The 133,183-nt window shown below is 45.0% G+C and overlaps 5 protein-coding genes across 6 annotated transcripts in view; 3 read left to right on the plus strand and 2 right to left on the minus strand.

The window, feature by feature from the left end:
- The window catches only part of LOC139171469 (chymotrypsin-like elastase family member 3B), a 10,802-nt gene extending 376 nt beyond the window's left edge, over nt 1–10,426 (plus strand). The window contains exons 3-8 of the mRNA XM_070759718.1: nt 116–213; nt 794–928; nt 1,032–1,168; nt 1,270–1,412; nt 9,449–9,601; nt 10,409–10,426. Of these exons, the coding sequence (XP_070615819.1) occupies nt 116–213; nt 794–928; nt 1,032–1,168; nt 1,270–1,412; nt 9,449–9,601; nt 10,409–10,426 (684 nt within the window). The remainder of the gene's footprint in view (nt 1–115; nt 214–793; nt 929–1,031; nt 1,169–1,269; nt 1,413–9,448; nt 9,602–10,408) is intronic.
- Nucleotides 10,427–41,072: 30,646 nt separating this feature from the next.
- On the plus strand, nt 41,073–56,457 carry TMEM269 (transmembrane protein 269). The gene is made up of 8 exons (XM_070759387.1): nt 41,073–41,178; nt 44,067–44,142; nt 44,560–44,627; nt 48,697–48,844; nt 49,801–49,898; nt 52,137–52,280; nt 53,078–53,278; nt 54,739–56,457. The coding sequence occupies exons 3-8, from the start codon at nt 44,603–44,605 to the stop codon at nt 54,846–54,848; spliced, it is 726 nt and encodes a 241-aa protein (XP_070615488.1). The 5' UTR covers nt 41,073–41,178; nt 44,067–44,142; nt 44,560–44,602; the 3' UTR covers nt 54,849–56,457.
- Nucleotides 56,458–57,252: 795 nt separating this feature from the next.
- On the minus strand, nt 57,253–67,677 carry SVBP (small vasohibin binding protein). The gene is made up of 3 exons (XM_070759388.1): nt 67,435–67,677; nt 63,044–64,614; nt 57,253–57,511 (listed from the first exon to the last, which is right to left on the minus strand). The coding sequence occupies exons 1-2, from the start codon at nt 67,603–67,605 to the stop codon at nt 64,528–64,530; spliced, it is 258 nt and encodes an 85-aa protein (XP_070615489.1). The 5' UTR covers nt 67,606–67,677; the 3' UTR covers nt 57,253–57,511; nt 63,044–64,527.
- An 874-nt stretch (nt 67,678–68,551) lies between these two features.
- Nucleotides 68,552–76,780, plus strand: ERMAP (erythroblast membrane associated protein (Scianna blood group)). 2 transcript variants are annotated; one of them, XR_011559731.1, is made up of 6 exons: nt 68,558–69,120; nt 70,255–70,350; nt 71,164–71,420; nt 71,504–71,619; nt 74,702–75,751; nt 75,815–76,780. XR_011559731.1 is itself a non-coding variant. In XM_070759389.1 (5 exons), exons 1-5 carry the CDS (start codon nt 68,677–68,679, stop codon nt 75,250–75,252), a joined length of 1,464 nt encoding a protein of 487 aa, XP_070615490.1. In that variant the 5' UTR covers nt 68,552–68,676; the 3' UTR covers nt 75,253–76,780. The 2 variants fall into 2 exon arrangements, 1 of the variants encoding a protein (XP_070615490.1); XM_070759389.1 differs by having other exon boundaries at nt 68,552–69,120; nt 74,702–76,780.
- A 1,268-nt stretch (nt 76,781–78,048) lies between these two features.
- Nucleotides 78,049–120,695, minus strand: PADI2 (peptidyl arginine deiminase 2). Its single transcript, XM_070759449.1, has 16 exons — nt 120,206–120,695; nt 114,367–114,550; nt 112,386–112,458; nt 111,033–111,094; nt 109,470–109,587; nt 107,531–107,656; nt 100,271–100,449; nt 94,375–94,478; nt 92,907–93,018; nt 91,653–91,760; nt 84,732–84,883; nt 84,008–84,152; nt 82,817–82,910; nt 80,114–80,199; nt 79,703–79,831; nt 78,049–79,250 (listed from the first exon to the last, which is right to left on the minus strand). Exons 1-16 carry the CDS (start codon nt 120,295–120,297, stop codon nt 79,017–79,019), a joined length of 1,998 nt encoding a protein of 665 aa, XP_070615550.1. The 5' UTR covers nt 120,298–120,695; the 3' UTR covers nt 78,049–79,016.
- Between the last annotated feature and the right edge of the window lie 12,488 nt (nt 120,696–133,183).

A 133,183-nucleotide genomic window follows, 5' to 3' on the forward strand; every position in this document is an offset into this window, starting at 1 on the left:
TCCAGGAGAGGCTGAGAAAGCCTGGGCTGAGTGCAGAGCTGACTGGACCAGGTCTTTGCTAGTGTGACGTCTACCCCCTCCCCTTCTCAATGTCTCCCTCTCTGGCCTCCCACAGGTCTCCCTCCAGTATGAGAGAGATGGCGTCTTCCGTCACACCTGCGGAGGGTCTCTCATTACCCCCGACTGGGTCATGACAGCTGCCCACTGCATCTCGTAAGTGTCCCAGCCACGGCTGGAGTATCGGCCTCCCTCTGGAGTCCAGTGAGGCTTTGCATAGGGAGCCTCCTCCTCCTCCTCTTCCTTTCCTCCTTGCAGATCTTCCTTCCTTCCTTCCTTCCTTCCTTCCTTCCTTCCTTCCTTCCTTCCTTCCTTCTCATTTCTATCTTCTTCCTTCCTTATTTCCATCTTCTTCCTTCCCTTCCTTCCTTTTTCGGTCTATTTCTTCTTCCTTTCCTTCTTTCTTCTTCCTTGTAGCTCCTTCTTCTCATTTCTTTCCCAACTCATTTCTCTCCCCCCTCCCCCCTTCTTTCTTTCCTTCCTTCTTTCCCCCTTTGTTTAGGGTCAGTCCTTCCTGATTTCATCCTTTGTAGCCTGGCCACAGGCTGAGGTTAAAGCCCCTGATCCTAAACAAAAACTATAGAAATTCTCAGTCCTCCAGGGTCCTGTTTAGGTTATTTCTTTTTTCCAAAGAAGGGAGCGAGGTCACCCACCCCTCCGGTCTGCAGGGGATACAGACTCTTCCCGAGCACCTTCACCTGCCCCCTGAAAGCTGCTTGGGCCATTTCTCCCCCAGACGATCCCGGACCTATAAAGTGGTGCTGGGGGATTACGACCTCACAGCGGAGGAAGGGCACGAGCAGCACATCCCCATCAACCCCGAAGACATTTTTGTGCATTCCGGCTGGAAATCCAGTTGCGTCTCCTGCGGGTAGGCGAAGGCGTCCATCTTTGGGGGGGGAGAAGGGAGAGAAAGGAAGCCTCCAGCATCCCCACCCACCCACTCACCCACCTGTCTCCCTCTTCCGCTCCAGCAACGACATCGCCCTGCTGAGACTGTCCCGCCCAGCTCAGCTCAACGACGAAGTCAGCCTGGGTTGCATTCCTGAACCGGAGACCGTCCTGCCTAACGGATACTCTTGCTACATCACCGGCTGGGGGCGTATTTCCAGTATGTGTGGGGGGGGGCCTCTACGCAAGGGAGACTGGGGTGTGTCTGGGGGTTGCAATGGGGCCTGGCGGGAAGACCTGACGCCTGTTTCCCCTCCACAGCTGGAGGGCCTCTGGCCGCCAAACTGCAGCAGGCACTCATGCCCGTGGTGGACTACGACCACTGTAGGAAGCCTGACTGGTGGGGAGGTTCCGTCAAGCCAAGCATGGTGTGCGCCGGGGGAGACATCCAATCAGGTTGCAACGTAAGTTGGAAGGAGGAAGGCCGCTAAGCCATGGTCTCTTTGCCTTAAATCAGTGTTTCTCAATTATTTGCTGTCACGCCCAGCGAAGGGCCGCTCATCTCACCTCCTACCGGGGTGCCCTCCAGGATTTGGCTTCTGCACATGTGTAGCAAGCGAAATCTCACGTGATGATGAGTGCACGAGCGAGTTTTCGGCAATTTTCACCGATATTTTTGCTTCTGCGCATGCATAGGAAGGAAGGAAGGAAGGAAGGAAAGAAAGATAGAAGATGGGAATAAGCGAGATGGAAATAAAGGATATGGAAATAAGGAAGGAATGGGAAGAAATTAGAAGAAGGAAGGAAGGAGGTAGAAATGAGGAGCGTGAGCAAGCAAAGTTTCTGCACTTTTCGCAGCTAGTTTTGCTTCCGCGCATGCACAGGAAGGAAGGAAGGAAATTAGGAAGGAAAATAATGAGAAAAAGAAAGGAAGGAAGGAAAGAGAGAAGGAAAGAAGAAAAGAAAGAAGATGGGAATAAGGAAGGAATGGAATAAGCAAGGAAGAAATTAGAACAAGGAAGGAAGAAGATAGAAATGAGGAGCGTGAGCGAGCGAGATTTTGATACTTTTCACCGATAGGAAGGTAAGAAACAAGGAAGGAAGATAATGAGAAGAATAAAGAAGGAAGGAAGGAAGGAAGAAGAAAAGGAAAGAAGGAATGACAGAAGATGGGGATAAGGGAGATGGAAATAAAGAATATGCAAATAAGGAAGGAATGGGATGAAGAAATTAGAAGAAGGAAGGAAGGAGATAGAAATGAGGATGCACAAGCGAGGGAGATTTCTGCAATTTTCACTGCTAGTTTTGCAGTGCATGCACAGGAGCAAAAACCCAGTGAAAATAGCTGAAATCTCCTTCGCACGAGCGTGTTCATGTGATATTTTGTTTTCTGCCCATGAGCAAAAGCCAAATCTCGCGTGAAGGTGCGTCGTGGGCGCGAAGCTGTGCACGCATTCCCAGAAATTCCTACCGGACAGAGCACCTGAGTTATGCCCCTCTCTAGGAAGAAGTAAACATTTAGCGCCTCCCCCAACTCTCCACTGGGGCGATTGTTTGCAATATTTGGCACGTTTTCGCTGAAAAATCTCAAGCGGCTTGTCAGCGTGATTGGCGTGTCATGTGCTTCCTGCTCTCAGCTGCCAACATTTTTAGACATGGTAAACATACCAGTCTTTTCTCGTCTCCCACCGTAGTCACAGTGAAGCCATATTTTGTCATATTTCCTCATCTTAGCTTTTCGGAGACTTAGGTTTGTCTCTTGATCTCCGTCTTTCTCCTCCTTTCTTTTCATCCCTGTTAAATATTTTTCCGTGGTGTCTCTTAAGGGTTTGTTATCTGCACTTCATATCTCCTGCTTTAAGATGTGTGCTATTGTTCAGTGCAAAACAACCCTACTTCCTGCAACAACAACAAAAAAAGGCATGTTCTCCGGGGTCATGTGCCCCTCCCTGGCATCACTCCGCCCCCGCCCCCCCCAGGGAAGCCCACCCCGCTATTTGAGAAACACTGCCTTAAATTGACATGACATGCCTGGCAGCTCTGGTAAGCCCAGCAGGAGAGCTAACAGCATGTCATAACAAGAAAAAAAAAAGAATATTAAAAACTACAGAGCAGAATTTAGGAATGAACCTTCAAAGCAGAAAGGGATGGTGAATGCTGCCCTCTAGTGACTGATGAGAGGCACTACACTAACAAAGGGAATGGAAATGGTCAAATAAAGAAAAAACGGGCAAATTTTGTAGAGCCAATTCTTAATAAATTTGTTCGCTTGATTGATATTTATTTATTTATTTATTTATTTATTTATTTATTTATTTATTTATTTATTCATTTGTCCAATACACAAATACATAGGAAGAAAAATAGACATGTGATAATATAAAAGAGGGTGAAAGTGAACTTAGAGGAGAGGATATATGAAAGGAAGAGAATATATATGATAGGTGAAAGAAAGGAAAGACAATTGGACAGGGGACGAAAGGCACATCAGTACACTTATTTACGCCCCTTACTGGCCTCTTAGGAACCTGGGGAGGTCAATCGTGGAGAGTCTAAGGAAGAAGTGTTGGGGGTTAGGGGTTGACACAATTGATAACTCGCTTCGATAACTCGATTGTTGAAATCATATTTTTTACAGTCAAGTTTTGCACGGTTCGTATTAAGTTTGAATCTGTTGCGTGCTCTTGTGTTATTGCGGTTGAAGCTGAAGTAGTCATTGACCGGTAGGACGTTGCAGCATATGATCTTGTGGGCAATACTCAAATCGTGTTTTAGGAGCCGTAGTTCTAGGATTTCTAGGCCCAGGATTGTTAGTCTATTTTCGTAGGGTATTCTGTTTCGAGTGGAGGAGTGAAGGGCTCTTCTGGTGAAATATTTTTGGACATTTTCAAGGGTGTTGATGTCTGAGATGTGATATGGGTTCCAGACAGATGAGCAGTAGTCTAGGATGGGTCTGGCAAAAGTTTTGTAGGCTCTTGTGAGTAGAGTGAGTTTGCCTGAGCAAAAGCTGCGTAGGATCAGGTTAACAACTCTAGAGGCTTTTTGGGCAATATTGTTGCAGTGGGCTTTAGCACTTAGGTCATTCGATATTAGTATTCCAAGGTCTTTTACAGAATGCGGGTTAGCAGTGAGAGATTGTTTATTCAGTTCGTATGTGCGGTTAGGATTCTTTTTACCAATGTGGAGGGTAGAGCATTTGTTGGTTGATATTTGAAGTTGCCAGGTGTTAGACCAGTCTGAGACAAAGTCCAGGTCTTTTTGGAGAGTGAGTGTGTTATCAGTGGTGTTGAAAAGTTTCACATCATCGGCAAAAAAACCACAGTTGCTTTTGATATGGTCACAGAGATCATTGATGTAGAGAATGAAGAGAGTAGGACCTAATACGCTTCCCTGGGGAAGGCCGCTTATGACAGAGGCGGGGGTGGAGATGGCGCTACCAATTTTGACAATTTGTTGCCTATTTGACAGGAATGCAGTAATCCAGTTGTGGAGGAGTCCTGGGATGCCATAGGATTTGAGTTTGTCATGGACCACTGAGTCGAAGGCTTTGCAAAAGTCTATATAAATTGCATCAATGGATTTTCCTTGGTCGAGGAGGGTAGTCCAGATGTTTTTGCAGTGAAGTAGTTGTAGGTTGCAGGATAGTTTCCTTCTAAATCCAAATTGTTTGTTTGAGAGTAGGTTATTAGATTCTAAGTAGAGGGTGATTGATCGATTTATAATTGATTACATGATTTTACAAGGGACGCAACAGAGAGATATTGGTCTGTAGTTGTCCACTAGTGAAGGGTCTCCTTTTTTGAAAATGGGGATGACTATTGCTTTTGACCACAGCTTGGGGAGCGTGCTGGTCCTGAAGGATTTTTGAAAGATAATGCTTAGGGGTTCAGCAAGAGCAGAAGAAAGTTTCCTTAGGAAGTATGCACAGAGACCGTCTGGTCCAGCAGATAGGGAGGGTTTGAGGTCACGGATTGCTTTTTCTACATTGTCAACAGTGAAGGCGATTTGGGTTAGGTTTTTTAGTGGGTTAGAGGTACGATTTGCGAAGACGGGGGAAGAACCATTGCTGTTGACAAAAACAGAGCCGAAAAAAGAATTGAAGAGGTTGGCCTTGGATGTGTCATCATGGTATTCTTTGTTATTGGGTCCTACGAGTGGTGGAATAGGTCTGGAGTCATTGAGTTTGTTGTTGACGAAGTTATAGAAAGCACAGTTAGACTTGGTATGAAGGAGGCTTTCCTCTTGTTTGCTGTGATAGTTGAGGCATTCTGCTCTTATTCTTTGGCATATGCTTTTGTAGCAGACTTTAAAGTTGGTTACTGGGCTTTTTTTGTTTCTACGCCAGAGGGATTTTGTTTTGGTTTGTAGTTTCTTTAACGAGACAGGTATGTTATTTTTTCGTTTACCTCTGGAAGAAGTGAGTGGCACATGTAGTTCAATAAGCCTTTTGATTTGGAGTAAAAACATATTGTAGAGATCATCAGTGGTGATGCAGTTAGAGAATAAGGCTTTCCAGTTAAGGATTGAAAGATTGGCGTCTATGAGATCATAGTTGGCTTTTCTGAAATTGTACTTAGGCGCCGCATACTTCTGGTGAGTGTTTAGATGATGAATTTGAATTTGATCGTACTGTGGTCGCTGTTGGAGAAGGGTTCTTTTGTGTGCAGTCCATAGATAGCACTTTTGCTGTTGCAGAATATGAGATCAAGACAGTTGTTGAGTCTGGTGTTGTTTGATACTAATTGTTCTAGTCCTAGGCTGGTGACGGCGTTATAGATGGCGGTGTGTATAGGTTCAGTGGAGCATTCGTTTAGTGACCAGTTGATGTGTGGTAGGTTGAGGTCACCAAGGAAGATAATGGGGTGGGGGCAGGAGGTTGCTCTTGCACTCGGAAACTCCTGAAGCAAAGCAGGAGGAGTTATTTTCCCCCAGTTAGGAAAAAATACGACTCTAAATGTGGAGGTATCCAGCCAAACAGAAGTATTTAAATCGGTTTCCCCCCCCAAACTTGGCAGCTTTTAAGACATGTTTAGATTTCAACTCCCAGAATTTCCCAGACAGCCCTTGGGAAGTCTGGATCTCCACAGGCCAAGTAGGAGAATCCAGAGGTGGGTTTCAGCACGTTCTGACCAGTTCTGGAGAACCATTAGTGGAAATTTTGAGCAGTTCAGAGAACTGGTAGTAGAAATTTTGAGTAGTTTTTGGAGAAGGGCGGCATACAAATCTAAATGATAATAATAATAATAATAATAATAATAAAGTTTGGAGAACCAGCAGTGAAAATTTTGAGTAACTCGGAGAACCAGTAGTAGAAATTTTGAGTAGTTTAAAGAACCGGTAGAAGAAATTTTGAATAGTTTGGATAACTGGGGGACAAAATTTTGAGTAGTTCGGAGAGCTGGTAGCCGAAATTTTGAGTAGTTTAGAGAACTGGTAGAGGAAATTTTGAATAGTTCGGATAACCGGTGGAGAAAATTTTTAATAGTTTGGAGAACTGGCAGAGGAAATTTTTAATAGTTTGGAGAACTGGCAGAGGAAATTTTTAATAGTTTGGAGAACTGGCAGAGGAAATTTTTAATAGTTTGGAGAACTGGCAGGGGAAATTCTGAGTAGTTTGGAAAAGCGGTAGAAGCAATTTTGAATAATTTGGAGAACTGGTATGAGTCCAAAGGGCAGAGAAATATAGCAGAAATTTTGAGTAGTTCAGATAACTGGTAGTGGAAATTTTGAGTAGTTCGGAGAACCACTGGAGGAAATTTTGAGTACTTCAGAGAACTGGTAGTGGAAATTTCGAGTAGTTTGGAGAAATGGTAAATACCACCCCTGACTGGCCCCGCCCCCCATCAATCCTCTGCCCCAAATCCCAGCTGACTGGGAGGAAATAGGTATTTTGCAGTAACCTTCCCCTGCCATGCCCACCAAGTCACCCCACACCACGCCCACCGAATCCCATCCCCGTGAGAGTGGTACAGGACAGGAGTAAATCTGGCGTAACTCCGTTTCAAAGTCTCCCTCGGACATAAATATGGAAATTGTGAAAGGGAATAGGAATATTTGGGAAACAGGATATGCCAGAGAAAAATCAAGGAGGGAGGAGGGAGAGGACCCGGCAGAGAAGAGAACTTAGCTTTTCTGCCTAACGACTAAAAGTGACCACAAGGAGGCAGCACCTGAAGACGTTTACTGTACCCCAGTCGGTCACTCTGGGGAGGAAGTTAGCACTGTACCCCTGCTTTTCTCCTTTTTTTTTATGTTGTGGAGCTTTCCCCTCCCCCCAACGCTCCTGAGAGCAGAAAGCAGGTGGAGAAGGCCTTTCGCAAAGTTTACCCATTGGACTGAGTCCAAGGGGCAGAGAGAGTAGAGTTCTCTACCGCCCTTTCAAAGTGCTGGGCCTTTTAACAGATTTAACAGATTAACAAGAGTTGGAAGAGACCTTGCGGGTCATCTAGTCCACCCAAAGCAGAAGACCCTACACCATTTCTGACAGATGTCAGTCCAGTCTTTTCTTGCAAGCCCTCCCACAACTTGTTTGTTTGTTTGTTTATTCATTAATTCATTAATTCATTAATTCATTAATTCATTAATTCATTAATTCATTAATTCATTAATTCATTAATTCATTAATTCATTAATTCATTAATTCATTAATTCATTAATTCATCCATTCATTCATTATTTATTATTTATTTATTTATTTATTTATTATTTGGATTTGTATGCCGCCCCTCATTCATTCATTCATTCATTCATTCGACTTCTATGCTGCCCAATCCCGAAGGACTTAGGGCAGCTTCCGAAGGCAACTTCTATTCCATGGTTTGATTGCTTTCACTGTCAGAAAATTTCTGCTTATTTCCAGGTTGAATCTCTGCTTGTTGAGTTTCCATCCATTATTCCTTGTCTAGTCTTCAGGGGCTTTGGAAAACAGCCCAAGCCCCCCTCCTCCCTCCCCTCAAATATTGGAAGACTGCTATCCTGTCTCCCCTGGTCCTTCTCTTCACTAGATTAGCCATGCCCACTTCCAGCAACCATTCATTGTATGTTCTAGTCTCCTAATCTTCTTCTCTGCCATCTTTCTAGCATCTCAACATCTTTTTTTTAAACATCTGATTAAAATCAAGGCATCAGGCCCTTCCGCGAATTATTTATTTTTTTATTAGTGATTAATTAAATTTGTATGCTGCCCAATGCCGAAGGACTCTGGGCTGCTTGCAACAATAAAGTAGCATAAAACAATTTAAAATCACAATAATGCAGTCATACCATATCACACATATCTTATTGGAGTCGGAAAGATGTCAACTGCTCACGGTCCCCAGGCCTGCTGGCAAAGCCAGGTTTTCAAGGCTTTCCGGAAAACCAGTAGAGTGGGGGAAGTATGGATCTCAGGGGGTAGTTGGTTCCAGAGGGCCAGAGCCACCACAGAGAAGGCCCTGCCCCATGGCCCCACCAGCCAACACTGCATAGTCGACGGAACCCAGAGAAGGCCAACTCTGTGAGCTCTAATAGAATTCTTTATTAGCCAAGTGTGATTGGACACGCAAAGAATTTGTCTTTGGCACAGATGCTCTCAGTATACATAAAAGGAAAATATAGATTTGTTAAGAATCATAATGTACAACATTCATGATTGTCATAGAGGTCAAGTTAAGGATACAAGCAACAAATTACAGTCATAAAGTCGTAAGTGGGAGGAAATGGTTGATAGGAACGATGAGAAAAAACTATTAGTAATAGTAGTGCAGACTTAGTAAATAGTTTGATAATGTCGAGGGAATTATTTGTTTAGCAGAGTGATGGCGTTTGGGAAAAAACTGTTCTTGTGTCTAGTTGTCTTGGTGTGCAGTGCTATGTAGCAAGGTTTTGAGGAGTTGAAACAGTTTATGTCCAGGATGCTAGGGGTCCATAAATATTTCCATAGCCCTCTTTTTGACTCGTGGTATATAGGTCCTCCATGGAAGGCAGGTTGGAAGCCATTGTTTTTTCTGCAGTTCTGATCATCCTTTGAAGTCTGTCTAAGATGTCTAGGAAGAACAGGGGAGGGGTGTCTTCCTTTACGCAGCCTTGATGTACCCCAGGCTGTTTTTCAGTTTAGTTGTGGCTTCTGCTGTCCCCTCCTGTCCAATTTCCTGATCAGCCCTAACCAAATCTTATCACCTTCCAGCTTCCACAGAGGGCTTGGCTGGGCTGGACTCAGAGCAAAAAATAGCAATAGCAATAGCATTTAGACTTTATATACTGCTTCACAGTGCTTTACAGCCCTCTCTAAGCGGTTTTACAGAGAGTCAGCCTATTGCCCCCAACAATCTGGGTCCTCATTTTACCCACCTTAGAAGGACGGAAGGCTGAGTCAACCTTGAGCCTGCTGAGATTCGATCTGCCAAATGGCTGGTAGCTGGTGATCAGCAGAAGTAGCTTGCAGTACTGCACTCTAACCAGCGTCCCACCGAGGCTCTTGCAAAGTGCAGAACGCTAACATGCTCTCTGTGCCACACAATAGGGTGACTCTGGTGGCCCCCTCAACTGTCGGGGCAGCGACGGCCGGTGGTACGTCCATGGGATCACCAGCTTCGTGTCCGGTTTGGGCTGCAACACCCTGAGGAAGCCCACCGTTTTCACACGGGTTTCTGCCTTCAACAGTTGGATCCTGAAGGTGAGATGCGGCCCTCACTCCTTTCCCTTAGCGACGTGGAACCTCTTGATGGCCTTGAGGCAGTGACCCTACTGGAATGCTCTGGGCGGGGTGCGTGAACTTGTGTGCAGAGGCTGAAGCGTGTGCGTGTACCATTTTGCCAATTTCAGATATTTCCTTGATTCTGTGTATGCGCAGAATGACTGAAGAGCAGTGGTCGGTCCAAGCTCCGGCCACGCAGCTGTGCTCTCCCGCGTCGCAGCAGGCGTCTCTCGGCATGGCAATGGTATGACTTGCTCGGCTGCCCCATCGCCATGCTGAGAGATGCCTGCTGTCGCTCGGGAGAGCACAGCTGCATGGCAGAGTTTGGGCCCCGCGGCTGTAGTCTCCTGTACCACAGCACCCATCCCTTGGTGTGGCGATGGGACGACTCGTGCGAACGTCCCTTTGCTTCCATGCGTGCATGGTGCGTGGATGGACGGCTGCAATGGAGTTGCGTGCACAGCTCCATTTCTGCTGGTGGAACAGCGTTCCACTCCATCCCACCTGCTGCCCACCACTGCCTTTGCCTTGAGAGGATCCCTACAACATCGTCGTTCCCATGCAGCTATATCGAGCTGCAGAAAGAGTGGGTGGATAACCCTGAATGGGCCACCGCTCGATTTCTCCTTTGTAAAACAACCTTGCACTCACCGGCTGTCTAAAGGGTGGGTTGTTTACCGGTTCATCCCAGTTCGGGTGAACTGGTGGCGGCAGAGGGGTTGGAATCATCACAGACGATCTGAACCGGTAGTGACACCCATTCTTGCCTCCTTTCTTGCCTTTCAGACGCTCAAAGGGCTGTGAGGAGGAGAGCAGGCCAGCCTTCCAGTTCCAGAATAAAGTCGCTTTTGAGATGCCATCTGGCCTTGCGTTCGAGTCTTACATCCCGCGTGTTGTGGGGCGGGTAGGCAGAGAAGAGAGGGCAACCGGGCCTGACAGGAGCCTTTCTACAAAACTTAACGGGAAAAACAGTCCACCCTAAAGAAGTGTTTTGGCTAGGTCTCTGGGGTGGTCCCATCTCCCAAAGCCTCCTTGGCAGTATCGGGTTGCTTCTGGATACGTGCCACACCGCGCAATGGTACCAAAAATGGAGCTGTGCGTGCGGCTCCACAGGTCCGGCATGTGTGCCCATATTTCCCAGTGAGATTTGGCTTCTGCACATGTGCAGGAAGAAAGATATCATGAGGGGACATGCATGTGTGAGATTTCTGTGATTTTTTGCTTCTGCGCATGCGTGGAAGGAAAAAAAAATCACCGAAATCTCTCTTGTGCACAACCTCTCGCGAGATTTTGCTTCCTGCGCAGGTATAGAAACAAAATCTCACTGGGATGCACATGTGCACACCGGCAATCCGAAGCTACATGCATGTCACACTGGTAGCGAGCGTCAGTAGCAATCCCCACCTGCTCCTCAGCATGCAAAAGGGGTGTGCGAGGCCCTGAAGGAATCCATTTTCCGTCTTTCCGCCATGCACAACCTCACGCCCATTGCCAAGCCCATAAAGAAAGGAAGGAACCTGCCACAAATGCAACCGATGTCCTATGTGCCTTGGCTCAGCCCAAGCACTGGACCCAAAGGCAAAGCTACGGTGGGCAAGGTGTGTGTGTGTGTGTGTGCCAGGCCTCTGCCAAGCTCTGCCAGGCCATTTGGGGACCAAGCCCCCCAATTCTACCCCCACCCTGTTCTCTTTCGTTCTGCCCTTGGAAGGAGAACTATCCTTTAATAGAGGATAGCAATAGCATTTAGACTTATACACTGCTTCACAGCCGCCTCTAAGAGGGTTTACAGAATCAGCATATCCTCCTTTTACCGACCTCGGAAGGGTGGAAGGCTGATTCGACTGAGCCTGGTGGGATTTGAACTGGTGAACTCACAGCCAGCAGAAGAAGCAGCTTGCAGTAATGCACTCTCACCACTGCGCCACCAAGGCTCATTCATTCATTCATTCATTGATTCATTCATTGATTCATTGATTCATTCATTCATTTATTGTTAAGTTGAAAGGGACAATGAAGGCCATCGAGTTCAACCCCCTGCCCAAGCAGGAACCCTATAGTACACCAGTCAAGTGGCAGTTCAATCTTCTCTTAAAAATGTCCAGAGTGTTGGAGTTCACAACATCCACTGGTAAGTTGTTCCATTGGTTGATCGCTCTGACCGTCAGGAAGTTCCTCCTTATCTCCATGTTGAATCTCTCCTTGGTCAGCTTCCAGCTGTTGTTCCTCATCCGGCCCTCTGGTGCCCTGAAGAATAAAGTGATCCCCTCCTCTCGGTGACATCCCCTCGTATACTTGTAGACGGCTATCATGTCCGCTCTGGCCCTCCTTTTCTCTAGGCTATCCATTCCCAGTTCCCTCAGTCTCTCTTCGTAAGTCTTGGTTTCCAATCCCTTAATCATCTTGGTTGCTCTTTTTTGCTCCTTCTCCAGAGATTCCATGTCTCTTTTGAAGTGTGGTGACCATTATGCAACCACTATCCATTGATGACCTGTGGACTTCAACTCCCAGAATTCCTGAGCCGCCCACACTGGGAATTCAAATCCACAGTTTGTAAAGAGTGTGGAGTTGACCAGCCCTGCTTTAAGATGACCCATAGCAGTGATGGCGACCCTTTTTTCCCCTCGGGTGCTGAAAGAGCGTGTGTGCATGCTATCACGCATGTGCGATTGCCCACACCCCTGATTCAATACACGGGGAGACAAAAAACAGCTTTCCCCCTCCCCCGGAGGCTCTCTGGAAGCTGGAAATGGCCTGTTTCTCAACTTCTGGTGGGCCCAGTAGGCTCCTGTTTTGCCTTCTATGGGCTCAAAAGGCTTCCTTGGAGCTGGAGGGGAGGGTAAAAATGCCCTCCCCCATTCCTCCAGAAGCTCTTTGGAAGCAAAAAACGCCCTCCCAGAGCATCTGTGCGAGCCAAAAATCAGCTGGTTGGCACACACGTTGGAGCTGGGCTAGGGCAACAGCTTGCGTGCCAGCAGATATGGCTCTGCAGCCACCTGTGGCACCCGTGCAATAAGTTTGCCATTACTGACCCATAGCAACAGACCTAAAACGGCTTCCGCCAGCAGATGGCAATTAATTCACGCCCGTCGAATACCTCTCTTGGGCCTCTTCCTCAGTGAAGCAGCCTCCCTGTATTGAAGCCCCCTTTTAACAGATTAATGGAGTGTTAATCTGATGGCAGGGGCCTTGTAGGTCATCCAATCCAACCCCCACACCAAAGCAGGAGATTCTGCACCAGTGATGGCGAACCTTTTTTGGCTCGGTTACCAAAAGGGCATGCACCATAATGCAATGCCCACCGCACAACCCACTCCCACTGTGCTGCCCCACTGCGCATGCGCACAGACCTCACTGATGCCTCCAGACTTCCGTTTGGGCTGTTTTTCGCCTTCTGGAGCCTGGGGAAGAGGCAAAAAATGGTCCAACGGGCAGTGATAGGCTGCTGCTTACACGGTCCGGTGCTCCATCCCGGTAGAAAATTCTGGGATGCACATGCAGCTGTGTATCCCTAATGCGCACACAAATGGATTTGTATCCCTAATGCGCACACAAAAGATTTGGCTTCTGTGCATGCACAGTAAGCGAAATCTTGTGTGAGGAAGCTTGCGTGAGTGAGATTTTGGTGATTTTTGTATGTGCCGAAGCAAAAATATCAGGGAAAATCACCAAAATCTCGCTCGCACACGGATCCTCACACAATATTTCACTTGTGCATGCACAGAAGCCAAATCTCATGCCGATGGATATGCGCGCACCAGTGCCAACCTCGGAGGGCACACCTGGTAGTGCCGAAGATGACCAACCTTTCATTGCCAACGGGCCTACCAGAATGAACTTCTGGTAGGCCCGTTTTTCACCATCTACAGACCCTGGAGGCTTTCCTGAAACTGAGGAGGGCGACAACAGAGAGCCTCCTCCTGCCCTCCAGAAGGCTGAAAATCAGCCGGGCAGCTCACACATGCTGGAGCTGACACAGGGCAACGCCTCACAGGCCCTCAGATATGGCTCCATGTGCCACCTGTGGCACCCCTGCCATAGGTTCACCATCACGGCCCTACACCGTTTGTGACGAATGGCAGTCCAGTCTCTTCTTGAAAGTGCCCTTGGGGAGTCGGGGGGCATATAAGTACGACAAACAAATAAATATAAGTATAAGTATAAGTATAAGTATAAATAATAATAATAATAAAAAAATAAAAATAAAATAGAATAAAATAAATAAAATAAAATAAAATAAAATAAAAATAAAATAAAATAAAATAAAAATAAAATAAAATAAAATAAAATAAAATAAAAAATAAATAAATAAAATAAAATATAAAATAAAATAAAATAAAATAAAATAAAATAAAAATCTTCCAGGAATGAACTCCAAGACTAAGGAGATACTATTTATTTATTTTATTTTATTTATTTATTTTGTCTAATACACAATGAGAGTTTTAGTGGGTATATATATTGTTCTGCTGGGCTCTCTGATAGGAGCCTCCTGAAAATTCAAGGATACAAATTTCAGACACACACACACGTTTGAAAATTCAAAACAATGTTCTTTGTCACAAAAGTCAAAATAAAGTAAGCACTCTTTTTGTATTGCAAAGAGCACTCTTCCTAAAACAACCAGGTAGTCTGTACAATGTTCCTTAAGCAGTCATTAAGTACTTAGCCAGCAGCTGTGGAGAAACTTCACACCCCTTCTTCTTCCAACAAAGGGAAACACGTTGCTCTGCTTTGGTTTCAAAGAGATGAAAAAGCAACAAAGTCCAGCACACAAGATTCCTGATGAAACTGCAACAGATATTCTTCCACAATGGCCAAACCCACATGGTGCTATTTATAGCAGCAGCCCTAATTATTGGAGCCCCACCCAAACACAGGTGGCCTCCCTTATTTCCTGTAATATGTTCTTACTTAATCTCTTCTACGCATAATTCTGCGCTTGCGTGGGTCCAAAATGTCATCATCTGAAGCAATAGAAGATAAGAAAGATTGATTGCCTGGGCTGTGTGCCAAGCCCTCCTCTGCCGAGTCACTCTCACCTTCTTCTTCGTCTGAGGAAACTAAACTCTGACCTGATTCTCTCAGCAATAACACAGGCCTGTGACATGCATCCACCTCCCCATTCCCTGGGGCAGGAGCTGGGCCAGTGCCAGCCACAACATATATATATATATATCAAGAATAGTCCTAAAAATGCGAGTTCCAGGTACGTGTGTGAATGATCAGGCAGCAGCCATCTCGATCACCGGAACATAGAAACTTTAATAAAATCACTTAGCTTTCGTTAGCGTGCTGCTAACTTCGTCAGAGTATTAAAAATGCCATGGGAGACAATCACCTTTATAAAGCATTATTCAGTCTGCTCATTGCCCGCGTCATAGGGCCACACCCTTCCCTCCCCTCTGCGGCAAGCCTAATTGTGGGCTTGCTCATGCTGGCTAAAGGGGGGGGATCTACCGCTTTTACTCGTGTCTGTTGCCTCTTTCCCTCCCCAAGGGAGGAGGTGGAGTTACGAGGCCTAATTGTGGGCTTGCTCATGCTGGCTAAAGGGGGGTCTACCGCTTTTACTCGTGTCTGTTGCCTCTTTCCCTCCCCAAGGGAGGAGGTGGAGTTACGAGGCCTAATTGTGGGCTTGCTCATGCTGGCTAAAGGGGGATCTACCACTTTTACTCGTGTCTGTTGCCTCTTTCCCTCCCCAAGGGAGGAGGTGGAGTTACGAGGCAATACTTCGGAGGTGTTTGGTATTACTTTTCCCCCCCCCCCATTATCGTTGTTACTTTCCATAGTGGTACATGTCTGCTCTTGCAATTTTTTTGCCCATGCCCTCGTCTTAGGTCTGCACTGTTCTAATACTCCCTTGTCCCCTGTGTTGGAACTGCATTGTGCCCCTCCCCCTCTACCTCCATGTTGCTCCAGTATGTTCCCTTGCTCCCCGTTGGGGGTTGCTCTACCCTCATTTAGCTGGTTTCTATGCCCGGCCTGGGGAATTCTGTTAGGGGCTTTATCCAATCCTAATGACCTATCCCCTTTAAGTCGTTGCTGGTGCCTTAAAGCCTGGTATGCCGATGGCATATCAATATGTCTATTTAAAGAATTTTCATTGGAGAACCAGGCTTCCTTTAGGAGGCGACCTCCCTTGGTTTCATCTCGCGCCAGAATCTCAGTTCCCTGGAAATCGAAGCCATGATCCTGCTCCTCCATGTGTGTCCAAATCTGGGAACGCTGTTCATGACGTTGGACCGCCAATTTGTGTTCGTGTATACGAGTTCTCAATCTTTTTGCCGTTTCCCCCACATAGTGGTGTGCACAATTATTGCAGTTTATACGGTAAATTACCGAGGAGGACTCCTCCTTCACTAAGGTAGATCCCCCTTTAGCCAGCATGAGCAAGCCCACAATTAGGCCTCGTAACTCCACCTCCTCCCTTGGGGAGGGAAAGAGGCAACAGACACGAGTAAAAGCGGTAGACCCCCCTTTAGCCAGCATGAGCAAGCCCACAATTAGGCCTCGTAACTCCACCTCCTCCCTTGGGGAGGGAAAGAGGCAACAGACACGAGTAAAAGCGGTAGACCCCCCTTTAGCCAGCATGAGCAAGCCCACAATTAGGCCTCGTAACTCCACCTCCTCCCTTGGCGAGGGAAAGAGGCAACAGACACGAGTAAAAGCGGTAGATCCCCCCCCTTTAGCCAGCATGAGCAAGCCCACAATTAGGCTTGCCGCAGAGGGGAGGGAAGGGTGTGGCCCTATGACGCGGGCAATGAGCAGACTGAATAATGCTTTATAAAGGTGATTGTCTCCCATGGCATTTTTAATACTCTGACGAAGTTAGCAGCACGCTAACGAAAGCTAAGTGATTTTATTAAAGTTTCTATGTTCCGGTGATCGAGATGGCTGCTGCCTCATCATTCACACACACACACACACACACACACACACACACACACACACACACATATATATATATATATACACACACACATACACACATAGTAAAATACATGATGAAGGTTATAGAGGAGATACTCATAGTAAAATATATCTATGAAAGAATAGAAAAGAAGATATAGTAATAGAACATATCAATGAAAGAATAGAAGAAGAGATATAGGAACTAATACTATTCTACAATGCCCTAGCAAGCAGACCGCACCTAGAGTACGGCATTCAAATTTGGTCACCCCATTACTAAGAGAACATTGAAACTCTAGAGAAAGTACAGAAAAGAGCAACTAAAATGATACAGGGATTGGAAACCAAGGTATAGGAAGAGAGGTTGCTGGAACTTGGCGTGGATAGTCTACCAAAAAGGAGGGCCAGGGGGGACACGATAGCAGTATACAGATATTTGAGGGGTTGCCAAAGAGAGGAGGGGGTCACACTATTTTCCAGGGCATCAGAGGGCCAGAGCAATGGATGGAAACTGACAAAGGAGAGATTCAACCTGGAGATAAGGAAGAACTTTCTGATGGTGAGAGTGATCAATCAGTGGAACGGCCTGCCAGCAGAGGTTGTGAATGCCCCATCACTTGACACATTCAGAAGGAAATTGGACTGCCATCTGGCTGGGGTGGTGTAGGTCTCCTGCTTGAGCAGGGGGTTGGACTTGATGACCTGCAAGGTCCCTTTCAACTCAGATAGATTCAACTCAGGTAGGTAGGTAGGTAGATGAGAGAGAGAGAGAGAAAAAGAGAGAGAGAGAGAGAGAAAGAGAGAGAGAGAGAGGGAGAGAGATAAGCCACCCCTTGTCCCTCTGCATGTCTCAAGGCTCCGAGATCCCTAAAGAAGCAGTCGGTGGGGGTCAGAGTGCCCACCCTCGCCCTGCCAGTCCACCTTGGAAAGGGAAGCCTCTCAGCTGAATACGGAGTCCTTCTGCCCAGAACAAACTGTTCATACTTCCAGGCAGCGATGCCCCCACTGAACCTCAGCACCCTCGCCTCTCTCAGCTAGACTAAAGGTTATGGGGTGTAACTGAGCATGTGGGCCCCGGAGAGGAGAGGCGCTGGTGGAGAGAGGCCGGGACGGAACCGTGTCTTTCTGCTCCACCCTCTTTCTCATGATTCCACCAGCTGCCAAGACTCTTTGGCACAGCACTGTGTTTATCGCTGCAGGCGTCAAATAACAAGGCTGAGAACATCCCGAACCGAACGGCCTCCCACGGCAGATTGACAGCCCTGGGATCCTTCGGCCACCGGCGCGCGGCATCGTCTGCGCCCTGCTTGGACTTGAGAACACGCGTCGCACACTCTTTGACACCACCAAACTCTGTGAACTCAGAACCCAGCCCCTCTTGGCACCCAGCCCAGAGTTTGATTGACAGTGCAACATGTCCAGGCCTCTGGCTTGGGAGGGGAAAGAGGGAGATGGGGTGGGAGGGGGGAGCCTGTGGCAGGTCAGGCTGGAAATGGGACCGCAGGCCTGCCCAGTCCAGCAAGGGCTGGTTAGACCAATGGCTAAAACCAAGGCACACTAGAGCCACAATACTAACTGATTAACAGAATTGGAAGGGACCTTGCAGGTCATCTAGCCCAGTGACTTTCAACCTTTTTTTAACCGCGGCACATTTTTTACATTTACGAAACCCTGGGGCACATTGAGCGGGGGGGGGGGGGGGGGCGCTAAAAAAAGTTTGGACAAAAAAATTATCTCTCTTCCTCCCTTTCGCATTATTTCTCTCTCCCTCCCTCTTTCCCTCTTTCTTTCTCTTCCTTCCTTCCTCTCTTTTTTGCTCTCTCTCTCCCTCCCTACCTCCCTCTATGTCTTTCTCTCTCTCTCCTTCCCTCCCTCTGTTTCTCTCTCTCTCTCTTGCTTTCTTGCTCTCTCTTTCTCTCTCTCTTGCTTTCTTTCTCTCTCTGTTCTCTTTCTCTCTTGCTTTCTTTCTCTCTCTCTCTCTCTTGCTTTCTTTCTCTCTCCCTTTCTTTCTCTCTCTGAGCTTCGCGGCACACCTGACCATGTCTCGCGGCACACTAGTGTGCCACGGCACACTGGTTGAAAAACACTGATCTAGCCCAACCCCCAGCCCCAAGCAGGAGATCCTACATCTGCCTCTACCTAGGATCGAACTCACAACCTCCTGATTGCGAGGCAAGAGTTCCACAGGGTGTCCAGGGGGAAAGCATTTTGAAATTGACTGAAATTTCCCTGACATTTCCTTGTAACATGCGGTCTAGTTAGATGATGCGGTCGTAGGTGACGTCATACCAAACGGCTAAGCCATGGAGAAATATCGGAAGCTGAGAAAGCAAGTTATGCTCATTTTTGCTTGACTCTGCCAGGCAGCGCAATCTGTTTTGGGTTTTTTTACATGATTTCCCCCTGACTTTTAAACATTTTAATACAGTTTGTTTTCCCCACTCTGATTTATTCCATTTTTTCATGAATTCCCTGATAATTCCCTGATAAAGTATTTCCTGAACCACCGATTTCCCTGTTTTCCAGGTTTGCTGGACACCCTGGTTCCTCCTCTAGGCCACAGGCAAAGCTACACCATCCAGGGTTCAAATCTACTCACCTTCTTGGATGGTTTGGGAGCGTGCACTTTTTCACCCTCTGCGCATGCGCAAAAAGACTTGTGCATGTGCAGAGGGTTAAAAAGGAAGGAAAATGGTGACGTACCTGCGGGTGGGTGGAGCCTCGTATTGCCGGCGCTACCAGTTCACCAAACCACCAAGGACTGCCGTCTTTGGTGTGCCCTCCAAGGCTGTTGCAGACACGTGCATGTCTGTTGGAGCAAAATTTGGCTTCTGCACATGTGCAGCAAGCGAAATCTTGTGTGAGGACATGCATGCGAGTGAGATTTCAGCGATTCTTCCCCCCATACTTTTGCTTCCGTGCATGCACAGAAGCAAAAAATCGGTGAAAATCACCAAAATCTCACCCGCGCGAGTATCCTCACGTGAGAGTTCACTTGCAGCACATGAGCAGAAGGAAAAAGTCGGCAAAAATCACTGAAATCTCACTTGTGGGAGTATCCTCACATGAGATTTCGCTTGCGGCACATATACAGAAGCAAATCTCACAAGTGTGCACGGGGGCATGCGGGGGCGCATCAGGGATACGCAGCTGCATGTACATCCCTGAATTTCCTACTCAGATGGTGCACCTGCTACTGCCCACCACTGGGCGGAGCCTTGTGCTGTGGCTGCTACCAGTTCTCCAAACCACTGATGCCTGCTGTTACCAGTACGCCTGAACCAGGCCGAACGTTTCACCCCTGGTTCATCTCCCAGGATCAAAAGCAAGGAGGACCGCCACCCCAAACAGTCCGTGTTAGTTAGGCTGGGCGGAGAGACAGGGATGGAGGTCATGACATTATTATTATTATTATTATTATTATTATTATTATTATTATTATTAGTCTGAGGAGGAGGCCCACTCAGGCAGAGCTGGATGAGTTTCCTTCTTCCCCTCATAAAGAGGCTCAGGGCCTGGAGAGGTTTTTATAGCTGTGTGCAGTTTCAAAGGCCCTTCTTGTTATCGCTTCCTGGCAGGGAGGCAGGAAAAAAGTGTGACACACACATTTGCAGCCTCCCTTTTGCCCAGAGAACTGCCTGTTCTCGGCTCCTCGGTGGCAGGGAGGCGGCTGGGGCAGTGAGCTACAGCAGGCAGGTGCCCCAAATGGAGCTGGGCTTGGCCCATCCCTTTAAGACCCGGATGCCTTACAGCTAAAGCCCCCAGCTTCCTCTTTACTAGGCTTTGGGATAGGGGTGAAATGCAGCAGGTTCTGACAAGTTCTGGAGAACCAGTAGCAGAAATTTTGAGTAGTTTGGTGAACCTGTAGCAGAAATTTTGAGTAGTTTGGTGAACCTGTGTTGTGGTTCAGCCTGGGACCCCTCCGGGAATGGCTGATTTGCTGTCGGTGTCCGGCTCAGAGGCTGAGGACCAGGAGGGGCAGACTGATGAAGAAGCTGAATCCCAGGCTGAAGATGAAGGACAGCCAGAGTTCCACCAGGGGGAGCTCTCCCCAGCAAGCAGCCTGGATTCCCTGGGGGAAGATGCTAGTGACTTCATAGATATGCGACAGAGGAGAGCTAACGAGAGAAGAACGCAATTGGCCAGATATTTCCAGCATTAGGGGTCGCAGCTGGGTTTGGGTGTGGTGCTTGGGAAAGGATAAAAGGCGGCCCCACCCTTCCTGGCTTGTGGAGTTTTATCTTGGAGATTCGTGAGACCTGTTTGTGAACTTTGGTGGCTACAATCCTGGTTTGTGCCTTGGACTCTTGAAACCTTGGGGGGGTGTGCCAGCAAGAAGCTTTTGGAATTGACTGGACATCAGGACCCTGTTGTAAAGTATTGTAACCTGTCTGCTGTGAAGACAGGTTTTCCTTTGTGCTTATTTTTTCCTGCTATAAATTACTTTTGGATTTTACCAGAGTGTCTGGCTATTTTTCAGTGGGTGTGGAGGTCTGGGAAAACCCAGACAGAACAACCTGTAGCAGAAATTTTGAGTAGTTTGGTGAACCTGTAGCAGAAATTTTGAGTAGTTTGGTGAACCTGTAGCAGAAATTTTGAGTAGTTTGGTGAACCTGTAGCAGAAATTTTGAGTAGTTTGGTGAACCTGTAGCAGAAATTTTGAGTAGTTTGGTGAACCTGTAGCAGAAATTTTGAGTAGTTTGGAGAACCTGTAGCGGAAATTTTGAGTAGTTTGGAGAACCTGTAGCGGAAATTTTGAGTAGTTTGGAGAACCCGTAGCGGAAATTTTGAGTAGTTTGGTGAACCTGTAGCAGAAATTTTGAGTAGTTTGGTGAACCTGTAGCAGAAATTTTGAGTAGTTTGGTGAACCTGTAGCGGAAATTTTGAGTAGTTTGGAGAACCCGTAGCAGAAATTTTGAGTAGTTTGGAGAACCTAAAGTGGAAATTTTGAGTAGTTTGGAGAACCTGTAGTGGAAATTTTGGTAGTTTGGAGAACCTGTAGTGGAAATTTTGAATAGTTTGGAGAACCTGTAGCGAAAATTTTGGTAGTTTGGAGAACCTGTAGCGAAAATTTTGGTAGTTTGGAGAACCTGTAGCAGAAATTTTGAGTAGTTTGGAGAACCTGTAGCAAAAATTTTGACTAGTTTGGAGAAGCGGTAGTGGAAATTTTGAGTAGTTCGGAGAACCAGTAGCAAAAATTTTGAGTAGTTTGGAGAACCGACAAATACCACCTCTGGCTGACCCCAAAGTGGGCCGGGAATGGGGATTTTGCAGTATCCTTCCCCCTGTCACTCCCCCCAAGCCACACCAGCCCCCCCAAACCACATCCTACAGAACCGATAGATTTCACCACTGCTTTGGGGTGGGGTGTTTGTAAACAGACCCTCTGGTTTGTAAATAGACTTTTGGGCTGCCTGAATTTGCTTCTTTCAATGAACCAGACTGGGTTGGGTGGGGAGAGGGCAAGGAAGACTGTATGGGCTGGGATACCCCTCACCTGCACCTCTTTTTCCCCAGGGAGTTTCACCTGGGAACACCGCCTTCTTCTGCGCTTTCCAGGACTGATTGGTTTGTTATGGCTATTTGGGGAGATGTCTCCTGGCAGACATGATTCACACCCATTTCCTTGACTCCGGCAGTGCTGTTGGATGGGCTTCAAGAAAGTAGCCAAAATACAGCTCAGAAAAGAAGCCAGTCTGGGGGTCGGAGGGGAGGAGGAGGAAGAGGAGGAGGAGGAGGAAGGGCATTGTTAATATATGAGCAGAGTAATCCCCGTTTACCAAGGTTGTGCGCACACCGAAATGTTTAGATTGAGATTAGTTGTGAATAACTACTGAGCCATACGCAGATATACTAACTTGAATTAAAGTTTACTTTGAGAAATAACATATTCAGACAAACAGTCTAAAGTCATAAACATAAATCAGAATAACAACCCAAATATTAGCAAGTACATAGTCTTTCTTACCAGTTGTCTTTGTCAAAATCAGCAAACAAAGATATCAAGCCTAAACACATTTTAGCTCATATACATAACTACAATACAGAGAGGTTGCAGAGCTAGTATTTAACAGTGAGTAGCCAGACAAAGAGAAACAGAGAGGGTGACTCAGAGCAATAACCTCTAGCTCCCTCTTGTGGCAGTCTACAACACCTGCAGCCAATATATTGCCAACCCAACAATTATGTCCTAAAAGCCATGTTCTGCCCAAGCTACGAATGTAGCAAAACACACAATTTGTTCAAACTTATTTTTAATCAATAACTGACTACTAATAACTGTCTTAGTAGAAGTCACACACACACACGAAATTAAAGGCAGTGTTTTCTTACAAAAGTTCAACTATTAATTAGGCGTCATTAACAGTTGAAATACATTCACAAAGTCTTAAATCATAGAATAGCAATTAGTCTTTGATAGCTCAGGAAGTTTGGCAAAATGCCCAAGAGTTGTCTTCAATAAACAAACTGAAACAGATAAGCAGAGATACTTCAGTGGCTATCCACTATGGAAGTCCTGATCTATCCTAATACAGTGGTACCTCTACTTAGGAACTTAATTCGTTCGGTGACCAGGTTCTTAAGTAGAAAAATTTGTAAGAAGCAATTTTCCCCATAGGAATCAATGTAAAAGCAAATAATGTGTGTGATTGGGGAAACCACAGGGAGGGTGGAGGCCCTGTTTCCTCCCAGGAGATTCCTAGAGAGGCCCCATGGAGACTTCTCCCCACCTTTTCCGGCCCTGTTTCCTCCCAGGAGATTCCTAGAGCGGCCCCACAGAGGCTTCTCCCCACCTTTTCCGGCCCTGTTTCCTCCCAGGAGATTCCTAGAGAGGTCCCACAGATGCGTCTCCCTGCCTTTTCCGGCTACAGTTTCAGAGACTTGGGTTTGTAGGTGGAAAATGGTTCTTGAGAAGAGGCAAAAAAATCTTGAACACCCGGTTACTATCTAGAAAAGTTCATAAGTAGAGGCATTCTTAGGTAGAGGTACCACTGTACATTAGATAAAATTTAAGTGAGGACTTACGATGAGCTGTTAGATAGGTAACCTGAAGACTAGACAAACACCAGAGGCGGAAAGGAAAACTATAGACTGGTTGCCATATCTCAATATAAAACAGATTTGGAAGAATACGACATAAGTAAAAAAATAAACCTAATAAAGAAAATCTTAGTACGATCACATAGCAAATTTATAATGAAAATGTTATAACTAACAGTATTTATAACTACTTAGGTTAGGTTTAGGTTTAGGTTTATTGGATTTATATGCCGCCCCTCTCCGCAAACTCGGGGCGGCTCACAACAATAATAAAAAACAATACAGTACATAATACCAAATCCAATGCCCACCCATCTAGTTACAATTTAAAATTAATAATCTCATAAAAACAGTACATATTTTAAAAAAAAAAAAACAGGAACACAGTCAATCAATCAACAAAACAACATGGGCAAGGGGGAGGTGTTTTAGTTCCCCCATGCCTGACGGCAAAGGTGGGTCTTAAGGAGTTTACGAAAGCCAGGGAGGGTGGGGGCAATCCTAATCTCAGGGGGGAGCTGGTTCCAGAGGGTCGGGGCCCCCACAGAGAAGGCTCTTCCCCTGGGTCCCGCCAGATGACATTGTTTAGTCGACGGGACCCGGAGAAGGCCAACTCTGTGGGACCTAACCGGTCGCTGGGATTCGTGCGGCAGGAGGCGGTCCCGAAGATATTCTGGTCCGGTGCCATGAAGGGCTTTACAGGTCATAACCAACACTTTGAATTGTGACCGGAAACTGATCGGCAGCCAATGCAGACTGCGGAATGTTGGAGTGATATGGGCATAGTTGGAGAAGCCCATAATTGCTCTCGCAGCTGCATTCTGCACGATCTGAAGTTTCCGAACACTTTTCAAAGGTAGCCCCATGTAGAGCGCGTTACAGTAGTCGAGCCTCGAGGTGATGAGGGCATGAGTGACTGTGAGCAATGACTCCCGGTCCAAATAGGGCCGCAACTGGCGCACCAGGCAAACCTGGGCAAATGCCCCCCTCGCCACAGCTGAAAGGTGTTTCTCTTATTTAAATATTTTTTATTATTTTCAAAAGAAAACAAACAAAGACATACAACATTGAACATTTAAGGAGCTACCATTATTATTTTATTATTATTTATTACTTAGATTTGTATGCCGCCCCTCTCCGAAGACTTATCCGCTTATCGTAGAAGTCTAACTAATACAGAATATAAAAAACTCTAACTATTATCAGATCTAAGCAGAAAAACCACACTTGAAGATTACATTATCGTTAAGTTTAGTTATAAATTTTTAAAATTAAAATTATTAATTAAGTTTCTTTATGCGTTTTTTTTAAAGAAAAATCATGAAAAATAATATACTTATATATATATATATATATATATATATCAAAAAGCAATAAACAAATTATTAGTAATACAAGAAGGAGATAATATAAACACTTCTAAGTTAGTTATAATATAAACTATATAGTTTTATCTTATGATTTTAAAATAGTCATTTATTCTTATATATTTAATTTTTTATACTGTTTTTAACATTCCACCAATCATATACTTTATCCCAAATTTTATAAAATTCTGTTTCGGTTTGATTATTCAAACGTTTAGTCATCATATCTAGTTCTGCACACTCTATAATTTTTTTAAACACCTCAGTGTCTTTCGGTATCGTCTTTTCTTTCCATTTCTGCGCGAATGTTATTCATGCCGCTGTCAATATATGTATTATTAAATAGTAAATTTCTTTTTTATACTTTATGTTTGAAATACCCAGTAGAAAAAATTCAGGAGATTTTTTTATCTTCTCCTTTGTTATTTCATTTATCCAATTCTCTACTTTATTCCAAAATATTTTTGTCTCCGGACAGGTCCACCATGCATGGTAATATGTGCCAACTTCTTTTTTGCATTTCCAACAAATGGGCGATACTGAAGGAAACATTTTAGAGATTCTATATGGTGGAAGGTGCCATCTATAAAACATCTTAATTTGATTTTCTTTGAAAGAGATAGATTTTGTTATTTTCCAATTATACATCCATATCTTTTCCCAAGTATCTAAATCAATCTCTTTGCCAAAATTTTTGCACCAACTGATCATATTATCCTTCAATATCCAACCCATCGTTCTATGATTTAGTAAATATTTATAAACATTTCCAATTGTCTTTGTTTGATTTTGGAATAATAATTTGCTCAATACATTGTTTTCCTTTTTAAAGATATAAGTCTTTACGTCTTTTTGATATCTAGAACTAATCTGTATATAATGCCACCAATCTAAATCTATACCTAACTCGTGTAACTCTTGTTTTGTTCTTAATTTTAATTGATTATCTAACAAATCACTATATTTCCAAATCTTACCTTTTCCTTTAAGATTTGGGTGTACTATAGCTTCAAGGGGTGAAACCCATTCTGGCATTACTAAAAAGTGATTTTTCTTTATTTCATTCCACACTTCTATCAATGCCTTTCTAATAACATTATTTTTAAAATATGAGTGGGTTCTTAACTTATCATACCATACAAATGCATGCCACCCGACCATCAAGTCGTGGCCTTCTAGATTAAGCAATCTTTGATTTTCTAGTGTGAGCCATTCTTTTATCCATGTCAGGGCCGTGGCATGGTAATATAGTTTCCAATTTGGGAGACCCAGGCCTCCTCTTTCCTTACGATCTTCTAATGAGTTTTGTTTTATTCTTGATTTTTTACCTTGCCAAATAAATTTTCTTATTATCTTATTCAATTCGGCAAAGAATTTCGTTCCTGGATTTATTGGAATCACTTGGAAAAGAAACAATATTTTTGGAAGGATATTCATTTTAACTGTGGAAATTCTTCCTACAAGTGATAATTGTAGATTACTCCATATTTCTAAGTCTTTTTTAATCTGACTTAATAATTTTAAATAATTGTCGTCTTTTAAAGATACGGCTTTGGAAGTCATCCATATCCCTAAATATTTCACTTTTTTCGTGATCTTCATGTTTGATAGGTCTCCTAAGTATTTTCTCTGTATTTCAGTCATGTTTTTTTGTTAATATCTGTGTCTTTTCCTTATTTATTTTCAATCCTGCAACTTTCCCATATTCTTCAATCACATTTATTAAATTTAAAATAGATTCTATTGGGTCATCCAAAATAAACACTACGTCATCAGCGAATGCTTGTGTTTTATAAATTTCTTTTCTAATTTTCAATCCTTTTATTTTCTTGTCTGCTCTTATTTTTATCAACAATGCTTCTAAAGTTAAAATAAATAACAATGGTGATATTGGACAACCTTGTCTTACTCCTCTTTGTATAATTACTTTTTCTGTTTGTTCACTATTTATTATAATTTTAGCAGTTTGTTCAGAATATAGAGCATCTACTATATTAAAAAACTTTGTTCCTACTTCCATCTTATTTAATTGTATTTTGATAAAATTCCAATCCACGTTATCAAATGCTTTTTGAGCATCTAGAAATATAAGTGCCATTTGCTTTTCAGGATGCTGCTCATAGTATTCCAAAGTATTAACTATTATTCTTAAATTATTTTTAATTTGTCTTCCTGGTAGAAATCCATTTTGATCACTATGTATCATATTATTTATAATACTTTTAAATCTATTGGCAAATATTGATATAAAGATTTTGTAGTCGACGTTCAACAATGATATAGGTCTGTAATTTTCAATTTTTTCTTTCTTGGTATCTGCCTTATGTATTAAGGTTATTAAAGTTTCTGACCAGGTTTTTGGTAATTTACCTGTTGTCAATATTTGATTATATATCTCAAGCATGTTGGAAAAAAATATTTCTAGTTCTAGTTTATAAAATTCAGCTGGTATTGCGTCTGGACCGGTCGCTTTATTATTTTTTAAATTCTTTATAGATTGTTTTAATTCTATATCTGTAACAGGTCTATTTAATCTTTGCTGTTGAGCTTCCGTTAAAACTGGAAGTTCTATTTTTTCCAGATATTTAAAAATTAAATCCTCACTTATCTCTTCTTTCTTATATAATTGTTTATAGAATTCCGATACTATTTCCTTTTTATCTTCTATTCTATGTTTTATTGTACCTTTTGAATCTGTCAGATTTTTTATAATTTTATTTTCTCTCTCTTTTCTTAGTTTGTATGCCAGCCATCTTCCAGGTTTATTCGCATGTTCAAAATAATCTTGTTTTACTCTCTTTATCTTTTCTACAATTAATTCTTGTTCTATTAATCTCAGTTTATGTCTTATTAATTCTCTCTGATTTTTTAATTTGTCGTCCTTATCCTCTTTTTGCATTAAGATTTCTAATTTTCTTAATTCTTCTACTAATGTTCCTTGATATTCTTTCTTTTCTTTATTTTTTTTTGCTATGAATGATATTGTTAATCCGCGTATATATGCTTTGGTTGTATCCCATAAATTTTGAGGGGTGGTATCTGTGTTTTTATTTATTTTTAGAAAAATCTCTAATTCCTTCTCTATCCATTTCTTATATTCAGGGTCTTTTATTATTGTTCTATTCATTGACCAGTTCTTTATTATCCTTTTACCTTTCCAATATATGGGTAGAGGGTTATGGTCCGCCCAAGTGTTTGTCTCTATTTCTATTTCACTTATTTGTTCCATTATGTGAATAGGGGCCCAAGCCATATCAATTCTAGACCATGTCTTATGTGGGTTGGAATAAAAAGTATACTGTTTATCTTTTAAATGCTGTTCTCGCCATACGTCTTTTAATGCTAATTCTGAACTCATTTTCCAAAATGAGGCCGGTAATATTACCTTTTTTTTCTTTTCTTTTCCCGTTATAATCCATTTGGTCATCTGAAATTGCATTAAAGTCTCCTATTATTATCATATTTTCAATTGATAACTCATTAATTTTTTCATGTAAATCTTTATAAAATTGTTTTTGATTATCATTTGGTGCATAAATTGAGATAATTGTTAAAGGTTTTATTTCTAAATCTAATTGTACTATCAAAATCCTTCCATCCCCATCATTGTATATTTCTTTGGATTCAATTAGATCATCAATATACATTGCTACACCTCTTTTCTTTTGATTAGCCAAACTTGTATATAATTTCCCCAATTTTGAGTTTTTAAGGAGACTTCTTTTTGATTTTTTGATATGGACTTCTTGCAGGATGTTTATCTGGGCTTTTTGTTTCGTAAGTTTAGTTAATACTTGGTTTCTCTTCCTTGGGTTATTCAATCCATTTACATTGACTGAAAATATTTTCAGATCATGTGTCATCTTTATTTATAGTACCTTTTCGGTTCTTTTGGTTCTCGAAGTCGGGTATCCAAAATTAAGTCCTGTGAAATCTGTAGTTGTTTCTGCCTCACCACCAACGCTTCTTCCCCTCCACCACCCGTAGCCCCCATCGTTTCGTCGCTAGGCTTTGGTTGAATCTGGATTTGTTCGGTGCTATCAAGTCCACTGCGTGCCAGGAAAGATCTTGCTTGTTCTACGCTTTCTATTTTCACTCTCGTTGATTGCCATGTTAAGGTCAAGCCTTCTGGGATCAGCCATCTGAAAACAATGTTCTTTCTGATTAAAATGCTTGTAAGAAAATAATATTGTCTTCTACTCTCTCGGATTCTCCTCGGAACTTGTTTCAGAATCGTGATTTCTTTCCCATCCCGTTTAATGGACTCATTTTTTGTGTATCTCAGTATCGCGTCTTTGACGATTCTTCTTGTAAACTTGATATGGACTTCTCTAGGTAAATTATGGTGCCTTACATATCCAGTCTGGACTCGGTAGACTTCGTCAATTTCTTTTACCAGGTCTGTTGGGTCTAACTGCAAAATAGCGCCCATAACTTCTGCCATTTTTGCAGGCAGATCTTCGTCTTTTTCTTCTTCAATATTTTGGAACCTCAAACCATGTTGTGCGGAGTGAAGTTCAAGATTAGTTATTGCTATATCAAAATCTCTGCGGGCTGCATAGTTACGATCTTCATATTCTTCTACTCTCTGTCCCACATCTTGGATTTTCCCTTCTGTCACTTGTATTCTCTTTTCGCTGTCTTGTAATTTTTGTTGAATGACTTTTATGTTTCCATCCATTTCGACAACGTTCCCTTTTACTTCAGTTAATTCGGTTCTAAGTTCCGCAATTTCTTTTTTGATTTCGTCTTTCATCTCCTTCATCTCTTGCCTCAGTTCTTGTAAGTAAGTTTTCATTTCTTCCTTGTCAGTGTCACTTTGAGTTTTTGCCTGGGTTTGTAATGCCTTAATGTCTGCTAGTGCTTCTTGGATAATTTGGAAACTAGGGTCCATCGTAGGCTTATCTTTTTCTTTCTCTTTGGCCAACATTGTAGGTATGGTCCTTTGTTGTAGCGGTGATGAAGTTGGGGAGACCCTGGGTGTAGAGGTTGGGACGGGAGTAGTTGATTGTTTTCGCGTTGTTATGGTAGTCACTGATGTCACACTCTGTGCCCTGTGGAAACCTTTCATAATCCAAAATCACTGTTGTTATTTTATTTTAAAAATTATTTTAATCTAAATCTTACGTATTCTTAATAGGAAAGTAAAACAAAGGAGAGAGAAAAAAGGAAGTTAAGTATATCAATTCAATTCAATTTATGTTATAATTAATTATTTTGGTTTAATTAGAAAGAAATGAAAAAGAAAAAGGGAAAAGAAAGGAAAGGTGGAAAGGTAGAAAAATATTTCAATAAGTTCCTAGGCTCCTTAAAGGGGGGATCAGGTGGGGGAAAGGAAAAAGCCAATATTCTAGCACATAGCTATTTGATACCAAAAAAGAGAAAAAAAAAGTATAAATATGATTTTAAAAGGGAAAAAAGGGGAGAAAATTAATTGAAAGAAAAAAAAATCCAAAAAATCTAAAGGAAAGGTCCAAAAGGTGAGGAAAGGAGCAAAAAAAGAGAGAAACTATTAAGTCCAAAAATGCCAAATATAGGTTATGCTTTGATAAAAATCTCAAAAAAGAAGATACTCCAAGCAAATGTCCACTGTAATATCCAATGTAATGTCCAATTAAAATAAATGTCTTCTTATTGTATGGAAAAACAAGGAGAGAAGAGAGAAGCACGAAAAATATCCTTACACCTCCAAATTTGTGTTGAGAAAAAGAGAATAGTCCCACTTAGTCCATAGGAAAAATATTTCTGGCAATAAATCCAATTAAAGTGAACCTTTCCAAATTCAAGTACTTATAAAACAATCTGAGTCTCTTTATTTTATAAAAAAAGTAGAAAAAGTAAAAATACAAAAAATATCCTTACGCCTCTATTATAACACAGAAAAATAGTCCCATCAGGTCCAAAAACAACGGTAGAAGAGAAATAAAAATAATATGAACAGTTTTAAAAATAGAAAAATAGAGTAAGTAATCCAAATTTCATTTCAAATAATTATAGCTTCAGTAGGATTTCATTCAAATAACGTAGCTTCAATTTAATTCAGTTCATAGGTTCATGTATTCAGTTCATTGGTATATTTTACTTCATCCACTCAATGTTTAGCAAATCAAAGTTTAACATTATTTAACTTTATTTAAAAGGAAGAAAAAGAAAATTTATATATCAAAAATATAGGAAAAAAGTAAAAAGGGAAAGTGTACACACCACACTATAATCTTAAGTTTAGAAAAAAGTGAAAGTTATACTTAATTGTAACAAAGACAAGTAGTTCCGGCTGGTCTTCTCTTCAGCGAATGGATATCACTTTCAGTTTTCTTCTTTTGTGGATTCGCCTTAAAGTTTAAAAGCTTCTTCTTCCAAAGTCGTCCCGATACCAAAAGAATTCCGTGTGGTGCTAACGATCTCCTTTATCTGCCGATCTGTTTTTTGTAGACTTCAATTCTGTTTTTTAAACCTTCCGCTTTCGGCGACCGCTATGGCTGTGTCCAGGCAGCCGCCTGGGCACAGCTCTCCATTCCTGCAGCTGCGGGGTAATCCCTAACCCCCGAGACCTCAGCGATCGGTCTCGGGGTGTCCAGGAGACCCCCTGTCCTGTGCCGACCCCTCCGGTGCCGGCACAACGCGAATCTGCATCCTACAGGAGGGAAAGGAAGGTTGCGGAGCCGGAGCTTGGCTTCCGCACCTCCGACGTGGTCGAGCTCCACCCGGAAGTCGAAAGGGTGTTTTTCTAATGTGAGCTGTGGATCGAGGAGGACGCCCAAGTTGCGGACCCTCTCTGAGGGGGTCAATAATTCCCCCCCCCCAGGGTAATGGACGGACAGATAGAATTGTCCTTGGGAGGCAAAACCCACAGCCACTCCGTCTTGTCTGGGTTGAGTTTGAGCTTGTTGACACCCATCCAGGCCCCAACAGCCTCCAGGCACCGGCACATCACTTCCACTGCTTCGTTGACTGGACATGGGGTGGAGATGTACAACTGGGTATCATCGGCATATTGATGATACCTCACCACATGCCCTTGGATGATCTCACCCAGAGGTTTCATGTAGATATTAAATAGCAGGGGGGAGAGGACCGACCCTTGAGGCACCCCACAAGGGAGAAACCTCGGGGTCGACCTCTGACCCCCCACTAGCACAGACTGCGACCGACCGGAGAGGTAGGAGGAGAACCACTGAAGAACAGTGCCTCCCACTCCCAACCCCTCCAGCCGGCACAGAAGGATACCATGGTCAATGGTATCGAAAGCTGCTGAGAGGTCAAGGAGCACCAGGACAGAGGACAAGCCCCTGTCCCGGGCCCGCCAGAGATCATCCATCAACGCGACCAAAGCAGTTTCCATGCTGTAACCGGGCCTGAATCCAGACTGCTGAGGACCTAGATAATCGGCTTCATCCAAGGACCGCTGGAGTTGAAGTGCCACCACCTTCTCGACAACCTTCCCCATGAAGGGAAGGTTGGAGACTGGACGGTAGTTATTAAGCACGGCTGGGTCCAGGCAAGGCTTCTTGAGGAGGGGGCGCACAACCGCCTCCTTATAAAGGGGCAGAAAGGACCCCCTCCCCAAGGAGGCGTTGACAATCTCCTGGACCCAGCTCCGTGTCACCCCTCGACTGGCCGAAACCAGCCAAGAGGGACACGGATCCAGTAAACAGGTGGCAGAACTCACAGCTCCAATGGCCTTGTCCACTTCATCAGGTGTCACCAAGTCAAACTCCTCCCAGACAGATGGACAAAGATGTTTAGCCCCAGTCACCTCGACTGACTCATTGTCAGTCGACTCTGTTTCACAATTGGAGGCGAGGTCCGCTCGGATCCGGGCGATTTTATCAGCGAAAAACGTGTTAAAATCCTCGGCACTACTCTGCAAGGGCTCCCCAACTCCCCTCTGATTAAGAAGGGAGCGGGTTACCCTAAACAGAGTGGCCGGGCGGGATTCCGCTGATGCAATCAAGGCGGCATGATACGCGCATCTTGCCGCCTTGAGCGCCACTTTGTAAGTCTTAATATGAGCTCTTACAAGTGTTCGATCGGATTCGGACTTACTCTTCCTCCTTCGCTTCTCCAGACGTCTCTTCTGGCGCTTCAACACCCGGAGCTCCTCATTGAACCATGGAGCTCTACGGGGTCTAGTGCCGCGGAGAGGTCGCAACGGCGCAATCCGGTCAAGAGCCTCCCCTGCAGCCTTGTTCCAGGCCTCAGCAAGAGACTCTGCCGAACTGTGGACAAGTGTATCTGGAATAACCCCAAGCGCCATCTGGAAGCCTTCTGGATCCATCAGGCGTCTGGGGCGGAACCTCCTAATTGGGGAAGGTTTTGAAGGCCTTGGCTGAACCTCTGCCTCTGGCACTGAGTCCTCACCAGCCCCCTCACTATCCGACTTGGGTGCCAGCTGCAACGGTCATGGGCGCATCACCAAGTCGGTCTCCTCTCGAACGGGATCCTCTATCAGTTGTGCAGGCTGTTGCCGGGCCACAACAGGCTGAAGAGTGGCAGGACAGAACTTTGGGTAACAAAGAAGCTAAACCCAACATATGCCAGAGCCACCCCATTCAGTGATGGGCTCCTACGGGTACGGTCAGGTACGCAGAAGAGGTAGTAAAATTTTGAATGTTTTTCTTTTTGCCCTTCTGGGCTCTGGCTATGTTTTTTCTTTCACAGTAAATGACGTTGAATGTGTATAATTTTAGAAGAGCTGTGCATGTGTGTGTGTACATACATTTATATAGAAGATAATGTATATTTTTGTGTGTCTGTGTGTAATATGTATGTACACATATGGCACATATACATAGAATTAAAGAGTATATTTTTGATGTTCAGTAATAGTAAATAGAGAGGGAAATTGTATCTCTTTGAAGTGAGGAGAGGCCAGGCAGTCAAACCCTTGATGTGAGTGACGTCAAATTGGCCACCTTTAAGCCAGTCACATGACCTTTAAGGCACCCTTGGTCACATGATCACCAAGCCACTCCCACCTGGTCACATGGCCAGCAAGCCACACCCACAAATAAACCACGCCCACAGTGTGGTAGTAAAAAGTTTTGCAGCCCTTCATTGACCCCACTGCTTTCAACATGCAGGGCGACATCTCCCCCCCATTCCCAAGAGTTGAAGCCCACCGACCTGGGTAAGTAGGAACTAGCCTCAAGCCCAGGGGGTCCTCAAACTTGGGAACTTTAAGACTTGTAGACTATACTGGCTGGAGAATTCTGGGAGCTTAAGTCCACGAGTCTTAAAGTTCCCAAGTTTGAAGACCTCTGTTTAAGCCAGGTATCCACTCCTCCTTCTCCTGGGCAGGCCTGTGGCAACCGCTGAAAGGAGGTCAAAGGAGAATCCCTCTCCTTTGTCAGCATATCAACCCACAAACAATCTGGGTCCCCATTTTACCCACCTCGGAAGGATGGAAGGCTGAGTCAACTCATGATCAAACTGTTGGCAGTGGGCAGAGAGTTAGCCTGCCATACCACATTCTAAAACCTGGGAAGGAAGATGGAAACAAGGACAGAATGGAATAAAGAAGGAGATGGAAATGAGAAGAAGAAGAAGAAAGTAAGATGAAAATAGATAGATATTGGAAGGAAGGAAGGAAGGAAGGAAGGAAAGGAAAGGAAAGGAAGGCTTATATACCTCTTACCTAGCAATGGGGCAGCAAACCCATTGCTCAAAGGATCTGAAGACTTGTGGACTATGCTGGCTGGAGAATTCTGGGAGTTGAAGACCATGAGTCTTAAAGTTCCCAAGTTCTGCTTAAGCCAGATCTCTGCACCTATGTTCCCTCCTTCTCCTGTGGCAACCGCTGAAAGGAGGTCAAAGGAGAACCCCTCTCCTTTGTCAGCATATTGACCCACAAACAATCTGGGTCCCCATTTTACCCCACCTCGGAAGGATGGAAGGCTGAGTCAACTTGGGATTGAACTGTTGGCAGTGGGCAGAGAGTTAGCCTGCAATACCACATTCTAAAACCTGGGAAGGAAGGGAGGAAAGAAGGAAGGAAAGGAAGGAAGACTTTTATACCACTTCACAGTGCTTTGCAGCCCTCTTGCCGAGCAATGGGGCAGCAAACCTGTTGCTAAAGTATCTGAAGACTTGTGGATTACGCTGGCTGGAGAATTCTGGGAGTTGAAGTCCACAGGTCTTAAAGTCCCCAAGTTTGAAGACCTCTGCTCAAGCCAAATCTCCGCACCTTTGTTCCCTCCTTCTCCTGTGGCAACCACTGAAAGGAGGTCAAAGGAGAATCCCTCTACCTTTCCTGGATCAAAGCCAAGGTCACCATTTAACTAGCGCTCCAAAGATCATTTCATTTCCGAGAACCCGGGCAGTAGTAAAAAGACGGGCTTCTCTGCAATGATTACTCGGGTTTTACAACCGCTTTTTATGGCAAGCGGCTTAGAATGCGTCTGCTGGGGCGGCTTAAGAGCCCTCATTCCCAGTTTATGGCCACGATAGGATGACTTGTCAGAGGTCACTGTCACCGCGCAGCCAGACATCAGACAGAATTAAAACCCATTAACGATTAAATATATATTGGCCCCCAGGGTCAGAAGAGTCCAAAGCAGTCTTGTTTTGCTTCCTTGTTCTCACAGGTGAGTTGTTTGGGAGGCAAGGTGCTTGGCAAACAAGATCCTTCGACCTCTGCAACTTTGCACTAAACCTGCCTTGGTTCTCCTAGGATAGCCCTTAGCAATAGCATTTAGATTTATATACCACTTCCTGGTGTTTTATACAGCCCTCTCTAAGCGGTTTACAGAGTCAGCATATTGCCCTCCCCCCCAAACAATCTGGGTCATTTTACTCACCTCGGAATCAGGAAAGGCTGAGTCAACCTTGAGCCAATTGGGATTGAACTGTTGGCAGTGGGCAGAGTTAGCTTGCAATACCACATTCTAAACCCTGGGAAGGAAGGAAGGAAGATTTATATATCACTTCACAGTGCTTTACAGTCCTCTCACCCAGCAATGGGGCAGCAAACCCAATGCTAAAGGATCTGAAGCCCACCTGATCTTGGGATATAGAATGTAGAATGTGGAACACAGAACATAGAATATAGAATATTTCTTTTTTATTTATTTATTAGATTTCTATGCCACCCTTCTCAGACAACTCACGGCAGCGCGCAACATAATAAATACAGTTCAGTATACATTTATAGAAATCTAATCTTAAAAATTACTATAAAAACTAAAAGACTTTTAAAATACCATTCATGCCCACACATTCTATAGAATATAGAATTCTATAGAATATAGAATACACAATATAGAATATAGAATATAAAAAATAAGAATAGAATAGAACGGAACGGAATAGAATCAAAGCTGTAAGGGACCTTGGGGGACTTCTATTCCAGACCCCTGCTCAATAGAGGAGAACCTATATACCATTTCAGACAAGTGACTGTCCAGTCTTTTCTTTAAAATCTCCATGATGGAGTTCCCACAACTTTATGGAGGCACGCCGTTCCATTAACTGATTATTCTCACTGTCAGGAAACTCCTTCTTAGTTCTAAGTTGCTTCTCTCCTTGATTAGTTTCCATCCATTGCTTCTTGTCCTGCCCTCCGGTGCTTGGGAGAATAGGTGGACAATCTCCTCTTCTTTGGAGCAGCCCCTCCAATACTGGAATGCCTCTCTCAAATAATCTCTAGTCCTTTTTTCCACTATAGACATTCCTAATGCCTGTAACCGTTCCTACAGGCTTAGAGCAGCTTTGGTCCACCTGGCTGCAACTTTGCTTCTCTTGGGTTCCTTGGCAAGGTGGCACGACTCCCAGCCTGCCCGCCCACCCACCCCTGCCCCTCCTGCATCTCTCCCCTGTCAGCACCCCAAGCTTGGCCTCACCTTGCCTTCTTTTGGGCCTTGTGGATGGGGAGTTCCTTGCAAGGGCCTGGCTGGAGGCCTCTCAATGGAAGCCTGCGGAGCTGGCCGTGGTCCTGCTCTCCACCAACCTGCCCACCAGGAGAGCCTTTGCGAAGGGGAAGGAGGTGCCATCTTGCCTGCCCATCACTCTCCTCTCAGAAGGGGGCAAGATAGTCCCAGGTGTGAGGGGAGAAGTATAATTTAGAGCAGAGGTCTTTAAACTTGGCAACTTGAAGACTTGTGGACTTCAATTCCCAGAATTCTCCAGCCAGCCACATAGGGTAACTTTCACCATAGATGGTAGGTATGCAGTAAGCGTAATATATCTTGACTTCAGCAGAGTGAAACAAAGTGCTGGCTTGTGAATTCTGGGAGTTGAAGTCTGCAAGTCTTAAAAGTTGCCAAGTTTGGAGACCCCCGTTTCAGAGCACTCCTCCTCTCGTGGCAAAAATGGGTTTTTGAAGAGTGGCCGGCAGAGCAGTCGGCCACAACTGAACCACACAACTGTTCAGCTGGCCACCTAATCAAGGAACTGGGCAATGCTATGAAGCGGCAAAGAAAAGATCTGACTTTAGCAAAAAGTCAGCAAAATGCCCGGAGAGGGGCCGTGGGGCAGAGCGTGCCACATCAGTGGGAATTCAGGGGACGCGTCTTTGAATGTCTACCCTCCATGTCTCTTAGAGAATAGAATAGAATAAGAATAGAATTGCATAAGAATGGAATAAAAGAATAGAATAGAAATAGAACAGAAATAGAATAGAATAGAAATAGAATAAGAATAATAAAAGAACAGAAATAGAAATAGAAATATAGAAATAGGAGTAGGAATAAGAGTAGAATAGAATAGAATAGAATAGAATAGAATTCTTTACGGGCCAAGTGTGATTGGACACACAAGGAATTTGTCTTTGGTGCAGATGCTCTCAGTGTACATAAAAGAAAAGACACATTATTATTATTATTATTATTATTATTATTATTATTATTATTATTATTATTATTTCAATACAACACAGCAAACGAGACAACTATGCTGGATTTCGCATTTCATCACCAGTCGGGCGCTTCCCAGGCACCTAGGACTGCATGATGTAGCGGCGAATTATGTTTGCCAATCCCAGTAAAGCGGCCTTTTGCAATTGATAGATGGAGATTTTGTCAATTCCGATGGTTTTCAAATGTCTGCTGAGATCCTTTGACACTGCACCCAGCGTGCCAAGTACTACTGGGACCACTTTCACTGGCTTATGCCAGAGTTGTTGCAGCTCAATTTTTAGATCTTCGTATTTCACTAATTTCTCTAGCTGCTTCTCCTCAATTCTGCTGTCCCCTGGGATTGCGATGTCGATGATCCATGCTTTCTTTTTCTCCACGATCACAATGTCTGGTGTGTTATGCTTCAGAATTCGGTCAGTCTGAAGTCGGAAGTCCCACAGTAGTTTTGCTTGCTCATTTTCGACCACTTTTTCGAGCTTATGATCCCACCAGTCCTTTGCCACTGGTAAATGGTAGTTCCGGCACAAGTTCCAGTGGATCATCTGTGCCACAGCATCATGTCTATGCTTGTAGTCAGTCTGTGTGATCTTTTTGCAGCAGCTGAGTATGTGATCGATTGTTTCATCTGTTTCTTTACAGAGTCTGCACTTTGGATCGTCTGTTGATTTTTTCAATTCTGGCTTTGACAGGATTTATTCTAATGGCCTGTTCTTGTGCCGCCAGTATTAGTCCTTCTGTCTCCTTTTTGAGTGTTTGGTGCAGATGCTCTCAGTGTACATAAAACAAAACACACATTATTATTATTATTATTATTATTATTATTATTATTATTATTATTAATGATAATGATAATAATAATAATAATAATAATAATAATAATAATAATAATAATAATAATAATAATAATAATAATAATAAACATAATAAACAGAGATGGATGGGACCTTGGGGGTCTTCTAGCCCAATTCCCTGCTTAGGCAGGAAGCCCTACACTACTTCAGACAAATGGTTATCCAACATCTTCTTAAAAACTTCCAGTGTTGGAGCATTCACAACTTCTGGAGGCAACTTGTGTTTCACTGGTTAATTGTTCTAACCGTCAGGATTTTTTTAAAGTTCTAAGTTGCTTCTCTCCTTGATTTAGTTTCCACCCATTGCTTCTCATTCTACGTTTAGGTGCTTTGCAGAACAATTTGTCAAGAATCATGAGGTACAACACTTAATGATTATTATAGGGTACAAATAAGCAATCAGGAAACAATACTAATATAAATCTTAAGGATGCAAGCAACAAATTATAGCCATGTAGTCATAAGTGGGAGGAGATGGAACAATGAGAAAAACTAATAGTAATATTAATGCAGCCTTACTGAATAGTTTGACAGTATTGAGGGAATTATTGATTTAGCAAAGCAATGGCATTTGGGGGGAAAAACTGTCCTGTGTCTAGTTGTCTTGGTGTGCAGTGTTCTATAGTGTCGTTTTGAGGGTAGGAGTTGAAACAATTTATGTCCAGGATGCCAGGGGTCCATCAATATTTTCACGGCCCTCTTTTTGACTCTTGCAGGAGTGATGCTTAAGGCACCCATTGGGTGTAAGGAAAAAAGCTCAAAAAATGATGGAAGCCAGCCCCGGGCGGATAAAGGCACCAATTTGAAAAATGGTTGAGCCATGCTTCAATTTGTGGTTCTTGGGGTTGAGAGGTCTTCAAGAAGAGGAGAGATCTGATTCTGGAGTGAAGAGGGAGAAGGGGGTCGGGGGCAAATCTGCCCAGGCACTGGTGCCGTGGCTGGGTGCATAGAAGTGATTGAAGTGTCTAAAATCATGCATGGGACAGAAAAGGCAGGTAGAGAAAAAAATATTTTCTCTATCACACAATACTAGGATGAGGAGGCCCTCCCTAAAGCTCCTAGGTAAGAAAGTGAGGACAAATAAAGGGAAATATTTCTTCATCCAGAGGGTCCTTGGTTTATGGAATTCCCTTCCAGAAGAGGTCGTGACAGCTGTCAGCCTGGAGAGCTTCAAGGCAGGATTAGACAGATTCATGGATGCCAAGTGTATCGGTGGTTATTGAAATGGATGTCCATGTGCTGCCTCTATGTTGGTTGAGGCAGGCAGGATTCCCTTGAGTGCCATTTGTTGGGGGTCAAGGGAAAGGGAGGGTTTTGCCTTCTCTTTCTGCTCGATTCCCATGTACAATTGGTGGGCCACTGTGTGACACAGAATGCTGGACTCGATGGGCTTTGGCCTGATTCAGCATGGCTCTTCTTATGTTCGAATAGAGTAGAGTAGAGTAGAGTATAATAGAATAGAATAGAATAGAATAGAATAGAATAGTGTGTGATTGGACACACAAGGAATTTGTCTTTGGTGCATATGTTCTCAGTGTACATAAAAGAAAATATAGATTTGTCAAGAATCATGTGGTTCAACACTTAATGATTGTCATAGGGGTCAAATAAGCAATGAAGAGACAATCAATATTAATAAAAATCTTAAGGATACAAGCCACAAGTTACAGTCATACAGTCCTAAGTGGGAGGAAATGGGTGATAGGAAGGATGAGAAAAAACTACTAGTAATAGAAGTGCAGACTTAGTAAAAAGTTTGACAGTGTTGAGGGAATTATTTGTTTAGCAGAGTGATGGCGTTTGTAAAAAAATTGTTCTTGTGTCTAGTTATCTTGGTGTACTCTGTAGCGACATTTTGAGGGTGGGAGTTGAAACAGTTTATGTCCAGAATGCGAGGGGGATCAGTCAATATTTCCACAGCCCTCTTTTTGACAATATTTTAAATATATTAATATTAATATATTTAATAAATAAAATAAATTAAAAAATAAAAAAAAATTAAAATATATTAATATATTTAATATTGTCAATATTTTCACAGTCCTCTTTTTTTACTCCTGCAGTATACAGGTCCTCAGTGGAAGGCAGGTTGGCAGCAATTGTTTTTTCCGCAGTTCTGATTCTCCTCTGAAGTCCGTGTCCTTCCAAAGTGGGTCAAAGGAGGACCCAGATTGTTGGGGGATAAGAGCCTGATTCTGCAAAGAGCTTAGAGAGGGCTATCAAAGCACTGCGAAGCGGTATATAAAGTCTATACAGTATATGCTATTGCTGTTGCTCATGCTTTGCAAGCAGGCCGGTGCCAGGAGGCAGAAGGGAACAGCGGGTGCTGAAAATGGGGCAAGACTTTTCCGCGGGCGGGGAGGCACCCTCCGGGCGGGGCGGGGCGGCCCCGGAGGAGGGGTCTGCGGCCGGCCCCCGCCCCTTCCCCTTTCTAGTGGAATTTTCCCCAGCGGCGGTGGTGCCGAGATGCACAGCATAAAAGCGGGCGCGCAACGGCGCTGCAAGCGGGACAGCTACGGAACGCGGCGCGGAAGGTAAGCGGGCGAGCTGTGGGAGAGAGCGAGAGCGGGTGCTCTGGACAAGCGTCGAAGCAGAGAGCGGCGACCGGCGGAGGAGCTTCCACCTTCGGGGGCAGTCTAGCTGTCCCGGAGCCCTTTGCCCCGCCAAGGATGGGAGGGATGCGCAGGGTGGGATGGAGGGCATCTCCAGGCGCTCCAGGAGCCCTCCGTTGATTCCTGCGGGGCTGCTTGGATGAACCGACGTGGGTGGGCTGGACCCGGCGACCCCCTAGAAGAGGAGGCCCCCTCCTTAACCCAGCCCCGCTTCCGAGGACCAAGAAGAGCCTCCCCCCCCCATCCCCTTGGATCCCTGGAGTCGAGAGCTCCAACGCTTGAGACTTTCAAGAGGAGATTGGACCGCTGTTTTAACAGTTAAACAGAGTTGGAAGAGACCTTAGAGGTCATCCAGTCCAACCTGCTGGGCTCACTGACTCTACAGCAGAGAGTGATGTTGGGAGGGGGCCTAGAGGTCATCTAGCCCACCCCTGCTGGCCGCAGGTGGCTCCTTCTGACTCTGATCAGCCAACGGGGGTGGGCTGGGTCCGGTGACCCCCTAGGAAATTGGAAACTCCCCCCCCTCCATCCCCTTAGATCCCTGGAGTGGAAGTTGACACTTTCCAACGCTTGAGACTTTCAAGAGAGGAGATTGGACCCCCGTCTTAACAGTTAAACAGAGTTGGGAGGGACCTTGGAGGTCGTCCAGTCCAACTCGCTAGGAGACCTTCGCTAGGGATTTGAGCCGCTGAACTGCCCACCTTTCTGACTGACACCTTCAGTGTCTCAGCCACGGAGCCACCTGCTCTGTCTAAAATGGTGCTCCAATGTTTGAGACTTTCAAGAGGAGATTGGACCTACATTTTAACAGAGTTGGGAGGGACCTTGGAGGTCATCCAGTCGAACCCTCTAAGAGATCTACACTAGGAATTTGAACTGCTGAACTGCCCCACCTTTCTGACTGACACTTCGGTGTCTTAGCCACTGAGCCTCCTAATCTGTCTAAAACGGTGTAGGAACTCTTGCTTGGGATAGGGGTTGGACTAGATGACCTGTAAGGTCCCTTCCAACTCTAGTGATCTAAATCTAGAACTGAAAGGGCAGGGTACCTCCCTCTCCCCACCTGTTTGAACCCTCTCTCCCTCAACCCACTGACCCAGGAAAGACGGTAGCATTGCGAGAGGTGCCAATTGCCAGGAATTTGGCCACGGGGAAGTCTCAGTATGTGAAAAACATGTGTGCCCGATGCCCAGCTTCTAATCCCGGGATGCATGCCCCCCCCCATTTGAGGGGTGGTGTCTGGGGACTTAAATCCAACCCCATCTCATGGCATCCCAGCTTGCATTGGTGCTTTGCAAGCCGTCTGCCTACCCTACCCTCCTGCCCCCCTCCCTCTCGTGGGAACTGACAGGCCAACTAGAGCTCGGTTATGCCCAGCATTCCAGGGGGAATCCCGCCTCCAATGAACCCCACCATCCATTTCTCAGGCACGTTGAAATGAACTGCACCCCCATCGGACCCTGTGCAGTATGTTTAACTAACTCACCAAGCTAAGGTAGTTAGAAACTGCGTTTAGAAACTAAAAACAGGGCTAGTCTTCACCCTACAGCAGGGGGTCCCCAAACTTGGCAACTTTTAAGACTTGGGAGACTTCCAACACCCAGAATTCTCCACTCAGAACTGCATGGGCTTCATCTGCCTAGGATTCGCCGGTTGCCAGGTTGGTCAGGGAATTCTGGGAATGAAATCCCTCTCCAGCTGGAGAATTCTGGGAGTTGAAGTTCCCCCACAAGTCTTAAAAATTGTCGAGTTTGAAGAGCTCTGCCCTACAGGTTTCCCTTTGGAAGCTCAGACTTACCCCAGCAGAGTACAGTGGAATAAAATATCATGATATAAAAATTTAATAGGACAATCAAAAAGGTTGAAAACAATGATATAATTAGAAAAACAAGTTATAAACCTTGATTGGTTTACGTATATACAATTGCAGGCAAGATATAATGGAGATAATAAAGAAGAAAGTGTAAATCTCGAAAAAAACCTAAACTAGATGAACTTTTATTTGGCCCAGATGAACATATGATTAAAAAGTTTTATAGCTATTTTTTGTCTATCGATTTAGAATTTGAACACTTTAAGATACAAGGATAAAGTGGATGAAGAATATAGGATATACAATAGATATAGATAAATTTGGGAAAGAAATTACAGGTTTCACCTTGGGCAAAATCCAGCAGGAGCGCAGAGCATGGCGTGCCTAAGTCAAATCCGCAACCAGTTCCTCCATCTCCCCCCTCCCCCAAAAAGCCATTTCTGTGTCAATGCCCAGGAACCTTGCACGCTTAACCTGCCCTCCTAGCCATGTGCCAGTTGTCCTCCCAACAGGAGTGACGGGCAGCGGGCAACTCTGCCCAGTCTCTCACAACCCTCTAACTATGCAGCCTATAGTTTGAAGATGTATGGAAATACACTACCAGTCTGTGAAATGTAAGATGAATTAGGATTAGGATCATTCACGGGAAGGTTACAAGGAAGTAGAAAGGCAAAGGGAGGAGAGAAGGAGTGGAGGGACGTAGGAAGAGGGAGAGAAGGAGAAAGAAGGTAGTAGGAGGAGAGCGAGATAGAGGGTGGGGAGTTTAATGAAATCAGGAAAAAAACCAGACTAATAAATAGCAGTAGAAATAGGTGCAAAAATAGGATATTGATTTATGATCGATGGGATAAAAATCTATAATTAAGTACATTATTGACATGTTTTAGGGATAGTATTGATGGATGGATGGATAGAAATAGATAACAGATAGATAGATAGATAGATAGATAGATAGATAGAAGATATTTTTATGCTGCCTTTATTTTTTCTTTTTTAGAAATAACTCAAGGCAGAAAAGATACCTTGTCTTCTACCCTTTTTCAGTTTTCACCCGAAGGCATCTTTCTTGTGAGGTAAGTTGGGCTAAAAGGCTACAGACTGACCCAAAGTCACCCGGTGGGCTTTTATGGCGAAAATTAGACTAGCACTCACCATCACCTGCTTTGGGGTTGTTGTTTTTTTTAACCTCATTAGACAAAACCGCTTTCAGCCCCCTTAAAAATGATCCATCACATTTGTGGGAAGGGGGAAGGATGTCCCTTCTGGGCTTCCTTTGCCCCCCTCTCTTGACCCCTCTGCCTCCTCTAAAACCTCGCTGCCCCCCAAACGCCACTGACCAATTATTGCAAGGGGGAAAATGCTAGAACGACTGGCTTGGCCCCGGAGGTGGATCTTGCTCATTGTTTACAAGCAGGCTGTGCTTTGTTTTTATGACTGCCTCTGCCAACTGACAGGCTGGCCTCTAACTCCCACACCCCCTTCATTTCCAGGGACATCAGCCCGCAGGGATTCCCAGCTGATTCGACAGCCACAATGTGGATAGTATCGCCTCCTTCTGGTAAGTCAGAGACATAGCCTCTTCTATAGTCATGCTTATAGAAGCAACAGGTGGACATTCCTCTCTTAGAATAGAGTAGAATAAAATTCTTTATTGGCCAAGTGTGATTGGACACACAAGGAATTTGTCTTTGGTGCAGATGCTCTCAGTGTACATAAAAGAAAAAGATACATTTCTCAAGAATCATGAGGTACAACACTTAATGATTGTCTCAGGAGTCAAATAAGCAATCAGGAAAGAATCAATATTAATAAATATCGTAAGGATACAAGCAAGGAGTTACAGTCATAAAGTCGTAAGTGGGAGGAAATGGGTGATAGGAATGATGAGAAAAAAGTACCAGTAATAGTAGTGCAGACTTAGTAAATAGTTTGACAGTGTTGAGGGAATTATTTGTTTAGAAAAACCCTTCTTCCGAGGGAGTAACAATGGAAAAGCCGCAAGCAGGTAAAAGCTGGGAAGCCTCATTAGGGCTGGAAAAAAGAAGCTTCGAAAAAGCTACATGCAGAGTATAACATGCACCCAATTTTCCAGACTCTTTGCCCGGGGGGGGGGGGAGGTGTGTCTTATAGGCTGAAAAATACAGTAATGTGATGGTTTGTTGTTTTGTGGCAATTTTGCTTGGAAAGCTGGATGTTTGGCCCCTAGGGCAAAGTCCATCATAGGAACAGGAAGAGAAAAACCTCAGCATTCAGCCAGGGACATCCAGCTTAGGCTTTCCACAGTTTGCCTGAAATTTAGATTTGGATGCAAATTGTTCTTGCAAGCTTAAACCACCAGGAACAGATGTGTGATTTGAACTTTGCTCCTTCCCAAGTGATTATTATCACCTGCCACCTGGAATCGCATGAAATACTCTGGCCATCCAACGCCCGCAGCTGCCCGCAGCTGTCCAATGAGGCGGAGAATCCAGGTCGCTGGCAATGCGGGCAGGGGGTCATCCGTTGCCTCCTCGACTTCCAGGGTTGAGTCAGCACCTGCCCTCCTGGTTGAAAAGCGGCCCCCTCTTGTGCCAGGCGGGATTGCCACAGGCCTGAGGAGAAGGAGGTGGGATGCAGCCGATACATTGTTCTGGGGGCCCTGGAACTCAAAGGGGAGGCCCATGAAGGGAAATTTAATTTAATTTTTTTTACAAAACCTTTTTTTTTTCAAAAGGAAAGCAGTTTCTTTATGGATGAGTCTACTTCATTTCAGAATTGTTGTGAAATGTCAAAAATTGCAAGGAAAAACAAATGTGAGATTATTTTTTTAAAAAAAGGGGCGACAAACAGGGGCAGGTGGGGGATGCATCCCCTAAATATACATGCGTGTCTGTGCACATGCATGTTCCCCTCCTTTTTGGTCAAGGCCTCTCCAAGCGGCGTGCGTGAGGTGAGCAGGAAAGCCCCCCCCTGAGTTTCCCATGCAAGAGACCGAGGAGGGCCTGGTGGTGGCGGTGACCTACCCTTACAACAACTTTTCTGCCAACGTAGAAGGGCCCCGAGGCCGCAGAGGAGGGAGCAGCAATAGCAGCAACTCGGAGGCCGAACGGCCACTGGTGGAATTGCCAGAGGGACAGAATAGCAATATGATTTAGACTTATATACCGCTTCACAATGCTTTACAGCCCTCTCTAAGCGGTTTACAGAGAGTAAGCATATTTGCCCCAAACAATCTGGGTCCTCATTTTACCCACCTCAGAAGGATGGAAGGAGGCTGAGCTAACCTTGAGCCTACTGAGATACGATCCGCCAAACTGCTGGCAGCCAGTGATCCACAGAAGTAGCTGGCAGTACTGCACTCTAACCACTGTGCCACCAAGGCTCAGAAGTCCCAACTGGACAGAAAAGTCAACGCTGACTAGGTGGGGGAGGAGGAGGAGGAAAAAAGCAGCGGGAGGGGCCCATATGCCCAACTGCAGAAAAAACAATTAACAATAATTAATAATAATTTATTAGATTTGTATGCCGCCCCTCTCCGAAGACTCGGGGCGGCTCACAACAATAATAAAAAACAATATTATAGTGAAACAAATCTAATATTAAAAAAGAAGCGTATAAATTCAATTCAATTCAATTTATTAGATTTGTATGCCCTATTATATTTAAAAACCAAACAACACATACATACCAAACATAAAATATAAAGAGCCTGGGGGAAAGGTGTTTCAACTCCCCCATGCCTGGCAGTATAGATGCGTCTTGAGTAGTTTATGAAATTGCAGCCAACCTGCCTTCCACTGAGGACCTCTATACTGCATGAGTCAAAAAGAGGGCGGTGAAAATATTTACTGACCCTTTGCATCCTGGACACAAACTGTTTCACCTCCTACCCTCAAAACGTCACTATAGAGCACTGCACACCAAGACAACTAGACACAAGGACAGTTTTTTTCACAAATGCCATCACTCTGCTAAATAAATAAAACTTTTTACTAAGTCTGCACTTCTATTTCTACTAATTTTTTCTCATCATTCCTATCACCCATTTCCTCCCACTTAGGACTGTATGAGTGTAACTTGTTGCTTGTATCCTAAGATTTTTATTAATATTGAATGTTTCTTCATTGCTTATTTGATTCCTGACAAATGTATCTTTTTCTTTTATGTACACTGAGAGCATCTGCACCAAGACAAATTCCTTGTGTGTCCAATCACACTTGGCCAATAAAGAATTCTATTCTATTCTATTCTATTCTATTCTACTCTACTCTACTCTACTCTACTCTACTCTACTCTACTCTACTCTACTCTACTCTATTCTATATTAGTCTTGTTCCAGCACTTAATAATCCTCTCAGCCACCCTGGCTTGCTGTGTTAGTCCCCCCACTAGAGTGAAGGTGTCAAAGGCTGGTGATGCGGCTGCCTGCCTGTGTGTGCAACCTTGTGGCGGGCATGGATATAATGCACACACAGACAGGATGAACTAACCACTGCGGCATAGCTCCCTCTAAGCTGAGCAGTGAGCAATCGCTCACTTAAAAATCATCATCAACTCAGAGTTTTCCAAACCTGCCCAGAAGCCGAGAGGGAAAGAGTGAGAGGGAAGGAGAGAGAGAGGAAGAGAGGAAGAGAGAGAAACAGATAGAAAAAAAAGAGGAAGGAAAAGAGAAAGAAAAAGAATGGGAGTAAGGAAGAGAGAAAGAAAATCAAAATCTAGTTTGAAACTAGCTCAACTATTTAAGTGGCATTTTGATATTGATAGAGTTGCCCTATTATGAGCTCACTGTTATAGACACACAGTACAGTATTTTATTTTGAAATTCTCTGAGGCAAAACAAGGTGGGTTTTTTATTTGTTTGTTTGTTTGTTTATTTATTTATTTATTATTTCTGTCCCCCGAAGGGACTGCCGCTCAGACACTATACTTTTTCGCCCCCCCCAAAAAAAAATTAGAGGGAATACTGCACTGCGGTGTGTGTGTGTATGGGAGGAAGGCTGTAGCACTTGGGGAAGAGCTGGGCCGTTGCATGCAGGGCCTGCCTTTCTCCCTCTGCATGCCTCTTGCCATATATATGCGGGCTTCCGATGGCCAGGAAGTGCGGGCTGAACACAGCTGGCCTCGTCGATCTCGTCAGCTTGAATTTCTCCCGTTTTGGAACCAAGAAGGAGCTGCCTTCAAGGCCGGGCTCAAAAGAAATGACGGTACCAGTAGTGGGTTCCTACCAGAACAGTAAAGGATGCCACACCGGTAGTAAAAATTGAGCTGCACACACAGCGTCAGGTGTTTTGCATGCATGCATGCCCCCAGCGTGTTTTTGCTTCTGTGCATGCACAGGAAGGAAAATCTTGCAAGGGGACATTCATGTGTGTAAGATTTCGGTGATTTATTTTTTTTGCTTCCACACATGTGCAGAAGCAAAAAACCCACTGAAATCGCGTGTGTGCGTCCCCTCACAAGATTTTGCTTCCTGCGCATGTGTAGAAGCAAAGACACACTGGGAAATGGATGCGCACGTAAGACGCCCAAAGCTGCGTGCACATCGCAGGAGCAATCTGCCCCTGGACGGTACGGAGGGATTTTGTTCGCATGCTGGCCCGTGGATCCTCTCGGCTTCTCACTCCGACCTTTCTGTTGTCCTCTTCCAGGAATCTTCCAATACACCAAGAAGCTTTTCTTGAGCGAGCAAGCTGGTCGGGTGCAAGCTGTCGAGTTCCTGCGCAAGAATGCAGCCAACTCGATCTCCCTGGCCAACCTTCTCATGGGCCTCTCCTCCGTCCTCTGCAGCCTGAACGGGTAGGTGGAAGGTTGGCCTCCTGGCTGCTGGCTGGGGAATTCTGGTTGATGTCCAGATCTCTTCAAGTTGCCAAGGTTGGGAAACACTGGCCTAATGAACGGCTAGGTGGGTGTGGCAATGTGGTAATGTGACTGGGTGGGCGTGGTGTCACTCACGCTGATGGGCTCCTACTCACCACTCCTTTCCTGCTCGCCTAGGCTCCCTAAGGCCTCAACAGGAAGGGGTTGCTGGAGCTAAACAGCCACCATGAAAAAGGGTTGGCAAAACAGCCGGCTCCCTGAAGGGGAAGATTCTGCAGCAATGCAAGCGTTCATGGCACTTATCTGGCCCAGAGGCCGTCATCTGAGGACCCCCAATTTAGTACTATATAAATAAATGCAAATAATTTTTCTGCGGGCCAGCAAAATTTTCTCGCAGACTACTAGTGGTCCATGGACCATCCATTGATGACCATTGATCTAGCTGGATTCAAGCAGTAATGGGTTTCTACCAGTACGGGCCACGCTGTAGATCCAGTGGGAAAAATGGAGCTGCGCACAGAGCTCCATGTCCCTGGTGTTCACATGCATGCGCCCAAGCGAGATTTTGCTTCTTTTTGTCAATTTTTTGCTTCCGGGTATGTGCAGAAGCCAAAAAAATCGCCATAATCTTGCTCTCACGCGTGTCCCCTCGTGAAATTTTGCTTCCTGCCTATGCAGAGAATCAAAATGTTGCTCGAACATGCCTGGGCGGGGGTCACGAAACTCCGTGGGAAGCGCACCAGTAGCAGCCGTTAAGTGGAATCTGCCCTGGATTCAAGACAGAAAGAATTCGTATTGCCCACTGGGCTTTTCTGGATCCCGTGGGCCAGAGATGAAGAGGGATGGCAGGACTGGGTGGGAGACAGGGACAGCATCCATGGACACAGGAAGCAATCTTGCCTCTTTTTTTACTTCCCCTTCTTCTTCTCCTCCAGGCAGTACCACTACGCGTGCTGGCTAGTCCTGACTGGCTTCGTGCTGGACCTTGCTGATGGAGCCGTTGCGCGGCAACTCAATGCCTGCTCTGCCTTGGGTGAGTCTCCTTTCCATCTCACCCTCCCTTGGGGCCTTCCCTTCCAACTCACTTTAGTTGGTGATCACCAAAATCTGGGCAACCTGCAGACATTGTAGAAACAGCCAAGCTACGCGGTAGGCAGTTCTTGAAGAGAGGAGCTCTGCCGAGGAGAAAACCAGGCACTGCAGTGGGAATCCAAGAAAGAGGTCGTTGCTGACTAACCTATGGAAGGACCGGAGAGGCCTCAGTTCCTTCCGAAAAGTTTGTGGCTGCTCTCTAGGGAGCCACAGGGGCCACTTCATTTGAACCGAAGAAGCCCTGGAGCTGGGCAAGGTCCCATTTCATTGCCTTAAGTGTCTTAATTGCCTTAATTGGCCGCTCAATGTGGAGAGTCTGTTTAGAGACTGCAGTTTTGCGAACTGGATACCAATAAGAGCCGGGGTGATGCAGCAGCTAGATTGCTGTACTGGAGGCCACTGAAGCTGACTGTAGATCTGTAGGTCAGTGGTTCAAATCTCATCACCGGCTCAAGGTTGACTCAGCCTTCCATCCTTCCGAGGTGGGTAAAATGAGGACCCGGATTGTGGGGGAAAATATGATGATTCTGTTAAAAAGTGCTATTGCTAACATGTCGTAAGCTGCCCTGAGTCTAAGGAGAAGGGCGGCAAAATCAATCAATCAATCAATAAATAAATATCCTTGATTAGCATCTGGAGGACGCCAGGTTAGGGAGGTATTGATTTCTCTCCCCCTCCCCATTTAAGTCCTCTTTTCTGGAAGCCTCCACTCCATGTGGAGAGAAAGGGGGTGTCATCCCATGGGTGAAATTCAAAAATTTTCCCTACTGGTTTTGTGGACCTGAACTTGGTGGGTGTGGGACGGGAAAGGATACCGTAAAATCTCCATTTCCTCCTCACCCTGGGACCAGCCAGAGGTGGGATTTGCCGGTTCTCTAAACTACTCAAACCTGCCGCTACTGGTTCGTCCAGAACCTGCTGGATTTCACCCAAGGGAAGACTGCTTGTACCGCTGCTACGGGTGCACTGCATGCACAGCTTCAAGTGTCTTGCGTATGTGCGTGTCTGCCTGGTTTTGCTTCTGCAGATGAAGCAAAATTTTGCGAGGGGAAGGACGTGCGAGAGATGTCTCAGCCATTTTTTGTTTTTGTGCATGCGCAGAAACAAAAAAATGCCACAATCTAATGCGCCACATGCCCCCCTCAAGATTTTGCTTCCTGCACATGCACAAAAGCAAAAACATGCTGGGAGGCACGTGCACACACACAAGAAACCCGAAGCTGTGCGCGCAACGCAACTTTTGGTACCGGTGTGGTGTCCTTATCCATTCTGGTAGGAACCTGCTACAGTGGTACCTCTACTTATGAACTTAATTCGTTCTATGACCAGGTTCTTAAGTAGAAAAGTTTGTAAGAAGTAGCAATTTTCCCCATAGGAATCAATGTAAAAGCAAATAAAGCGTGCGATTGGGGAAACCACCGGGAGGATGGAGGCCCTGTTTCCTCCCACGAGATTCCTAGAGAGGCTCCATGGAGGCTTCTCCTGGCCTTTTCCAGCCCTGTTTCTTCCCAGGAGATTCCTAGAGAGGCCCCACAGAGGCTTCTCCCCACCTATTCCAGTCCTATTTCCTCCCAGGAGATTCCTAGAGAGGCCCCACGGAGGCTTCTCCCCACCTTTTCCGGCCCTGTTTCTGCCCAGGAGATTCCTAGAGAGGCTCCATGGAGGCTTCTCCTGGCCTTTTTCAGCCCTGTTTCCTCCCAGGAGATTCCTAGAGAGGCCCCACAGAGGCTTCTCCCCACCTATTCCGGCCCTGTTTCCTTCCAGGAGATTCCTAAAGAGGCACCACGGAGGCTTCTCCCTGCCTTTTCCGGCCCTGTTTCCTCCCAGGAGATTCCTAGAGAGGCCCCACAGAGGTTTCTCTCCACCTTTTCCAGTTACAGTTTCGGAGGCTCAGGTTTGTAAGTGGAAAATGGTTCTTAAGAAGAGGCAAAAAAATCTTGAACCCCCGGTTCTTATCTAGAAAATTTCATAAGTAGAAGTGTTCTGAGGTAGAGGTACCACTGTACTGTTTTCACCCCTGGATCATCCCAAGCAGAAGGAACTCTGAGGTTGTTATTTATTTAGTTTGGGGCATCACCCAATGAATGGAAGCAGAGGGCTCCGTCCATGGCTAGCGACAAGTGGGCAGATCGTGGCTTCGACGGTCACTAACCAGGTCCCCTTTTTGCATTGCCTGCAGGGGCTAAACTGGATGACTTTGCAGACTTCACCTCCTTCGGCCTGGCCACGGGGCTCCTCCTGCAGGCCCATGGGATCCTCGAAGGATTGCTGGTGATTGTCTACGTGCTGGCGGTGTTCATCCGGCTGTGCTTCTTCTCCAGCGGTGAGTCTGGATGGAAAAGATCTCATTGGTGGGATGGTGGTGGTAGGGGAGTGGCTTGTAAAAAGTTGTCTTGCCTTTTGATGCCACAAGTAACATCTTTCCTCGAAAATACGACCTACCCCAAAAGTAAATGCTAGCTTGATTTTTTACATGGCTGCCCAATGTAAGCCCCACCCCCAAAATAAGCCCTAATTTAAGATTCCGCCCATTCCAGGGGGGTGAAGTAAAAATTAAGCTAGGGTGGGGATGGGGAGTGATGGAGCTGCCCTACTTACCAGGCCTCCCATACTTTGACACCTGGCTTGATTTGTAGGCCCATTCTGTGGCTGCCTGCCGCCGCTCACACATGTCACCTCCATTTTCACCGTCAGAGGCCCTGTGTAGCCGATAACAGAGCTTCAGATTGATCCTAGAGCTCTGTTATCCACTGCAGAGGGCTTTCCGGAAGGCCTCTGATGGCAAAACGGAGGCTGCCATTTTAGATCTTTGTAATGACCCAACGTATGTTATTTCCGGGGAAACATGGCAGCCATTGCCAGCTCTCTTTGGGTTTAAGAGCGCACTTTTCAATGGGAAAAGTGGCATTTCGATTCGGAGTTTTGTCAAAGGTTCTGGATGCTGCCATTCCATTAAAGGAATTGGGGCACTTTTCAAACATGCTGAGCTGACATTTTAGATCTTTGTGAAGACACAATATACCCTGGGGTTTTTTGTGTGTGTGGCTAGGGGACCCGGGACTAGTCTGCCCCTCAATGAATTTATGTATATCTTTTCTCCTCCCTTCTCGTCATCCGCAGGGATGCCCTTTATGTACCGGGGTTTGCCATGCCCCTATGGCGCTTCCATGATAGCCGCCACCTACTTCCTGACCGGAGGTCACCTGGTGGCCATGCGCTTGATGGCCATAGTGATGGTCCTCTTCATGGTGGACCAGGGTTTCTATCCTCATGACAAGGTGCTGGAGTCCCAGGCTTGGAAGAAGGCCATTTTCGGAGGAGGTACGTCCAGGGCTTGCCCAGTCTGGAGTTCCCGTTACATGGGGTTAGGCTTATTTGCAACCAGTTTGGTGATTCACACATAGTTTGAACCCATCTAAGAACCTCTAAAAGTTTGTGCTGGTTTTCAGTAGCTCGGAAGTTGTTTGGCTAAGAGTTTAGAGAAATGATGGCGAACCTGTGGCACGGGTGCCACAGGTGGTACACAGAGCCATATATGCTGGCATGCGTGCTCCTACCCTAGCTCAGCTTCAACATGCATGTGTGTGCTGGCCAGCTGATTTTTGGCTTGCACAGAGGCTCTGGGGGGGGGGCGTGGGAAGCTGTTAATGCCTCCTTAGGCATTAAATTATGGGTGTGGGCACTCGTGCATGCATGATAGCACATGCCCAAGCTCTTTTGGCACCCAAGGAAAAAAAGGTTCGCCATCACTAATCCAGAACCATGATGGCGAACCTGTGGCATGTGAAGCCTTATCTGAGGGCCTGCGACGCGTTGCCCTGTCAGCCCCAGCAAGCCAGCTAATTTTCAGCCATACGGAGTGTGGGAGAGGCTGTTTTCGCCCTCCCCAGGCTTCAGGAAAGCCTCTGGAGCCCGTGGATGGCAAAAAAACAAATGCAACAGGCCTACTGGAAGTTTGGAAATGAACGTTTGGTAGGCCCATTTTTTGCCCTCCCTAGGCTTCAGGAAAGCCGCCTGAAGCCTGGGCAGGGCCAAAAGTGGCCCAACGGGCCTAATGAAAATCCAGAGGTTTCAGCGAGGCCTGCGTGTATGCAGAGGAGGGGGACAGTGGAAGGGAGAAGTGTATGCAGATGTGCAGGGGAGGGCACTGCATTATGGGTGTGAGCATGGCACTTGAGGGGAAAAAAAGGTCATCTGTCCAGAGGAACATTTTGATTGCTCCAGGATACTGCTGCCTCATTAGAGAAGGGCTAGCTAAAAAATAAAATAAAAAACAGAGATTATATGGTGTGAGAAGCTAAAAGGGTTCCATTTGGGGGGGGGGGAATAAAAAAATGTTTCAAGTGCCCTTCGTGCTTAACTGTCCAAACCAAACCTGGATTCAGGGGACAGTGAGATCTTTTACTGATGTTGTCTCACGTCTTCTGAATACCAAACTCCGCAATTCCCGGTTGTTCCAGCCGATCCTTTTCCTTGCAAGACTTTATGGTAAATAGAACTGAACTCCTCCTGGGGGGGAAAACCCTTAACGGGTAGGGATTAAAGCAAAGGTGCTGTGACATTCCAGAGAGCAGGACTGACGGGACTTTGAGCCTCAGAAACCAGGTGATCTGCAGCGGGAATCCACCTGTGATCTGGAGGCACGAGACTGTTGTGTCCGATGGCCTAAAAACAAAGCCGACGGGTCTTCTTCAAAAATGTCATGTGCTGCCAGGGAGGGAATTCGGAATCCCATCTGGCCCGCCTCAAGAGGCTTAACTTTCTCTCCTGCCCGCTTGCAGGTATCCTGATGCTGCTGTTTCACGCCTCCTTCTTGGCCTCTCTCTACTTCCTGATTTGGTCCGTATCATACATTTTTTTCCCCAACACTTTGTGGAGCTACAAAGTCTAACCTCGTCAGAGGGCGACGCCAGCACCGCACCCTGCCCAGGCAAGTCTTCAGTGACTGCGACGACGGATCCAGCATTAAAATTCCGCATTTTACCTAAAGTTTTTCATCCACCTGAGGTGATAAGCTTCTGATTTTTCCATTGCTTCCAGCAGTGTTATCCTTGCTGGGCTTCCTGTGGCCTGAAGTCAACAGCTGGCTAACAAACTGAGCCTTTGGTCAGTGTAGATATGTACAGTAAAATATATTATATACTGTATATATTACCATGTTTCACCGAAAATAAGACCCCTGTCTTATTAAGCACTTGGCAATAAGGCCAACCACTTATTTCAGGATTCAAGAAAAATATGTTGACATATATATTCCATAAAAATATCTAGAACCCTGAAACAAGCGCTTGGCGTTATTGCCATGCACTTAAAAGCCCCGATTGGGCTTATGAGGGGATTTCTTAGGAGAAACAGGGTATGTATGTATGCGTATAGAATGTCTATATGTATGTATATATATATGTATGTATGTATATAAAGTGCAATATAGGTTTAAGAGGCAAAATGCTTGCTTAGATTTTTTTTTTTAATGCCAGTAATTTACTTGCTGATAGCATTTAGGGACATGGGGAAAACTTGAATACAGACCTTTTTTCTTGCTACTTTCCACTCTTGTGGTGTCCTCACTCTTGATGTATCAGAGGTGGATCCTTCTTTTTTTAACTAGGGTTTTGCAACAGGTGAGCTAGCAGAATTTGCACCCTTTACGCTGAGGCAGAAGGGAATCCCACTGCTTTCGGAGACAGATTTGGCCCTTAGAGGAAGTTTTATCTCTCCCATGACTGTCCTCTTGTTACTCAGGCCCACATGAGTAAGATAGCAAAGTCTGACTCTTAATGGGCAAGTTATTAAGCTTATCTTTGACCCAAAATTGAGAGTCGAGCTCTTTCTGTGTCTTTTAAGTCTCCAATACTTGCCAGGAGAGGGTCTGTGGATACATTCTGCGCTCTACGAGTGTAGAATGTGTGCACGGAGTAGATAGGAAGCATGGCATTTGATAAACCTCGATGTTCCATGCAGAATCTAAGCCAGCATCCATCAACATGGGCAGAAACTGGAGACAGTTTGGGGATTATTCCCTCCAGCTGGGCCTGCAAATTAAGACCTCTACAGGTATAATGAAGGATCCCCCTTTGCCAGTACATGGTGGCCTTCCCACACATCCCTCTCCCACCAGAGGACTAAAGGAGGAGAAAACCTCTGCCAACCTCTGTGAGCTGCCCAGCTTTGCCAAAGGAATCCTTTGTACCTCTTTCTGGTAGATCTCCGATCTAGAATTCCACACCGACTTCAATTCCAGCCATTGTCATGGCAGACATTCTAGATTTGTGTTGGAAAGAGAGGAACTGCAAATGCTTGTGTGGCAAGTAGCACTTTTAATAGTTTTTTTTTAAAAAAAATTATCTAATAAATAATTGGGGAAACGGTCTCTTCCCAAGAGCTGTTAAGATAAAAACACAAAAAGAAGGCAGGAAGAGGACGTTGTGTCATTGGAAAAATTATACTTGAAACTAATGTTCTCGTATTTGGAGGAAAAATTAAATTCAGAAAATATTGAAGACTTTCTTGGGTTTTGTACTGTGTGTGTGCTTGGGAACTGTGACAAATGAGGCAGACATTTATGTCTGGAGCAGGAGGGTGGACACTGTGAGGTTACAATCTGAGAGTATATGCACCAAAGACAAATTCCTTGTGTGTCCAATCACACTTGGCCAATAAAGAATTCTTATCTAATCTAATTCACCATCCTCTTCCATTACCACACAAATCTTACATTGTTCGCTACCCACAGCCTGCCCCTACTAAGTCTAGAAAGGCCAAACGGAAGCAGACAAAAAGAGGAGGGAGACAGAAAAAGTCAGCTGTGTGTCAACAAGATGGGAGAAGGATTTGGGGTTTTTTTTTGTTCCCTTTCTTATAAACCTTGAGCAAGGAGGATCAATCAACACCAGTTTGCTAATAGAAGCAACAGGTTGACGGGGGACACCATCACCACTGCTCTATATTTCGCACTGAGCCACCTTGAGAAATCTGGGAATTATGTCAGAATGCCTTTCATAAGAGCCTCAGTGGTGCAGTGGTTAGAGTGCAGTACTGCAAGCTACTTCTGCTGATCACTGGCTGCCAAGTTTGGCAGGTTGAATCTCAGTAGGGTCAAGGTTGGCTCAGCCTTCCATACTTCCAAGGTCGGTAAAATGAGGACCCAGATTGTTGGTGGGGGGGAGCAGTATGCTGACTCTCTATAAACTGCTTAGAGAGAGCTGTAAAGCACTGTGAAGCGGTATATAAATCTAAAATGCCTTTTTAAATTTAAAAAAACTATAGCGTGTTGCATTTATATAATCAATGAACTGCTGCAGAGAAAACAAATTTTTATTTCTGCATGTAGCAAAAACATTTTGGACTCCGAAAAAAAAGATGGATGAAAAGCTCAATAAATCGCATGCCGACATTGGAGGTTGTGACACGTTTTGAGTGACAGGGAACCACATGCAGCTCCAGAGCTGTGGGTTGCAGACCCATTATAGATTGTAGCTGGGCTACAGACATTCTCATGAAAAGCTGACTGACCTGAATTTCCCTCCCTTCACTTGTGACTAGATCAAAGACTTCCTGACAGGATGTCTTTTTTTTTTTTTTTTAAATTTTTTATTTATTGATTTTTAACAATTTAAATCACACAACATAAAACAGTGCATAGTGAAAAGTGAATTGTGCCCATCACCCCGACATACACACATTCCCCACCACCAAATTGGGGGTATTTCTTTTTTAATCCACTTAACCCAAGAGCAATATATCTGTCTACATATTATAGAGTGATTCTAGTTTATTTCTTGTAGCTTGGTCTCGGATTCTGCTCGTCATATATCGTCTTACCTTGTCCCACCGTCCCATCAGCTGTCCCAAATCAGTTTCATTATCCAAATTTATCCTTTTTTCCATAATTTCAAATTGAATATGATCCACCATGTACCTATACCAATTTTGCATTGTCCATTTTGTCGCATCCTTCCAACCCAAAACTATTACTGCCTGAGCACTTTCTATTGCTGCTTTTTTTATTTCTCTAAATTCTCCCATCGCATTGCTTTTTACTAGTACTGCCATTTCCTTAGTGATTGTCCATTGTATATTTAACATTCCATTAATATCCTCTTTCACTTTTTGCCAAAATTCCTGCACTATTGGGCATTCCCAAAACATATGCATAAACACTCCTTTATCTTGACAACCATGCCAACAATTCCCCCTAACATTCTGCTGAAAATGTGCAAATTGAACGGGAGTAAAATACCACTTATGTAATATTTTCCTTCTCATTTCCCTAATTCTTGTATTTTTAATTTTCCTTATATCTTCTACTATATTTTCCATTTCTTGTACCTCTACTGATATCTCATTTTGCCACCATTTAGTCAATCCATCAATCGTGTCCCCATCTGACTGCACTAGCAGTTTGTATATATTAGTTGCTTGCGCCTTTATCCCCTCGCTTTTTTCTCTTATTATTTTCTCTAACCCTGTCTCCTCCCGCCATAATACTTCTTTATTCTCCCTTTCATTTAGATATTTACATATTGCATTTATTTGTAGCCACCTTCCCTTACCTAACCACCATTCTATGCGATTTCTGCTTGGCCTGCCATCCTTCTCGTATAACTGTTCTATCTTAGTTATCCCTCTTCCCTTCAACTCTCCTATAACCCTATTTAAGTTAATTTCGTTTTCTCTATTTATTACATAAAGCGATGACAGTTTAGATTTATATGATCCTATTTTCCCTTGCCATTTTTTCCAAATTTCCATAGTCCCTTTCATTGGGCCTATTAATTTTCCTATATCTCTCCTATTCCACTTCCTAAAAATCAATTCTCTATTATTCATCCCGTTTATCTGTTTTTCCAATTTCGCCCATTTATTTTCACTTAATTGCAACTCCATTAACCTTTCCATTTGAAAGGCTTCCCTATACAGCTCCAAACATGGAACACCCCATCCCCCCTCTTTTTCATTCGCAATTAACCACTTTTTTCTTATTCTTGGTCTCTTATCTTCTTCAATCCAATAATTTAATTTTTTGTCCCACTCTTTAACCTTACATACCGATAACCCCCCCGACAGCACCTGAAATAGGTACATCATCTTGGGAGCTATCATCATTTTTAAAGCTCTTATTTTAGAGAGTCTCCTTAGCTTTTTATCTTTCCAGCTCCTCATCTGTTTCAACATTTTCCTCCATGTTATTCTATAATTAATCTCTTCCATTTTCACTGGGTTTTTTAATAACCAAATTCCCAAATATTTTATTTTTTTAAGTCCTAATTTCAACCCTGATTCTTTCCTAATTTCTATCTGTTCTCTCGGATCTGTATTTAAACACATAATCTCTGATTTTTCCATATTAACCGACAGTCCCGATTCCTGCTTAAACTCTTGTAAAATATTTATTATACCTTTAATCATCTCCATCGGGGTCTGGGTCAATATAATTGCATCATCTGCAAATAAATTTATTTTCATTTCTAATTTCCCTATTCTATATCCTGCCCAAGTGTTATCTTGTCTTATCTTATTAGCTAAGATCTCTATTGCTATTACGAATAATTTTGGAGACAGAGGGCATCCCTGCTTGGTGCCATTTAATATTTTAATACTCTGCGTTCTTTGTCCATTCACTCTTATATATGCTTCATTTCCTTTATAAATCTCTTTTATAGTTTCACAAAATTTTTCCCCCATATTTAATTTGTTACATAATTTATATAAGTAACTATGGTTAACTTTATCGAAAGCTTTATAAACATCTAATTTCAAAATTCCCAATTTCCTTTTAGTAACGGTAGCATGGTGCATCACATTCATTACATTTCTAATTGGTTCACTTATTTTCCTTCCCTTCACGAATCCATATTGATCCTCTTCAATTATTTTTGGTAAAATATTTTCTAATCTATTTGCCAGTATTTTCATAAATATTTTATAATCCTGATTTGCCAAACTGATCGGACGGTAAGACCCAGGCTCCCTTAAATCTCGACCCATCTTCGGAATGGTAACAATTTCTGAAAGCTTCCATGTCTGCGGGATATCACGATTTGACAATATATTATTAAACAATTTCCCCAAATGCGGAAGCAAAACATTCACATAAGTTTTATAAAATTCCCCTGTAAACCCATCTGGGCCCGGTGCTTTGGCTTGTTTTAACCCTTTAATTACTCTAGCAATTTCATCTTGTGTAATTTCTGCATTCAAAATTTGTTTGTCTTCTTCACTTACTATTTTCCCAACCTTGAGGACTTCTATCTTCACTTGCTCCTCTTTATACAAATCTTCATAATATTTCCTCATTATCTCCTCTAACTGGTCATTACCATATCTAACCACTCCACTGGTGTCCCTCAATGCTAAAATACATGATTTTTCTTTCCTCTTCTTCAGATATCTCGCCATTTGCTGCATTGATCTTGTCCCCCAACTCTGTATTTTTTGTCGCATCGCCATTCTCATCTTATTCCATTTAATCTCATCATACACCATCAACTGTTTCTTTTTCAATTTCAGTAAACTATTCCAATCTCTACTTTTCGTCATTCTTAACTGCTCTTGTATCAAATCTATTTCCCTTATCTTCCTTTCCCTCTCTCTACCCCACCTCTTCCTAATATCTGCTTCCATACATATACATTGTCCCCTCATGAAGGCCTTACATGCATCCCATACAATTGATTGTTTAATACCACCCACATCATTAATTCTAAAATATTCTGATAACTCTGTTTGCAATTTCTCTTTATCTTGTTCCCTAGCAGTTACAACTGCATTATATCTCCAAATTTTTTGATTTCGTTCCTGACCTATTTCCAATTCTGCCAATAGTGGGGCATGATCTGATATCCATATACTTTTAATGTCTACTTTTTTAACTTGTATATTACCTCCCCTGTTCATTAATATGTAGTCTATGCAGCTAAATGTGTGATGTCTTGCTGAATAATATGTAGCTCTGTTTAAAATATCTGCATGTAAATCCACCATATTAAGTCTATTTAAATGTAGCATCCTGCTATTTGCATTCCCATTTGTTAATTGCATATTAAAATCTCCTGCCAAAAAAGTTGAGCCCTCCTTAAAATTGTCTAACTTCTTCTTAGTATTTATTATAAATTGTTTTGTTTTCCCATTTGGGGCATAAATTGCTGCTAATGTCAACTTCTTTTGATTTATTTTCCCTTTAACAAATATCCACCTTCCTTCTCTGTCTTTCTGAATTCCCACCTCTTCAAAATTAACTCTCTGATGAATCAGAATCGCTGTGCCTCGACTATTTTGCGTTCCTCTTGACTCAAACACCCATTTCCAATTTCTATCATTAATCAAGTTATCCCTTCCTCCCCTTCTTTTATGTGTTTCTGTCAAAATCATAATATCCACCTTATATTGCTTAGCCATCCTTAATATCCTAAAACGTTTCAAATCCGATCCCAAACCATTCACATTTAAAACCATTATCTTACACTCCGTCATAATATACCAAAAACACCCTTTTCCCCTCTTGTTTTGCCCTTGGTTTATATTTTTCCCTTTTCTTTACCCCTATTACCCCCCCCCAACGTGCCTCCCCCTGTGCTCCCCCCACTGAGAGGGGAGAAGACAAGAAAAAACCTTGCCCATACCTGAGGCACATTTTCTGGATTGCGTTCCCACTCAAACTAGCTCCTCTTTCAACCCTTTTTAATTTTATAAAAGAGAAAATTTCTCCCTCCCTCCTTTCTCCTTTAAATAATTCCTTCTTTAATTTCTTCTTTAATTTTAAATTCTTAAACCCCCTTTTTCTCCCCCTTAGACTTCCCCCACTGAATGACAGATATACAGGAATCCCAAAGCATCTCCAAGAAAAATAATAATAATAACAACATTAATAGTAATTGTAATAGTAATAATTCTTTTCCTTTGCCTTTCCCCCCCCCACAACAAGACAAGGGACCAAACACCATCACTTTCTGGCTCTCTTCTCACGCTGAGCCCGTGTTCTTCTCTGCTCCTTTCTGATGGCCTCCACCTGCCCGCTTAACTCCTTCAGCTGCTCTTCCCTTCGTCTTTCCTCCTCATCTGGGGTACTCCGACCGTCAAAAGCCTCTTCTCCTTCATATGCTAGTGCTCCAGTTTCATCAAACTTAATCCCCAGTTGATCCAGCAAAGTCTTTCCCTCCTCCAATGAACGTGCTCTGTACATTTTATTGTCCTGGAACACCAAGATGGCCACTGGATAGCCCCAGCTAAATCTGGTTCCACTTTGATATAGCCGGTTTGCAATTGGTTTCAACACAGCTCTCGCTCTCAGGGTTTCCCAGGAAAGATCCCTCAGAACCCTTATCTCATTTCCGTCTTGTTTAAGGCTCGTAGAAGTCTTCAAAGTTTTATAAATCATCTCTGCTTTTTTTTCACTAAGGAAAGCGATGATCACATCTCTCTGTCTGCCGTCTCTCCTGGGGGCTGCCCAATGAACACGCAACAGCTCCTCCACACTGACCTCCACGCCTGTCTGTTTATTTAACCAAGCACAGACAGCTTCTATTAACTTAAATTCAGAGGGCAAATCCATTCTGAACCCTCGTAAACGCAAATTCCTCCTTCTCTGTCTGTCCTCCAAATTTGCGATTCTGTCATTTATTTGTCTTATTTTTCCATCGTAATCCATCACTTGTTTCTCCACTTTCAGTATCTTATCAGCAGAAGAATCGCCTTCCTTTTTAATTTGTTTAACTTCTAAATCCATCTGTTCCATTTTATTCTCAACTTTGTTGAATCTTTGTTCGAACCCGCTACAAATCTCCAGCAGCTTATCTAACTTCTGCTCAATTTTAGCCAGACTCGAGAGGTCTTTCCCTCCCTCCGCCATTTTAAGATTTATTGTACTCACTTATCACTTCCTTGTTACAGCGAAAGCACCTCCGTCTTTGCTTGAAATGATAAATCTTCAAACTCACTTTGATGCCGACAGATTCTTGTTTCTTCCTATATTTTTCTAAGGAAGATTTATAGTCTTTTTAAGAGGGAGAAAACTCTTTACATTTTATCTTTGTTCGGAGCCAGAGGTGAAATGCCTAGAAAGCAATTCGGCACATGCGCAATCTCGACTTCCTGACAGGATGTCCACAAACAGTAAGGGCTGGGTCCTTTACATCTCCCAGCGCAGGCTCCCCTCAGCCCCTACCTATACTTGCTGTATATACATGACTGCATATCTTCTGAACCATCCAACATCATAATAAAAGTTTGCAGACAACACAACGGTGCTGGATCTCACAACTGGAGGGGACAAATCAACATAAGGTGAAGTATTCCAGAAGGTATCCACATGGTGCTCAAAATACAACTTATATCTAAATACTAGGAAGACAAAGGAGATGGTGCTAGATTTCCGGAAACGCAGAGAGGAACCTGCTCCACTGTATATTAAGGGGGGGGGGCATGGTGGCTGTGCAAAGAGGGTTTCTTCTTTTAAGTTCTTGGTAATGCTCATTAGTCAAGATCTCACCTGAAAAACAACAACATGCCCCTAGTAATTGGCAAAGCCCAACAGAGACTTCATTTCCTTAGAGTCCTGCAGAAAAAAATCAGGTGGAACAATGGCTGATGACCTCTTTCTATCGGTCCACGATAGAAAGTGTCCTCACGTACTGGATTTCAGTATGGTACACTGGTTTAACTGTTTCAGACAGGAGGCACAAGAAACCATTGGTTGCCCTCTAACACCACTGGATGACATTGCCAGATCTCACTGCTTTAGCAGAGTAAGGAAGATACTCAGAGATGATTTACACTCTGGTCAATCTCTCTTCAAACTCCTTCCATTGGGCAGAAGACATCAAAACATAGCCAGCCAGACAACTAGGTTTAAAAATAGTTTCTATCCTTGGGCTGTGTCAGACTCTTGAAAACAACCATAATTACTCCACGCACATGCAGAAATATATGACTAGTCCCACCCACCCCATATTACTATTTATGTTGTATTTTTTGTCATGGATTGTACCGATGTGGCTAAAACCAATTTTGTTGTATTCATGATGTACAATGACAATAAAGGCTATACTATCAGGCTTCAGATATACAAAAGGACATTCCTGTGCAACAAGGAACCACTTGAACGACGTTATGCCACACCAAACAATCAAGAGCCTTAAGTACTTTTCACCCATCAGTGACTTACAAGCAATGACTCCATACGAAGAGGCAGTGTACCCCGAAACTCTGTTGTGGGGGAGGGAGGAGGGGGTAATTTTTTTCTTTGCCTTTTGGGTTTCATGGAACTATCATAATGGTCCTGACCATATCTGCATTGGTCTCACAGACAGATATTTATTTGCACAGATATAAAACACACATTTATTTAATAAATAGGATTAAAAAACACAGTTCAAACAATGAGAAACTCCATTTTGGCAAGGACTTGGACTTTTGGTGGATTTGGAAGTGGCTGAGAGGCACTGCCGTAGCCCAAAGGAAAAGGGATCTGGGGACTTCCCATTGTGGTTTTTACAGACCACTGACCATGGTCCAGCGTCCAGACCTTGAGTGAAGTCTTGTGTGGAGAGCAAAGATCTGGCTGTTTGCAGGGCTCACTCACTGGAAGCCCTCATCTGCTTGCAGAAGGCATCAAATTGTTGCTGCTCCAGCTCTGTCATCACTCGGTTGAGGGCATAGATCTGTGGACCAAAGCAGAGGTTAAACCAACATCCCTAAACTCTTCAATCATCGATCACTTCCTGAAATTGTTCATCCACCCCCAACATTTATTTCAGGAAAATAGTCTCATAAATACAACAATAACAACAATAATAAAGTTCTTGAAAATGAATAGGTCAAGATCTTATGGATCCAAATACAGAAACTTGGCCCACAACACTCCTGACATCTCTATTGTGGAAAAGAAAAAAGCCCGGTTCTTTGATATTGGTAAACCGGGTGATGTAGAAATTGAAGAGAAACAGCTAGAAAAAAAATAATGAAATACCACAACAAGCAAATTGAAGTTGAACGATTGTGGAAGAAGAAATAAATGGTTGTACAAATAGTAATAGGAGACCTTTGGAGCAGTGATAGTGCCAGAGCACTGAAACCTGGGAGAGAGTAGCTTGCCAGTGTGCATGCTCATGGTGGCCAGCTGCTCTTCCGGGTTCTGTCGTGTGCATGCATGCCAGCCAGTTGGTCCGGTGCATGCGCTCCGACTAGCTGCTCTCTTTTGGGTTCCAGCGCATGACGGAACATGGCCAATTTCCAGTTGGTCGATGTGCATGCTGGAAGAGCAGCTAGCGATAGCATGCTTGCCCACAGAGGGGTCAGCGTGCCACCCCGGCACGTGTGCCATAGGTTCACCATCATGGCCTTGGAACAATAGCCAAAGGGTATGTATGGAAACGTATGGAAATTTTGAACTTATTAGATCTAAATATCAGAACTTTGCAAACAACAAGAACAACAAAACCACACCACCACCTTTCTTGGAACTGCCTATATACTTGGGGTTAGGACTTGGACTGTTAAATTTTTGCCAGTTCCAGGCTGTGAATTGAAGATTAAAACTTAAATAAAAACAATAATAATCCAAACAACAAAACCTACCTATGCCCTTGGGAAATACATGGGAAATTGCTAAATCCAATCTAAACATTTGCCTGACTATGCAATGAATGTTAACTCATTTATTTATTATTTATTAATTGTATTTGTATGCCACCTCTCTCCGAGAACTCGGGGCGGCTCACAATATAGCAAACAATATACAATGTACATATCTAAAAAATCCAATTAATATCATTAAAAAACTTTAAAAACTCTAATAACATTTAAAAGCATTCATTCCCATTCACACAGCAAGACATACTACAATTGTTGGCCAGGGGGCTAGGGTCTAATGGCCCCAACCCTGGTGGCACAGATAGATCTTTAAACCTTTACGGAAGGTGCGGAGGGTGGGGGCAGTGCGAGTCTCTGTGGTGAACTGATTCCAGAGGGCTGAGACCCCCACAGAGAAGGCTCTTCCCCTAGGTCCCATTGTCTAGTTGATGGGACCTGGAGAAGGCCGACTCTGTGGGACCTAACTGGTCACTGGGACTCATGCGGCAGAAGGCAGTCCAGGAGGTAAACTTAGATAGTCCCATGGAGAGAGAGATTATTGACATTTTTGGAAAACTCTGGTTTGGATCCTCAGGGGCAGACAAATGGAAAGCTGTCCATAGGACTCCCTCCCACAAAATTCTTGCCAACTGTTTTAGGGGCTAGAGAAAGGGCAGCCTCCACTTCCCCCTTGCCTACAAAAAAATTTATATTTCATCTTCATCCCACCTTTCTTACCTAATACAAGTAGTTCTCGACTTACAACTATTCATTTAGTGACCATTCAGTTACAATGGCAGTGGAAAAAAGGGGCTTACCACCGTTTTTCACACTTATGACCTTTGCAGCATCCCTGTGGTAACGTGATCAAAATTCAGATGCTTTGCAACCTGTTCATATTTATGAGGTTGCAGCATCATCTTAGGGTGTGTATGTGTGTGTGCATGTGTGACATGATCCTGTTTTGCGACCTTCCAACAAGCAAAGTCAATGGGGAAGCCGGATTCAACAACTATTCAACTAACTCAGTGATGGTGCACCTAAGGCACGGGTGGCAAAGGTGGCACAGGGAGCCATGTCTGCTGACACACGAGCTGTTGCCCTAGCTCAGCTCCAACATGCATGTGCATGCCAGCCAGCTGATTTTTGGCTCACTTGAGAGGCTTTGAGAGGACATTTTTGGTTTCTGGAGAGCCTCTGGGGGGATGAGGGAGGGTGTTTTTACCTTTCCCCCAGCTCCAGGGAAGCCTTTCAAGCCTGAGGAGGGCAGAACACGAGACTATTGGGCCCACAAGAAGTTGGGAAACAGGCCGTTTCCGACCACCAAACGGCCTCTGGTGGGGGGGGGGGCAAGATAAACTGTTTTCACCTTCTCCAGGCATTGAATTATGGGTGTGGGCACTCGTGCATGTGCGACAGTGAACGCCCATGCTCTTTCAGCACCCAAGGTTCACCATCACTGGGCTAAATTATCAAATGTAGGGATTCCCTTTAACAAATATGGCAAGAAAGGTCGTCAAAGGGTGGCAAAATTCACTTCAATGCCTCGCTTAGCAACGGAAAGGGCAAGCTCCACAATGATTGTAAGTCGAGGACTAACTGTATTCAGGACACACTTGAGAATCAACTACCTGAAGAACAATGGAAAAGTCAAAACGGAGGGAGGGGCTTGACACGTAGCAACCAAGCTTTTCCCCCAACCCCAAATTTCTCCTCAGGAGACCACTGTTAGACGCAGCAGTGGCGGGGAGTTCCCCAGGCGCGGTTGCTTCTCACCCCCACTTCACCCCGCCATTAAGGAGGCTTAATTCATTCCGTGTGGGGGACCTCAGAGACCAGGGAGGAGGCGTTTCGTAAGCCCCCCCAGGCCCCTCGCCTCAGGGGTCTCCTCAAAAGAGACCTCCGCCCACCTCGGCGCGCTGCCGCTGCTTCAGCTCCTGCTGAGCCGAGCGTTGCTTGGCCTTCTCCAGGCGGGCGTTGCCGCCGCCGCCGCTGGACCCGGGGCCCTCCTTGCCTTTGGCGGGAGGCAGCACTAACGGCGGCGGCGGTGGCTTCTCGCGTCGGCCCCCGCCGGGCTCCATTCCCCTCAGACCTAACAAAGGCGTCAGGCCGAGGAGCGCCTCACCGCGCAGGCGCCACGGCTGGCCGCGCGGCCGACACTAGGACGTCACAAATCCACCATCGAGGACGGCGCGGCCTAGAGCGGCCTCCCCGCAAAGTCAGAAGAAGTCCGACGAGCGCCACTCTCGCCGCGTCAAAGGCCATTGACGGGCCGGCTTCGCGGGGTGTTTTGTTTGTCTGTCTGTGTTTGTGTGTGTGTCTCTATGACGTCATGAACCCACCATCGAGGACGCGCGCGGCCTAGAGCGCCCTCCATGTAGAGCCAGGAAAGTCAGACGGGCGCCTCTCTCGCTAGGTCAGAGAAATTCCTTTATGTGTTCAATCATACTTGGCCAATAAAGAATTTTATTCTATTCCTAATTCTTATTCTATTCCTAATTCTATTCTATTCTTAATCCTAATCTTATATTTAATTCTTATTCTTATTCTATTCTACTCTTATTCCTTTTCCTATTTCTTATTCTATTTCTTTCTTATTCTACTCTAGTCTATTATTCTATTCTAATTCTATTTCTAATCCTATTCCTAATCGTAATCCTTATTCTATTTCTATTCCTTATTTTATTGTATTTCTATTTCTGTTCAATTCTATTCTAAAGACCACTGGGGGCCGGGCGCGCGCGGGGAGTGGGGATCTGAGTCCGCGAGGAGAAGGGCGGCATATAAATCGAATAAAGTAAATATATAAAATTAATGAATCTCTCTTATGACGTCACAACCACCATCGAAGACGCGCGCGACCTAGCGAGGCCACCCCCATAGAGACAGGAAAGTCCGACGAGCGCCTTCTCGCTCGCTCGCTTTCTCTCTCTGACGTCACGAATCCAGCATCGAGGGCGCGTGCGGCCTAGAGCGGCCTTCCCGACAGACAGATAAAAAGAGACCGGAAGTCCAAGCGCCACTTCCGGACAGGAGCGGAAGCCTTTACATTATTCCTGAGCATCGCCCCCGAGCGGGTCCTTTTCCCCTCTTTCTCCTCCTCGGGGCTGCTGGGGGCCTCAGCCGGGGCCTCCGGGGAGCTTGGGGCGGCCATGGCGGTGCCGGCTCCGGGCTGCAGCCTGAAAGACGAGCTGCTGTGCCCGATCTGCCTGGGCCTCTACCAGGAGCCCGTCAGCTTCGGCTGCGAGCATTACTTCTGCCGCCGCTGCATCTCCGAGCACTGGAGCCGACAGGAAGCGCAGGCGGCGCCCGCCCGCGATTGCCCCGAGTGCCGCCGGGCTTTCTCGGCGCCGGCCTTGGCGCCCAGCCTCAAGCTGGCCAACATCGTCGAGCGCTTCGCCGCTTTCCCTCCCGAGGCCGCCCTGGGCGCCGGCCGGGGAGGCCGAGGCGGAGGGACGCCCTGCGGGAAAGCCCACGCCAAAGTCCGCCTCTTCTGCCTGACAGACCGCGCCGTCGTCTGCTTCTTCTGCGACCGGCCCGCCCTGCACGAGCAGCACCAGGTCACCGGCCTGGACGAGGCCTTCGAGGAGATGCAGGTCTGGGGCAGCGGTGTGGGGATGTGTGGGGCTTCTCACTCACCCACCTCTGGGACAGGCTGGGAGGAGTTGGGGGGGGGTCACCTCTGGCTTCCCAAGATGGGGGCAGCTGGGGGAAGAGTGCCTCCCTAGAATGGGTGCCAGACTGGCATGGGGGCAGCTGGGGAGGCGCCTCCTCTAACTTTTCAAGATGGGGGCCAGGCTGGCATGGGGGCAGCTCTGACTTCCCAAGATGGGGGCCAGGCTGGTCACGGGACACTCCTGCCTTCCTCAGCAAGGGGCACTTCGGATCCTGCTTTGCCCCCTACCCCCAGGTTAGACCTTGGGCACTCTCTGCCTCTCCAGGATGAGTGTCAGGCTGGCCATGGAGCGCTCATTCTGTGGATGGTGGTCAGCTGGGGCCCTGGTTTGACACCCCCCCCCCCCCACGCACACATACACCTTTGCATACAAAGGGTCTCCTTGCCTCTTTAGGATGAGTACCAAGCTGGCATGAGGGCAGCTGGGGTCTACTACGTCTCCGGGGTGGATGCCAGTCTATGCAAGGGACACTCCCTTGGGTGCAGGCTAGCTTGAGACCTGCTTTGCACCCTGTTCCAGGCCGCAAGGACTCCTTGCTTCTCATTCAGGATGGGTGCCTGACTGGCCAACGAGCTTCCCTGAGTGGTGGCCAGCTGGGCTCCTTTCTTCCTCAGCATGGATGCCAAGCTGGCATGGGGGAACCTCAGGTCTATTACAGGGGATGGGCAAAGTTGGCTCTTCAATGACACGAGGACTTCAACTCCCAGAATTCCTGAGCTAGCCTGATTGGCTCAGGAATTTTGGGAATTGAAGTCCACATATCATGGAAGAGCCAACTTTGCCTACCTCTGGTCTATTATGTCTCTGGGATCGTTGACAGGCTGGCTGAGGGGAACTCCTGCTTCCCTGAGTGTGGGCCAATGGGACTCTGCTCTGCCCTGTTGCAGAGTAGCCCATGGAGCAGGGTGGTGAGCTTCCTGCTTCTCCATGATGGATAATCTAAAATGCCCACTACAGCTGGCCCGCTCTCTCCACCCTATCCTGTCTATATCAAGTTGGGGGCTGCCCACACACTGCCAAAAGACCCTCACCCCAATGCTGGTCTCATTCCAGAGAGAGCTGAAGGAACAGCTGCAGACCCTCCAGGACAGTGAGCGTGGGCACACGGAGGCCCTGGCTCTGCTGAAGCACCAGCTGGCCGAAACCAAGGTAAGGTCGCAAGGATTCCTTAAAGGATCTTTGAGTCCTAGTGGACAACCATTTAAATATGAGCCAGCCATGTGCAGCAGCTGCCAAAGAAGCCAACACAGTTCTAGGCTGCATTAACAGAGGGATAGAATCAAGATCATGTGAAGTGTTAATACCACTTTATTAGGCCTTGGTAAGGCCACACTTGGAATACTGCATTTGGTTTTGGTTACCACGATACAAAAAGAATGTTGAGACTCTAGAAAGAGTGTAGAGAAGTGTGATAAAGATGATTAGAGTACTGGAGGCTAAAATATGAAGAACGTTTGCAGGAACTGGGCATGGCTAGTTTAATGAAAAGAAGGACCAGGGGAGACATGAATAGCAGTCTTCCAATATCTCAGGGGCTGCCACAAAGAGGGAGTCAAGCTATTCCCCAAAGCATCTGAGGTTAGAGCAAGAAGCAATGGGTGGAAACTAAACAAGGAGAGAAGTAACTTAGAACTAAGGAGGAATTTCCTGAGAGTTAGATCAATTAACCAGTGGAACAGCTTGCCTCCAGAACTTGTGAATGCTCCAACACTGAAAGTTTTTAGGCAGATGTTGGATAACCATCTGTCTGAAGTAATGTAGGGTTTCCTGCCTAAGATTAGAAGACCTCCAAGGTCCCTTCCAAGTCTGTTGTTATTGTTATTGTTATTGTAAAGGTTCAGTATGATAACAGATTAGGCAAGTATCTTATTATTATTATAAAGGCCGGGCATGGGCTCTTCCCTTGGCATTCCCATCCCCTGGGGACTGGGACCCACTCAATGCCTCCTGCCTGTCTTCCAGTCCTCGGCCAAGAGCTTGCGGGCCACCATCGGTGAGGCCTTTGAGCGGCTGCACCGGCTTCTCCGTGAGCGCCAGAAGGCCATGCTGGAGGAGCTGGAGGCCGACACGGCCCGGACGCTAACCGACATCGAGCAGAAGATCCAGCGCTACAGCCAGCAGCTGCGCAAGGTGCAGGAGGGAAGCCAGATCCTGCAGGAGAGGCTGGCGGAAACCGACAAGCACAACTTCCTGGCGGGCATCGCCTCCCTCTCGGAGAGGTGGGTGGAACTGGTGGGCAGTGCCAGGGTGTGGGGCAAGGGGCACAGCTGTGGCTAACCTCAGTCTCCTCCCTTCCTCCAAGGCTGAAGGGGAAGATCCACGAAACGAGTCTCACCTACGAGGATTTCCCCACGTCGAAGTACATGGGGCCTCTGCAGTACACCATCTGGAAATCCCTCTTCCAGGACATCCAGCCAGGTGAGTCAGCTCCTGGCCCAGGTAGTGGGCGGGGAGACCCACTCCAAGGCCTTCAAACCTCCAAAGGGCAACATAACAAAAATTTGTGAGCAGTCTTGGGCCTTCCAAGGTATACCCAGCACTCTGCGAACTGCATTGGTTGACAATTGGTTTCCGAACACAGTTCAAAGTGTTGGTTATGACCTATAAAGCCCTACATGTCATTGGACCAGAATACCTCCAGGACCGCCTTCTGCCACATAAATCCCAGCGTCCGGTTAGGTCCCACAGTCGGGTTTCTCCAGGTCGCATCAACTAGACAATGTCACTTGAAGGAACCTGGGGGAAGAACCACTAGATCCCTAGTATGCTTGGTTTGTCTTTGAGTGAATGATTTTTGATATTTAACTTTTATAATGTTTTAGATTAACTATTTAATTATTTCAATCCAATTGTATTTTGTACACTGTTTTATTGTTGAAATGTTGTGAGCCGCCCCGAGTCCCTGAGAGCGGCGGCATACAAATCCAATTATTAAATAACCCCCCCCTTCCCAAAGGACTTCAATCCCCATATTTATCCCATATGCCATGGCCTTCTTTGTGGTGACTCCCTTCCAGAACACTGAGCTACCATACTCCCTAGAGCAGTGAGGGTGAACCTTTTTATTATTATTTTTGCGTGCCAAAAGTATGTGCATGTGCTAGCATATGCGCATATGCCCACACCCATTCCCTCCCCCCCATCCCTGCGCATGTGCATAGGCCTCACTGAAGCCTGCGATAGTGGGAAAAACATCCAAACTGGAAAAAACGGACTTGCGGTTTGCCCTTTGCACTGTTTTACGCACTCCTGGGCTTCAGGCAAAACAGAAGTCCGTTTTCTGACCCTCCTTGAATCCCCAGAGTGCAAAAAAACAAAAACCAAACCCGCCCAAAAGGCAAACCGGAAGGTCGGTGGGCGAAACGGCCTTCCCCAAGGCTGAAAATCAGCTAGCTACTTATCCACCTCAGGTCATGTCAGATTCTGAGAAGGATGAGCCAGGCCCCTCTGGGTACCCTGAGCCTGGGGGGGTTGCCAGAGGAAGCAGAGAGCGAGAGTGAGGCAGCAAGAGGCTTGAGTGAGCCTGAGGAACCACTAGAAGGGGCTGATGTGACATTGGGAGAGTGGTCCCAGTCAGAGAGTGAGGAAGACATGAGAGAGGAAAGCCATTGGATAAATCCTCGCTATAGAAGAATGCTTAGACGGCGAGAGGAGATACAGAGTAGAAGGTATTAATTTACAGCCTTAGCCTCTTTAAGGTGTGATGTCACTTCTAGACATTATAAAGGAATGGGATTGTGGGAACTGGGGCACGGAGACTTATCCCGTTCTTTGGAAGAGACATGAAACTGGGGGTGTGCTGCAATGAAACTTTAAAACCATGATTTCTGCTTCAAAAAGACAATCCTTGTTGGGCGCTGTGCTAGGGAACAAATCTGGTGAGCAGACACACATGTTCAAGTAACTGAATTGAGTTTTATCTCAGGAATAATAATAATGATGATGATGATGATGATGATGATGATGATGATGATAACAACAACAACAATAATAATAATAATAATTTGTATGCCGAAAGTAATGGGTTTCTGGTGCTCTTTCCAGACATAGATAAATAGGCAGTGCGAATCTCCGGGGGGGGGGGGGGGGGGAGCTGATTCCAAAGGGCCGGGGCCTCCACAGAGAAGGCTCTTCCCCTAGGCCCTGCCAGGCAACATCGTCTAGGCCTGGAGAAGGCCGACTCTGTGGGACCTAACCGGTCGCTGGGACTCATGCGGCAGAAGAACTAAGGAGAAATTTCCTGACAGAACAATTAATCAGTGGAACAGCTTGCCTCCAGAAGTTGTAAATGCTCCAACACTGGAAGTTTTTAAGCAGAGATTCTAAAACCATTTTTCTGAAATGATATAATGTTTCCTGCCTAAGCAGGGGGTGGGACTAGAAGACCTCTAAAGTCCCTTCCAGTTCTATTCTATTCTATTCTATAGCTGGCTCTAAAGAGATAGTATCTGCTTCTGTGCTGTTTTAACCCTGTGTTTTCATTTATGTATGCTTGCTTTTGAACAAAGAGTGGGGTTTTATCAAGAAATAAGTGATTTCTGAGATTGGAATTCGCTCCGGAGGCCCGTGATGTGCCCTGGAGCTGACATAGGGCAACACCTCGCATGCCTTCCGATATGCCATCATGGCCCTAGAGATAGCCTTGGCTTCCAAGGACTGACTAAATGGTTGCAAAGTGAATTACAAGTAGATATGCAAGCGATGAAGAATATAGTGGAGAATACAAGAAAAATCATGAATACTGGAGTCAGAGAAATGAGAAGGAAAATACTACATAAGTGGTATCACACACCCATTCAACTTGCATACTTTCAGCAGAATGCTAAGAATACTTGTTGGCACGGGTGTCAAGATAAAGGAGTGTTTATGCATATGTTTTGAGAATGCCCGGTAGTGCAGAACTTTTGGAAAAAAGTGTAAGAGGATATTAATAGGATGTTAAATATATGATGGACAATTACAAAGGAAATGGCAGTATTAGTTAAAAGCAACGAGATGGGAGAATTTAGAGAAATAAAAGAAGCAGCGATAGAAAGCTCTCAGGGGGTAATAGTCCTAGGCTGGAAGGATGCGACAAAATGGACAATACAAAATTGGTATCGGCATATGGTAGATCATATACAATTTGAGATTATGGATAAGAAGATGAATTTGGCCAATTAAACTGACCAGCGTGAACTGATGGGACAAGATAAGAGGATATGTGGTCAGTAGAATTTGAGACTAAACTACGAGGAATAAATTGGAATCTATAATATGTAAATAGATAAATTGCTCTTGAGTTAAAATGTTATATACAAAATATGCCCCCATTTTGGTGGAGGGATGTGAATGTTGCACTAAGAACACTGGGCACACTGTTATATGTTGTGTGAATGTTTTATTGTTATTGTTAAAAATCAATAAAAATATTTATTAAAATAAAAAAACAGATAGCCCTGGCTCCCTCCCAACCAGGTGACCTCACTACAGCTTCTCTCTCTCCCCCCTCCCTCCCCAGTGCCCGCCACGCTGACCCTGGACCCGGCCACCGCTCACCAGCGCCTGATCCTCTCCGACGACTGCACCCTCGTCTCCTACGGCAACCTGCACCCGCAGCCACTGCAGGACTCTCCCAAGCGCTTCGACGTGGAGGTCTCGGTGCTGGGCTCGGAGGCCTTCAACAGTGGCATCCACTACTGGGAGGTGGTGGTCTTGGAAAAGACCCAGTGGATGATCGGGTTGGCCCATGAGGCCGTCACCCGCAAGGGCAACATCCAGATCCAGCCCAGCCGCGGCTTCTACTGCATCGTCATGCATGACGGGAACCAGTACAGCGCCTGCACCGAGCCCTGGACGCGGCTGAACGTCAAGAGCAAGCTGGAGAAGGTCGGGGTCTTCCTGGATTACGCCAAGGGGCTGCTCATTTTCTACAACGCTGATGACATGTCCTGGCTTTACACTTTCCGGGAGAAGTTCCCGGGGAAACTCTGCTCCTACTTCAGCCCCGGACAGAGCCACGCCAACGGGAAGAACGTGCAGCCGCTCCGGATTAACACTATCCGCATCTGAGGGATCTACCGGTCCCCGGATCTTCCACAGCGAAATTGGTCCCAATGCGGAGAAAATGAGAGCTGCTCTGGATTAGAATTCTAAGCATCTAGGACTGAACAAAGCAAGGGGGAAACCAGGTTGGTATGAGAATTCCCCCTCCAGGGCAAAGCATGGGAAGCGGCTCTGAACAATGGCCCTTGGGACTCACTCCTCGGGATCTATGACATTGGCTACTTTCAGACACAGCGAGGAAGGATGTAAATGGGGAGGGGGGAGTCTTTTAAGGTACAGGGATATCTGGTGTTCTTCTCGTCAGCCTTGTTCAGGTGACCTCATTGTTACAGTGGTGACTCTATTTACGAACTTAATTTGTTCCATGACCAGGTTCTTAAGTAGAAAAGTTTGTAAGAAGAAGCAATTTTCCATAGGAATCAATGTAAGAGCAAATAAGGTGTGCAATTGGGGAAACCACAGGGACGGTGGAGGCCCTGTTTCCTCCCAGGAGATTCCTAGAGAGGCCTCATGGAGACTTCTCCCCGCCTTTTCCGGCCTTGTTTCCTTCCAGGAGATTCCTAGAGAGGCCCCAAGGAGGCTTCTCCCTGCCTTTTCCGGTTAGTTTTGGAGGCTCGGGTTTGTAAGTGGAAAATGGTTCTTGAGAAGAGGCAAAAAAATCTTGAACCCCTGGTTCTTATCTAGAGGCGTTCTTAGGTAGAGGTACCACTGTATTTTATTTTATTGCATGCTTTCCCCCAAATTCCTGACTTTTTTTTTGCAAAATTGGGGAGAGAGAGAGAGGGAGGGTCAACACTACGGATCTTAGCGGGTTTTAATTCCTGCTTTTAAGCTGGGTGGGAAGCAAGAGGGGAACTAACGGACCAATCCGAAAATAAAACTGGGTTAAACAGGTCTTAATTCTCAAAGGAAGGTTTAGTGTCGTGACTTGCGCAGGATGTGTTTGTTATTTATAAAAGGTGGATGGGGGGAGCGGGGGTAGAATTATCGGCTGCTTGCAATCCTAAATGGGAGGCTTGGTTTCATATTTGCCAGCTGCCACAAAGAGTGAGGGTTGAGGTTGCATTAAATGCAACCTGTTTGCACCCGAACTGTTGAATTCATTTGTCCCTGTTCTGGGAATCTTCCACAATGGGGAAGCCTGCGAAAACCAGCAGGAGGTGCACAGGACCAGTCAAAAGCCCGTTAAGCAAAGCTGTCTCGGGTGCAAAACGCGCCCTGATTTCAGAATACAAGAGTTAGGAAGCTCGGACTCAAAAAGGGACTTTGGTGCTTTATCCGCCATCTTGTCAATCCTATTACAAGTGACACTCAGGAGTTGTCCACAAGAGGGCAGTGTTGGCTTAACGCAGGCCAGGGTGGGAATTTTAAAGGGGATGTCTGGGGAGGAAAAATATTGTGTGTTGGGTTTGGGCAAAGGGGGTGGCGAGGGAGTTCATGGGGGGGGGCTCCCTTGCCAGAAGTGATCATGTTATGTAAACCTTTATGGCGGAACCTCTGTTAAAGTCTTGTCAGTAAAAGTTTGGCCAGTGGATGTTGCTTTCTTTGAAAGTTAATGTTGTTTTATGAATTTGGGAGGCTGTGAGAAACTGACCGGGTGGGGGAGGCTGGAAGGCTCAGCCAGAACCAAATGATTTTAGGCTCCATCTCTGTGCTGCACTTTGTCCCTTGTCTGTTACTTTTGTTCTGCTGGCACCCCAAAATTAAACACTTGGGTGCCCCAAACCTGGCTGAGATGTTGGCTGTTGGAACTCAAGGAAATTCTACTTGGGGTTATCTACCCAACACTCTTGCTTTTGGTTCAAGATCTGCAAGGTTGGCTTCATTCACACAAGGCGTTTACGCCTGGCTGTTAAATCACATTTTGTACAATCACGCTAAACTTCAAAACCCTCAAATGGGATGGATTTGCACAGCTTAAGAGAGTCACACAAAAAAGAACCCCACATTAAATTAACTGAGTTTAGAGGATTTAAGTGGGGGAGTGACAAAGATTTTCCCCTCTGCTGAAAGTATCTGGGTCTTTGGTCTCTGTCACTTCCTCCCAATGCCCTCGACTCTTTCCCAACACCAGAAAAAACATCTTTCCAGAAACAGCCACGTGTCCTTCCAATGTAAGCTGAAAAGCTTTCAATTCAACCCCAAACCCCCACCATTCAAAATTTCCCCATTGTTATTCTGGCTGTATGAATGGGGCATGAATTTGAGGGCAGGGGTAGGCAGGCAAAGAGTCCTGATAACTGGCAAAATATGTTAATAGAAATATAATATAATATAATATAGAATAGAATAGAAAATAGAAAAGAAAACAGAAAATAATAGAAAATAGAATAGAAAATAGAATAAAATAGAATAGAAAATTTAGAATAGAAAAGAAAATGGAATAGAGAATAGAAAAGAAAATAGAATAGAAAACAGAATAAAATAGAATAGAAAATTTAGAATAGAAAAGAAAAAATAGAATAGAATAGAAAATTTAGAATAAAAAAAGAGAAGAGAATAATAGAATAGAGAATAGAAAAGAGAATAGAATAGAATTTGATTGGCCAAGTGTGATTGGATACACAAGGAATTTGTCTTTGGTGCAGATGCGCTCAGTATGCACCAAGACAAATTCCTTGTGTATCCAATCACACTTGGCCAATAAAATTCTTTTCAAGAAGTAATAGTACTCAGGGAATCATAAAATTGAAGGAATAATAAAAATACAAAATTATGGTTCACATGCCCCCCCCTTCAGAAAGGACATCAAACTGCAAAAACCCTTGCACATGCACAGTGTAAAGATGACCACACCACAACTGTTGTCGCCTCATTTTTTATTCCTGTTGTTCCAGTGAGCCCGCACACACACCTTAACAAAGGCCGAGAGCTATAGCACGCCTCCCTCCCCAAAGCAGAAGGGGTTTCGTCTTGGCTACATTAGGGGAAGGAAGAGAGGGAGGGAAGGAGGAAGTGAGGTAGGAATGGAAGAAAGGAAGGAGAAGGAAGACAGAAAGGGAAGGAAGAAAGGAAGAGAGGAGAGAAGAATGGGTGGATAGAAGAGAAGAAAAAAGGAAAAAAGGGAGGAAGAAAAAAGGAAGGAAGGAAGGAAAAGAATAAGAGGAATGGGGAGGAAGTAAGGAAGGAGTAGGAAGAAAGGGAAGGTGGAAAGGGAGAGAAGACAAGAATGGGTGAATGGAAGGAAGGAAGGAAGGAGAAGGGAGGAAGGGAAAAGAAAGGAAAAGGACGGGAGGAATGGGGAGGTAGGAAGAAGGAGGAAGAGAGAAATGGAAGGAGGAAAGGGAGAGAAGACGAGTGGGTGAATGGAAGCAAGGAAACAAGGAAAAAGGAAAGGATCGGAGGAATAGGGAAGAAGGAAGGAGTAGGAAGAGAAACAGGGAAGGAGGAAAGGGAGAGAAGGGGAAGGAAGGAAAGAAAAAAGGGAGAAAGGAAGGAAGGAGGGGAGGAAGGAAGGATGCTGAAGATTAATTTAGGGAGGGCAAAGAAACCCCACACCACACACAGTTGTCAGGACACCCGTTTGGGCCCTGCAACGCTCCTTATGAGAGCTTAGACGCTGGGTCCGATCGACAACATGCTTCCATCCAGAGTTCAGACAGACAGTTTTTTGCTCCCCCTGCAGCACCGGCTGACTCGCACAGCTTCTCAAGTGGGTGCGCTTGAGAAAAGACACCCGGATCACCACTCTCGCAGGTCAGACAGGTGCACAGGAGGGTCAAAGTGTGTGTCTGAAACCGGCTTCCCCCTCTCTCTCGACTTCTGGGTGTTCAGGGGACCATGTTCCACCACTTGAAGGCGAACGGCTTCCGCTGGACGTTGGTGCCGCAGTGCACCTCTCCCAGCTGCTTGTGGTAGGAGGAGATGTCGTCGATGAAGGTGCAGGCCAGCCCGAGGGGCTCCAGCAAGGAAAGGACCTGCTGCTCCAAGCAACACTCGTTCTCGATGATGGGCCCGAACGGTTTGGGGATGCCCAGATCCCTGGCGAGTACGATCATGTTCACCTGGGAAGAGAAGAACAAGAGGGAGGTCTCTGTGCTCGCGGTCGGGCAGTTGTTTTTCTTGCAAAACAATGGGCTTAAATTGAGGGGTGCACTGCCTGCGCTAAAGGAAAAAAACAAGCCAGGGGTCAACAATTCCCTAGAGTTACAAACTACAGACTATTTCCTTTTCCCATACAAGTATTCTTGTCTTTTTTTTTAGTCTTCTAAAGCGGGCATCTAGCAAAGGCTCCCGATCTTCCTCCTCCTCCTCTAAGTCAGACTCTACTCTCATTGGCATATCTGCCACCACTAGTGGTCTTTCGGTTTCATCCAGGTCTGTCTCTCCCTCACTCTCACTCTATGCATCAGCTGGCAACACCACTGGCCCAGGGTACAAAGATGGGCCTGGCTCATCCTCCTCAGAATCTCTCATTACCAGAGTTGGTCGAGGACCACTCACAACACACGCTCACCATATTTGGAAAGTAGGCCATGGCTTTTCCTCCTTTGTCAATCTTGAAGAGGGCAGGCAGGTCAATAATGTCCTTCTCGGTCAGGCCCAGTTCCTTCTTGAGGATGTCGCGGTTCCAGTCGATGCACCTCTGAGGAGGGGAAGCAGAGGTCAGGCCCAGCATTAGGAGCCTCCCCAAACAGCCACCCCCTTCTTTGGCACTCCCTTCCGTTATTTTGTTAGTTGGTTGCTAAAATTAAACTTATTGAAATGAACTCTGGAGACGGCCTCCATCTTTGGTCAGGAACGACTAGCACGTACGTGCGAGGAGAATCTTTACCTTACCAAAGTTAGAAGGTGACCAGAAATAACTCATAAAGGGGTTTAGAGAGGCAAATGGAAAGCAAGGTTCCCCACACCTGCACGGCCTCACCTGTACGTATTGGTTCTCCTGCACCATAATGTCATTTGAAAGGACCTTGTTGATGGTGACTCGTTTAGTGTCTGTGCCGGAGTATCCTGGAGAGAGAGAGAGGGAGGGAGAGGGAGGGAGGGAGAAAGAAAGAAAGGGAGAGAAAAAGAGAGGGGAGGAGATAGAGAGGGAGGGAGAGGGAGGGAAGGAGAGAGAGGGGGGAGAAAGAAAGGGAAAGAAAAAGGGAGAGGGGGGGAAGGATAGAGGGAAGAAAAAGAAATGAGGAAGGAGAGAACGAGGGAGAGAAGTAGGGAGGGAAGGAGAGAAAGAGCGGGAAGGAGAACATAATAACATAAGAAGAGCCCTGCTGAATCAGGCCAAAGCCAATTGTCCAGCATTCTGTGTCTCACAGTGGCCCACCCATTGTCCATGGGGATCTTGAGCGGAAGGAGAAGGCAAAACCCTGCCTTCCTTCGACCCCCCACAAATGGTACCCAAGGGAACCCTGCCTGCCTCAGCCAACATAGAGGTGGCACTTGGACATCCATTTCAATAACCACCGATGCACTTGGCATCCATGAATTTGGAGAAGGTGAGAAAGGGAAGGAGAGAGAGGGGGGGAGATAAAGAGGGAGAGGGAGGGAGAGAAGTAGAAGGAAGGAGAGGGAGAGGAAGAGGGAAAGAGATGGAAGGAGAGAGGGAGAGAAAAAGTAAGGGGGAAGGAGAAAGAAGGAGACAAATAGGGAGGGAGATGGAGAAGGAAGGAGAGAAAGAAAGAAAAAGGGAGAGAAGGAAAAAGAGAAATAGGGAAGGAGAGATGGAGAGAAATAGGGAGGAAGGGAGAGGGAAGAAGAAAATGAAAGAAGGGGGAGAGGGAAGGAGAGAAAGAGGGAAGGAGACAGTGAGGGAGAGAAATAGGGAGGGAGAGGGAAGGAGAGAAAGGAAGGATGGAGAGAGGGAAGGAGAGAGAAGGAGAGAAAGAGAAATAGAGCGGGAGAGAAACAGAGAGGGGGAAGGAAGGAGAGAAAGAGGGAGAGAGAGAGAGAGAGCAGACGTGAAGCGCTGCATTCTCTTCCTTCTCCCATGAGAAAAACCCTCCACCTTTCAGCCCCCTTCAAACTCCACCTGCTCCAGGCCAGGAAGTCTGAGCCGGTGAAACAGAGGCTGCAGCCAGGCAATGCCGAGGGACCAGCCAGCCTGGCCATTGATCTCTGTCAGAGACGACACCCCTCCATTTGGGAACTGGGAAGTGCGGTGATTTACATCCCGTCAGCTCCTTTCCAAACGAAGAGGAATGGCCCCACTCGGAAGGCCCAGCTGTCGGGCAATAAAATGTCACCTGCCTGGGATCCCATCCCACCTGTTTCCGGGCGCTGCTCTGCCTGGCATCAAGCGGGTCTCGCTAGCTCTCCTGATGGTGTCACCCGCCTCCGCTAGGATTGCAGCCTTGCCCGCCCGCTAAACGCCCTCGCAGCACAAAACGTTGCCCCTCCTGCACATCTGCTTTAGAAAATGCCCAGGCATCAAAATCGTTTCCTATCCAGATGCCTGGTTTTCAACTTCTGGAACTGTTTGTAGCAGATGGTACAGTTATAGTTATGCAAAAGCACATATGGATGCTTTGGAAATCCTCCCACCGGCAAACAAATTACTGCATTTTTTCAGACTTATTAAATGCACCAAGATTTCAAAGAGGTGAGGGGGGAAAACGGGCCATTTTCAGTCGCAAAATTGGGTAAAAAATGGGGCGGGGGGAAGGCAAAATGCCTCAGTTTTTGCAAAAAATGGCCCATCTCTCACCTGTTTTTCTCCCCCCAAGAGGCAATTCAATTTTACAATTCAATTCAATTTTATTTGATCAACCAATCGACCACGTCAAAGCAAAAATAGCAACCACATCAGTCATCATAAAACTGCGTCTCATCATAAACACTCTACAGCAGTATAAACTGGTTAAAATACAATACAATAAAATAAAGGAAATTTAAATAAATGAGTTAAAATGCAGAATAATAAGCTAAAATTAAGTAGTAAAACATGAAACCATGACATGCAAAGGTTTACATTAAACAAATGTAAGATACTGGTATAAAATATTCCTAAGTGAATTCATCTCCTTTGCATGCCACCCCAATATGTTCTATAAAACCAAATGTTTCTCAACCTTGGCGGTTTGAAGATGGGTGGACTTCAACTCCCAGAATTCCCCAGCCAGTGAGTCTTCTATGTTTCTATGTTTCTCTACTACCTTAGTATGATCCTTAACTACTTTTAAAATAGGAAATAATTCAATAATATGTTTTTACCCATAAAGGCTTTAATCATTTTAATCACTATCTAGAATCAAACTTTTATAGCAGTGAAAGAAAATTGAGCTACTTACCTAATCTGTTATCATACTGAACCTTGTGGGCTCGGTACAAAACCTTAAAATGTTACTGTGCTCCTGAACAAATGATGCTGTCTATCATTTGTCCTTTTTTGGCTATTCAAGGAATGGGACTTGATCAAATGAAAAAGAGTCCAAGTACCTATTTGAAAACTTATCTTGGTGGGTAAGCCCCTCTCAGCCAATCACATGACCTTTAAGCCACTCCCTGGTCACATGATTGCCAAGCCACTCCTACCCAGTCACATGATCATCAAGCCACACCTACAAAACAAGCCACGCCCACAGTGTAGCAGTAAAACGATTTGCAGCTCTTCCCTGGGAAGGCCACTCACCTTTAAACATGATGGCTTCCCCATGGCCTTCTTTCTGCTTCTCTCGGAAAAACTTGTAACAGGCAGAGGGGCTGGCCATGAGCATCCGGAATTGCTGTGAGAAAGAAGGAAGCGCCAGGTCAGATTCGGGCAGAGGGTAAAGTTTCAGATTAACAGAGTGGGAAGGGGACCTGGGAGGTCATCTAGTCCGACCCTCTGCCCCAAGCAGGAGACCCTACATCTGCCTCTACCTAGGATCGAACTCACAACTTCCTGATTGTGAGGTGGGAGCAACGACTCTAGGCCACATCAGATGGAATGAGACCCTCTCTGATTCCCAGACACTGGGCATCAGATCAGCAGGGGGTTTCTGCCAGTTCGAACCAGTTATCCATTCACTGAACTGGCAGCGATGGGCGGTAGGCCACACCCCTGAACCGGTTCTCCAGTTGTCGCTCCAGGTAATTGGTTTGCAAAGGAGCCTCTGCTCATGCGCAGAGGGTGCTTTGTGTGATGTGAAGGGAGTGGTGCGCGAGCAAGATGAGCCCGTGCGAGCAAAATGCACACGTCTGACACAATGCAGACATATAGGGAAGGTAAGTAGAACCCATCCCTGCATCAGGTGGCATAAGAATTTAACAAATTATTATTGCTATCATATTTCTCCGAAAATAAGACCCTGTCTTACATTTGTTTGAACCCTGAAATAAGCACTTGGCCTTATTGCCATACGCTCAAAAGGCCCATTGGGCTTATTGCCAGGGAGGATGTCTTAATTTCGGGGAAATAGGTTATCTATCTATCTATCTATCTATCTATCTATCTATCTATCTATCTATCTATCTATCTATCTATCATCTATCTATCATCTATCTATCTATCTATCTATCTATCATCTATCTATTTATCTTTCTGTATCTATCATCTATCTATCTATCATCTATCTATCTATTTATCATCTCTCTTTCTTCTCTTTATCATGTTTTCCCCAACATAAGACTTTGTCTTATATTTTTTGAACCCTGAAATAAGCACTTGGCCTTATTGTCATGCATTCAAAAGCCCGATTGAGCTTATTATCAGGGGAGGTCTTATTTTGGGGGGGAAACAGGATGCTATTATTTATCACTGGGGGTTGAGGAACTCTTTGGAAGCTGCTCCAACTGGGAAAATGCAGGGAGACATTTTAAAGGGAAACTGAGCCATTCTCGCCTTCTTGCCAGGGATGGGAACGAAGGTCAAAAACTCGTCCACGTGGCCGACGGTCAGCCAGTCTGAATACAGCTCCACTGGGGACTGGACCCGCTGGGCCTGAAGGAAGTTGCGCACCACCTTGGTCATTCGGCGTCCCCCAGAGCTAGAAGGAAGGAAGGAAGGAAAGAAAGAGAGAAGAATGGGAGGGAGAGAGGGAGGGAGAAGGGGAGAAATGAGAAAAGAATGGTTGGAAGGGAAGGAGGGAGGGAAGGAAGGAAGAGATGAGAAGTATGGTTGGGAAGAAAGAAGAAGGGAGAAAGGGAGAAATGAGAAGAATGATAGGGAGGCAGGAAGGGAGGGAAGGAAGGAAGAGATGAGAATATTGGGTGGATAGAAGGAATGAAAAAGGAGGGAGGGAGGAAGGAAGGTAGAAAGGATGAGAGAAGAATAGAAGGGAGGGAGGGAGGAAGGGAGATGAGAGAAGAACGATTGGGTGGATGGAAAAAATGAAAAAGGAGGAAGGAAAGAAGGTAGAAAGGATGAGAGAGAAATGGAAGGAAGGGAGGGAGGGAGGGAGAAAAGGAGAGATGAGAGGAGAATAGTTGAGTGGAAGGAAGGAAAGAAAAAAGAGGGAGAGAGGAAAGAAATGAGACAAGGAAGGAAACTATGAGCAGGCCGAAATAATATCCCTAAAAACAAATAAGCTGCACTTTGCAGCTTCCGCAAACTTTTTCCCGCTTACGTGGGGAAGCTGCTTCCAATCAGGATCCTGCCCAAAGGATACTCCTTCCCGTGGACCGACACAGGGGGGCTGACCTCCAGGTTCCCAAAGGAGTCCAAGCTGGTGACGACTTCAAAGAGAGGCTCCTGTGTCACGTAGCCGAAATCCGGGCCCTGTGGAGGGAAAGCCAGGAGGGAAGTTTCATGCCAGAATGCCAAGGGACCGAGCTCGGGGTCAGGTGGGTCTGCCATCGTAAACACTGTTGCTGGCATCCTGCCGTAAAAAAACTTAGCAAGCTCAAACTGCCCAAGGAGCTGCTGATCCAGTTCAACAGAGGAATCACTGAGTCTGTCACCTGCACCTCTATAACTGTCTGGTTTGGTTCTGCAACCCAATAGGACCGACACAGACTTTAGAGGAGAATCAGAACGGCAGAAAAAACTATTGATGTCAACCTGCCTTCCATTGAGGACCTGGATACTGCACGAGTCAAAAAGAGGGCAGTGAAAATATTTACTGACCCCTCACATCTTGGATACAAACTGCTTCAACTCCTACCCTCAAAACGTCGCTACAGAGCACTGCACACCAAGACAGGAACAAGACACAAGAACGCCATCACTCTGCTAAACCAATAATTCCCTCAACACTGTCATACTATTCACTAAAGCTGCATTACAATTCCTATTAGTCTTCTCATCGTTCCTATCACCCACCTCCTCCCACTCATGACTGTAATTTGTTGCTTCTATCCTTACGATTGATTGTTTCCTGATTGCTTATTTGTACCCTGTGAGCGGGTTCCTCTTACCTTGATACCAGTGCACTGTGCATGCATCGCTTTGTTTACCCGCACACATGCGCTTGCTATGTCCACGCACATCCTCTCACATGCGCAGAAGTAAAATATGACACGGGGATGCTCGTGCACACAAGAATTCTCATGCATGAGAAATTTTTGCTTCCATGCGCACGAAAGCAAAAAATCGCCAAAATCTTGCACACGCGAGCGTCCCCTCCTATGAGGTTTTGCTTCTGCCATACACAGGAAGCAAAAAAACAGCAACGGTGCACGCGATGGCCCGGCATAGACGGTACCAGAGCAATTGGCAGGCCATTACCAGAACGGCAGAGTTGGCCGTACCAGTAGGAACCCAACAATGCATATGACAGTCATGAAGTGTGGTACCTCATGATTCTTGACAAATGTCTCTTTTTCTTTTATGTACACTGAGAACATCTGCACCAAAGACAAATTCCTCTTGTGTCTAATCACACTTGAACAATCAGAAATTCTATTCTATTTTGTTCGACTCTGCTCTAAAATGTAGTAAAGGGGGAAGGAAGGGAATGTAGGAGGGAGGGAGGAGGACAGGAACTCCGGAGATGCCAATCCAGAACTAAGATTTTGAGCATGGGAACGGAACGGAAACCCCCACTAAACAGGCACTGATGCTTCAACCCTTTATTACCAAAATACCAATTTTGGAATACAGTCATCCTCGAATTACGACCACAAAAGAGTTTAAAAACACATCTTTGCCGCCAGGCCTAATGTCGTTAGTGCGATTATTGAATGAATGTAAATGAATGTTTTAAAGTTAGAATTTTAAAGAATCTTTTTAGTATATTAATTGGATAAACTGTATTGTTGTGTTTTTGGTATATGCTGTGAGCTGCCCCGAGTCCGCAGAGAGGGGTGGCATACAAGTCCAATAAATAAATAAATGAAATAAATTGAGCCCCAAATTAAGAAGGACTAAGGGCCCCAAAGGAGGGCTTTCTTTCTTAGCCAAGAAACCTCGCTGGGGGCAAGAAGGAAGGAGAAGGGAGAGGGGCAGAAAAGGCCTTCGAAATGGAGCCCCCCCCCCACTCAGGCCCAGGGGAGCGTGCCAGGAAGGCTTTGCTGCGAATTAGGCGGCTTGCAAATCCAGGCGACACGGCTGTAATTCCATCCGCCGGGACTGCTGCTGGATCGCTGGGACAGACAAGAGGGAAGGGCAGCCCGTCCTGCCAGGTATGCTTGTTAGAATCCTGTGCCAACCACGGGTGGGGGGGGCATGGGGGCCCTCCGGGAGATTGGCAGCAAGTGACCGACGTCTTCATCTCTCTCAGCCGAGGCAGGAAGAAATCTCCAAGCCTGTGCAGACGCCTAGGGTTGGCACAGGGGAGGCGCAAGCCTAGTGGTGTGCCCTGGTGCGTTAGTCCGGCAGTAGCCTGCCGATTGCACAATTTGCATGTGACAGCGCCAGTGCTGCCTTTGCCGGTCCATTTTGTGGCACCATTTTGTTTTTTACTAATTTTTGGCACTTTTTTTGCTTCTGCGCATGGTGGCACACATATATGTACCCATGTGTGCATACTGGTGCATACCACGGAAAGGCTGCCCATCGCCGGCCTTGCCGGTGCGCTCATGGTAAGCAGCGTGCACACACACAGGTGCGACATTTGGCTTCTGCGCATGCGTGAAAGCAAAAAAAAATGGTGAAATCTCACATGCACGAGCATCCTCAAGTATAAAATTTTAATTTTTTTCCCTTCATACACTTTAGTACAATGCCAAATACACTGGTACCTCTACTTAAGAACTTAATTTATTCTGTGACCAGGTTCTTAAGTAGAAAAGTTTGTAAGTAGAAGCAATTTTTCACATACGAATCAATGTAAAAGCAAATAATGCATGCAAATCCATTAGGAAAGAAATAAAAACTCAGAATTTAGGTGGGAGATTTGGGTGAGAGGAGGAGGAGGAAAAAGAGGAGAAGGACAGTCTCTGACGAAGGAAGAAAATGAGGTGAGGGGAATAAAAAAAATCTAAAACTTTAAGGCTAAAAAAAAGAAGAGAGACTCTGAAGCGGCAAGGAGGAGCATGCGCCTCCCATACACCTGGCGCGAGGCTACCTCCCATACACTGCACCCAGGCGGGCAAGAGGGAGGAACCTCCCATTCCTTTGACCAAAAGGCGGGTGCTGTTGCTACCTGCTTCCTCTTCCTTCCCATGCTGAAGGGCTCCCCTCTTCTCTCACTTGCTTACTCGCTTTGTAGCCGGCGCCTTTCCTTCACTGTGGTGACTCCTTGGTTTGGTTGAAGCCAAGTTGATCTGGCTAGGGCGAAGTGCCCCCTTTTGCCTTTCCGTGTCCAGGCACTCCGGGAGGCAACTTCGCACGGTGTGTGTGGGAGGCAGTGTGAGGGAGTCACCACAGAGAAGTGGTTTATTTCCTCTCCAAGCGCCCAGAGAAAGGAAAACACTCCATTTGCTCTGGGCTGCCCTCACGTTGCTTCTGACCTTTCCCCCAACTAATTCAGATTGTGCCCCCTTGTTCTTGTGTTCACTTTCCTATTAAAAACACTTCCCACCTGAACCTTATTTAACCCTTTAACATATTCAAATGTTTCGATCATGTCCCCCCTTTCCGTTCTGTCCTCCACATTAGACAGATTGAGTTCATGAAGTTTTATGCTTAAGACCTTCCACCATTTTTGTAGCCCGTCTTTGGACCCGCTCAAGTTTATCCATATCTTCTTGTAGGTGAGGTCTCCAGAACTGGATACAGTATTCTAAATATGGTCTCACCAGTGCTCTATACTATTCTGCTAAAGTTTAAAAAGGCCATTTAATTCTCAGAGGTTTAGAAAGAAAAGAGGACTTCTTTCAAAGTAGCTGCCCTATTTGTTTTTTTTATAGCTTTCTTCAAATTCCCCGGGATTAACAACCAGCATTTGGCAATCCCTCCAGGCACTTACACAGAAGCCTCCGAGGTGTCTACATGGCTTTAACAGCGTGTTTTGCTCATGAGGCAAATATCCCCAAGTTGGCTGCCGAGCTGCCTCACCCGATATGCCCCTCAGGACCGGGGTTTAAAAAGTGGGGAGGAAATAATTGCAAAAAGTCCTTGGCCAAAGGAGCGCCATATTCCTATTGCTGCGGTCCAGTGTGGGTACTCCGGTAGCGGATTGATGATGATGTAATTTCGGGTTTATCTGTGCTGGCTCGTGTGGGCCGCCATATTTATTTCATAATTTTTGGCAATATTTCAGCTTGCTTAGCATGTGTGGAAATAAAATTGCACATGGGGATGCGCACACACTCCGAGCATAGCAAATGGACGTGTGCAAAATGTCACGAATCACTGGAAGCAATTATATCAATTATGCCATTTCGGACAGAAACACTTTAGAAAACATCCAGAGATACTTTACCATAAGAGCCCTCCCCTCCTTCACTCGCAACAGAATACCCTACACAACTTACAATCTTACAATCCTAGGTTTAGAAAGCTTAGAACTATGTCGCCCATAAAATCATCTTCTACAACGTCCTTCCTGTCAATAACTACTTCAGCTTCAACCACAGCAACACACAAGCACACAATAGATACAAACTTAAAGTAAAACGCTGCAAACTCGACTGCAGGAAATATGACTTTAGTAACAGAGTAGTTGATGCATGGAATTCACTACCAGACTCTGTAGTATCATCACCTAACCTCCCAAACTTTACCCTTAGACTGTCCACTGTTGACCTCTCCCAACTCATAAGAGGTCAGTAAGGGGCATGCATAAGTGCATCAGTGTGCTTACCATCCCATCCTAATGTTTCTTTTTTACTAGTATCATGTATATAAACATTGTTATATCTTTGCATACTACCAATACGTACTTGACTGGATGGATGGATGGATGGATGGATAGAGATAGATAGATAGATAGATAGATAGATAGATAGATAGATAGATACAGAGAGAGAGAGAGACAGACAGACAGACAGACAAATGGCAAAAGAAACCCACCCCTGGAGTACACCGAAATTCCATCCTGACCGCTACCAAATTCTCTTCCTGCTACTTTCTGTCCGCTGAGAAATGAATTCTCGTTTTCCATTAAGTGCCTCTCAAGAGGCAACGGACAGGCACTTATCAAGCCGTCGGGGAGAGTGAGAGTTTGCTAAGTAGCTTCATCAGAAAATGAGAGGCACGAAGGCAGGGGGGTGAGGAGAGGAAAGGAAAGATGAAAGAAAAGATGGGGATATTTAATATTTCAATGCTCTGGCTTCTTGGTTTTCCTTTTGACCTCTTTGCAAAACAAACTACAGGAGGCAGGTAGAATTTTTTCCAACCTGGAGTTTTGCAGAATGAGAGAGGTCTGATATTCTCCCTACCACCCCCGTGACCAATTCAGGGGTGCATGTCCTCATTGGAGGAGTAAGAGCAATGATGGATTTCCTACATTGAGGAACGATCAGTCCACGTACGTATAAGGAGCGTCTCCGTGTAACCTTAGTGGCACCTCGCTCTCGGCTCCGGTTACCAGCTACGCTTCGGAAACAGCTGAGTTCTGGCGCCTCGCGGGGAGCGATCCGATTAAATGCACAGGATCCCCCCAAAATTCAAGGAGGGGGGCAAAGCATCACAGGGTCTATATGGGGGAAGTTTGAGGGTTCAGCACTTCGGCACTAGGGGTAGGGGGAACGGACAGGAGTCCTTGGCGGAGGAGGCCTGGGCCCTTCAGACAACATTCCCATTTTTGGCAGGATGTCTGGCGCATACGCCATCCCCAAAACATGAGTGTCCAGTTCGTGCATTCCGCTTCTGGACGCCACAAATTGACATGGGATCTGCAAAACAAGCCTCGGCAATCGGAGGTTCATTAGAGGCTGGATTCCTGTTGCTGGGGAAAAGTCCCAACGCCAGCAAGCTCCTGTCGGCTTAAGAGGCTGGAAACTTTATTGACAGGATCCTTGTTAAATCCTTTTAGCACACAACCAGTGATGAGTTCCTACGAGTATGGTCAGGTATGCAGAACTGGTAGAATTTTTTTTTCTTTTGCGAGGGGTGGGTTCTTCCTGAATAGGACCAATTTGCCCAAACTGTAGCGACCTGTTGGTGATGTCATGATGACATCACCGGATCAGTTGCTGCCTGTTCGGGGGCGCTGTCAACTTTTTAAAAAGTTGGGGCAATTTTGTTTTTAAAATTTCTTTGAATTTTTCCCCCCCTTCTGAACATGCACAGAAGCTAAGTTCCAGCACTGTGCATGTGGTTGCCACCTTTTTTTTGGCTTAGGTTTTTTTTTCCAATTTTTAAATTACTGCTCACGCATGCAGCATGAGAGAGAGGTAAGTTGGAACCCAACCCTGGAACAGGGCCAGTAATGGGCAGCCAAAATTTTTACTGCCACACTGTGGGTGTGGCTTATTTTGTGGGTGTGGCTTAATGGTCAGGTGACTGGGTAGGAGTGGCTTGCTAGCCATGTGGGAGTGGCTTGAACAATCATCATCGTTCAAGTGAACTGTTAAGTCCTCGACTTACAACCTTACCAGTGTCGCTCACTGGGGAGGCAATTTGCTTCCCGTTTCCCACACTCTTCTTCCTGGGTCACCCTCACACCTCAGGCTGGGTAGCTAGGCGAACAGGTGCTGCCAGAAGCATAAATGCTGCCAGCGCCGCTTCCACCCCACCTTCTGCTTGCACCTCAGGCGGGAGATGGCCGTGGGAGGGTGATGGAGAGTCGGGCAGGAGAGTGGGAAGCTTGTCCGAGGCCAGGAAGGAGGAAAGAAGAAAAAAGCAAGGAGCATAGATGCAGCAGCAGCAGCTGGGAAATAAAAGAGAGCCGAGACCAGTAATCCAGGAAGTGACAGCCGCTGATCAGCTGGAGCTGCGCACACGTCTTCATTTCCGCCGGTGGAACTGTGTTCCACCCGGTTCTGCCTGCTGCCCACCCCTGAACAGGGCCCAGTATTCAAATCTGTCAAGATCTTTAACTGACAGGGTTCCATCATAACTGCAAAACGAAAAGCTTATTTTTTAAAAAAATTGGATTTTCCTGCCAGTTTGCTATCAGTCTTCTGCTGCTTACTCCCTTAAATAATGTTTATAGATGTCTTTGCCACTGAGGAATGCCCGAGGTCACTAAGAAAAGAAAGCACAGCCATATAACTCTTACCAAAATCTCTTTGATGGCAAAATATTCGAGGCCTCCATCCCGCGGAGAGTCTAAAACCACCGGGAACTGCTTGTGGGGTGCCTGAATGTAGCCAAATTCAATCTCATCCTGCAAGAAAAAGAAAAAGTCCCATGGGATTGGGAAGCACAGAAGTCAAATGAATTAAATTATAAATAAATTAAAGACAAATAAATTAAATTAAATTATAAATAAAATAAATAAAACTGCAACACTGGAAGTTTTAAAGAAGACATTGGATAACCTTCTGTCTGAAGTAGTTTCCTGCCTAAACAGGGAGTGGGGCTAGAAGACCTCCAGGGCCTCTTCCAATTCTGTTGTTGTTATTGTTATCGTAAATTAAATTAAAAAAACCAGGACTCTGGAAATGGCAAGATTCTCTACAGCTGAAGCACATGGAGACTGAAGGAAAGAAGCAAAGTTGTGGGGAGATTGAAGGCACGGCTAGGGGATTCTGGGAGCTGAAGTCCACATTTTTAAGGCTGTCAAGTTTGGGAAACCAGGCTGCCATTGGGAAGTCCCATGAACAATTGAGAAGATCACTACGGAGAGAATCTATCAATGTGGTTGCAATTTGATGGCGTATAACCAGTGAAGGGCTGCAAAAAATTTACTACCACACTATGGGCGTGGCTTATTGTGTGGGTGTGGCTTGCTGGTCATGTGACCAGATGGGAGTGGCTTAACAATCATGTGACCGGGTGTGACTTAAAGGTCATGTGACTGGGTAGGAGGGGCTTACTGAACAAGATAACTTTTCAAATAGATGCTTTGACTCTTTTTCAGTCAATTAAGTCACATTATTTGAATAGCCACAAAAAGGACAAATGATAGACAGCATTTTAAGGTTTTGTACTGAACCCACAAGGTTCAGTATGGTAACAGATTAGTCAAGTAACTCAGTTTTCTTTCAGTGCTATAAAAGTCCAGTTCTAGATAAGGATTAAAATAATTAAAGCATTTATGAGTAAAAAAACATACTACGGTATTTAATTATTTCCTATTTTAAAAGTAATTAAGGATCATACTAAGGTAGTAGAGAAGGAAGGACAATAAAAAACCCTATTAAGTATTCAATAAATAGGGCATCAACTTACTACCCCCACTGCATGTCCCCCCCTCCACCCCCCCCGTGGGGGCAGCATCCCATAACTGTGTATAACCAACATTTATCAATCTATGGGGAATGTTATGGAGACACAAGAAGGGCATCTGGCTGCAGCCACTGGTGCTCACCTGCATCCACCGGTCTCCACGGTTCATGTACCGGGAACAAACATTGATCTTGCATCCGGCTTTGCTCACCAAGCTGTTGATCTCCTTCAGGAAGAGATAGTTGTCCTTTACACTGTGTGGAGGGAAGGGAAGGAGGACAAGGTGAGGTGTTGCCAGGCTCCCTGCACATCCTTCCCTTCAAGAGAGCATCATTGGGTATCCACAGCCCATGGCTGGACCCACTCAGTCCTCCAAGAAAAAGAGCTGGAGATACAACAATACCTTCCTTATCTTATTTTTCTAATAAACATATGAAACCACTCTGTATCTCGGGCTCTTTTTCTTGGAGGACTGAGTGGGTCCAGGGAAGGAAGGAAGGAGAAAAAAAGAAGAGGAGGGGGGAGGGAGGGAGGAGGGAGAAAGGAAAGAAGGAAGGAAGAAAGGAAAAGGGAAAGAAAGAAGGTGGGAGGAAGGAAGGGAAGAATGAAGGAAGAAAGGGGGGAAGAAAGGAAGAAAGGAAGGAAAGAGGGAGAAAGGGAAGAAGGAACGAAGGAACGAAGGAAAGAAAAAAGAAAGAAAGAAGGGGAAGGAAGGCAACAATGAAGGAAGAAAGGAAAAAAGAGAAAGAAGAAAGAAAGACAGGAAGGAAGGAAGGAAGGAAAAGAAGGAAAGGAAGGAAGGAAGGAAGGGGACTGAAGAAGAAAGATGGTGGGAGGGAAGAAAGAAGGAAGAAAAGAAAAAGAAGTAAGGCGGGATGGAGGGAGAGAGAAAGAAAGAAAAGAATGAAGAAGAAAGATGGAGGAATGGAAGAAGGAAGGATGCTAGGCTAATCCCTGCAGTTGTTAAGCGAATCATATGGTCATTAAGCAAACTCAGCTTCCCTCTTCCCCCTCCCCATTAACTTTGTTGGGCAGGTTGCAATCAACAATCCCATGAGGCGGGATGCAGCAAACCCACTTCAATATACTCTGATTGCCAAGCACTCCAATTTTGATCCCATGCTTCAATGGTCGTAAGTGCGAGGACTGGTCAAATGGCAGCCTTCTTCTATGCTTTTCGCAGTCATTAAGCAAATGGTTGCCAGTCAAGGACAACCTTCTCTTGAGAGCAGGCAATATAATTCCATTTTGAACGTGGGTCCCAGGAAGATTTTGTTTCTGCGCATGCACAGGAAGCAAAATCTTGCGAGGGGGCAAGCGTGCGTGTGAGAATTTCGCAATTTTTTTCCTTCTGCACATGCACAGAAACAAAAAAAAAATAACCAAAATTTCACGTACAGCATCCCCTTGCAAGGTTTTGCTTTCTGCTCATGCACAGAAGCGAAATCTTGCTGGGACGCATACACGCACATGCCAGAGACTCAAAGCTGCACACGCAATGCACCAATAGCAGCAGTAGTGGCAACTCCCGCCTGGCAGGCCGGTGTGCTCGCAGTGAAAAAAAGGGAATGAAGTTAACCTCGTCTTCTGTACCCTCCTTGGTCCTTTACCTGCACACAAAGACGCTGATTGGCGACAAGGTGTTTGGGGTCATGACCCAGGGCGCAACCCGGAAAGTGACCGTGTCGGTGAAGATCGGGGTCTGCGGAATACCCTGACGGAAAAGATTTGTTTTTAAAAAAACAAACCAAAATTAAGAAATGCAACACCAGAGCAAACATTCCTGCATAAAGCAGATCAGGACGGAGTCTGTTGTTTGTTTGTTTTTTTTTTTAAAAGAAATATGAAAAACTCATGGTTTTTTTGTTTTTTGACAGAAAGAGAAAACGCAGAAGCAACCTGCTCAGAGGAGGCGGGCATCCGACACTAATAACTATAAATAAATAACATTGGTCCTCCCTGACCAATGAATGTCCTTAGTGTCATTTATTGAAAATATGCAAATGAATGTTTTAAATTAGAATTTTTAAGAATCTTTTTAGTGTATTAATTGGATAAATTGTATTATTATGGTTTTTGGTATATGCTGTGAGCCACCCCGAGTCCTCAGAGGGGGGTGGCATACAAGTCCAATTAATAAATAACCCAAGGGCTCCTAGGCAGGATTTCATCTTGCAAACATAATTAATTGGCTAATTGGTCGGAGAAATTGAAAACCGCCGGCATTCGTCAGGGCATGGAACGCAGAGCAACCTTTTGGTCAAACGGGCGAGGTCCACCCCAGAGCAAACGGAGGAGGCTGGGCGGTAGAAACTGAGACACCCAACTGGCAGATAAAGGGGGTAGTGACATTTGCATTTTTAAGCTAATGAAATTTGCATTTTTAGGCAGGGCTATGCAGCTGATTCCCAGAAGAGCCTCAGGTGACATTTCAGGCAGGCCGGCAACCCGAGAAGACGACTGGCACTAATGTAAAAACAGCCTCTGTCCCTGGCTCAATTGATACACAAGCCTGAGGAGAGGGCTTGGGGGGAAGCTGGTACATTGTTCTGGGGCCCACGGAGCTCAAAGAAGGCCCATGAGGGGAAACTTAAACATTTTTTTTTTTATAAAACCAAATTTTTGAAAAGAAAACCAGTTTCTTCATTGATGAATCTATATTATCTTTCATTTCCGTTGACAAAGGGTTATGAAAATGTCCTCTCAAAAATCTGGCGCTCAAAAACCGCAAGGGAAAAACAGAATGAGGTAATGATGAGGTAAATAAAAAGGGACGACAAACACTTTTTTTCAATTTGGCATTAAATGCAGCATCCCCGCTTTCACACACGTGGCCTGGCTGGGGAGGGTGGGGGTGCCTCTCTCAAGCATGCATGTGCACACATGCGCATGGCACTCCCTTCCTTTTGGCTGAGGCCTCTCTCAAGTGTGAGGTGAGCGGGAAAGGCCGTGCAGCCTCCCCCTGAGTTTCCCATGCAGGCGACTGAGGAGAGTCCAGTGGCGGCCATGGCCTCCCATCCTGATGGCTTTTCCGCCGACACAGAGGGGTCCAGAGGCGGTGGCGGAGGAAGCAGCAGCAGCGACTTGGAGGACTGAACAGCTGCTGGTGGAGTCGCCTGAGGAACGTGAGACCCCGCCGGTGCACCAACCGGATGGAAAAAGGCAATAATCTGGTCCAATGCTCTACATGGCATTGGACCAGATTATTTACAGACCTGTCTTCTGCCTCACGTGTCCCAGCAACTACTTAAGTCGCACAGAGTCGGCCTCCTCCGGGTCCCATTGTCCAAACAATGCTGACTGGCGGGTCTGCGGGGGAGAGCCTTCCCTGTTGCGGCCCCGGTCCTCTAGAACCAACTCACCTCAGAGATTCGTACCACCCCAACTCTCCTCACTGTCTGAAATGGCGATAAAAACACATTTATGCCAGCAGGCCTGAGGACCGTGAGCGATAGTTCCGCTCCGGCTGTTAGTATGAATGAGGGATGATTGATTTTTTTTATATTGGGTTTTATCCATCTTTTCTAATGTTTTAATTGTATTAGATTTTTACCTTGTTTATTTATTTATTTATTGGATTTCTCTGCTGCCCCTCTCCGAGGACTTGGGGCGGCATAGAAATCTTTACTCTTGGAAGCCGTCCCAAATCCATGAGAAGAAAGGCGGCCTATCAATCAATCAAATAAATAAATAAATGTGTTCTGGTTAGCTCTGGCCGAGCTCCTGCACCAAGGAATGTGCAGGTGGATGTGGGGGAAACATCCACATGCCACAGGCCTGTTTTGCTCCCAATGGAATCTGCCGACGAAGCCTCCTCTGACCAAGGAAGCGTGAGTGACAGAGAAGAGGGGAGTTTGGCAGACAGTCCAGGAGGAGATCAATCATCTGTATCATCCTTGGATTCTGAACAAGAATTAATGACACATCCACTCATGCGTAGAGTGATGCATAGGAGACAACAACTGAAGGATTATTACAAGAGAAAATGAGGCCACCTGTGGTTGGGTTGGGCTGCTGTAATTAGTGCTACAGATAAAAGTGCAACCTGGTGTTTTAGCCTCATGGCAGTTTATCAGATTCATTGTTTCGTCAAGATCATGGTTTTTGTGCTGTTCAAGATTGTGTGTGGACTTTAGAATTGGACTCAATTTCCCAGTTATTGGGTGAGCAATTGGACTGCATTTAACCTGTGCCTTGTGTGTACCAGAAAATCCCTTTGACATTTAAAAAGGGAGCTGTTTCTGTTTTTCTGTTTATAAAAACTTTTCCTTTTATCGTGTGGTGTGTGTCTTCCTGGACTAATTACCCTGTAATTATGGGCGGTTGAAACATGCCGGCAGAACAATAAGTAAGTAAGTAAACAAACAAGTAAATAAATAAATAAATGATGACGAGGCTGAGAAGGAAAAAAGCAGCGGGGTGCCCATACTAATTTTTCTAAAGTCATCCGGACTTGGGGGACGGGGGCAGGCTGGGCAGTGAGAAAGCAAGGCTGCCCTTCGGCCAAGGAAGGTTGGCACTGTAGGGAAAGGGACAAGCAAAAGGACAACAACTCTTGCATTGGCAGGAGTGGGCAGCAAAGGGCATGGGAATACAGCAGGTGCACTGAAAGTCCTGATTTTTCTCCCGCTCAATGCAAGATGGCAGGATGGCAGTTATGCTTCGCTCCAGCCTACAATTGGAATGTACACGGGATGAGTGTGGTTGATTGTTTTTATTTTTGGGTATAAATCTTTTCTTTATTTTTCTTCCAACATACAATAAAACAACATGAGCAGTAAAAAACACAGAATCAATGCTTAAAATAATAATTAATGATATTTCTTTGATACGTTAAACATTCAGAGAAAAGAAATGCTAATAATACAGTGATCTCTCGATTAGCGCGGGGGTTACGTTCCAAGACCTCCCGCGCTAACCGATTTCCGCGTTATACTGGATGCGGAAGTAAAAAACCTTCTGCGCATGTGCGCCATTTTTTTTCATGGCCGCACATGCGCAGAAGGTGGAGTTTGCGTGTGGGCGGCGGGGAAGACCAAGGGGAGGTTCCTTCAGCCGCCCAACAGCTGATCTGCTCCGCAGCGCGGAAGCAGCGAGGAGCCGAAGATGGGGTAAAGGCAAAGGGGAAACCCCATCTTCGGCTCCTCGCTGCTGCCGCGCTGCGGAGCGGATCAGGTGTTGGGCGGCTGAAGGAACCTTCCCTTGGTCTTCCCGCTTGCCGCTTGCCAGTCCACACACGCCCCCCTGGATGAGCCGGCCACAGGGGCGAGGGGTGGGGATGAAGGGGCAGGACTTCCCGGGCGGAAGGCATGCTCGGCTCTGCCGCTCCAGCCCCTTTCGGCCGAGCAGCCAGGGAAGTCGAGCCAGGCGTGGCGGCGGCCTGCGCCGATGTTCCCCGCTGCGACGGAAGGCAGTCGCTTGGCTAGGGAGGCTCGGCCGAAAGCGGCTGGAGCGGCAGAGCCGAGCACGCCTTCCGCCCGGGAAGTCCTGCCCCTTCATCCCCACCCCTCGCCCCTGTGGTCGGCGGGAATGAAAGGGCAGGACTCCCTGGGTGGAAGGCGTGCTCGGTCTGCCGCTCCAGCCGCTTTCGGCCGAGCCTCCCTAGCCAAGCGACTGCCTTCCGTCGCAGCGGGGAACATCGGCGCAGGAGGCAGGATTGGACCGGGCGACCGGAGAAGCAGCGCTGCCGCCGCCACGCCTGGCTCGACTTCCCTGGCTGCTTGGCCGGGGAGGCTCAGCCGAAAGCGGCTGGAGCGGCAGAGCCGAGCACGCCTTCCACCCAGCGATTGTTCCGCTGCCGCCAGCATGGCCTGGCTGGCAGCGGAAAATATAACGGAGCCCACGGGGGATTCGCCTTCCTCCCACCCGCAGCCGAGACTGATTGTGGGCTCCTTCGCAACCTCGGAGAGCTTCCGGGGCATGAAAGCTCACGAAAACCAGGAAGCTCTCCGAGGTTGCGAAGGAGCCCACGATCAGTCGGCTGCCGGCGGGAGGAATGCGAATGCCACGGGGCTGGGCTCGGCTCCCCCCTTGGCTCCCCCCCTTACCAGCCCCGCCGCGGAAGGCTCCATTCTGTTCCCTGCCGGCCCGATTGAGCGGCCGGCGGTCTCCATTCAGGGAACAGAATAAAAAAAAAAATTTTTTTTTAAAAATTTTTTTTAAAAAAATTTTTTTTTAAAATATTTAAATATTTTATTTTTTAAATAATATTTTTTGAAAAACCGCGTTGCAGCGTTTCGCGCTAATCGAGAACGCGCAAGTCGAGGGACCACTGTACTTTCAATATGTACTTTTTATCCTCTTCTTTGCTAAGTTAATTAAAATTAACTGCACATGAGATATATTTCATCTACAGATAACAATATTATGAAATCTAGTCCCTTATATTCCCTTTTTCTATTTATAATAAAACATAAACATCTTAACGTCTTATGTCAATATTTAATCTAATCCTTTCATCTCTGTGTTAACTCCTTATCCAGTGCTGCAACCAATCCTTATTTTGTCATCTGGGTCTTTAATAGTTTAAAATTAAAGCAGCTAGAATAGCATATGCACAAAATTGGAAGCTGAACAAAATTCCAGATGAAAGAGAAATATTACGTAAGATTTTAGATTGTGCTGAAATTAATAGGCTTACTTTAAAACTTAAAGATAAAGAGGAATGTGATTACTATAAGATCTGGGGAAAGTTTTATGAATGGTTGGAAACTAAAAATAATTGAGAAGTATTTTCTTTTAATTACTTTTGAAGAAATGGATGATTGTTTTTAAATGTATTGGGGTTTTGGATTTGATTTTAAATTTAGATTTCATATGCATTGTATTTTTGTATCTATTTTGTTGTGAGCCGCCTTGAGTCTGCGGAGAAGGGTGGCATAAAAATCTAATTACTTACAGGACCGCCTTCTGCTGCATGAATCCCAGCAACTGGTTAGGTCCAACAGAGGTGGCCTTCTCCGGGTCCCGTCGGCCAGACAATGTCATCTGGCGGGGCCTAGGGGAAGAGCCTTCTCTGTGGCGGCCACGGTCCTCTGGAATCAGCTCCCTCCAGAGATTCGCACTGGCCCCACCCTCCTCGCCTTTCGTAAGAGTCTTAAGACTCATTTATGTCGCCAGGCAGGGGGCAATTAGATCAAGCCTCCCCTCCCCCATTTACTAAATGAGATGTGTGGTTGTGAATGAATTGGCTGACTGATTTTAATATATTGGGTTGATTAGATTTGTTGTATTGTTTACATTGTATCTTGTGAGCCGCCCCAAGTGTTTGGAGAAGGGCAGCATACAAATCTAATAAATAATAGTAATAGTAGTAGTAGTAGTAGTAGTAATAATAATAATAATAATAATAATAATAATAATAATAATAATTTAAATAAATAAATAAATAAAATAAATAAATACATAATAAAATAAATAAATAAATTTCCAGAGGGTCTTTGAGGTGGGGTGAAAGACATAAAGGACCACCCTCGGCACCCAACCTCCTTCTGCCCAGAGACCAACCTCAGCCATCGGCTCCAGCAGACTGACATGGATGGAAACAAGTCCGTCAAAACTCTCATCCGGGAAGCGCAGGCCCTCCACGAAGAACTCCAGTTCGGCTGAGCCCCCCGTGTACTTCACAACGTGGCTCAGTTTCCTCCTGCCCAGAATGTGTATGTACCGCTGGCCGAAGAAGGGATCTGGAGAAGAGAAGGCATGGGGATCTCCTGAAGCAAATATCTACATTCATCGTTAACATTGAAGAAGCCATGATGGGTCACTCAAGATGAAACGCTGGGTCAGCACTACATCAGGGTGTCGGGATTAATAACTGAGGTAATATTCCAGTTACAGTGAAAAAGGCTGTAAAGGAATGCTGAGTGATGGTGGATCAGCAGAATATGCTATGACCTGATTGGTCAAAATCTGTATATACTGTAATGCACCTTTGCACAGATGTGGCTTGTGACTTATAGCTAGTGGAGGTTTGTTGTAGTTAGTAGTGGTAGAGTTGTCTAGTAAGATATTTTGGTGTTATGTAATATGGAATAGGGAGTATTGTTTTGATACTAAGAAGAAGTAAAAGTCTTCTGAAGAATTCCTGCTGTAGTGTCTTCATTTTGAAACCTCTCCATTTCCTAATTCTACTTCTGGGTGGGCAGCTTCTAAACACAACTCTGACACAGGGCTGTGGGCAGTGTGAGACCAGGGTTCTGTTTAAGGAAGAGTAAATTTTGGATCCACTTCTCCTTAAAATTATGACATAGCACAACCCTCGCATGGCACTTCCTGCTGTGGCAAGGAGCACCTTCAATCGATCAGAATAGAGCTGGAAGGGACCTTGGAGGTCTTCCAGCCCAGCCCACTGCTCGAGCAAAAAACAGACTCTCCCGTTGGCGGGTTGCAGGTTGTCCTCAACTTATAGAAGAACCCTCTACTCCTCCACTTGTCACAGAATATCCTACGCTACTAGACTTACAATCCTAGGTTTAGAAAGCTTAGAACTATGTCCTCTTACACATGACCTAAGCAGAGCCCATAAAATCATTTGCTACAACGTTCTTCCAGTCAACGACTACTTCAGCTTCAACCACAACGACACACGAGAACACAACAGATACAAACTGAAAGTAAACTGCTCCAAACTGCAGGAAATACGAATTTAGTAACCAAGTAGTTGATGCATGGAACTTGCTACCAGACTTTGTAGTATCATCACCTGACCCTTAGACCAGTATTTCCCAACCTTGGGAGCTTGAACATATCTGGACTTCAGCTCCTAGAATTCCCCAGTCAGTGAATGCTGGCTGGGGAATTCTGGGAGTTGAAGTCCAAATATCTTCAAGTTGCCAAGGTTGGGAAACACTGCCTTAGATTATCCACTGTTGACCTCACCCGATTCCTAAGAGGTCAGTAAGGGCCGTGCATAAGTGCACCAGTGTGTCTTCTGTCCCCTGTCCTAATGTCTCTCTCTTATTAGTATCATGTATATAAATATTATATCTTTGTATACCACCAATACATATGTGACAAAACAAAGAAACTAACAAACAAATATAATCATTTCATGAAGTTACAACAGGGCTGTAAAAAAAAAAAACTTGGGCCAGTCCTCACATTTACGACTGTTGCAGGATATCACCATAGTCACGGGATTAAAATTCGGTCACTGCCATGTATTTACAACAATTGCAAACCCCAGAGTCACGTGACCACCATTTGTGACCTTCGCAGCCAGTTTCCCATAAGCAAAGTGAGCTGTGAAAGCTGGATTCATTGAGCAACTCCTCAGCAATCAGAAGTGGTCACAAATTGAGCCTCCTTGCTTAGTAATGGAAATTCTGGCCCTGATTGCATGAGCTGTGATGGCGCAGTGGTTAAGAGTGCAGTACTGCAGGCTACTTCTGCTGACTGCCGGCTGCCCGCAATTTGGTAGATCGAATCTCATCAGGCTCAAGGTTGACTCAGGTGGATAAAATGAGGACCCGGATTTTTTTGGGGGGGGGGGGGGCAAGAGGCTGACTCTGTAAATGGCTTAGAGACGGCTGTATAGGTGAAACTCGAAAAATTAGAATATCGTGCAAACGTTCATTTATTTCAGTAACGTAACTTAAGATAAATATATAAGAGATACTCATAACACGCAAGGCAAGATACTTCAAGCTGTGATTTGTCACTGTCACTTGTCATTTGTAATTGTGATGATTATGGGGTACATAATCAAAACCCCAAATCCCCCATCTCGTAAAATTAGAATATTACATGCGATCAATAAAAAAAGGATTGAACATAGAACAATCTCAGACTTCTGAAAAGTATAAGCATGCATATTTATGTATTTTATTTATTCGGTTTTTTTAATGCCACCCTTCTCCTTAGACTCAGGACGGCTTACAACATGTTAGCAATATCACTTTTTAACAGAGTCAGCCTATTGCCCCCACAATCCGGTTCCTCGTTTTACCCACTTTTATGTACTCAGTACTTCGTTTGGGCCCCTTTTGCAGCAATTGCTGCCTCAATGCAGCGTGGCATGGACGCTATCAGCCTATGGCACTGCTGAGGTCTTATGGAAGACCAGAATGCTTCAATAGCGGCCTTCAGCTCTTCTGCATTGTTCTGGGTCTTGTCTCTCATCTTTCTCTTGGTAATGCCCCATAGATTCTCTATGGGGTTCAGGTCAGGCGAGTTTGCTGGCCAATCAAGGACAGTAATCCCGTGGCCAATGAAGCAGGCTTTGGTGCTTTGGACAGAGTGGGCAGGTGACAAGTCCGGCTGGAAACTTTAAGTGCCCATCCTCATAAAGCTTGTATGTGGATGGAAGCATGGAGCACTCCAAAATCTCCAGGTAGACGGCTGCATTGACCCTGGACTTAATGAAGCACAGTGGACGAAGACCAGCATGTGACATGGCTCACCAAATCAACACAGACTGTGGAAACTTTTGCATCTCATTTGGAAACCCAGGACCCAGAGTATGGAGGTAGAATGGAGAGGCACCCGCTGCAAGATGCTTGAGGTACAGTGTGAAGTTTCCACAGTCTGTGTTGATTTGGGGAGTCATGTCACCTGCTGGTATTCGTCCACTGTGCCTCAATAAGTCCAGGGTCAATACAGCCGCCTACCGGGAGATTTTGGAGCGCTTCATGGGTCCATCTGCATACAAGCTTTATGGGGATGGGCACTTAAATTTTCCAGCAGGACTTGTCACCTGCCCACACTGCATGTACAGAAGTGAAATCTTGCATGGGGACAAGTGTGCGTGTGTCGGGAGCACACAGCTGCACACAATCCTTCAAAATTGCTACCGCAATGGAGCACCTTACCGTTCCAGTAGCAGTCCTTCACCGGGTCATAAGCAGTGGTGGGCTCCAACTGGTGCGGTCAGGTAAGTAGTACCGATAGCAAAATTTTGATTTTTTTTTTCTTTTTTTCCCTTCTGGGCTCTGGGTATGTTTTTCCTATACGTTAAAAATACTTGTTGGCATAGGTGTCAAGATAAAGGAGTGTTTATGCATATGTTTTGGGAATGCCGGGTAGTGCAGAACTTTTGGGAAAATGTGCAAGAGGATATTAATAGGATGTTAAATATGTAATGGACAGTTACAAAGGAAATGGCAGTATTAGTTAAAAGCAACGAGACGGGAGAATTTAGAGAAATATAACAAGCAGCAATAGAAAGCGCTCAGGTGGTAATAGTCCTAGGTTGGAGGGATGCGACAAAATGGACCATACAAAAGTGGTACCGGTACATGGTGGATCATGTTCAATTTGAGATTATGGACAAGAGGATGAATTCGGCTAATGAAACTGATTCGCGAGAACTGATGGGACTATGGGAAAAAGGTAAGAGGATATATAGTTAGTAGAATCCGAGACCAAGCTACAAGGAATAAATTGGAATCACTTTATAATATATAAATAGATACATTGCTCTTGAGTTAAAATGGTATATAGAAAATATGCCCCAATTTTGGTGAAGGGGTACAATGTTGTCTGGTGGTGGGCACAAATCACTGAGCACTTGTAGGTTGTGTGTGTGTTTTATATTTTAAAATCAATAAATTTTAAAAAAACAAACAGGTATGTTTTTCCTATCACAGTAAATGAGGTTGAATATGTATAATTTTAGAAGAGCTATGCGTGCTTGTGTGTACATACACTTTATGTAGTAGATAATCAGGAGAGGGATACTGCTCGGACGGTGGGAGGGATGCAGTGGGGTAGCGAAAATGGAGCTCCACCCCAGAACACCAAAATGCATAAGCCACACCCACAGTGTGGCAGTAAAAATTTTGGTAGCCCATCACTGGTCATAAGTGTCCTCCAGCCTTACATTTAGGAAATGGAGGCCGGTCTTAGTGCAGAAGGGACCTAGAAAAAAAGAGTTGATAGGGAAGATGGTCCTTGGAGGCCTGGCTGCCTGCCCCTACGTCAGCTGCTCCAAAAGACCTTCAAATCTGCAGGAAAACATCCTCCCCAAGGGCGTCGAGAGGTCTCCCGAGGATGAGGCCAGCCAAATAGACATGGCCTGCTCAGATGTCCTGATTCCCCTGGCAAGGCGGCCACCGAGGGTATCCGGTTGCATTTGTGGACCGAAATGGACACATCCACCATCTCCTTTCCCATACGAGAAAAGAAGAAAAAAAAATACACAAACCCTCAAGCACTGGGTTTTACGACCTTTCACCTGGCTAGTCGTCGTCCCCCCCCATTTGCATTTGAGATGGAAACAGCCAGGAAATTCGTAGAATGGGAATTTTAAAATAAAACTGGAGGAGACGTATTTATGGGACCATCTCCTGCCTCATACCTCCCAGAGACCTATTAGATCACACAGAGTTGGCCGTCTCCAGGTCCCGTCGACTAAGCAATGCAGGTTGGCGGGACCATGGGCGAGGACCTTCTCTGTGGCTGCCCCGGCTCTATGGAATCAACTACCCTCGATGTCCTACAGCTCCCACCCTACTGGCTTTGCAAAAAGCCATGAAGACATGGCTTTGCTGACAGGCCTGAGGGCCGTGTTACATCTAGTCATCTAGAGTCAAACTGTGAGTGATTGGTATGTATGTGTGTCTGATTGGACAGTTTGTCAAGGATTTCTTAATTGTTAGCAGAATGGGTTTTTTAAAAAACTGTTTTTACTATTTATATTTGACATTTTAACACTGTATTGTATTATTTATTGTTGTAAGCCACCTTGAGTGGCATAGAAGTTAAATAAATAAATAAATAAATAAATAAATAAATAAATAAGGAAAACTGGTTGCAGGAACTGGGTATGTCTACTTTAATGAAAAGAAGGAATAGGGGAGACATGATAGTAGTGTTCCAATATCTCAGGGGTTGCCACAAAGAAGAAGGAGTCAACCTATTCTCTCTGAGGGTAGGACAAGAAGCAAGAGATGGAAACTAATGAAGGATTGAAACAACTTAGAAATATGGAGAAATTTCCTAATGGTTACAACAATTGATCAGTAGAACAGCTTGCCTCTAGAAGTTGTGAATGCTCCAACACTAGAAATTTTTAAGCAGATGTTGGATAACCATTTGTCTGAAGTGGTGTAGGGTTTTCTGCCTAAGCAGGGGGTTGGACTAGAAGACCTCCAAGGTCCCTTCCAACTCGGTTATTCTATTCTACTGTAATGAAAAATGTTCTATTCTAGTCTATTCTAAAAAACTTTTAAAGAATGAAAAGAAAAGAAGACTGGCCAATCCCCTCCCATCGTATTGCCACAAAAGTTGTGTAAACATTTCTGACTTGAAAGGAGAATTCTTCCTGGTTTTCCGAAAGAAGTTTTTTCACTCCAAACTAGCCTCAGATAAGATCTTCCTTCCGCCATTCTTGCATTGGTTTTTAATATGAAAGAAAGCCTCGGTCTGGATCCCAGACAAAAACGGAGGTGCTCCCTGGAATCCAGCCCAAGGTAATGACAACGGAACCCCCAAAAACCCTTTACTGACCCCTTAAAAAGACCGCCATCCGTTTCCCCCAGTTGCTACCATGACACCAATTTCAATGGGTGCCAATCAGCACTCCACCTTGGAATATTTGCAGCAGCCGGTGGCGCAAGGCAGCCCTTGTCTCCTGTCACTTGGGACTTACCCCAGCTGCTACCCAGACCGGAAACCAAAAACAAGATGGTGGTGCATGCGTGGTGCTGAAAACTTTTAAAAAAAACCCAGCAAAAAATCCCCCCCCAAAGAAAAAATGCTCCCATTTTTTAATTTTTTTTAAAATGGTGTACACAGACCGGCACGGACAGAACCAGCTCTGTGACATCATTACCGGTTTACTACTGATTCTATAGAACCAGTGCAACCCGGCAGGAATCCCCTGTCCAGATATACAGAGCTACGCAGTAGGACTTGACACCAGCATTTATAGTGTGGCAATTTAGGAACCAGTGCAGAGAAATAACGAAGACACTTTTGTAGAAAACAGTAGTATACGGTTTTACTCTTTCAGTGCAATCAAAATATCTTGTCATAGTCTTCTATTTACAGGAACAAACTTTGCTTAACTATATGCAGTAAAGCTTACTTACATGTAGATACTAAACCAATCCAGGTTTCTCCATATCAACACTACAGCTCTAACTCAATAATTAACACACGCTCAAAACTGCTCCAGCCAGCCAACTAACAACATTACCACTAACAACAGCCAAAAGCTAATAATCATGGCAAAGTTGCTTTGCATTTTATAATGCTCTGGCCCAATCAGGTTGCAGTTTACACCCTATGACTCAGCATTCATTACTGTTTAACGTGCTCACATCCTTCTTTTACTTTCTATGGTAACATAATGGAATATCACTTAGGATTGCGCTAATCCTTGACAACGACCTCTGCTCCAGTTTGCTCACCCATGGAAATGCCAGCGCATGTATGTGCACACATGCGGTATCCCAAAACACAGCAATTCGCTTGTGCATGCCCTCCACGCATACATGCAGCATCAAAAACACAGCGATATAGGACAAGATTGTGCCGAGCGGATAAATGGGCTCACCCACAGGTCGCTACTACCAGTTCGTTCAAACCGGTCCAAACTGGCTGAATCCCACCTGTGGGAAGCTCCTTCAGGGCTGGTGAGAAAGGACTTGTCTACCCTCTATGGGTAAAAATTACACCTCCGTGGTTCTGAAACACATGACAAAGAAGTCTAGGAGGTGCAACCCAGGTCTTGGATGGTCCTGGTTAAGGGCTTTTTAAACCAGGATGAAAAAGTCAGGAAGTTCATTCACCATTCAAAGGGAGAACAGGAAAGGCACTTACTCTGCAGGTAAAAAACGCCGACCTTGTCAGTGTCCGAAAGTGGAAGGTGGAGAACCATCTCGTAGCCAGCGGGAAGCCGGTCTGGGCCTTGCGTTCTCAACATCATCCGGGACATGTCCTCCAGATCTGGGGGTTCAAAGCAAGAGAAAGAAGAAAGAGAGAAGGTTTATTTTTTCACCAATTTCAGATAAACATCTATACAAACACTGTAAATCATATCAAAACATACATAATTATATATTTCTGTCCAATATACCATAAAACAAATATGGGACATTCTTTGTCAAGTGGACTAGGTAAATTTGAAGCCTTATTTGAAAAGAAACCATCTCAATGACTGAAGGTGAGAAAACAGAGAGCAATAGAAAAAAAACTTGCTCTTTATAATGAAGATGATTGAAGGTGATGAAACAGAGCTCTCTGTTTTCTTATTGTCAATCATTTTCATTTTTATTTCATTAGAAAGAGCATGTTTTTCCCCCCTATCATATACTGTATGTTGTTTTTGTCATGGTTTCTTTTCAAATGAGGCTGCAAAAATGAGCTGGTCCACTTGACAAAGAACGACCCATATCCTAATTTTATTAGTACAGTATGTACTTTTATTGCCCATCAGTTCTCCCTCTATATTTCATACTACTCCCTTCCCTCTATCTCCCTCTCTTCCCACTACCTTCTTTCTCCCTCTCTCCCTCTTTCCTACTTCCCTCCTCTCCCCTTCTTCCCTTCTTTATTTCCTTTTCTTTCTCTTGTCCCTTCCCTGAGTACATCTAATCAGAATCCATTTTATATTTAACAGACAAGCAACTCATATCCCTAACTTCATCCCATCATCGTTGCTACTCTTAAACTCATATGTTTTCCTATATCCATATCCATCTATTCATCCATCCATCTATTCATCCATCCATCTATTCATCCATCTATCCATCCATCCATCCATCCATCCATCCATCCATCCATCCATCTATCTTTCTAAGTATATTTACTGTTATTCTAATGCTGCCTTCTTGCCACCTATTTTTGTTGCCTGGGTCTATCATCTTTAATTTTCAGTTTTCTTCCAAATTAATCACTATGGCTTATCATCTATATAGATTCATTGTCTCTTGTGCCTACTTTCTTATATATCCTTCAAATCCATCCTGTTTATGTTTTTAATTTTAGGCCATATTCCTCCCTTTCCTCAAGTTATATCTTTACTCGTTTTATTTTTATTCTGTCATTTCTAAGTGCCCTAAATTTCTAATCTCTTTTACCTTTTCATAGCTCCCTTTCAACTTTATTACTCCATTTCTTATTTTAATTAATCCTTGATATTTAAATAAAATTAAACTTATCACTACATATCCATCCATAGATTGTTAATATTACCAACTTCCTAAATATATAAAAAAGCCATAATTATTTAAAATCTCTACAACATAAAATCAAATTTCTGATACACTCTTATATATAAAAACCTTTGAAAATGATATTTATACAGATCTTAAAACATTCCAACAATTCCAACTCATGGCCACCTTTTCTATACGTTGGTGCAATCTTTGTCTTTATCGCAGCTTCCTTACAAGAATTCAAGTTTTCTGCTTAAGACGCAAATAATTATTCCTGCCTATTTCTTTACGACCCATGTAGCGAGGGCATTTTAGCTCCTGACCTACTAAAGGCGGTTTCTTTTTAAGTAATGTGCGTGACTTGATTTAGAAATGCAATACAACCGTGTTAGCATTAGGTTTCTGCCTGAAAGTTGATCTCTTACTAAATTACAGGGGTTTTACCCTCAAACCCATTTTTCTGTTCCTTGTTTAGCTTATGACACTTGGCTGCATTTAAAACCAAATTTCATGTTTTGTGCAGTAAAGGCTGATCTGCAAAATGGATTCCTATCAGCTTTGCCATTTCCAGAGAGGCCTGAGAGTGATCAATCGTACTGTACCTTCCTTGGAAAATATTTTTTCATCCTGACAATCCTCCTCCCTGCTGAATGGATTTTCTTTGTCACAGTTGACCAACAAGATGGCACCTTGGCCTTCGGGGCCCCAGGTCCATGTGGCCTGGAATGGGAGAATTTTGCATTGTAGCAGATACATTTGGGTTAAGAGATTTCTCTCTCTCTCTCTCTCTCTCTCTCTATCTATCTATCTATCTATCTATCTATCTATCTATCTGTCATCTCTCTATCTATCATCTACCTCTCTATCTCTCTATTATCTATCTATCTATCTATCTATCTATATCTATCTATCTATCTATCTATCTATCTATCTACCTCTCTATCTATCTCTATCCATCCATCCATCCATCTATCTCTATCCATCCATCCATCCATCCATCCATCCATCCATCTATCATCTCTCTCTCTTATCTATCTATCTATCTATCTATCTATCTATCTATCTATCTATCTATCTATCTATATCCATCCATCCATCCATCTATCATCTCTCTCTCTCTCATCTATCTATCTATCTATCTATCTATCTATCTATCTATCTATCTATCTATCTATCTATCTATCTATCTATATCCATCCATCCATCCATCCATCTATCATCTCTCTCTCTATCTCATCTATCTATCTATCTATCTATCTATCTATCTATCTATCTATCTATCTATCTATCTATCTATCTGTTTCATCTGTAACACATGCATCTAAACCATCCAATTTCTATAAGGAGACTCATTCCTCTGTATCTGGCTATACCTGGAGACCAGATAAAGGGACAGTCGCCCCATTTCTGCTTCAGATTCTGCAGGTGTCTTATTCCAAGAGCCAAAAAAAAAAAGAGGATTTGAGAGAGGGAACAGCAACCCAACCCAGGGAAATCATTGTCTCAGCAGGGGGGCCGGAAACCTCATTGGGGAAGGAGTGCCAAATTACGCATGTGGGGCCAAATGCGGCCAAGAAGTGGGTGGGGGGACCACGTTGCTCCAAATGCCTTGCAGGTTGCAAAAGGTTGACCTCGGCTGAACCTGTCCCCCTTGGCTTGTCGCTTGTGGACAAAGATCTTTTTTGGAAGCTGGGGAAGGGGGTGATCTCTAGACCAGAGACCCTAACCTCCGCCCCACCCATTTCACAACCCAGGAGTTCAAATGAGAGGAGGCCTGCCGTGAACCCCGAGGGACGGAGAAGGAGCAGGCAAATTACAGAAAAAATGTGGAGTGCTGGCTAAAATTTTGCCTCTTCATTAAAATCAGAGGTTAGAAGACAACTCTTCTTATTCTCCCTGACCCCCCAAAGGGAAACTAAATACCCAACAAAGCAGCGGGAATTTAATTGTCAATTTAAACTTGAGTAAGCACACAACAATTTTGGGGGAGAAGTCCTTCCTCAGCTTCATTTGGTAGAAATATTAACAGTTTAAATATTTAGGCTGGTGAAATACGAGTGTACAGGTGTGCCCCCTTTTAAGGGGCAGGTAAGGCAAGCATCCTTCCTAAAGGGCCCATTGCAGAGACATTTCTGACCAAGGGAAATTTAGAATTTGGCCGCTACCTTCTTGGGGTTGTTCTTCTCCACCACACCATCATGGTCCGCATCAACGTCCAGTGAGATTCCTAGAAAGCAAAAGATTTGAATCCGTTTCAAGGAAGGCGAAGGACAAACTAGAGCTAACGGCCGGCTGAGCTCAATGTCAGGAAACGTTTTTGAATCTAAGGACAATTAACCAGTGGAACATCTTGTGGGTGTTCCATCACTGGAGGATTTTTAAGAAGAGGCTAGATAGTTACTTGTCTGAAATGGTATAGGGCAGTGATGGCGAACCTATGGTACGGGTGCCACAGGGAACACGCAGAGCCATATCTGCTGGCACATGAGCTGTTGCCCTAGCTCAGCTCCATGTGCATGTGTGTGCCAGCCAGCTGATTTTTGGCTCACACAGAGGCTCGGTGGGGGCATTTTTGACTTCTAGAGAGCGTCCAGGGCAATGGGAAAGGGCGTTTTACCCTCCCCTGCCTGCAGGGAAGCCTTTGCAGCCTGGGGAGGGCGAAATACGAACCTACTGGGCCCACCAGAAGTTGGGAAACAGGCCATTTCCAGCCTTCAGAGGGCCTCTGGGGGCTGAGGGAAGCTGTTTTCGCCCTCAGCAGCCATGGGTATGGGCGCTCATGCATGTGCAACAGCACGCAACCATGCTCTTTTGGCACCCAAGGAAAAAAAGGTTCACCATCACTGGTATAGGGTCTCCTGCTTCAGCAGGGTGTTAGACTAGATCTCTTACTCTTTCTCTTACCCAATCCTATTCCATTCCATTCCATTCTTCTATTCTATTATTTCTTCTTCTTCTTCTTCTTCTTCTTCTTCTTCTTCTTCTTCTTCTTCTTATTATTATTATTATTATTATTATTATTATTATTATTATTATTATTCTATTCTTACACTTACACTTATACTTAATCCTATTCCATTCCATTCCACTATTCTATTCTTCTTCTATTCTTCTTCTACAATACAAAAACTACTATATAAAAAACCCATATGTACTAACATTATTCCTTATTCTTATCTCTTATCCTTATCCATTCTGTTTCATTCTATTCATTCAATAAGGACCCAGATTGTTGGGGGCAAGAGGATGACAGGCTAAACTGCTTAGAGAGAGCTGTAAAAAGCACCATGACGTGATGTATAAGTGCTATTGCTATTGCTATTCTATTCCCCAGAATATTTTACTAATTGGAGATAACGGAAGAACGGAGATGGCCCGTTGATCTGTAAGGAAAAGAATGCCCCCTGCTTGGCTTCGGATATCATCGGCTCTTTTAAAATTAAAGCTGTAATAATACCCTGCGAGGGGAAAGAGGATTTCCAGCGAGAACCAAAGAGGGGAAACAAGAAGACTCTCACCAATGCCGGTCAGAAAAATGCCAGCCTGGTTTATAGGCTGGCCTCCATTCTCCCCATAATATCCTACGGTTACCTAGAGAGGAAGAACGACAATAGGTTAAAACATGAATGGAGAAATGTCTATGGACATTCTCAGTCATCCAAGTCATGGTTGTCCCAAAAGTACTTTTTCAAGGGGCAACTGGACTTTCTGTTTTTTTTCCTTTGAAGACGTTTCGCTTCTCACCCAAGAAGCTTCCTCAGCACTGGCAGGTGTCATAGTTAAGAACTGTAAAAGGATTGCAGATTAACTGACTGGAATATAACAACAGTATAATTTACCATTAAAAGAAAAGGTTTAGACGTAGTGTTGGGCGAACCGAACTTACAAAGTTCAGGTTCGGGCTGAACTTTGCAGTGTTTGGCATGCCGAGCCCAAACACGAACTTTTTAAAAAGTTCGGGTAAAGTTCGGGTTCGGCGTTCAGCTGAACGCCGCGAGATGCCACTGCCCGAGAGGAGAGTGGGGAATCCCATTGTGGGATTTCCCACCTCCTTTTGCTTGCGGCGCTGCAAGCAAAAGGAGGTGTGAAATCCCACGAGGGGCCAGAAAGTAGTCTCTGTGACGTCAAAGCCCCACCCCTGGAATCCCCTTGTGGGATTCCCCACTCTCCTCCCAGGTGGCGGCATTTTGCGGTGTTCAGCCGAACGGCGAACCCGAACTTTACCTGAACTTCATCCGAACTTTACCCGAACTTTTAAAAAAAGTTTTAAAAAGCGCTGCTGCTGTTCGAGTTCAGGTAAAGTTCGGGTTCGGTGAACTAACCCGAACTTCACGGCAAAATACAGGTGAGTTTGCCGAACCCGAACTTCCTGAAGTTCGCCTAACACTATTTAGAAGGGGTGGGGTTTTTGTACATTTGTATGTACTTACGTCATGTGTGTATAAGTCTGAAGTGTGTGAATCAATGTTTTCAATGTAATTTTAATATTTATATTCAAGAAAAATCATTTATTAAAAAAAAGAAGATGAAGAAGCTTCTTGGATGAGAAGCAAAACATCTTCAAGGAAAAACCAGACAATCCACTTGACTGTTGAAAAAAAAGGCGCATTTGGGATGTTAACGGAGAAAGTAACTGTTCCAGACAAGGTTTAATTGGATTTGTATGCCACCCCTCTCCGAGGACTCAGGGTGGCTCACAACATATACAAGAAACAATAGTAAATCAATCCAATTAATATACATTAAAAAACAATCCTTAAAATTCTAATTTTAAAAAATTTCTATTAACATTCATTCATGGGCTGATTTCTGGGTACAGTCCACTACATTCACACTATAATAAAACAATCAGATTAATAAGAAAAGCTGTCATGAACCTTTGAAAAATTATAGTATTTTTCAAAGCATAAGGCTGAAAATTTGGGTGCATCTGATACTCCAAATGTAGCTTTATTTTGGAAGCTTTTTTTTCTAGCCCTAATGAGAAGCTAACAATCTTCCTGGCTTGCAGGCATGTTTTCATTGCTACTCCCTCCAAAAAGGGGGGGGGGGGGTGTTCAACCCTAAAGAGAGGTGACAATCTTTTTGGCTTGCAGGATTTTTTCATTGCTACTCCCTTCAAAAACGTTTTTTTCAACTAGGACAGATGGTAGGCAACACACTTAAATAAAACACAATCAATAAAACCACAAAAGTTGTTAAAAACATTCCCAACCTCTCCAATGTCTTCCCCTCTCACTGATCCCCAGAACAAGAGGATGGGGCCAGAGCTTGAAAGGCCCACAATTTTGATGTTGCTGTACGTGTCTGTGGAACAGTCAGTTGACCCTTCCCTGCCGAATGTAGGTCCTCAATGGTGTATACCACGATAAAGAGGTTGCCAAGTTATTTGGTGTGTCTTACACTAATCACTAACAGTTTCAACTGGACCCTGCCTTGAATTGGCAACCAATGTAGAGATCTACATGAGGTCGACACATGGGCTTGAAAAGATCTTACTTTGCTATCGTTGGTCTCCACGCTAGGCTGGGTCATCTGGATCTGCAGGAACGTGGCGGGATCCAGTGGCCATTGCTTACTTCCATCGGTGGGGGCCAAATCTGACTGATCGTGACTTATGACTTCGACACTGACATCTTTCGAATATTTCACACTAAAATTCACCGCATCGGGCGGAGCAGCCCTGGAAGAGGAGAAGCAGCAAAGAAAAAAATAGGAATAGCATTAGCAATGGCATTTAGACTTATTGTATATACTGCTTCACAGCGCTTTTACAGCCCTCTCTAAGCGGTTTATAGAATCAGCCTCTTGCCCCCAACAATCTAGGTCCTCATTTAACCCACCTCGGAAGGATGGAAGGCTGAGTCCACCTTGAGGTGGTCAGGATTGAACTGTCAGCAGTGGGGCAGTTAGCCTGCAATACCGCATTCTAACCACAGGGAGGGAGGAATAGCCCTTAGATTTATATATTGCTTTACAGTGCTTCACAATCCTCCCTAAGCGGTTTTACAGAGTCAGCCCCTTGCCCCTAACAAGGTGGAAGGATGGAATGCTGAGTCAACCTTGAGCCAGTGGTGAGATTTGAACTGATGAACTACAGCTAGCAGTTAGCTGAAGCAGCCTGCACTGCTGCACTCTAACCACTGCGCCACCCCGACTTGCCAGCAGGCCCACTAAGCAAAATATTGTGATACCTAAACAAGGCAATGCTATCCAGCCACGATCACTGCCTTGAGTGATACTAAATGGAAATGCAGTTTCTACACCCGACGGGCTGCAGATCCAAAATAACAAAGAACACAGGCAGCCCTCAACTTATGACCACAACGACACACCAAATGTACGTTGAAAAGTGAGACATTTGTTAAAATCAGTTTTATGGATCTTACCTCACACAATACTCAGGACGCCCCCACATCTAGAAACATAAAAACATAGAAGATTGACGGCAGAAAAAGACCTCATGGTCTATCTCGTCTGCCCTTAGATTATTTCCTGTATTTTATCTTAGGATGGATCTATGTTTATCCCAGGCATGTTTAAATTCAATCACTGTGGATTTACCAACCATGTCTGCTGGAAGTTTGTTCCAAGCATCTACTACTCTTTCAGTAAAATAATATTTTCCCACATTGCTTCTGATCTTTCCCCCAACTAACCTCAGATTAGAAACATAGAAGATTGATGGCAGAAAAAGTCCTCATGGTCCATCTAGTCTGCCCTTATACTATTGTGTCCCCTTGTTCTTGTGTTCACTTTCCTATTAAAAACACTTCCCTCCTGAACCTTATTTAACCTTTTAACATGTCCCCCCCCCCTTCTGTCCTCCAGACTTCACATATTGAGTTCATGAAGTCTTTCCTGATAAGTTTGATGCTTAAGACCTTCCACTATTTTTGTAGCCCGTCTTTGGACCCGTTCAGTTTTATCAATATCTTTTTGTAGGTGAGGTCTCCAGAACTGAACACAATATTCCAAATGGGGTCCATAGTTCCCTCTAAGCTGAGCAGTGAGCAATCGCTCACTTAAAAATCATCATCAACTCAGAGTTTTCCAAACCTGCCCAGAAGCCGAGAGGGAAAGAGTGAGAGGGAAGGAGAGAGAGAGGAAGAGAGGAAGAGAGAGAAACAGAGAGAAAAAAGAGAGGAAGGAAAAGAGAAAGAAAAAGAATGGGAGTAAGGAAGAGAGAAAGAAAATCAAAATCTAGTTTGAAACTAGCTCAACTATTTAAGTGGCATTTTGATATTGATAGAGTTGCCCTATTATGAGCTCACTGTTATAGACACACAGTACAGTATTTTATTTTGAAATTCTCTGAGGCAAAACAGGGTGGGTTTTTTATTTGTTTGTTTGTTTGTTTGTTTGTTTATTTATTTATTTATTATTTCTGTGCCGCCCAGTCCCGAAGGGACTGCCGCTCAGACACTATACTTTTCCGCCCACCCCCCCAAAAAATTAGAGGAAACACTGATGGGGTCTCACCAGCGCTCTATACAGCAGGATCACCATCTCCCTCTTCCTGCTTGTTATACCTCTAGCTATGCAGCCAAGCATTCTACTCACTTTCCCTACTGCCTGACTGCACTGTTCACCCATTTTGAGATCCATTTTTAAGTGCAGCCATGCCTTTTGTGGTGGCAGTCGGGGAGCCTCATTGATATGTAGGACTGTGCTCTTTGCAAAGGAGAAACTGACTTGACACACACTGTGGCTAACAAATATAAACTTCAATTTAGGAGAAGCCTGAAGCACAGAGGCCAGTAATGTTCCCATATTCTGCAAATACTTGCAGGTAAAGATCGGAAGAAGATTCCTTAAGGCAGTGATGGCGAACTTTTTTCCTCAGCTGCCGAAAAAGTGTGCATATGTGCTATCGCCCACGCCCGAGTGCCCACACCCATAATTCAATGCCTGAGGAGGCCAAAACAGCTTCCTCCGCCCCACCGGAGGCCCTCTGGAGGCCAGAAACTGACTGTTTCCCAACTTCTGGTGGGGGCAGTAGGCTCATGTTTCACCCTTCCTAGGCTCCAAATGCTTCCCTGGGAGCCAGGGGAGGGTAAAAGCGCCCTTCCCCATCCTCCCAGAGGCTCTCTGGAAGACAAAAAGGCCCTCCCAGAGCCTCTGTGCGAACCAAAAATCAGCTGGCCGGCACACGCATACACGTTGGAGCTGAGTTAGGGCAACGGCTCATGTGCCAGCAGATATGGCTCTGTGTGCCACCTGTGGCAACCATGACATAGGTTCGCCATTGATGCCTTAAGGCAGGGGTAGGGAACGTTGGCTCTTCTATGACTTGTGGACTTCAACTCCCAGAATTCTCTGAACTAGAATGATTGGCTCAGGAATCCTGGGAGTTAAAGTCCACAAGTCATAGAAGAGCCAACGTTCCCTACCCCTGCCTTAAGGGGTCCTGATCTCCAATGAAACCAGAGAGAGGGGAAAACTATTACCTTAACTATCAAATATTAATGTTTGGATTTTAAGCTGGATAAAGCAGCAGGTGTGAAGAGCTGCTTGCAAACCTCATCCTGGCTGTTCCTTGGAAGATATTAAATCTCATTTTGCCAGCCAATCATTTTAAGCCCAGAGGGGCTGGTTGACCAACCAAATTCAGCGTGAAAAAGCTTAATTCTAGATAAATAAATGAATGGGACTGAGAAGAATGAAGCTACGAAGCTGGGGGGAAATATTATTATTCTGCACAGAGAGCACTAAATCACCTTCTGACATAACACATCTTTGCAAGCTTTGTTTAAAATGTACGAGACAATAGGAGCAAGACCGTGGCACCCAAAATGTCTTGGCAGGCAGCCTCTTTGGATAAATGAACAAAGGACAATCCACCACAAACAAGCATTTTTAGGGACGTCTGGCAGCTGATTCTGTCCGCCTCCCAATGGGGGCATGCAAAATACTAGATTAGATCTTCCCCCTGACCAATGAATGTTTTCAGTATGATTGTTGAATGATTGGTTTGATAGGTTTTCTTTTAATTGAATTTAATGGTTGTTTTAATGTATTATTAATTGGATTCATATTATTGTTCTGTTTTTGAACTTGCTGTAAGCCACCCCCAGTCCTCAGAGAGGGGCGGCATACAAATCCAATCAAATAAATAAGTAAGTAAGTAAGTAAGTAAGTAAGTAAGTAAGTAAGTAAGTAAGTAAGTAAGTAAGTAAGTAAGTAAGTAAATAAATAAATACTACTTTTTCAGTCAAATAATATTTTCTCACGTTGCTTCTGATCTTCCGCCCAACTAACCTCAGAGTGTGCCCCCTTGTTCTTATGTTCCCTCCTGAACCTTATTTAACTCTTTAACATATTTAAATGTTTTGATCACGCCCCCCCCTTTCCCTTCTGTCCTCCACACTAGACAGATTGAGTTCATGAAGTCTTTCCTGATCAGTTTTATGCTTAAGACCTTCCGCCATTTTTGTAGCCCATCTTTGGACCCCTTCAATTTTATCAATCTCTTTTTGTAGGTGAGGTCTCCAGAACTCCAGGATATCTTGAGAAAGTTCTCCTTCCAAGCAGCCAAGGTGGAGAATCACCAGCTCAAAATGACTTTTTTGATTTATCCTCTTTCATAAAAGCAGCCTTCAGAAGAGGTCCAGCCATCCTGGAACTCTTCCTCCTTCAGCTCTGCACCAAGCAAGGTCCTCTAAGAGAAGAAACATGTTGACTTCTTCTATTCTCCAACCTTGGCCGCTTTAAGACTTGTGGGACTTCCAAACTCCCAGAATTCTGGGAGTTGAAGTCTGCAAGTCTTAAAGTGGCCAAGCTTGGAGACCCGTGCTCCAAGCGAAAGTGCTTGCGAGAGGATCTCAAAGCCCAACCAACTCTCAGTTCCTGGAATGACATTTATCCCCCCCAAACAGGTGCTGCTCCTTAAGCGGCTTGACCCAGCCTGGTCTCCTTGCATCAGAGGAAGCTGCCGAAAAGCTGCCAAGTGCCCATTGAGCCGTGCCAGGCGAGCTCACTAACAAGTGCCACTGAAGCATTCAAAACTGAACGACGATGAAGGAAGCAGACCCTGGTGAGAGAGAGACTGGAGCCACGGACAAGGTCTCCCTTGGCTGCCACCGTTTCACTGCTTGCCCACTTCATCTCCGAAGTTAATAATTACTACTCCATTCAAGAAATAAATTTTGGGGTGGGTAAGCAAAGCCACTCTGTAAAGCAGCACTGAAGAAGAGGCTGTTTCCAAGACTGGAAGTTTTTAAGAAGAGGTTGGATAACCATTTGTCTGGTGCAGGGTTTCCTGCCTAAGCAAGGGGTCGAAACTAGAGGAACTAAACCTAGGTTTAGAAAACTTAGAACTCCGTTGCCTTAAACACAACCCAAGCATAGCCCATAAAATCATCCGCTACAACATCCTTCCTCTCAACGACTACTTCAGCTTCAACCACAACAACACACAGGCGCACAACGGACACAAACTTAAAAGTAAACTGCTCCAAACTCGACTGCAGGAAATAGGGCTTTAGTAACCGAGTAGTTGATGCATGGAACTCACTATCAGAGTCTGTAATATCATCACCCAACCCCCAAAACTTTACCCTTAAGACTGTTGATCTCTCCTGATTCCTATGAGGTCAGTAAGGGGCGTGCATAAGTGCACCAGCGTGCCTACCGTCCCTTGTCCTAATGTTTCTCTCTTATTAGTATCATGCATAGAAATATATTGGATTTGTATGCCGCCCCGAGTCTGTGGAGAGGGGCGGCATACAAATCCAATAAATAATAATAATAAATAATAATAATAATATATCTTCCTTCCTTCCTTCCTTCCTTCCTTCCTTCCTTCCTTCCTTCCTTCCTTCCTTCCTTCCTTCCTTCCTTCCTTCTTTCGAATCTATGCCGCCCAATCCCAAAGGACTCAGGGCGGCTTATAACAATATAAAATATAAAAACAATTAAAAAGAAGTCAACTATGCAATCTAACAATATAACCCAAATTAAACCCATAATAAACGAAATCATCAACAATAATCAACAAATATTATTAGATCTTGGTCTACCACCCATACCTACTTGACAAAACAAAAATAAAAATAAACGGACTCCAAGGTCCCTTCCAACTCTGTTGTTATTAAAGAGGAAGAAACTAGCTCAAATTCCTTCCATAAGGAGCTAATCTTGGGGTTTGCAATCTTGGGGATGGGAAAGGAAGGGGGTGATGGTTATAGGGAGAGCGGGGGGGCACCTTTTCGGAAGAATGCACATTTAACACCAAAGAAAGGAGAAGGGGGGGAGTCTGCAGGGATGGGGCGCTGAATCGAAGGGAAGGGGTCGTTTTGGGGTTTTCTTGCAAAGTCGGATCTTGCCTCATGCTCACCCAAAAACGTCTACGGACAGCCGGGTGCCCAGGACGCAGACCGCCTCCAGGCGGTGGCCGAACTGCAGCCGAAGGGTCCGATCGCGCAGCATCTCTCTCTCTCTCTCTCTCTCCCCCAACCCGGGCGAACTCGCTCTGGTCCCGGCGCAGCAGCTGTGCGCCCCAGCGGCTGCCCCAAGCCAGTTCCCTGCTGGCCACGCCTCGGGCCGGGCTGGGTGGGTGGCTGGGTGGGTGGGGGAGTCATCCAAGGGACACGGCCCGACCCTCGGCTCTGGAGACAAACGGCAGTGCCTCTGAGCAGCTGCAGAGGGCTTTGCCTGCCCAACAGGTAGTCCAGCCTTGCAGTGGCAAAGGGAATTCTCGATGGGTGTCTTTAAAGGGAAGGGGGGACTGCAATCGTTTCTTTATAAGCCTTTTAAAAAATTCTTGCAAGTTTAGCATTCTGACCTGCCTATAATGCAGAACGGGAGGGGGAGAGTTTTTTAACTTAAAGCAGGAGTTTCCAACTTTTAGCAACTTTAAGACTTGGGGATTTCAACTCCCAGAATTCCTCAGGCAGCTTAAAGCTTTGCTGGCTGAGGAATTCTGGGTGTTGAAGTCCCCAAGTCTTAAAGTTGCCAAGCTTGGAAACTCCTGATTTAAAGGGTCTTCTTTCCCCTTTTTAAAAAATAACCTTCTGATTCTGTGGGAATTACAACTGCCATCATTCCCAGCCTCAGATTTGCATCCCTTCTCCTAATTCCATCTCTCTCTCCCTCCTCCTCTCCCCCCCCCACCCCTCCCCAGCTATCAAGTCTGTTGAAGCACTGGGGAGGGGAGGTCTTCATTTCTCCCTAGGATGGAAAGGGAACAGATCCTCCAGCTCCAGAAGCACTCTACCCGCAAAAGACCCCCTTGCAAACCAGCTTTCTCTTTGCAATTTTTCTCTGGATTCGTCTCATCCACATTATTTAACAAACACTTTTTAAAAAACGAATGGATGTATATATACTGCTCAAAAAATAAATAAAGGCAACACTCAAATAACACCATCTAGATCTGAATGAATGAAATATTGAAACATTCTTGAGGAAATAAATAACAAAGTTGAATGTATTGTGTTGTTTAAGTGTTCCCTTTATTTTTTTGAGCAGTGTATGTATGATAGAATGAATGTGGATGATTGGTTTTAAGAAATTGAGGTTTTAGAAATGTATTTTACCTTTAGATTTCTACATATTTTTGCATTTCATTTTGTTGTGAACTGCCCTGAGTCTGAGGAAAAGGACGGCATAGAAATCTAATAAATAAATAAATAGTAAATAATAAAATAAATTTGGGGTTTTAACTAAACAGGGAAGGAAGGAGAGATATGGGGCGTGGGGGGAGGGATAAACACCCTTAATAGATCACAGAGGAGGAAGGAGGTCAGTCCATTAACCCAACACCTTTTCCCCATCACAGGAGCCTTCTGGCACCCGCCCCAAGATTAAAAATAGGGCCCAACGTGTGGATAACTCCATACCTTAATTAAGACATACGTGCCACGGTGGGGGCGTTGAAAAGGGGGTAGGGGCGGTCATGTGGGGCGAAAGGCCGAGAACAAGGAAATAGTAAAAACTCCACAGCGGTTCCGGGAACCCTGCCAAATGTTGGAAAAAAAAACCCTTCCCCTCCCTTGTCACCCTTCATTATTTATTCTTCCAATTTTTAAGATAGCCGAAGCAAGCTCTAAAAATTAAACAAAAACAATGCACGTAATCCTAAGGAACGAGCCAGTAATGTGCTGAATGGCGCCCAGCTGCTCAGAATCGAAAGGGCTCGTCCTGGCAACCAGGCTAACCATACTTAAGGGGATTTCAGATGCGCCCCTTGTCCTGAGCTGGGCTCGTTTCTGAAATGCCGGCTTCTGTGGCTCCGATCCAAAGACTTGGGTGACAAATAGTTAAGGCACCTGACGAAGGAAGCTACCTTGACAAGGCCCACCTATTCTGCTAAGCCAGGATGAATTTTTATTGGCATCAGGTGCAGAGGATTGTAGAAATCACAATAAACCATGAATCCTTGTTTATGATGCTGGAACAAGACTCGCCCCAAGTCTTCGGAGAGGGGCGGCATATAAATTTAATAAATAAATAAATGGCTCCTTGGAAAGACTTCAGGTTTTACAAAGACTTGGAACCCCATATCTGAGTTTTGAACACAGCCTGGCTAAATCTATTTGGCAGTTGAGTTTGTGCGCCTGTGTTAAATTAAATGGGATAAAAATTAACATTGCTACCATTGGTTCGCAGAAGCTGCCCCCTAGCGGTTTTAAGTTAAGCAATTTCCTTTAAAACAATTTCCTTTTATGAGTTTCGGGCTGAAAATATACTAGACTTGTTTGGTTATTTATTTCAGCTCTGTTTACAAAACTTCCTTACCCCTGAGGGACTAGCAACATTTTTTCTCCTTTTAAAGCCAGAAGCTGAGAGGCTTAGAATTTCCACCCACCCACTGTTCATCACGGTATGAGCCTTTGATGAAATGGCAAAATCGATTAATCCGAATCGAGAGAGTCACAAATCCTAGGGATGAGAGATTTCACAGCCTCTGCATTCTTGGAAACAGATGGGTTTTAAAAATAGTTAGGCCGGATTTAAATGCTTTTAGGGGGCACTTAAAATGACTAATGAGACTGGGCACCCTGAGGGACTCCCTCAGCCAATTACTTTGACTTTCTCTTCTGCTAAATTTTTGATCCTTCTTCCTGTGTTAAGAGCAAAATTCAAAAACCAGAGTTTTTCTTTATTCTTCCTTATTATTCCGTTGCACGGATTTACATCCAAAGCAGAACATCTGGATCCAGTCACAGTTTTGTTCCATATAGTATTAAACTTGTGAACGTTCAACTTTTCTCTTTCCGCTACTCAAAATGGACAATGATCTCTATCTATCTATCTATCTATCTATCTATCTATCTATCTATCTATCTATCTATCTATCTATCTATCTAATCTGTCTCTCCCTCAATCATGTCTGTCTGTCTGTCTCTGTCTGTCTGTCTGTCTATCTATCTATCATCTATCCATCCATCTATCCACCTATCTATCATCTATCTATTTCATCTGTCACACATGCATCTAATCCACCCATCCATCCATTTTTCTCAAACACATCTATCCATCCATCCATCCATCCATCCATCCATCCATCCATCCATCCATCCATCCATCCAGCTAGCCAGCCAGCCAGCCATCATTTTTCTCAAACATTATGTATCGATATGATTTTAAATGTTATTAGAGTTTTTAAAGTTTTTTAGCTCTACAGTGTTCCCTCGATTTTCGTGGGGGATGCGTTCCGAGACCGCCCGCGAAAGTCGAATTTTCGCGAAGTAGAGATGCGGAATTAAAACACCATTTTTGGCTATGGCCAGTATCACAAGCCATCCCTTAACACTTTAAACCCCTAAATTACCATTTCCCATTCCCTTAATAACCATTTACTCACCATTATTACTGGTACTCACCATTGAATAAGACACTTAGTGATCCTGATATTTATAAACATAATTATTTATTAACAATATATATTTTTTTGTTATATATTTGCAAAAATTATTAGTTTTTGCCGTATGATGTATGACATCATCGGGTGGGAAAACTGTGGTACAGAAAAAAACCCCGCAAAGTATTTTTAATTAATATTTTTTTGAAAAACCGTGGTATAGGCTATTCGCGAAGTTTGAACCTGCGAAAATCGAGGGAACACTGTATTATCGTAATTGGATTTTTTAGATATGTATATTGTTTTGGATGTTGTGAGCTGCCCCAAGTCCTCGGAGAGGGGGTGGCATACAAATCCAATAAATATATATAAATATAAAATATATATCCATCTGTCTACCTACCTATCTACCTACTTACCTACCTATGGCACAGGTATATATTTATGTATGTGTGTGTATATATATAATGTGTATCAGTATCAGTTCTAAAACTCTTTACTACGGGTTCGTGCACGTGCTTCTGCGTAACTGGTAGCAACTTAGAACCAGTCCGAACCGGGAGCAACTCACCTTTGATGTGTATATGTGCATTGCGTATGTGTTTGTGTAGATATACACTTTCTCTTGAGAGCAGGCAAAAGAATTTCATTTTTAATGTAGGTTGATGTGCTCATAATAAAAAAATGACAGTCTATCTTATCTTGACATAAATAAATGACAAAGTCTACCTTACCTTACCTTACCTTAACTTCTCACCTCACCTCACCTTACTGTCAGGCCAAAGCCATTTTAGTTGGGGTCTTGGCCTGCCACACTTTATACTATTTCAAAATGTATTCTTTGCTATGGGAATTTGGGAGGAATCGTTGCATGACGGATGGCCCTGCATATAGCCGTATCAAATTCCTTCTGGATTTTCAAGGTCATCTTTTGTCTTTGCACTCCTGCACCTGCATGGAAAGAGATGGGAGTTGCTGTCAAGTTGGTAGGTGAAGATTAGTCAACGTGATGGACTTGAGAGGGTGGGGACAAGGGCTTGTACTTTCATCTGGGTGGAGAAACCCCCGGGCCTTCAGATTTGGGTTTCTCCCCAGATGTGCCAACATGGCTCTGCTAATAAATTGGAACTTTGAGGAATACTTTGCCTTGGACCCTGATTTAGGTTTCAATGCTATTCGGAACCCTGACACTTAATGTATCTGAGCTAATACTGGCTGGATCTTATTAAGCATACTGCATTTTTTCGAGTATAAGATGCACCTTAGTTTTTGGGGAGGAAAATAGGGAAAAGAATCTGCTTAGCAAGTATTCATCTGGCTAGCGTCCTTAGTCTGGTCAGCTTCAGCACATTATTTTATCCCCTGGCTAGGACTTTTAAAAAAATCTTATTGGGAGAGAGTAACAATGAAAGAGCTTGCAAGCCAGTAAGAGCTGGGAACATTGTTAGCACCTGGAAAGAAACATTTGGAGCAGTAGAGCAATGGAAAAAACCCTGTAAAGACTTTAGGGCTTGGAAAACATTCTTTGCAGAGTCACAATGAAAGAGCTTACAAGCTGGTAAGTGCTGGGAACATCGTTAGCACCTGGTTAGGGCTTGAAAGAAATTTACTCGGAGGAAGTTAGAGTAATGAAAAAAACCCCTGCAAAGACTTAGGGCTTGGAAAACATTCTTCGCAGAGAGAAACATTGAAAGAACCTGCAAGGTAAGAGCTGGGAAGATCGTTAGCAGCTAGTTAGGGCTGGGGGGGAGGGGGAAGCTACCTTCAGAATATAAGAAACACCCTAATAATCAGCCTCTATTGGGGAGGAAAAAGGTGCGTTTTATACTCCAAAATACGGTAATTCTCTTCCTTTGGGGCTTATACTCAATGGTTAACAAACCACTGCAAAATATGTTGTAAAATTGAGTCAGTCGCTTGAGTGACTTGACTTACAATTGTGTTGACCCTATGATGGAATTCATGGCTCCATTAGAATCTGCAAGTTGAGGATTACCTGCATGTGATCATTCAAAAGCCACACAAGCTCTCGGTTCAAACGGTTAATTCTTTTTTTTTTTTAATGAGCACATTCAATTAAAACTGACAAAACTGTGTTTGCTGGAGTGCTGGCGAATGTGATAACAACTAAGACATGAACTCAGCCATAAATGTTGACGGTGGCTTGCAGGTCCTAACCTGGGTTTTTTTTCTGCTAAGCTTCAGAATGAGCAAAAAAGCTAACAGGCAGTCTTTGATTTGCAAGAGTTTGTTTAGTGACTTTGACCATTTTTCAGTTACGACCTTAAGGTGATCAAAATTCAGACCCCTGGCAACCGACTCAGACTTACGACCATCGCTGGGTCCCAAGGTCACACGATTCCCCTTTTGCAACTATCATGACAAGTGAAGTCAATGGAGGGCGGGAGTTAGATTCCCTTCATGACCGGGTCACTAACTCATCAACTGCAGTGATTCACTTAACAACCGAGGCAAGAAAGAAGGGGCAAAACTTGCTTAACAAATGTCTCACAGAAATTTGGGGCTGACTAAAGGAGAATATTTGTAGCTCAGGGTTGACACGAGGGGTCCTTGGTGTGCTCTCTGAGCTTGCTTGTTTTCTGGCAGACGTTTCATTACCCAACTAGGTAACACCATCAGTGCTAGTAAGTACTAGCTGAAATCAAACAGCACTTACTGGCATTGATGATGCTACCTGGTTAATGAAACATCTGCCAGAGAACAACCAAGTTCAGAGAGCACCAAAGACCCCTCATTTCAACCCTGAGCTACAAATTTCCTTCCTTCCTTCCTTCCTTCCTTCCTTCCTCTCATTTCCATTTCCCTCCGTTTTCCTTCCTTCCTTCTTTCCTCTCATTTCCATTTCCCTCCCTCCCTCCTTCCTCCCTTCCTGTCATTTCCATTTCCCTCCCTTTTCCCTTCCTTCCTTCCTTCCTTCTTTCCTCTCATTTCCATTTCCCCTCCCTCCTTCCTTCCTCCCTTCCTGTCATTTCCATTTCCCTCCGTTTTCCTTCCTTCCTTCTTTCCTCTCATTTCCATTTCCCTCTGTTTTCCTTCCTTCCTTCCTTCTTTCCTCTCATTTCCATTCCCTCCCTCCTTCCTTCCTCCCTTCCTGTCATTTCCATTTCCCTCCCTTTTTCCTTCCTTCCTTCCTTCTTTCCTCTCATTTCCATTTACCTCCTTCCTTCCTTCCTCCCTTCCTGTCATTTCCATTTCCCTCTCTTTTTCCTTCCTCCCTCCCTTCCTTCTTTCCTCTCATTTCCATTTCCCTCCCTCCCTCCTTCCTCCCTTCCTCCCTTCCTGTCATTTCCATTTCCCTCCGTTTTCCTTCCTTCCTTCCTTCTTTCCTCTCATTTCCATTTCCCTCCCTTTTTCCTTCCTTCCTTCCTTCCTTCCTTCCTTCTTTCCTCTCATTTCCATTTCCCTCACTCCTTCCTTCCTCCCTTCCTGTCATTTCCATTTCCCTCCCTTTTTCCTTCCTTCCTTCCTTCCTTCCTTCCTGTCATTTCCATTTCCCCCCTTTTCCCTTCCTTCCTTCCTTCCTTCCTTCCTTCCTTCCTTCCTCTCATTTCCATTTCCCTCCCTCCTTCCTTCCTCCCTTCCTGTCATTTCCATTTCCCTCCGTTTTCCTTCCTTCCTGTCATTTCCATTTCCCTCCCTTTTTCCTCCGATCCTCCCTTCCTTCCTTCTTTCCTCTCATTTCCATTTCCCTCCCTCCTTCCTTCCTCCCTTCCTGTCATTTCCATTTCCCTCCCTTTTTCCTTCCTTCCTCCCTTCCTCCTTTCCTCTCATTTCCATTTCCTTCCCTCCTTCCTTCCTCCCTTCCTGTCATTTCCATTTCCCTCCCTTTTTCATTCCTTCCTACCTTCCTTCTTTCCTGTCATTTCCATTTCCCTCCCTTTTTCCTCCCTTCCTCCCTTCCTTCTTTCCTCTCATTTCCATTCCCTCCCTCCTTCCTCCCTCCATTCCTGTCATTTCCATTTCCCTCCCTTTTTCCTCCCTTCCTCCCTTCCTTCTTTCCTGTCATTTCCATTTCCCTCCCTCCTTCCTTCCTCCATTCCTGTCATTTCCATTCCCTCCCCTTTTCCTTCCTTCCTCCCTTCCTTCTTTCCTGTCAGTTCCATTTCCCTCCCTCCTTCCTTCCACCATTCCTGTCATTTCCATTTCCCTCCCTTTTTCCTCCCTTCCTCCCTTCCTTCTTTCCTCATTTCCATTTCCCTCCCTCCTTCCTTCCTCCCTTCCTGTCATTTCCATTTCCCTCCGTTTTCCTTCCTTCCTTCTTTCCTCTCATTTCCATTTCCCTCCCTCCTTCCTTCCTCCCTTCCTGTCATTTCCATTTCCCTCCCTTTTTCCTTCCTTCCTTCCTTCCTTCCTTCCTTCCTTCTTTCCTCTCATTTCCATTTCCCTCCCTCCTTCCTTCCTCCCTTCCTGTCATTTCCATTTCCCTCCGTTTTCCTTCCTTCCTTCTTTCCTCTCATTTCCATTTCCCTCCCTCCTCCCTTCCTCCCTTCCTGTCATTTCCATTTCCCTCCCTTTTTCCTTCCTTCCTTCCTTCCTTCCTTCTTTCCTCTCATTTCCATTTCCCTCCCTCCCTCCTTCCTTCCTCCCTTCCTGTCATTTCCATTTCCCTCCCCTTTTCTTTCCTTCCTCACTTCCTTCTTTCCTCTCATTTCCATTTCCCTCCTTCCTTCCTCCCTTCCTGTCATTTCCATTTCCCTCCCTTTTTCCTTCCTTCCTTCCTTCCTTCGTTCCTCTCATTTCCATTTCCCTCCCTCCTTCCTTCCTCCCTTCCTGTCATTTCCATTTCCCTCCCTTTTTTCTTCCTTCCTTCCTTCCTTCCTTCCTTCTTTCCTCTCATTTCCATTTCCCTCCCTCCTTCCTTCCTCCTTTCCTGTCATTTCCATTTCCCTCCCCTTTTCTTTCCTTCCTCCCTTCCTTCTTTCCTCTCATTTCCATTTCCCTCCCTCCTTCCTTCCTCCCTTCCTGTCATTTCCATTTCCCTCCCCTTTCTTTCCTTCCTCCCTTCATTCTTTCCTCTCATTTCCATTTCCCTCCCTCCTTCCTTCCTCCCTTCCTGTCATTTCCATTTCCCTCCGTTTTCCTTCCTTCCTTCCTTCTTTCCTGTCATTTCCATTTCCCTCCCTCCCTCCTTCCTTCCTCCCTTCCTGTCATTTCCATTTCCCTCCCTTTTTCCTTCCTTCCTTCTTTCCTCTCATTTCCAATTTCCCTCCCTCCTTCCTTCCTCCCTTCCTGTCATTTCCATTTCCCTCCCCTTTTCTTTCCTTCCTCCCTTCCTTCTTTCCTCTCATTTCCATTTCCCTCCCTCCTTCCTTCCTCCCTTCCTGTCATTTCCATTTCCCTCCGTTTTCCTTCCTTCCTTCTTTCCTGTCATTTCCATTTCCCTCCCTCCTTCCTTCCTCCCTTCCTGTCATTTCCATTTCCCTCCCCTTTTCCTTCCTTCCTCCCTTCCTTCTTTCCTCTCATTTCCATTTCCCTCCTCCTTCCTTCCTCCCTTCCTGTCATTTCCATTTCCCTCCCTTTTTCCTTCCTTCCTTCCTTCCTTCTTTCCTCTCATTTCCATTTCCCTCCCTCCTTCCTTCCTCCCTTCCTGTCATTTCCATTTCCCTCCGTTTTCCTTCCTTCCTTCTTCCCTGTCATTTCCATTTCCCTCCCTCCTTCCTTCCTCCCTTCCTGTCATTTCCATTTCCCTCCCTTTTTCCTTCCTTCCCTTCCTTCCTTCCTTCTTTCCTCTCATTTCCATTTCCCTCCCTCCTTCCTTCCTCCCTTCCTTCATTTCCATTTCCCTCCCCTTTTCTTTCCTTCCTCCCTTCCTTCCATTCTTTCCCTCTCATTTCCATTTCCCTCCCTCCTTCCTTCCTCCCTTCCTGTCATTTCAATTTCCCTCCATTTTCCTTCCTTCCTTCCTTCCTTCCTTCTTTCCTCTCATTTCCATTTCCCTCCCTCCTTCCTTCCTCCCTTCCTGTCATTTCCATTTCCCTCCCCTTTTCCTCCCTTCCTCCCTTCCTTCTTTCCTCTCATTTCCATTTCCCTCCCTCCTTCCTTCCTCCCTTCCTGTCATTTCCATTTCCCTCCCTTTTTCCTTCCTTCCTTCCTTCCTTCCTTCTTTCCTCTCATTTCCATTTCCCTCCCTCCTTCCTTCCTCCCTTCCTGTCATTTCCATTTCCCTCCCTTTTCCTTCCTTCCTTCCTTCTTTCCTCTCATTTCCATTTCCCTCCCTCCTTCCTTCCTCCCTCCTGTCATTACCATTTCCCTCCGTTTTCCTTCCTTCCTTCCTTCTTCCTCTCATTTCCATTTCCCTCCCTCCTTCCTTCCTCCCTTCCTCTCATTTCCATTTCCCCTCCCTTTTTCCTTCCTTCCTTCCTTCCTTCCTTCCTTTCCTCTCATTTCCATTTCCCTCCCTCCTTCCTTCCTCCCTTCCTGTCATTTCCATTTCCCTCCGTTCTTCCCTTCCTTCCCTTCCTTTCCTCTCATTTCCATTTCCCTCCCTCCTTCCTTCCTCCCTTCCTGTCATTTCCATTTCCCTCCCTTTTTCCTTCCTATCCTTCCTTCTTTCCTCTCATTTCCATTTCCCTCCCTCCTTCCTTCCTCCCTTCCTGTCATTTCCATTTCCCTCCCTTTTCCTTTCCTTCCTCCCTTCCTTCTTTCCTCTCATTTCCATTTCCCCTCCCTCCTTCCTTCCTCCCTTCCTGTCATTTCCATTTCCCTCCCTTTTCCTTCCTTCCTCCTCCTTCTTTCCTCTCATTTCCATTTCCCTCCCTCCTTCCTTCCTCCCTTCCTGTCATTTCCATTTCCCTCCGTTTTCCTTCCTTCCTTCCTTCTTTCCTCTCATTTCCATTTCCCTCCCTCCTTCCTTCCTCCCTTCCTGTCATTTCCATTTCCCTCCGTTTTCCTTCCTTCCTTCTTCCTCTCATTTCCATTCCCTCCCATCCTTCCTTCCTCCCTTCCTGTCATTTCCATTTCCCTCCCCTTTTCTTCCTTCCTCCCTTCCTTCTTTCCTCTCATTTCCATTTCCCTCCCTCCTTCCTTCCTCCCTTCCTGTCATTTCCATTTCCCTCCGTTTCCTTCCTTCCTTCTTTCCTCTCATTTCCATTTCCCTCCCTCCTTCCTTCCTCCCTTCCTGTCATTTCCATTTCCCTCCCTTTTTCCTTCCTCCTCCTTCCTTCTTTCCTCTCATTTCCATTTCCCTCCCTCCTTCCTTCCTCCCTTCCTGTCATTTCCATTTCCCTCCGTTTTCCTTCCTTCCTTCCTTCCTTCTTTCCTCTCATTTCCATTTCCCTCCCTCCTTCCTTCCTCCCTTCCTGTCATTTCCATTTCCCTCCGTTTTCCTTCCTTCCTTCCTTCCTTCTTTCCTCTCATTTCCATTTCCCTCCCTCCTTCCTTCCTCCCTTCCTGTCATTTCCATTTCCCTCCCCTTTTCCTTCCTTCCTCCCTTCCTTCTTTCCTCTCATTTCCATTTCCTCCCTCCTTCCTTCCTCCCTTCCTGTCATTTCCATTTCCCTCCGTTTCCTTCCTTCCTTCCTTCCTTCTTTCCTCTCATTTCCATTTCCTCCCTCCTTCCTTCCTCCCTTCCTGTCATTTCCATTCCCTCCTCCTCCTTCCTCCCTTCCTGTCATTTCCATTTCCCTCCCTTTTCTTCCTTCCTCCCTTCCTTCTTTCCTCTCATTTCCATTTCCCTCCCTCCTTCCTTCCTCCCTTCCTGTCATTTCCATTTCCCTCCCTTTCTTCCTTCCTTCCTTCCTTCCTTCTTTCCTCTCATTTCCATTTCCCTCCCTCCTTCCTTCCTCCCTTCCTGTCATTTCCATTTCCCTCCCTTTTCCTCCTTCCTTCCTTCCTTCTTTCCTCTCATTTCCATTTCCCTCCCTCCTTCCTTCCTCCCTTCCTGTCATTTCCATTTCCCTCCCTTTTCCTTCCTTCCTTCCTTCCTTCTTTCCTCTCATTTCCATTTCCCTCCCTCCTTCCTTCCTCCCTTCCTGTCATTTCCATTTCCCTCCTTTTTTCCTTCCTCCTTCCTTCTTTCCTCTCATTTCCATTTCCCTCCCCTCCTTCCTTCCTCCCTTCCTGTCATTTCCATTTCCCTCCGTTTTCCTTCCTTCCCTTCCTTCTTTCCTCTCATTTCCATTTCCCTCCCTCCTTCCTTCCTCCCTTCCTGTCATTTCCATTTCCCTCCCGTTTTCCTTCCTTCCTTCCTTCCTTCCTTCTTTCCTCTCATTTCCATTTCCCTCCCTCCTTCCTTCCTCCCTTCCTGTCATTTCCATTTCCCTCCCTTTTCTTCCTTCTCCTTCCTTCTTTCCTCTCATTTCCAATTCCCTCCCTCCTTCCTTCCTCCCTTCCTGTCATTCCATTTCCCTCCTTTTTCCTTCCTTCCTCCTTCCTTCTTCCTCTCATTTCCATTTCCCTCCTCCCTCCTTCCTTCCTCCCTTCCTGTCATTTCCATTTCCCTCCCTTTTTCCTTCCTTCCTTCCTTCCTTCTTTCCTCTCATTTCCATTTCCCTCCCTCCTTCCTTCCTCCCTTCCTGTCATTTCCATTTCCCTCCCCTTTTCTTCCTTCCTCCCTTCCTTCTTTCCTCTCATTTCCATTTCCCTCCCCTCCTTCCTTCCTCCCTTCCTGTCATTTCCATTTCCCTCCCGTTTTCCTTCCTTCCTCCCTTCCTTCCTTCTTCCTCTCATTTCCATTTCCTCCCTCCTTCCTTCCTCCCTTCCTGTCATTTCCATTTCCCTCCGTTTCCTTCCTTCCTTCCTTCCTTCTTTCCTCTCATTTCCATTTCCCTCCCTCCTTCCCTTCCTCCCTTCCTGTCATTTCCATTTCCCTCCCTTTTCCTTCCTTCCTTCCTTCCTTCTTTTCCTCTCATTTCCATTTTCCCTCCCTCCTTCCTTCCTCCCCCTTCCTGTCATTTCCATTTCCCTCCCTTTTCTCCTTCCTTCCTTCCTTCTCTCTTCCTCTCATTTCCATTTCCCCTCCCTCCTTCCTTCCTCCCTTCCTGTCATTTCCATTTCCCTCCCTTTTTCCTTCCTCCTTCCTTCCTTCTTTCCTCTCATTTCCATTTCCCCTCCCTCCTTCCTTCCTCCTCTCCTCGTCATTTCCATTTCCCTCCCTCCTTCCTTCCTTCCTCCCTTCCTGTCATTTCCATTTCCCTCCCTTTTTCCTTCCTTCCTTCCTTCTTTCCTCTCATTTCCATTTCCCTCCCTCCTTCCTTCCTCCCTTCCTGTCATTTCCATTTCCTCCCTTTTCCTTCCTTCCTTCCTTCTTTCCTCTCATTTCCATTTCCCTCCCTCCTTCCTTCCTCCCTTCCTGTCATTTCCATTTCCTCCCTTTTCCTTCCTTCCTTCCTTCCTTCTTTCCTCTCATTTCCATTTCCCTCCCTCCTTCCTTCCTCCCTTCCTGTCATTTCCATTTCCCTCCCTTTTTCCTTCCTTCCTTCCTTCTCCTTCTTCTTCCTCTCATTTCCATTTCCCTCCCTCCTTCCTTCCTCCCTTCCTGTCATTTCCATT

The sequence above is a fragment of the Erythrolamprus reginae genome, chromosome 8 (assembly GCF_031021105.1).
Source record: "Erythrolamprus reginae isolate rEryReg1 chromosome 8, rEryReg1.hap1, whole genome shotgun sequence".
Lineage (NCBI taxonomy): Eukaryota > Metazoa > Chordata > Lepidosauria > Squamata > Dipsadidae > Erythrolamprus > Erythrolamprus reginae.

What these genes read in the sequence shown, in the direction of transcription:
- TMEM269 (XM_070759387.1), top strand. Translation starts at nt 44,603, where the DNA reads ATGTGGATAGTATCGCCTCCTTCTG. An exon ending in GATAGTATCGCCTCCTTCTG is followed by an intron (nt 44,628 to 48,696) that starts GTAAGTCAGAGA and finishes GTCCTCTTCCAG; the next exon opens with GAATCTTCCAATACACCAAG. An exon ending in GAAGGCCATTTTCGGAGGAG is followed by an intron (nt 53,279 to 54,738) that starts GTACGTCCAGGG and finishes GCCCGCTTGCAG; the next exon opens with GTATCCTGATGCTGCTGTTT.
- SVBP (XM_070759388.1), bottom strand. Translation starts at nt 67,605, where the DNA reads ATGGAGCCCGGCGGGGGCCGACGCGAGAAGCCACCGCCGCCGCCGTTA. An exon ending in AGCAGCGGCAGCGCGCCGAG is followed by an intron (nt 64,615 to 67,434) that starts GTGGGCGGAGGT and finishes TTTGGTCCACAG; the next exon opens with ATCTATGCCCTCAACCGAGT.
- ERMAP (XM_070759389.1), top strand. Translation starts at nt 68,677, where the DNA reads ATGGCGGTGCCGGCTCCGGGCTGCAGCCTGAAAGACGAGCTGCTGTGC. An exon ending in AGGCCTTCGAGGAGATGCAG is followed by an intron (nt 69,121 to 70,254) that starts GTCTGGGGCAGC and finishes GTCTCATTCCAG; the next exon opens with AGAGAGCTGAAGGAACAGCT. An exon ending in ATCGCCTCCCTCTCGGAGAG is followed by an intron (nt 71,421 to 71,503) that starts GTGGGTGGAACT and finishes CCTTCCTCCAAG; the next exon opens with GCTGAAGGGGAAGATCCACG.
- PADI2 (XM_070759449.1), bottom strand. Translation starts at nt 120,297, where the DNA reads ATGCTGCGCGATCGGACCCTTCGGCTGCAGTTCGGCCACCGCCTGGAG. An exon ending in TGGAGACCAACGATAGCAAA is followed by an intron (nt 112,459 to 114,366) that starts GTAAGATCTTTT and finishes CTTCCTCTCTAG; the next exon opens with GTAACCGTAGGATATTATGG. An exon ending in CGGCGTTTTTTACCTGCAGA is followed by an intron (nt 100,450 to 107,530) that starts GTAAGTGCCTTT and finishes TCTCTTCTCCAG; the next exon opens with ATCCCTTCTTCGGCCAGCGG.